The 104,810-nt window shown below is 49.6% G+C and overlaps 1 protein-coding gene and 1 pseudogene across 1 annotated transcript; one reads left to right on the top strand and one right to left on the bottom strand.

Moving 5' to 3' along the window:
• Positions 1-262: 262 nt before the first annotated feature.
• On the top strand, positions 263-83,805 carry GALNT16 (polypeptide N-acetylgalactosaminyltransferase 16). Its single transcript, XM_008138912.3, has 15 exons — positions 263-550; positions 56,722-56,879; positions 59,553-59,651; positions 60,591-60,658; positions 61,160-61,225; positions 63,385-63,506; positions 66,127-66,214; positions 68,000-68,084; positions 68,334-68,437; positions 72,828-72,954; positions 73,646-73,738; positions 75,121-75,204; positions 79,046-79,187; positions 80,037-80,171; positions 81,610-83,805. The coding sequence occupies exons 1-15, from the start codon at positions 374-376 to the stop codon at positions 81,751-81,753; spliced, it is 1,692 nt and encodes a 563-aa protein (XP_008137134.1). The 5' UTR covers positions 263-373; the 3' UTR covers positions 81,754-83,805.
• LOC103283863 (NTF2-related export protein 2-like) lies at positions 38,096-39,929 on the bottom strand (annotated as a pseudogene).
• Positions 83,806-104,810: the final 21,005 nt, after the last annotated feature.

Here is a 104,810-nt window from a genome sequence, read left to right as displayed (position 1 = left end):
GCCATTCGGCCACGGGCGTCTGCCTCGCCCGGCCTTCCTTCGCCGCTGCGCACCGGTAGCGCGGCTCTAGCGGAGCGCAGCGGCCGGGACGGCCGGAGGGGGCTGGAGCGCCGGGCGGGCTCTGCGCGCGAATGAATGGGCGCCCGGGGGAAGCGCGCGCGCGGGGCTGAAGGGCATTAGGACCGTGAGGATCGCTCCGCGCGCCTGTCTCTCCCTATCACCCCCCCAACCCCCACCTCTCTCCTTTTTCTGCTCTGCAGGACTGAGCAGCCGGGCGCAAGCGAAAACAAACAGCTGGGGCTGCGAGCGCCCCCGCCCCGGCCCCTAGAGCTCGCCGGCCCGGGCCCCCACTCGGGGCGCCCTCCCGCCCACCATGAGGAAGATCCGCGCCAATGCCATCGCCATCCTGACCGTAGCCTGGATCCTGGGCACTTTCTACTACTTATGGCAGGACAACCGAGCCCACGCCGCATCCTCTGGCGGCCGGGGCGCGCAGAAGGCCGGAGGAAGGCCGGAGCAGCTCCGCGAAGACCGCACCATCCCGCTCATTGTGAGTCCTCTCTGTGCGCCGGGGCAGCCGGCTGGTGAGCCGCGGCGCGCGTCCTGGCCCCGCGCGGCTGCCGAGGGCGTGGGGCCGGGCCGGGGGCGGTGTGCCCGCCGCGCCCGGCTGGCTTTGTATATGTTGGAGCATTCCTGCTTGTTGTTATGGCAACCTCCACCGGGCCAGCGAGGCCAGGGCGCAAGGATGGAGGGAGGGTGACAGCGGGTGGGGGTTGGGAGAAAGTGCTGCAAGTTTGGTGGGCCCGGCGTGCGCGCGCGACTGGGAACGTGGCGGCTCTCTCGACACTGCGCTGCCGGGCCGGGGCCGAGGGTTGCCGGTGCCTCGCCCGCCCGGGAAGGTGGCCGTACCTTGCGCTCAGCGAGCCGGCAGTGGGAACCGCGCACGGCTAAGCGCGTAGGTGGCCATGCGCACCGCGCACCCTCTCCATCCTCCTGGGGGCCGAGGACGTGGGGGTGGGGGCACTAGATGAGGCCGGGTCGCCCTGGACTGCGCCCGGCTTTGCGTCCCCTTCTTAGCTCGGGTCAGCTTGAACCTGCTTCTTTGGCGCGGAGAGTACTCTCCACTAACACCCCCGGGTTCTCATCCTGTACGCGCCCCTCACCCCATCACGACAGGTGAGCGGGCAGTGTCTGCGCCCGGGCTCGGAGATTCCCTTTCACGAGGTCAGCCTCGAGAGGTCAAGGCGAGCGGGGAAACAAAGGCGGCGGAGACTAGGGCCTCGGCGGAGTTGCGAGGGCCCTGGGCTCTCTGGGGACCTGAGCTGGGGGCGTGCGGAGTCCCCGCCGTCCTGCAGGGGGCGTGCCTGCCGGGGCGCGGGGTGACGGCTCTGTGGCTGGGGCACCTGTTGAGGCGGGATCCGCGGCGCGCTTCGGCCGGCTTCATTCTTCCAAGCTTCCAACGCGGGCGGGTGGTGGGCGAGAGCCTTGGGCGACCCTGGGGACCAGCTGCTGGGCGCATGCAGCCTGGCCAGACGAGGACCAGGAGGAGGAAGAGCGAAGTGTGGGGCCGAGGGTGGGGAGTGGAGCAGGGCAGCCATTCCGGCGTGAAGAGAGGTGAGCCTGGGCAGGGAGGTGCAGAGTCAGGAGGGCCAAGGCTTGTGTGGAGAATTCGAGATGTTTGTGCTGAGGCAGCTGAGCCCCAAGAATATGGTTGTGTGTGTGTGTGGGGGGGGGGGGAGTCGGTGTGGAAGTGCTCTCATATTCCCATCCTGTTCCAGATTCTGACTTGTTACCCACTGGGAAGAAGTAAAAATCCCCTGCAAAGGAACCATATTTCCTGGCTTTGCCTGGGGAGACTTTGGGGTTTTTTCCCAGCCCCTCTCCCCCAATTCCCAGACCCTTGCCTGGTTGAACTCTCCGGGAGTGAGCCCGATTAGGTGGAATGTCCCCTTCTGGGCTGAGGGTCCCTGTCTCTAGGACACTGGTTCCAAAGCACTTGTGGGTGTTTGGACAGGAAGGCTGATGAAGAAAAGCCTCCTGTGTAAAGACCCCAGAGTGTTGGGATCTGGGTGGACTGACAGACTGGAGTGGAAGTAGGCAATCCGGCAGTGGCCCCAGGTCCTGAGGGAGCTCCACGGCCATGGGCTGCCACCCCTCTATATCCTGAGTCTTAGGGTAGGTGGGCCCAGAGCGGCAGGAGACCAGCAGGCTGGCCAGATGTTCTGGCCTCTGTGTGAGGTGATGGGAGGAGGGTCTGAGCTGGAAGAGGAGGAGGAGGCGAGAGAGGAGGGAAGACGGAAGGGAAGGGAGCACTGGGAAGCTGCTGCTCAGAACCCCAGGCTGGGTCTCATCACATTTACCTCTGCCTCAGCATCCTGACCTTGCTCTTGAACCTCTCCCCGCTCCTCCCAGGGCCCTTGGAGATCAGCCCAGAAGGCTACTCAGACTGAGAGCCCCGGAATGGTGGAGGGTGGGGGGGTAGCAGGGTGAGGGGGGGGGGGTAGGGGAAGGTACTGATGGAGGCATGCAGCACTCATTTTGAGGGCTGGCAATTCAAGGTCTTGGGCAGGGGCAGTTCTAGTGAACATCCTCTCTCCCCCCCCCCTGTCCTGGTTACCCTGGGGTTTTACTTGCTGCAGATTAGAAAAGGGCCAAGTTTAAAGTGTGAGGAGCCAGGGCGTGGAGGTGCAGGAAGAGAGGGAGAGTGGAAGTTCCTGGGGAGTGAGTGACAGAGCCTTCGTGGGCCACATAGGGGCATAGCCTGCTCCCTCCTGTTCTTAAGCTTTAGCCCTGGGTGTCTGTTCCGTAGTCACCGGTCCCCAGGCACACACCACCTTTGTCACAGCCCTGCCTTGTGTCCCTGTCTTCTGAGGTATTTCACTTCAGTGCTGCTCTCAGTCATCTGCCGCGTCTCCTCGTTGAATGTGAGCTGTCACGCAGGGACCTTGCGGGAAGCTTCTTGCATCCCCACATGGATGCGCACAGCAAGACTTAAGTGCTGGTTTGATGAGTGAAGTAAGCTTTCTGCCTGGGAGCAGTCAGGGGTCCTCGCGTCACACCCTTCTCGTATTTCATTCATTGCCAGCTCCAGCCCGACCTAGCCTAACCGAGGAGAACGGGCCATGCATATTCAGCCTTTCCTGGGGTTGAACCCTCTGTTTAACTTCAAAGGGGCAGGTGCAGCTGAGGATTGGCTTTCTCCCTGAACTCTGTGGTTAACCTCTCACCAGCCCTGCCATTCCTAAGCCCGGCCGGCTCTCTTTAGCTGGGCCAGGACGCTGCGTGGGGATTTTTAGATTCTTAGAGGATGATGTGGCCAGCCCCGCTGACAGAGGATGAGAAAATTCAGACAGGCATCGTCATCATCACGCCCCTGGGGAGTCAGAGAGCTGAGCTGGGAAAGGGAGGGTCTGCAGAGCCGCCAGGCCAGGGGGGCAGCTCTGTGTTCCCCACGTCTGGGTTATTCCGGAGCCAGCCAAGTTGCTTCTGGACCTAAGAGGCACTTGTTTGGCAACGTGGGGTGTCGGCATGGCAACCTTAAGGCCTGGATTTCTCGGAGAGGTCCTGATTTTTAATACTCTGTCCTGCTGTCAGCCCGCGTGTCACCGATTTTGATGGGAAAAATTGGTCGTGGGTTTGGTAAAACCAAAGGGAGATACTGACTGCGTCCCTCAGTGGCTTCTTATGCTGTGGCAGGGTTTGTGATTTCTCCATGCTGCACTTTATGGGCAAGGCAGTGGGCTTGGGGACATCCACTTGAATCCACACGGATGCACGCTGCCACCGGACCTGGACGGCAGCAAAAGCAGGAGGGGAAGCAGGTAGGGCCGCCTACAGCCTTCAGGCCTCACCGTCGGGAAGAACATTTGTGATGGGTTTGGGACCCCGGTTTTCCATATAGGAATTCTCTAGCAGGCTGAGGGGGGATGCTAAGGTGTGACGTGGAATTTCACTTTACAGACGTATTTTAAAAAGACGTATTTTAAAGATAGGTGTACTCATTTGCAACATTTCCTACTTGGAACCAGGGAAGTTTTGGGCAAGAGTTTTTCTAAACTGGAGTTTCTTGTCCCACAATTGGGATACTGCTGAGTGACCCTGGACAAAATACTCACCAACTCTGGACCGTGGTTATTCTGTGTGTTAAATGGCTTCTGAGATGTGTTGGCCTTTAGATAAGCGTGTTCAGTTCTAGAAGTGGATAAATAGCTTTAAGGGAGTTCTCCCAAAGGGTCCTATGAAGCTTCTGGCTTGTGGAGGGACACCCCCTGTCAGGAGAAGGTCCCGCCGTGACCCCCAGGCCTCGCGGGGATCCCTCCTTACCTCGCAGAAAAGAATGGCTTCCCGGCGCTGTCCTCTGAGAGCAGAGGCTTCCATCAGCTCTGTCTGGGTTTATATTTTATTTATAACGTGCGGATTTCTGAACTGTGGGAATATGATTTGCCTAAATGACAGAAAGTGATTTTACATTAAATTTATCTAGGTGCTGCACACGGGAAAGAGAGTGGGGAGGGAGAAGCACAAACACTCCTTTTGCCAAATGTTCAGATCGAAAGGGCCTGGTTTCCCGTCACTGGGGTCCCATCCTGGGTCATGGTGAGACCTGCTCGTGGGCCTTCGGGGCAGCACAGAGTCACCAAGGCTGGTAAGGGCCCTGTCAGCCTGAGGCACCTCCCTGGGAGGCCCCGAGGAGCCCAGGGGCACGGGATTAGTTGTAGGGCGCTGCTCATTCCGGTCCCTTATTTCTGTGCCTTAACAGGGGTTACCCCCGGCTGCTCCCAGGGCCCTGGGCCTGGCTTTCTTCTCCGGTGGCTGTTTGTTGGCTCTGTGAGGGGAGCTCTGGAAGTGCCATTTAGGTCCATGTGGAGGGGCACTGAGAGGCAGGGCTGGGCCGAGTTCCCGGGGGCACTGTCTTGCTGTAATGGAGGAAACCGCCTGGGGTGAGAGGTGAGCCTGGAGCCAAGCAGTTCATTACAGTGAGAAGATTGGAGTTTTATCCCCATCTGCTTCTTGAGACCTGAGACACCTTCCCGCTGAGCAGCAGGGCAAAGATGCAAGGAAGCTAAACAGACAGGCGACCCAAGACTTCTCAAAGCCAACAGGGAGCAGAGCTTTCAGACGAGAGTCGATGATGGTTACGCCTGGGCAGTGATTCGGTTCACCAAATCGGACACCGTGCTTGAAGCGGTTATAGATGGTGTAGAGCAAGCATGTCAAACTCAAAGGCTAACACGGGCCAAATAAATGAGGCATGCGGCCCGTGGGCCGTGAGTTTGACATGCTTGGTGTAGAGCCTGCTCTGGGAACAAGTGGCTTCGTCTCTAAGTGCTTGTGGACTTGGCTCTGCAGCCAGCCGGCCTCTGTCATCGCTGTGACCTCTGTGTGACATCTATGGTGGCTGATTCATTGGACGCTGCGGTAGGTGCTTTACAAGCTTTGAAGCCCCTCAACAACTTGTGAGGGAGGTGCCATTTATCCGATCCCGTTAACATCTGCGGAAAGGGAGGCTTACAGAGATCCATGACCTGGCAACTAGCGCGTGCCTCCGACACCCAGCGTTCCTGCCTCTGAAGCCATGCGTGTGTCTCGTTTCCCCTGCAGCATCTTCAGGGCAAGATCCAAGTCTGATGCACCAGCAAGTCTTTCCTGGAGCAACGAGAGCAGCCCCTGCTTTGTATTCACTCCATAAACATTTGTTGGGGGGAAAACGCAAAACCATATAGAACTAAATGTTAGCAGTAGTAAAGTAGGATTATGGGTAATTCCCCTTCCATCTTATGGCTTTTCCCAACATTTTCTATAATAAGCACATATTAATGTTATAATATTAAAGGCATGAAGACAATTATTTTTGTTGTTGTTAATCCTCTCCCAAGGATATTTTCTCCATTGGTTTTTACTAGTAGAGAGAGTGGAAAGGAGGGGTTGAGACACAGAGAAACATCAATGTGAGAGAGACACATGGATGGGTTGCCTCCTGCTCATGCCCCCTGACTGGGGCCAGGCGTCAAGCCTGCAACCGAGGTACGTGCCCTTGACTGGAATCAAACCTGGGACCCTTCAGTCCGAGGGCCGATGCAGTCCACTGAGCCAAACAGGCTAGGGCTGACGATAATTATTTTTAAAACCATTTGAAGACTGAATAAAATCATTCTTGATTCCTCAAGTAAAGGGTACATTTCTTAACCATGATTCTCATTTCTGAATCCCCCATCAATGCTTCCCATTTAGCCAACAGGAAAGGCAGGAGACTTATTTGAATTATTCTGTAGGGTTCCGAGGAGCAGAACTGGGGTCAGTGAGTAAAAGCTGTAGCGAGAGAGATTTCCTTTCACCAGAAGGAAAACTTTCTCCCTGAGCCCCTCCATCATCGAACGGTCCAAAGGCGGACCAGGGTTTCTCTTCACACGCCCTGTCAGCAGTCAGTGCTTCCTCCCCACAGCAGTGGGAGGAGGAGAAAAACGTTCCTTGCCCTCACTGTCTCCTGAGATGTGGCAGCTCTGTAACAGTGTGAAATAGGGTCCAATTATTGCACCACACGAGATCTGGCGCCCTGGGATGCAGGGCTGGCCGAATGCGCGAGGCCAGGCGGAGTGTGACTAAAAGAAACCCCTCGGTTCTGCTGTGCGGTCCCCTCCCTGCTGCTTGGGAGCTGCCAAGCAGGGAAGGAGAGGGGCCAAGGCTGGTCAGAGGCAAAGCTGCAAAGTAGGAAGGGCTGGTCCTTAGCGTCTTCCCTGCTCCTGGGCGCAGAGGCCCACAGAGCTTTTCCCGCCCCCCCGCTGAGGCTCTTTGAGTCCTACATTCCCATAACCCCTTCTTTTAGTTCCCTCACTTAACCTGGCGAGAGTTTGCAGGTAGCCTGTCCTGCCTTCCGGGGCCCTGCCCATTGCTTGTCAGGGCAGTGCCGGGTGGCAGTGTACCTAAGCTGTGTGTTTATGGAGGAAAAGAAAATAAAGCAGTAAAAGGGGACAGGAAGGTGGCCTCTCCGATAAGATGGTGTTTGAGCTGCCGCTTCAGTGGAAAGAGTGAGCCATGCAGGCATTCAGGGAGAGAGCGTGCCAGGTAGCCAAAGCCGAGGGCACCATCGCTGCAGGGTGCGTGCTTGGTGCGCTTGGCTGGGACGGGGTACGCAAGGGTAAAAGTGGCCCAAGTGGAAGGCCTCACAGGCTGAGGTAAAGACGGGCTCAGAAACATGTCCCTGAGTCATCAGGAAGTGACAAATCACATTCCGTGTACGGGCTTGGTACAGCCGGGACCTATGTCATTCAGCTCAGAAAATTTTCCAGTAGTATGGTCCAAAAGTGTCGGTCCTTAAACAGGTAAACCTAAGTTCTTTGAAAGATGTTCCATGGCCGAACACTTCATTTCTTTATAACGTGAGATCAATGAGGTACTTGTGTGCGTGTGCGTGTGTGTGCGTGTGTGTGCGTGCGTGTGTGCGTGTGTGTGTGTGTGTGTGTGTGTGTGAAGTTGGTGTGGGGGCATGGCCGGCGCTGGTGCCTGAAGAGATTTAAAAGTCAAAAGTTAATGGCATTCTTGTTGAAATTTTGGAGTAGGCATGGATGGGGAGGGCTCTGCCCCTGAGCGTGAGATCTGTGTGGGATGGAGAGTTCCTCTGTGCGGTGGTGCCTGATCAAGCCGCCCTTTGCTTCCCGGCTGGTTCACCGTGTCCTCAGGTGCATCTGGGACTCTGGAAAGGATGTTTACTGGCCATGTGGTAACCTGGAATTCTTGCCGTTTCCTGCCTGTTTCCTTCTGCACAAACAGACTCTTGAAGACTGAAGTGTCCAGGCCTTCCCTCAGGCACAGAGGTGGGCACCTGTACCTGGGTGGGCACCCAGGCCTGGCAGGATTAAGGACCGCACACAGCTTTCTTCAGGCAGGCAGTGGGTGAAGATGGCTCTGCCAGGCCTGTCTGAGGCTGTGTCCACAGACGTTCAAGTGGCTTCCCCGGAGCCCTGGTGACTGGTATGATACGGCTTCATGGGTCCCCGGCAGAGGCAAGCGCTCTATTTTAGTGGTTCAGGTCACACATGCTCAATCCCAGACTCCTGTCAGTCATGCCCCTTTAGATGTGCTTTTCAGAATTCACATTTTCATCCCTTATCGTCTCACAGCAGCTCTGGTGTTTTGGCTTCTTTAAATAAACGGCTTCTGACATTTCAAGGTGTTTCATTTCCAGGGAATCTGGCCTTGGAGTGCCACAGCCGGAGGAGACCCATGTCGCCTTCCAAAGGTGCCACATCTGCGGTTAGTTCCAGGAAGGTTAGCTTCCAGAGCCTCACAAGTCTGTGGCCAGATTTTTTAATTGAAAGCCATCTTTCCCCCTCCCTATGAAATCTCTTGCGGGGGACTGTGGGAGGCTGGGACAGTATCCCAGAGTTTGAGGTAGAGCCCAGCCAGAGGCTCAGGAGACAGGACCATGTGATCCCTGAGTGATGTCTCCGGTGGTGTTGGTGCCTTGAAGGAGTGAGGCGTCAGGACTGAACCACAGCCCTGACGTAGTTCACCAGCCCAAGAGGCCAGAGGAAGAAAGGGAACCAAGGGACAGAGCAGACACACGGCAGGGACCGGGGAAGGTGAGGGAGGACCTTTTGGAGCCGAAAGCCAAAAGGGAGAGAGTAGAAGCTGCCCGTGCTGATGCTTGAGTTCAGCCTTGGTGCCACCGTGGGGGCATGAAGTGGTAAGGGCCCTCTTTCCAAACACCAGAAGGAAATGGCTCCTCTTGGATGCACCCCAAGGTTGCCAACCCTGGTTTTTGTTTTGTTTTGGTTTGCAGAGGAGATAGCATCACCTAGACAGCTCTTCCAGTCAAGCAGGGCCTTGGGGCTGGGGCTTGGAGCCAGGTGGGGTGGGCGAGCCTGAGAACTGCCGAGCTCAGAGCCCTGTGGGTAAGCCAAGCAGAGAGAGTAAGAAAGGGCCTGGTCGGAGAGAAGCCCGCGGTGGACGATAGGCCGGAGCCGGAGTGTTCAGAGGAGCCAGGCTGTCGTTTCCCTGAGCATAGTCACCGGGGCTCTGATGGGAGGTTAGCATCGGCCGTGGGTAGACCGAGCCCTGCATGGTCCCGACCTGCGGGGGCCCAGACAGTAGCCGCCATCCACATGTGCCCACTGAGCACTTGAACTGTGGCTAGTGCAACAGGAGGAACTGAAATTTTAATTTAATTTAAGTTTAATTGATTTAAATTGAACACAGACACTCATTGCAGTTCTTGGGAAACTTTTAGGAGTGTTTAGAAGAACTTCAATATGTGAAATCTATGTTTCCAAATGTAAATTTTATGACATCCCAATACAGATCAAGTATTTCTGATGAAAATTTAGTATCTAAATTAAAATGAGCTGTAAGTGTAAAATACTCACTGGATTTCAAAGACTTAGTACCAAAAAAAAAAAAAAAGAATTAAAATACCTCTGATTTTTTAAAAATACTGAGTATGTGTTGAAATGAAAATATTTAAACATATTGGGCTAAATAAATAAGATGCATTATTAAAATTAATATTACCTGTTTCTTTTTAAATATGTCTAGTAGAAAAATACTAATTATATATGTGGCTTGCACTGTATTTCCATTGGACAGCTCTTGTCTCACATGTGTTCACGGCCCCCCTCTAAAGTGCTCAGAGGGGCCCTAGCCAATTTGGCTCAGTGGATAGAAAGTTGGCCTGTGGACTGAAGGGTCCCAGGTTCGATTCCGGTGAAGGGTGCATGCCTGGATTGTGGGCTTCATCCCCATGGGGGTCATGCAGGAAGTAGCTGGTCAATGATTCTCTCTCATCATTGATGTTTCTATCTTTCCCTCTCCCTTCCTCTCTGAGATCAATTTTATATATATATTATATATTCATATTTATAAATATATATATATATATAGTGCTCAGAGGTTTCAGTGGAAAGTTATATATAAAGAATGTGGCTGGGGACAAATATGTGATACCTTAATCAATAAAGGGGTAAAAAAAAAAAAGAATGTGGCTGCATTTCTGGTTTACCTTGACTTCAGTCTAGTTCTTGGTCCATCTGCTGCCAAATTAGCCTACACTATTTGGTCAAACATTTAATTAGCTCACCCTTAATGCCTTGGCAGGGCCAGACCAAATGATTTCTCTGGCCTTATAACAACGCACGGGCCAGACATTCCCCATCCCTGATCTGTGGGCACGGGGCACCTCTCAGCATGGGCCCTTGTCCGCATCCCATCATTATAACCCAGGTCAATGTTTTCTGCAGTGTCCTCTCTTTTTAAAATCCCTCCTAAGCTCTGGCTGTGAGGACGGTGGGTTTCGGAGGAGGGGTAAGAGCAGTGGAGACCGGAAGCCTTTCACTCCCTTGGAAAGGAGAGAGATTAGTTCCGGTCTGTTGCTTTTGGTGTTTCATCTTTGTCCTGTTAGAGCCAGAATGACAAATAGGCCTCAGCTCTCCTGCCAACTCAGAACCTGTGGAAGTGGCAGTCGGGAGCGCGGTCGCAGACGGCTTCTGCATCCAGACTGAGTGGGAAAGAGGCGATTGATTAGCCATGTCTGGAAAGGGCAAGGAAGGGGCCTGTAGAACACGTGCTTAGTATTTGCGGATCCTGCATTGAAGAAGTTGTCTTCTTTGAGTGATTTTGCTCTACCTGATATGTTTTAAGATGTTGGCCAATTTGAAGAAGTAGAGACGAGACGTGCATTGAGTCAGCAGATGTGCAGAGGGGAAAGTGGTCACCTCCGTGGATCGGAACCCTAACTAAGGAGATGCGACAAGAGCTTTAAAACACTGTGCAAACATTTTGTAACATGTTTGACTTACTCGGTGGAGGTGAGTTAGTTGGTTCTGGTCCAGGACCACCCGACTGGTGGCAGAGGAGGTGGTTAGGAGAAGGATAGAAACCTGGAGGGTTTGGGGAAAGAAAAAAGGTTTGGCTTTTTTTTTTCTTTCCCTCATCTTACCTCCCTTAAAATTGGCCTCTGCAAATTTGAGAACATTTCCTGCTTCTTGGTGCCACATTTCTGACTATGGCTTTGTTCAAGGATATGCAGCACGAGATAGTGGTTATGGGCACAGCGGCTGGAGCCAGAGTGTCAGGGTTTGTGTTCCAGCTCTGCCACTTACTGGCAAGTTATTTAAGCATTCTGTGCCTCGGTTTTCTTACCTGTAAAATGGGGATACGAATGGTTCCCATTTCAGATGGTTGCTATGAAGATTAAATGAATTCACTCACATAAAGTATTTAGAATAGCGTCTAACACATAGCGCGATACTAGCATTAATACACAAGTTGGTAATAACAGTACAACTTGTCACTGGCTTGAAGCCAGTCTGACGAAATGTTAACGTGTATATTACTAATCTAATGCTGCATAACAAATCAGTGGGTGAATGGATTAAGTCAACAGTGATCCTCTCTTCTCTCTCATTGTGTCTGTGGGTCAGGCATTTGGGAGTGGCTTGGCTGGGTGGTCCCGGCTCAGGGTTTCTCTGAGGTTGCAGTCACAGGTCAGCGGGGGCTGCACTCGCGGAAAGGATCGAAGGTGGCCGTTCACACGCCTGGCAAGCTGGTGCTGACGGTTGGCAGGAGGCCACAGCTCTTCTCCACAGGGGCCTCGCTGCGGGCCTGCGGAGTGTCTGCACGCCGTGGCGGCTGGCTTCCCCAGCACGAGCACTCCTGGAGGCCAAGGTAGGTTCTGCAAAGCCTTCTTGACCTCATCGGGGAAGTCACATTAGCAAAGGGGTGATGTGGTCTCCTTACGTTTTGAGAGACCGTTGTGACTGCGGGTGTGAGAAGAGACAGAAGAGCAGAGGCCGAGCCCTTTTTGATCGCCTGCTTTGTGCCAGTTGTGTGTCATCTCCTGTTCCTTGCAACTGTCCCAGCTGGCTTGTGACCTGGGTTTTGCTACCTTCACTTTACAGACAAGGGGCCTGACTCAGGGAGGGCAGGGCACCTGCCATCAGAACTAAGGTTCAACCAGGGTTGTCTGGCATCAGAGTCTGCAGAGATGCCAGCTTCTCAGGATGCCCACCACCGGTTGGCATGGCTTATGAGGGGAAAACAGACTTTGTGAAGGATCTTAATTTCCTCATTTCTTGAATTCGGGATGGAAAACCTAAAAAAGCCGAAGAAGTGTTCACAGGTTAGACAAAGCAGTGGGGTGGGACAGGAGCTGGGGGGATGATCCAGGGGCTGGAGTGGGGTTTGGAGGGTTTTATGGACTAGAAGGATGTGGTCTGGGCAGAGTCCCTGCAATTGGTTTAAGTTCCTCAAATTAGCAGAACCTCTGAGGTCAGGGGAAGCCTTGGTGTTACCTGAACTCCAGACAAAGGATCCAGGCCCACCCACCTGGGCTGGAATACCTTGCAGTTATAAAATAAATGAATTAAATCAATATATATCAGCATGGATGGAGCTTAAGAACATGATGTTAGAGGGGGGAACCCCTGAGTGCAGATAATTTAGTATCATACATTTATGCAGATTGGAATAATACAAAACAATTGTGTCTCTTGTTCCTGGATGGGTGTGTGTGTATGTGTGTGTATGTGTATATATATATATATCACTATATATATAAAAGCCTAATATGCAAATCGACTGAACGGCAGAACGACCAGTCACTATGACGCACACTGACCATCAGGGGGCAGATGCTCAACGCAGGAGCTGCCCCCAGCCCGCAGGCCCCAGGCCAGCCAAGGCGGGTGCCAGCAGGGCGCCCCCTCCCATCACCCCGCCAGTTGCTCGGCAGAGGGAGGCGGCCAGTGGCGGCAGCGGCGGGTGTCAGGGCCAGCTGGTGAGTGGGTGGCAGTGGGGGGCGGGGCCAGTGAGTGGGCAGCTTCAGGCCGGCCAAGGCGGGTGCCAGTGCCCCCCCCCCCAGCTCCCCGATCGCCCCTCTGGTCACCCCACAGATTGGCTCTGATCGCCTGCCAGGCCTAGGGACCCTACCCATGCACGAATTTCAGGCATCAGGCTTCTGGCTTCTAATATATATATATTTACTTATTTTACCATATAACAATGGACCAAAGAGGATGCACAGCACACGCAGGACAGCGAGTGTTGCTGGAGAGAGACAGGGAGGGGCCCAACAGGGAGTCTGACTTTATCTGAAACGTTTATTTCAGTTGTGTTCTTAAAGGAGAGGCTTGAAGCTAATCTGACAAAATGTTAAACTGTGAATTCTAGTGGCAGACTGGGTGATTCTTAGTTTCTGTACTTTGGGGAATTAAAAAAAAATCTCTAATCTAAAACCATTTTAAAAGGAAAGAAAGAGCTGGTACCTCAAGGCTACTGGGTGTCAGTTGCAGGAAGATGGAGAATGAGGGTAGTGGAGGACCGAAGGCAGGACTCCTGCTCCCCCCAGCCCTAGAGCCTGTCCCCAACGTGGCACTGTGTTCATCTCCCCGGAGGACAGTAAAGCAATTCTCGGCGCTCAGATATGGAGATGGGAAACCCATTTCAGCTCCAGACCTTGTGAGGTTTGCGATCTCTCTCCTCTCAAAGCTCCCAGTTGAATCCCTGGGGCCGGAGGGAGGGAGAGGACAGGAGGAAAAGCGGGCACTTCCATAGCCCGTGGACCCCAGTGCTGTGTGTGTACCCTCCCCTCTGTCCCATGCTCTGTGTGCTCAGCGGTGGGAGTCCATCTCTCTGTTCCAGCGGGGCTATGTGGTCATGCCACCAGCCTGGCCCTTCGTCCTCGTGACCCGGCGCATGCCCACATGCCCCAGGAGCCATGGCTTGCTCAAACACATTGGCATCGCTCTCTCTTCCCCCAGGACACAGGCCTGTGGCATTTCTGATATTTCACAGTCCCCTGTCACTGCAGGCACAGTCCTCTGCCCGAGCGTGGGGGTCTGAGGGCATGGTGGAGGAGCTGAGCTGCCCCCAGGGCCTGTCTAAACCCCAAGACATCGTGATGATTATTAGATAAATGCTAAATTCTGAAATGACTTCCTGCTGGTGAGGACTTGCATACCAAGACCGCTTCAAAGACCAAGTGTTAGGACTATTAATTTCCATAAGTTACCTGATGGAGTTCCCCACCCCCCCAAGGACCTCTGAGAGTCATCAGAATTAGCGGATTTTTTTTTCTTTATATGCAGACAACTCAAGCTTAGAGGAGGGGCTTGGAACCGGGGCCACCTGGTCTTCTAAAGGCATCCCTGTGCAGCCCCCTTGCACACTGCTGCTTGGGCACGGGTGTGTGCTGGAGTCAGCCAGACCTGGGTTTGAATCCCCCACTTCACTGGTCTCACATTGTTCCCTCCGTTCTCTGTGCTCCAGCCTCCCTGGCCTCCTGTCTTCCCGTCAGCACAGCAAGTTGTCCTGCCTCGGGCCCTTGGAACAGGTTGTCCCTTCTGCCTAGAAACCCCGCTCCCACCGCCCCCGCCATTCCCACACCAGAGCTGACCGTGCTGCCTCTTCTCTCCACCCCTCTCTCCAGCCTTCCCCGCATTTATCATTCCTGGAAATGGTTTTGCTTACGTGTTCACTGCTGTCCGTCTCACCCCGCCACTAGGATGCACAGCCCACGTGAGGAGGGACCGTGTGTGCTACTCACTGCTGTGCCACCGGCGCAGGGGCTGCCCTGAGACCCCTGTAAACACGTGCAGGTTCCCTGGGGCGAGGGACCTGACCTCTCCAAGCTCTCTGAGCCCGCGCTTCTTCCTCTGTCCAATGGGCATAACTAGTCACGAGGCCCATAGTAAAAAGGTTTTTTTCTTTGTAATATGGGGCATTTCTAAACCTAAAACCATTTTATTTTTTTTATTTTTTATTATTATTATTTTTAAAATATATTTTATTGATTTTTTACAGAGAGGAAGAGAGAGGGATAGAGAGTTAGAAACATCGATGAGAGAGAAACATCGATCAGCTGCCTCTTGCACACCCCCTACTGGGGATGTGCCCACAACCAAGGTACATGCCCTTGACCGGAATCGAACCTGGGACCCTTGAGTCCGCAGGCCGACGCTCTATCCACTGAGCCAAACCGGTTTTGGCAAAACCTAAAACCATTTTAAAAGGAAAGAAAGAGCTGGTGCCTCAAGGTACATGGGGTGTGGCACAGAGCAGGCACATAGCAAATGATGGGTGGCTGATGTCATTCACTCGGTTCTTAGAGAGTAAAGAACATGTCTGTCTTGTGGGCACCTGATGAGCCTGGCCCCTAACGGGCACCTAACGGGCACGTACTAAATATTGACTGAATTGGAGGGAGGCTGACCATTACTGGTGTGGCCGCTGTATCACCCAGGCCTTGGTTGCCAGGGTGTTGATGTATTTGCCAGTTTCATACTTGGCCTCCTACAGGTCCTGATCTCTGGGCTCAGGTGGGTGAGGTGCTTGGTATAACAAGCCAGGAAGCTTTTCCAGGAAAGCTAGGACGGCGGTCATCACGGGAGTTAAGACCTTGGACTCGGGAGTCTAAATGTTGGGTTCAAATATAGCTCCACTACTTACTAGCTGTGTGACCTTGGGCAAGTTCTTTAACTTTTCTGTGCCTCAGGACCCACATCACAGGGTAGAAGATACAAGGGTTTGATCATTTACTAAAAGTAGTGTTCTTAGAATGGGGCCTGGCGCTTAGTAACTGCTACCTTAATTACGTACTCTGATTTCTCAGCTTCCCTGTGTTGTGTCCTCATTCATTTAAGATCTACTCATTTAACACCTACTCTGCATCAAGAACCCTGCAGGGTGCCAGGGAATCAGAGGTGAATAAGACATCCTGGCCCTTGTCTTCAAGGTGCTTGCAGTCCTGTGGGGGAATAGATGATGACAGAGGAATGGATAAATACCAGGGAGGACAGCCCTGGCCAGGTGGCTCAGTTGGTTGGAGTGTCATCCCGTACACTGAAAGGTTGTGGGTTCGATTCCCGGTCAGGGCACATACTCAGGTTGCGGGTTCAATCCCTGGTCTGGGCCCATGGGAGGCAACCAATTAATGTTTCTCTCTCTCTCTCTCTCTCTCTCTCTCTCTCTCTCTCTCTCTCTCTAAAAAAAACACACAAAAAAAACAACCTTATCCTTGGGTGAGGATTAAAAAGAAAAATACCAGGGAGGACATACCTAAGAGGAATGATTCTGCTCAGCCATGCCCCTCCTGGTTTGGAAAGATGGATTCCTGCCTCGGGCTGCTCACACCTGCCCTGCTGCACCATCTCTGACCCTCTCCTGGGACTAGGATCACCCTAACTTCTCAGAGGTTGCAGGGAACATTGGAGACCCCAACCTCTTCCTTATCTCCCATCCCATCACCCACTGTGGTTCCTCAGAGGAGGTGCCTGCTCTGCAGCCACAGGGAGCAGAGCTGCTGTCTCGGTGCCATCCCACCATGAAGTGGGATGGCTCTCATTTTAGAAAGATTCTCTAATTTTCATATCGACTGTCCTATGTACCAGCATCTGCATTTCCATTTTAGGGGGGGTGGGGCTGTGGTAGTTGCTCAGAGGAGAGGCCTGGACCTGCAGCTGCAAAGAAAGGAAACTGAGGTCCTTTTCCTGTCCCTCCTCAGGGCCATGTCCCTCACACAGAGGCTCTGTGTGTCACCTCACGTTCCCTTTTGCACATGGTCCGTGATCATGGTGACCCAGCCCCAGATCTGCCTCATGGCCTTCAGCGCAGGGTCCTTGCCCAGCCAGGCAGTCTCTCCATTTCCCACCTCCCGAGAGAGACTCTGATTGCCCAGCTCATCCTACTGAGCCCGGCACAGAAGTTAAAGGTCCACTAGCCAACGCCTGGATGACCACTTTTGGATCAGGCGTCCACCCTAGTCGAGCTGTGGCAAAGTGACCAGGATCACGGGGCACAGAACACAGATTAGGACAGCAGGGGCCATGTGGGTGGGGCAGGGGCATGGGCAGAGTGCCTTACAAAGGGGCGGACAAGGGAACTCTGGAGTGATATTCGTATTCTGTTTCTTGGTAGGGATTTAGGTTACATAGATGTATGCATGTATCAGAATTCATCTAAAGGCACTCTTAAGATCAATATATTTTGCCAAAATAAATTTTGAACTCTAGTTAACGATACGCATGTTGACGTATTTAGGGGTGAAGTATACTGAGGTCTACAGCTTTCTTTTAAATACACCAAAAAAATTAAGAGGGATTGATTAATTGATGGATGAAAGAGTGGATAGAGGGATAGATATATGATAAAGCAAATACAGCAAAACGCTAATGGTAGAATATAGGTAGTGGATACTTGGTGGTTACTATATAATTCTTTAAACCTTTCAGCACATTTGAAAATGTTTATAATAAAATGTAAAAGTTTTAATAAGAAAGGCACTGACTGCCATTGCAACATGATTTGCTCTTTTTTATTTCTTTTTTTAGTGTTATTTTTTAAAATTTTTAATTCTTCATTGTTTAAAGTATTACATATAGTATTGCATATGTCTCCTTTTTCCCCCATTGACCTCTCCCTGCCCCCCCTCCCCCACACATGCCCTCACACCCCTAGTGTCTGTGTCCATTGGTTATGCTTATATGCATGCATACAAGTCCTTTGGTTGATCTCTTACCCTCCCCCCGCTTCCTCCCCTGCCTTCCCTCTGAAATTTGACGGTCTGTTCGATGCTTCTCTGTCTCTGGATCTATTTTTGTTCATCAGTTTATGTGACTTGCTCTTTCTCCAGTCAAAAGCACAGGGCACTAGGACCCGACCTGCTGCAGGATGCTCAGCGTCTCTTGACCAGTATCTGACTCCCGTCAAAAGCTGGATGAGTTGATTAGTAATTGAGAGTCTCCAGGATCTGTGAGTCGCTCACACTCCTGGTTTTCCAGATCAAGTCCCCACATCAAGCCAGGTCACTGGCGTACCCATCAGTGATTGGTGATTTTGCTCGCTGTTGGAAAGTCTTTGTAGATTCACAGCTCTGCTGTCACACCCTCACTGTTACAGAGTCCCTTTCAGCCTCTTGGTACGATGACCATCGGCATCATTGTCTTATTCAACTGTGTGAGAACCCCCAGGATAAAATCACCGTCCCTACCTGGGCCTCCGGGCTGGTTGCTGTTGCAGGCCCAGTGCAGGGTCCTCTCCCCGATGCTCAGTAAATGTTCCCTGTCTAAATGAGAGTTTGAGCGGATTGTAGAACTGAATGCAGAAAAGAAGCCTCTTTCTCCTGACTGATGGGTAAGCTTTCTTTTAGTGAACAGTGAGAACGGAGCAGCTCACGGTGCTTCCGTTTTGGTGCAGCTAGAAATTCAACAGGACAATTACAACTGCTCCGGTAGCCTGGGGTCGCTCACTGGTACTGGGGTATCCAGTCCCTCCTTTCCAAAACTCTGAATTTCTTATCTCCTTGTGTTTAATGATACAGGAAATACACAATAAATAAATGAATAGAAGTCCAATTCTTTCATTTTGCTGTTGAGGAAAATGACCCAGAGAGGTTAAGTGACTTGCCTGAAGGTGAACAGCAATCTGGTCAGCAGCAGAGCCATTACAGACCTTGCCTTTCCTACCTCCACAGTTTTTTTTCTCTTGGGCTACACTACCTCTTGTGCTCAGATCTGCTAACTCCAAAATAGCGGTCCCATCAGAATGAGATGGTGCAACTGCCTCTAAGGGAGATACACTAACCGAAAATCCTAACTGCAGGACCCAAATCCACTAGAAAATTCTCCAGTTGATCCATGTCTGGGTATTGAGTGACTAATTCTGAGGACTCAGGGAAGGCCCATCATAGACCAGGAACTCTGAATTGTCCCTGAAATCTCCCGAGTCCTCAAAGACTGTGGTGCTAAGAAACCAAAACGTTTCTTGGGATCAGTGATCCTGCAAGTCCAAAGCAAACTAGCAAAGGCTCCTGCCACCGCCTCTCCCAGCCCCCCACACCCTGCTTCCCGCGGGGCCTGGAAGAAGGGCCTGGAGAATCTGAGGAAATGCCCTGGAAGGCCACCTAGTGGCCTGACTTAAAGGGAGGAAATGACTGAGAAAGGGTCACACAGCTTGTTTCTTGTTTGGGCAGATGAGGGCTGGGATCCAGGCCGCCCAGCCACAGCTCTGCCCACCGCACCCTGCTTCCTCTTTAGAAAAGCACAGCACATTTGTTCTGCATTAGGGCAAACCATTACGCAATCAGAAGGAGTTGCGAGCCAGCTGCGAGGAAGCCTCTGACGCAATCGGTGGTGAATGAATTAAGTGGAGAGGCTACCAAACCCAACCCACACTGACATGTTGGTCCCAGGGGACCACAGCACTCCAGCGGGGCCAGCTCTGCCTTCCTGCCTCCTCCCTGAGAGAGCGCCTCGCCTGGCCGGTGAGTGGGGGCCCCAGACCTCCCGAGTTCCCCACCTGGGATCACTCGGAGATCATGCGATTCAGGGGACCTCACCGGTACATCCTCAAGGACCAGAAGGTTTCTGTAGGTTTCCACCAACCCTGAAGTTTGTGGATTGGAAATTGGTCCGTTTCTGTAGCATCAGAAACTTAAATCTCACCCAGGGTCTGGGAAAGTCGGCACCCAGGGACAGGGAGCGTGCGAGTGTGACCCATGCTCGTGTTTGGGTCTGATGTTGACGCGGGCTTTTTCCTGGGTAAAAAGCCCAGGTCAGCAGTGGACAGAGGTCTTTGTTTTCCCTTGGGGGCCAGTGAGGGATGCTGAGGCTTCGGAGAGGCTGAGAACGGCTGAGCCTGTGTGGAAGTCATTGCTTTGACGGGACCGCCGTTTTGGCGTTAGCCTGGCAAACTTAAGTGTTAGGGGACTGTATGGCTTGGACCCTGGGAGGCTGGGAACCAGCTGCGTCAGGTGGTCAAGACCTCTGAAAGCTTCACTTTGCTAGAGGGCTTAGACGCTATAGTTCTGTTGCTGGTCTCAAGCCCAAGGCCTGGGAGGTCTTGTTGGCCCAGCTTAATGCCTGTGGTTACCGTTTGGTGGGAAGAAGTGGGAGGTCTTCAAAGGGGCCTGCAAGGCCGTGGTGATGTTGGTGGTGAGAGGGGTGAGTCCTTTGGATTTACGTCCCCTTCCCACCCCCGTGAAGCTGCTCTTAGAGACCCTTTGACCCAGTGATCCCACTTCTTGGGTTATAGCCTAAGAAACCCAAAACATTCATCAGAAAGAATATATGTACCCCTATGTTCATAGCAGCAGTGCAATTTACAATAGCTAAGATTTGGAAACAGCCCAAGTGCCCATCAGCAGATGAGTGGATAGAAAAAAACTGTGGTACATCTACACAGTGGAATACCATGCAGCAATAAAAAAGAACTCTTACCATTTGCAATAGCATGGATGGGACTGGAGAGCATTATGCTGAGCAAAATAAGCCAGTCAGAGAAAGATAAGTATCACGTGGTCTCACTCATTTGTGGAATCTAATGAACCACATAAACTGATGATCAAAAATAGACCCAGAGACATAAAAAGCATGTTGAACCTCAGAGGGAAAGCAGGGGAGGGTGGGTGGGAAGAGATCAACCAATGAACTTGTAGGCGTATGTGCATAACCCGTGGACACAGTCAGTGGGTGGTGAGGGCCTGGGGGGAGCGGGCTGGAAGAGTTAATGGGGGGGAAAGGAGGACCTCTATAATACTTTCGACAATAAAGATTTAAAAAGAGAGAGAGAATTCCCTAAAAGGAAACCAGGGTTCTCTTTGGAAGGGGAAATGGGTGCTGGGCTTCCCAAAACAAAGGCTGTTGTTTGTGCCCCTTGTAGAAATTGTTCTGGGCCATTTTTATAATTAACTTAACAAATGTGCTTTGTTGGTCAGTGTCAATGATCTAATGTGTAAGATTCTTAAAAGCAAGAGACAGTGACACAATGCTAGTGACTGTTGCATACCCAGGTGTGCAGCTTTATCATCAGATGCTCAAGTTGGCGCTTTTTCCCACACCATCTCCCCGATCTTTGCAAGGTTCCTGGGAGGCAGTCCTTCTACCCAGTTCAGTGCTCCCAAGAGAAGCATCCGTTGCTTCAGGACACCAACATCTTGGATTGCCTTGCAGGCAAATAGGAGGCGGGGTGGAGAGGGGGAGGTGGAGGGGGGGAGGGGATAGAAAACTGTCCCGAGACATCAGAGTTGAACCCGCTCTCACTGGGAACAGCTCTGCAGGGCAGACTCCATGTCGTCATCTTTGGTGCCTCCCCAGAGGAGCTGAGACAACAAGACTTGGGGATGGGCTTTGCCCTTTGGTTTCACTGTTGATTTTAAACTCACAGAAGCAAATGAAAAGGTTATAAAAATAGTAAGGCTCTCATTGGCCCCAAGATGCTGTTGTGGAGAGTGATTGAAAGATTCATATTAAGGATGTGATTGCTGAGAGCACCTTCCAGCACTCAGCCCGGCTGGGGAAAATTCCATGTACACCTCCCCTCTGGGTTGGGAACAAGATCTCAACCCAAATGGTATCGGTCTCAGAAAATTACCAGCCCTTGAAAATGAGGGTGGAGAATATCTATATTTTATTGATTTCAGAGAGGCAGGGAGAGGGAGAGAGACAGAAACATTAATGATGGGAGAGAATCGTTGATTGGCTGTCTCCTGCATGCCCCCTACAAGGGGCTGAGCCCACAACCCAGGCATGTGCTCTGGGGACCAAACTGTGACCTCCTGCTTCATAAGTCAAAGCTCAGCCACTGAGCCACGCCGGTTGGGCAGGGAGATCCTTTTTGGAAGGGCTTGTCTTTGTTATTTTGGTAAGATTTTAATATTTTAAAATTTTACATAGAAGTATTTGAGGTTTGTCCCCAAAGTCCACTGGTGGGACTTCACGCCGACTTCCCCACACCTCTACACTGGATGACCCCAGGTACCAGCTGTGCAGACAGCTGAGTTGGTGAGGATGCAACCCAGGGAGACCAGGACCCGTCCCCACCTCTCCTGCTCTTGGGCAGGGCAGTGGGAGGGGGTGTGCCTTCCACAGACATACACCAAGCCCTGACTTTGACCCTGGCCTGACCACTGAACACAGAAGCTCAGGCAGGAGAGTGAGTGTGACAGGGCAGGGCAGAGCCTGGCCTCTGCCAGGAAGGCCCAGAATGACTCAGACCAGGAGAACAACGCCCTGCGTGTCAGTCCCTCTTTTCAGCTGTGGAACCCCCTTGGATTTCTGCATTTTAAAATATGTAAAAGGGCTATTATGATGGTACACACAGGCTTATCCAATGAGATAGGGCATGTGACACTGCTTTACAAAGCATCCAGTACCATAAACCCTAAGGAACCACGGTCATTACTGCAGAGGGGGCCCAAGTCCTCTAATGGCTGTGGCCCCACAGGCACCGCTGCCTTGGGAGGGGTTTGGATGCCCCTCTGGGGCACAGACTGGGTGGGGTCCTGGTGTGCCCGTTTTAACATAGGAACCTGGGGTGGGAAAGGGGACCTGTGGATGACTCTCTTCGCCTTAACATTAATACCTGCAATTCATGGGATGTTAACTATGTGCCCAGCACCGCGCTAAGCATTTTACACACATGATGTCACTTTCTTCTCCCAGCATCCCTGTGGGATAGGTACTGGGGCACAGAGAGGGTAAGTAACTTGTCCAGCACTACAGCTAGTAAGTGGCAGAGCTGGGATCCCTCCAACCCCCAGGTTGTCTCATTCTTAATGTAGTGCTCTTAGCCCTAACCAGACCTCTTTGTTTCCCATTATGATCTCTGTACATCCTGGGATGGAGGGGAAAAGGTGGGTCAGCTGCTTAGTGTGTTCCCTGAGCTGGGCCCTGTTCCTCCTGGGAGAGGAGGCCAGAGCCAAGGCAGGCAGGGCAGGGAGTGGGAGCAGCAGCCCAGAGCCTGGGGAGCGTGTCTGAGTGCCCCGACCGGGAATCGAACTGGGAACGTTTTGGTGCATAGGACAGTGCCCAACCAACTGAGCCACCCTGGCCAGGGCAGGAACTCCTTCTTTATGCTGAACTCAGCCAGCCTCCCGCCCCAACCTAGACCCAGCTGTTCTTTCTCTGCACTCTGGGGAGATGGAAAATTACTCCAGCCTCCCATCATAGTATTTCTTCTACCAAACTCACAGATCTGCCTACAGCCCCTCCGCCTTCGCTCTTAGTCTAGTGAGGTTGGCTCCCCCTCTCCCATTTGGTTTGCAGGCGCCCTGAGGAGAGGCTGGCAGATGCCTTTGGGGACCGTGGCTGCAGTTCGCATAGTTCCTCCAGCGTAAGGACAGGGTTGGTCCACTAGGCAGCTTTGTCCCAATGTAGGGAGTTGGGGCATCGCGCTGGGAGCACAGGGCGTTCGGTTAATTGTCCTCAACAAAGTGCAATGCTTCCTTAAGGGTCTGCAATGAGAAATGCATCTGTAGGCAACAAGAAAATTAGATAGAAGACAATCACATCTATTTAGTAAGCCCTAATTACATGCTGATCACGGTACACATGTTACAGTATGTAATCCTCACACCCCTCAAGCTGGTACCTTTTTTTGCAACCCATTTTACAGATGAGGAAGCTGAGACGTAACAGAAGTGAAGTATCCTGTCATTGATCTGATGGCCAAATCAGTAGAGGAGCCATGATTAATCCACACTCTATCTTGCTCCAAAGCCTGGGCTCTAGACTCAGCTTCTTGTCCCGCTGTCTTGCAAAGAAACCCAGGCACTTAAGTACACGTGAGGAATTGCGTTGACTTTTCTCTCCTCTCTCCATCCCTTAAAGTCGAGACCATAAAAGGGATTTCTTTATGGCTACTCTATAGGTTTGGCACTTTCCTTTCTGACAGACTATACCTTAAACGGGCTTGGCTTTTTATACTCTCCAAACATTTCCAAATACAATTAGACAATCCCAAGCCATTTGAGTCTATTAGACAGTGGATTCTTCCCTGGCTAGCATTTTTTTTTTAAGTACTTTGTATGAATTGTTTTTATTTTGTTCTCATAATAACCTTAGTTAGGTGGTGTCTTTGGGAGGTAGTGCCGTGCAATGGTTAAGCACGTGGCCCTTAAAATCAGACTGCCTGCTTTGCTGCTTGCTAGATGTGTGACCTGTGTGACCATGGGCAAGTCACTTAACCTCTCTGTGTCCAGTTTCCTCATTTGTGAAATGAGGTAACCCCCACCATAGAAGAGTTGTGAGGCTTACTGTATGTGAAGAACTTGGAACAATGCCTGGCAATACAGTAAGCATTAATTATTACAGACCTACTTTACGGATTAGGACATTGGAAGGTAACATAGCTTGCCTAGCTAAACTGGGAGAGCTGACTTTTTAAGCTAGTGAGTCTAATGCTAGGACCCACTATCACCTCTTAGTAGCCCCAATTCCCTTACTTTTATTTTTTAAATATACTTTATTGACTTTTTACAGAGAGGAAGGGAGAGGGATAGAGAGCTAGAAACATGGATGAGAGAGAAACATCGATTAGCTGCCTCCTGCGCACACCCCACTGGGGATGTGCCCTGAACCAAGGTACATGCCCTTGACCGGAATCGAACCTGGGACCCTTCAGTCTGCAGGTCAACGCTCTATCCATTGAGCCAAACCGGTTAGGACCAATTCCCTTACTTTTAAAATAAACCACTTTATTGAGTATAATTTACACACCATAAAATTCACTCATTTCAAGTGTACAATTCAGTGGCTTTTACTAAATTTATAGTTGTGGAGCCATCACCATAAATCAAGTTTAGAGCATTTATATTATCCCCAAAAGATAACCCCCCTGCCCATTTAGTCACTTCCCCTTCCCACCCCAGCCCTAGGCAACCACTAATCTACTTTCTGTTTCTATGGATTTGCCTTTTTTGGATATTTATATAAATGGAATCATATAGTGTTTGGTCACGTGTCTGGCTTCTTTCACGTCACATGTTTTTGAAGCTCATCCATGTTGTAGTTTGTATCAGTAGTTTATTCCTGTTTATTGATAAATAATTGTATGGAGAGACCTCATTTTCCTTATTCATTTGACAGTTGATAGGCATTTACTAGGTGTACCGGTTAATAATGCGGATTTTTTCAATAGATAGAGTTACACATATGTTGATATATATGCTATTTGATATGTATGCTATTTTGTTATATTGGCAACAAGCTTCAAAACTTCATATGTCAAATTTGCTGAAGGTGTTAACATCATAGATATCTTTACACTTAAAAATGTCGAATTTCGTGCCAAAAAAAGAGCATTTGCGGGAAGTTTTAATTCATTACTTTATTTTGAAGAAAAGTGCTGCTGAATACTTCGGGAAGCTTATGGTGAACATGCTCCATCTCAAGATACTTGTGAACGCAGGTTTAAACGCTTTAAAAGTGATGATTTCGATGTGAAAGACAAAGAATGTCCAGGTCAACCGAAAAAGTTTGAAGACCAACAATTACAAGCATTATTGGATGAAGATGCGTGTCAAACTCAAAAACAACTTGCAGAGCCGAGACCGGTTTGGCTCAGTGGATAGAGCATCGGCCTGCAGACTCAAGGGTCCCAGGTTCGATTCCGGTCGGGGGCATGTACCTTGGTTGCGGGCACATCCCCAGTAGGGGGGGTGCAGGAGGCAGCTGATCGATGTTTCTCTCTCATCAATGTTTCTAACTCTCTGTCCCTCTCTCTTCCTCTCTGTAAAAAGTCAATAAAATATATATTTTAAAAAAAAACTTGCAGAAAGATTAAACGTTGCTCAGCAAACAATTTCTGATTGTTTATAAGCAATGGGAAAGATTTTAAAGGAAGGAAAATGGGTGCCACATCAACTGAATGAAAGACAAATGGAAAACCGAAAAGTCATCAGTAAAATGTTGCTTCAATGGCACGAAAGAAAGTCTTTTTTGCATTGAATTGTGACTTGTGATGAAAAGTGGATTTATTTTGAGAATCCAAAATGCACAAAATCATGGGTTGATCCAGGTCAACCATCAACATCGACTGCAAGGCCAAATCACTTCAGAAAGAAGACAATGCTCTGCGTTTGGTGTGATCAGGAAGGTGTGGTGTATTATGAGCTTCTAAAACCAGGTGGAACTGTTAATACTGATCGCTGCTGACAAGAAATAATTTGAACCACACTTTGATCATGCAACAACTAGAATGTGCCAGAAGACACGGCAAAGTAATTTTGCTTCATGGTGACGCACCATCACACACTTCAAAACCAGTTAAAGACATGTTAAAAGATCGTGCCTGGAAAGAATTAACCCACCCGACGTATTCACCAGACCTTGCTCCTTCAGTTTACCACTTGTTCTGATCGATGGCACACGCACTTCCTGAGCAGCACTTCAAAACGTACGAAGAAGTGGAAAATTGGGTCTCTGAATCGTTTGCCTCAAAACAAGGAAAGTTCTATTGGGACGGTATCCACAAATTACCTAAAAGATGGGGAAACGTGTAGCTAGTGATGGACATTACTTTGAATAAAGCACTTTTGATGTTTCTCTTAAGATTATCGTGTTTTCTTTTATTACAAAATCCGCATTATTAACTGATAGATTTAGATGGTTTCTATCCTTAGACTATTATGAAGACCTTTTAAATATTTAATAACTTGTTATGAAAAATTTCAAACATACCATGAATCCCCACAGATCAGCTTCAACATTTAACATAAACATCCAACCTTCTGTTTCATCCAGACCCCTCCCAACTATTCTATCATTTTACTCTTTAACTTCTTCCTTTAAGCATATGAAGTTTTATTTAATTTTTAATAGGTAGTATGTTCATAAGATTTTAAGATCAAATAGTTAAAAAGATGTACAGTGAAAAGTTTCACTCTGGAAACTTCTGTTCCCCCATCTGCTCAATTTTCACTCAGTGCCACTCAGCTATTATTTTTATGTATTTTTCCAGAATGCATATGTAAGGAAATAAAAATCTATAGTCTTTGCCCACTTTTTACTTAAAGGGTAAGCATATCTATTATATATCCTGTTTTGTTCCTTGATTTTTTAAAAAAAAATCACTTTAAAAAATATATATATATTATTGATTGTTTACAGAGAGGAAGGGAGAGGGATGAAGAGTTAGAAACATCGATGAGAGAGAAACATCGATCAGCTGCCTCCTGCACACCTCCCTACTGGGGATGTGCCTACAACCCAGGTACATGCCCTTGACCGGAATCAAACCTGGGACCTTTCAGTCTGCAGGCCGACGGTCTATCCACTGAGCCAAACTGGTTAGGGCCATGGTCGGCAAACTGTGACTCGCGAGCCACATGCAGCTCTTTGGCCCCTTGAGTGTGGCTCTTCCACAAAATACCACAGCCTGGGAGAGTCTATTTTGAAGAAGTGGCATTAGAAGAAGTTTAAGTTTAAAAAATTTGGTTCTCAAAAGAAATTTCAATCGTTGTGCTGTTGATATTTGGCTCTGTTGACTAATGAGTTTGCCGACCACTGGGTTAGGGCATTCCTTGATTTTTTTGCACTTAATCATATAGCTTAGAAATCTTCCCATATCAGAAGATCATCAGTTTCCTTATTCTTTTATTTTTATTTTCGAAGCTTTGTATTGTTTCATTGGATGGATGTACCATAACATATTCAGCCACCTACTGGTGGGCTTTTGGGCTGTTTCCAGTGTTGTTGTTTTTACTATTACAGGCAATGCTGTGGTCCATCATTTCTCACAGTAGAATATCTATAGGATGAATTCCCTAAAAAGGACTTGCTGAGTCAGAGAGTATATGCCTTGGTAGCATTTGTAATTGACATTGATTTTTCTCTTTTTGGAAGTTGTACCAATTTATATTCCCCCAGCAGTATACGCAAGTATTTGGTTTCTGTTGCCTCATCAATGGAATGAGTCATTCAACTTTTTAACTTTTACATAGTAGTTCTGTTTTTTAGTTCTTGCCTAATTTTCTTTCTTTCTCTTCTTACTTTGCTTTAGTTTATACATTTTTATGTAAAGAAATTTTGAATGGGTTATTCCCTGCACACCTTGAATCATTTTTAAGGCATTTTGTTAATAGTCCTTTTGGGATATAATTCATATACCATACAATTTACCTGTTTAAAATATACCCTTCAATGGTTTTTAATCTGTAGCTCATTTTTAATACTCATTTCTAATCTTTAAAAATGTATTTTTGTTAAATGCTCTTAGAAAAAAAAATTATTACGGTGATTATACCTATTCAGTCCAAAAAACTTGGGGAAAAAACCCCCAAGAAAAATAACCATAGTGCCATCATCTAAAGATATTCACTGTTGCCCGGCCGTGGTGGCTCAGTGGTTGAGTGTCAACCTCTGAACCAAGAGGTCATAGTTCGATTCTCAGTCAAGGCACATGCCTGGGTTATGGGTGCAAGAGGCAGCTGATCAATGATTCTCTCTCATTACTGATGTTTCTATATCTCTCCTTCTCCTTTCCTCTCTGAAATCAATAAAAATATATATTTTAAAAAGATATTGACTATTAATTCTTTAAAGCAAAAATGATACTAAACATATATACTATGCTGAGGTTTGCTTTCATCATTCTCAGTTTTTAAAAAAATATATGTTTTTATTGATTTTAGAGAAAGAGGAAGGGAGGGAGAGAGAGAGAGAAACATCGCTGTGAGAGGGAAACATTGATCGGTTACCTTCTGTATGGGCCCCAAACAGGGACCAAACCGCAACCCAGGTGTGTGCGCTGACCGGGAATCAAACCAGCAACCTTTTGGTGCACAGGACCACACTCAACCAACGGAGCCACTCGAGCCAGGCTCTTTTTCAGTTCTTTAAAGTCTCTTACTTATGTCTTTGACCTCTAGGTCTGTTAATCAACATAATCATCATTCATGGTGATGATAATAAGCAATAATAATGATAATACTCTCTACTTACCGTGAGCTTGCTGTGTGCCAGGCACTGTGTGTTGCACACTTGACTCAATCTCAGTTATTCCTTGAAATAATTTGGTGATATTGGTACTATCCTCATCCCATTTCACAGCTAAAGAAACTGAGGCTTAGAGAGGTTAAGTAGTTTGCCTAAAGTTAAACAGGTAGCAAGCCAAGGCTTGAATTCTTATCTGTGTGACTTCAGAACCCCTGGTCACTAAAATACACCTCAGATTAAAGACATTCGGGACTGGTTCAAAGAAATAACCCCTTTCTGGGGAAGAGTTGGGAGGACACAGGGGTTATAGTCCCTCAAGAGCAACTTTGGGGCTCACCAACACCAGCTCCAGAGGGCCCACTCTGTCTTGGTGGGGGCGGGGGCGCTGTCTCAGGTCCATCAGCTGCATTTGCAGGATTTTCTGGTGGTGTGTGGCCCCCTCTCTGCCCCTGGAGGGTCTCCCCCTCCTGCTAACAGGAGAAGAGTGGAGGGAGTGAGGGATGTGTTTGCGGAAGTGGCTAGCATCACTAGAGGATGTGGGGACCCCTCTGGCACGAGTCATTTTGCAGCTCTCCCAGCCCCAACCTGTTGCGGAATTACAAAACAACTGCAAAAACGCTGCACTCTGCCGTCATGCTGTCCTGTTCGCCTCTCTCACTTCCCACATCCCTCCACCCTGTTCCAGCCTCTCAGACTTTGGGGGTACCTCTCCCGGGTTTAGCCAAGCCAAGTAGCAGCAGGAGGCTCATGACTTGTTAGCTAGAACAGCAGGTTGGCTGTTTGGTTGCCGTGGCAACAGCTCTTGTGAGTAAGCAGTCCTAGTGGCAGAAGACAAATGAATAAGCCAAATTTCGGGGCCCAGTGGGAAGATCTGGTAGAGGCTGAATTGGGTACGTTCTATGGCGCTGTGGTATAGACAGAGGGTGTGACTGAGGAGGCTGAGGCTTTTGTCCTGCAGAGGTTTATCTCTGGGCATGAGAGCACCATCCTGTGTCCTCAGAGATGCTGAGGCTCAGCTCTAGACATCACCCAAAGCCACGGCCTTGCACTTCTGCCTCCAGCTTTGGTGTATCAGAGCAGCCCTCCCTCTGAAAACAACTGGAAAATCTGGACGAGGTATTAGAAAGTCTGTGTGAGGTCGACATTGAAGTGGGCAGGGCGAGGGTCCACCCCTGGGGACCCGTTATGTTGCATGTGGTGGCCTGGGGAAGCCGCGTGCTGTTTCCGTGTCTCTGTGCTCTAGTTAAAATCGCAAAAGTCCTGGAGAGAGTTGTTTGTGCTTGCTGTGCTGCGCCTCTCCTTCCATTCTTTCTCGATCCACTCCAAGCAGGTTTTTGTCCCTACCGTTTCTCTTCAATGCTCTTGTCAAGGTCACCAATGACCTCCATGGGACTAGATCCCCTTGTTACCTCCCAGTCCTCATCCTTCTTTTCTATAAGCTACTTTTTCTTTTGAATCCTCACCCAAGGACATTTTCATTGATTTTTAGAGAGAGGGGAATGGAGAGAGAGAGAAACATTGATGTGAGAAACATCAATCTGTTGCCTCCCGTGCACCCCAGTCCCGGGACCAGGGATCAAACCTGCAACCCATGTACGTGCCTTGATCGGGAATCAAATCCACAACCTACCTTTCAGTGTATGGGACGATGCTCCTACCAACCGAGCCACACCAGCCAGGGCTCTATAAGCTATTTTTGACGCTGTCAGTCACTCTCTCTTTTTCTTGTCCCTCTTGGTTTCTGAGAGGCCAGAGGTGACAGCCATTCCCTCCCCTTCTCTGTACTGGGGCTTTCTCTTCCCTGATGCTGACACTTTGGAGGGCCCAGGCCTGACTCAGGACTTGGTCTTCTTGTTTGTTCTCTCTTCCCTCACTCCCTAAGGGAGCTCACCTAGACTCTGAGGTCCCTGGGAAACAGGCTCTGAGCCAGAGACTTGCATGCGGCAGGTTCCCTGGGCATGAGGGATGGATGCGGAGGGAGAAGTGGAACTGTGATGCTCTTGCAGCAAAGCCAATGGAGAGAGAGAGAAACACTGATGTGAGAGATCTGGGATCTGGGGAGTGCCCGTCACTGTGCTTTGCAGGAATCAGCTCATGGAATTCTCAGAAAGCCCTTGTGGAGGAGGTCCTGTCATTGTCCCCATGTTTCAGGGGCAGAGGCTGAGGCTGGGTGAAGTTACTCAAATCCAGTCTGGCTGCCTGCCAGAACCTGAGGCTCACTTCAGCTTTGTAGAGTTTCTACAAAGCATGTTGAGTCAACTCTTGGGCCAGGTCCCTTGGAGGCCCTGCCAGGGTCTGCAGCCCTGTCACTTACTACCCTCACCACTGACACCCCAGAATGCACCCTGTCTGTCCCCAGAGCCCTCCCCACCACCCCACCCTACTGAGGAGAGGGAATACATCCCTCCCAAGGTCTGGGGTGGGGGCCGGAAGCCCCACAAAGCTGTGGGGGTCTCTTGTTTTGTTTAGAGATGCATGAGAAGTTTGCCTGCCTCTTGTTTAATGGAAAAATAATGTCCTGCCCCCCAATCTTTGAACAAGAGGAAGATGCACAGTGATTATCTCATGTCTGTGCCTTTCCCTGGATGGATCACCTCATATCCTGGAGGTTCACGGGCTCGCCTTTGAGAAGCACAGACTGATCCTTTCATTCAATAGATTTGGGGACTGAGAATGAGGGCAGGCGAGCAGCTTCTCCCTTCCCACCACCCAGGCCTGGAGCACCTGCCCCCACTCTCCATCCTTTCCTCCCGCCCTTATCTCCAGGCGCCCCGGGGCTGCCTGCCCAGCACCTCCAGCTTCAGTGTGCGGCTGTCAGGCAGGGGTTGGGGTGGTGGAAGGTGGTGCCAGAGGGACCTTCTCTGGACTCCTTTGTCTCCTCTTAAGACACCGAGGTGGCCATGGATCAGGGTCTGAGGGAGCTACTCTCAGGTGATGAAAGAATGCAGACAGCCCCAGAGGCAAGATGAAGGGATGAATATCCAGAGAGAGAGCTTTCTTGCCTCAGCTGGACTTCTCTTTTCTCAGTCCCCTAGTGGCCGCTTTCAGGGACGGACATTTCGTTTGGTGCTGCCATTTGCCACAGATGATTCAGAAATTTACACACAAGTCAATGCCAAAATAAGCAAATCTACAGCCTTGGGGGTGAACCCCTCTGCCTTCCAGAGGAGCTTTTATATTTAAAGCATTAGTGCGTGTGCCACACACACACGGGCACACACATACATATGTACGTTCCCAGTACGCACAAGCATGCCCATGTACATACATGAGCACACCCATGCTACTTACAGGCAGGCCCATGCACACAGATACAGTGCAACCACAGACTCATACAAGCATGCAGACCCAGAACGGGGAACCCTGACCGGAATCAGAACTGGAGGGAAGCCATTCTCACCCTTGCTGTCCCTGGGCTCAGGGCTGTTGGTGATGCTGTTGCTGCCAGGGCCACCTCCAAGAGCTGCTGTTTTCCCAGGGAGCGAGGTGACATTCTCTCACCTCTGGGAAAACTGTTCTTGCTTTTGCCCGCCCAGAGCCCGGCATGATGGGTGAAGCTTGCAGGAGAGGCTTTGCAGGTAGATTGGGGGAGTGGCCATTGAAGCATCTGTAGGATTTTCACAGCATCCACTGTGGAGCTGGAGGGTGAGTGGGGTGGGTTGGCCTTAGACATGACCTTCTGGGTTTCACTGACTTTTGAAGGACTTGTGAGTCCGTTTGGGGCCCAGGGAAGAGGGCCGAGGACTAGGCTGTTGGTGGGTGGTAGGAGGTGGAGGCGGAGGAAGGGCACTGGTTCAGTGTGGAGTCCCTGACCTGCCCAGTGGCAGAGGCCACGGGCATTGGCCCACCTCTGAGAAGGCCAGCTAACATGAGGGCAGAACCGAGAATGAAAGCCACGTTCTTTTAAAAAGATTATTAGATTTTTACAAGTCACAAAAGCAGCACGTGCCTGTTTTTACGAGTGCAATAGTACAGAGAAGTAATTTCTAAAGAAAAAGTTAAAACTCTCTCTTCCTGCCCCTTCTTCCCACCCCTCTCCATTCCCATCTCCCTGAGCTAAACATTAACAGCCTGCCATGTAATTTCCCATTCTTTTTTCTATGATCATAGAAATGCACATATACATACATAGCTAGCTCTCTCTCCTTTGCCCTCTCTTTACACAGAAAATGGAATTGTACCTTACCAATGATTCCTCAACTTGCTTTTCCCCTTAAATATTGGGGACATCTCTCCAGGACAGTGTGCTTATCAGTGATGGGCAACCTTTTGAGCTTGGTGTGTCAAACTTCACCAAAAAACTGAGCATAACTCGGGTAGTGTGTCACTTTGAGGAAAAAACTAACTCCAAGACTCTAGTCGCACATGTTTCATCCTCAGGAGCAGCAAATGTTTCATCCTCGGCATGCGGCCGCGTGTCATCAGAAATGGCTACGCGTGTCAGTGCTGACACGCGTGTCATAGGTTCGCCATCACTGGCTTAGATCAACCTCCTTCAGTAGAACGGCCCTACCACAGTTTGTCTAACCATTCCCCACTAACGGACATTCAGGGCGTCTCTAGTCTTTGCCGACACACACAATGTTAAACAAACTCTATTGTATGTAGGACTTGACATACTCATGCTTTGAGTTCTGTCGCGTAAGCTTCCAAACTGGGATTTCAGATGAAAACTCTGTACATCTTAAATTTAACTTACCTTGCCAGGTTGGTTTCCAAGGTGGTGGAAACGAATCCCGCTGCTGTGTTTCCTGTATCCTCACCGGCTGTGAAGATCATTATTCTTTGTTTTTGTTTTTAATTAATTAATTTATTTATTTATTAATTAATATATTTTTATTGATTTTTTACAGACAGGAAGGGAGAGGGATAGAGAGTTAGAAACATCTATGAGAGAGAAACATCGATCAGCTGTCTCCTGCACACTCCCTACTGGGTATGTGCCAGCAACCAAGGTACATGCCCTTGACCGGAATCGAACCTGGGACCCTTGAGTCCGCAGGCCGACGCTCTATCCACTGAGCCAAACTGGTTAGGACCATTATTCTTTCTTCATTTTTGCCCATCTGATAGATGAAAATGGCATCTTCTTTTATTTTCATTTTCTACTTATCAATTGTTTGGTATGTTCTTTGGCAATTTGCATCTCCTCTTTAATGAACCGTCCATATCCTTTGCCCATTTATTATTTGGATTGTTTGTCTTTTTCATATCAGTTTGAGGGAGTCTTCGCATATTTCAGGGATTAATATTTTTTTATTGGCTCAAACAACAGAGTTTTAATTTGCATAGTTCTGGAGGCTGAAAGTCCCAAGATCATGGTGTTGGCAAAGTAAGGGATTAACCTTTTATTTGTCAAACATGGTATAAATATTGAGGTATTAAATGATATATCATTTGTCTTTTGAATTTGTTAGTAGTATTTCTGCCATAGGAAAATTCTTAATTTCTGGATAATCCAGTCTACTTTTTTCTTAATAGCTATGTACTTCTTACCCTCTTTAAGGGTCTTCCTCACTGGTTATTCTGCTAAGGTTTATCATAATATTTTTATTGATTTTTATATTTATATTTTAAATTACTATGGGATTTACTTTAGTATCTGTCATGAAGTGAGAGCCTAATTTTGCTTTATTCCATATAAATAGCCAGTTATGCCAACACTATTTATGCCAAATTACCTTTTTCTCACCAAATTAGAATGCCAATTTATCATATACTGTGTTCTTGTATGCATTATTTCTAATTATATTCTGTCCCACTGATCTGTTTGTCTTATGCTCAGCCAGTACCATATTATTTTTTAGTATAGTGGCTTTAGAGTTCGTGTTGTTGTTGTTGCTGGTTTAGAAAACTTGTCAAGACAAATTTTTTTTCAAGTTACAAAAATATGTGCATATAAAAAATATAGTCTAGTTCATAGAAGAGTAGTTCTAGCCATTTAAAAATTACACAGCATTTGGAAAAACCAGTTCATACACAAGTCTTAAAACATTCAATTCATGAATAGTATACAACCGCTCAAGTTACTTATTGCCAATTATATACAGCTTTACTGGGACTGCTCTCCATGCAGGAAGGACAGTGTTGGGCACTCTGACTGTGGCTGTTAAAGCTGTGGTTTTTAAAAAGCCAATCCGAAATCAGAGTCAGTTCATTTTGAATAAAGTATAAGTTTTGATTTAGTACTATAAGTAGGAGTAGTTTAAATTCTAATTCCACCCCTTCTTCTATTAAATTCTATTTTGTTAATATATCAGAAATGTAATGTGTTGTTTGGGGGGAAAGTAGATGAATTACTGGTTTTCAAATATAGTGGTAAGAAATTACTTATATGCATGCATATAAGCATAACCAATGGACACAGATAGTAGGGGGGTGAGGGCATGTGCTGGGGGGTGGGAGTGGCCTGGAGAGAAGTCAATGGGGGGGGGGGGAAGGAGACATATGTAATACTTTAAAAAATAAATAATTTAAATTAAAAAAAGATAAAAATAAAAGTAATATTTAAAAAAAATATTAACTTTGAGCTGCAATGTACAAAGTTGGTGCATCTAGCTTAAAAACAGTAAAACAACAAATTCAAGAATGAAAACACATTTAAAGCTTAACCAAAAACCAAAACTATATTTCTTTCTCTTTAGATGTTGAGACATAAAATGAATCAATTTGTTCTTTTGAAGTTTATGGGCTAGTGAAGATCTACTGCTCTCTGTTTTTTTGTTAAAAAGACAAAGTCTTAACCACATAACTAGAACATGTTTTAAAACAAATCTATTTGCTCACAATGTCATATAAAAGAACAAATCATAAAATTAAATAATTTCTAAATTAATGAGTGAAAAAGATAATGTAGTTCACAGTGTAAAACACAGGAAAGAAATCACTTACTTTGAGGGTGGATAACACAGAGGAGACTTTTGGCCTGAAGTTCACATGGAAGACTTAGAAGTTAAGGGTATCCCACCCTGGCTGATTTGCTCAGTGGTTAGAGCTTTGGCCTGCAGACAGAAGGGTTGCAGGTTCAATTCCTGGTCAAGGGAACATACCTCAGCTGCAGGTTCAATCCCCAGCGGGTTTGATCTCCAGCTCCGGTTGGGGCATGTGTGGGAGGCAGCCAGTCGATGTCTCTCTCACATTGATGTTTCTCTCTCTCCCTCCCTCCCAATATCCCTCCTCCCTCCCTCTCTTTCTCTAAAAAATCAATGGAAAAATATCCTCGGGTGAGGAATAACACACACACACACACACAAAAGAAGAAGTAGTAGTAGTTAAGGGTGTCCCAAAGAGAGAGCAATGGCTTTGTTTCCAGCTTTCCTGGCAGACCCTGCTGCAGGGTCAGGTTTATTGCTGACATTTCACCTCCATAAGTTCTTAAATAAATTGAGACATATATTAGTGGTAAGTCTGAGGTGAACTGGGAAAACCTTAAAAATAATCTTTAAAACAAAAGTGATACGACCATTTGGCAATGATACTTATTATCTTAACAAGTACCAAAAATTTACCATTTGGCCAACTCTCCTAACTTCCAGCCAACCTTGTCCTTCCTTCCTTCCTTCCTTCCTTCCTTCCTTCCTTCCTTCCTTCCTTCCTTCCTTCCTTCTTCCTCCCTTCCTTCCTTCCTTCCTTCCTTCCTTCCTTCCTTCCTTCCTTCCTTCCTTCCTTCCTTCCTTCCTTCCTTCCTTCCTTTCTTCCTTGCTGGTTTAGAAAACTTGTCAAGACAAATTTTTTTTCAAGTTACAAAAACATGTGCATATAAAAAATATAGTCTAGTTCATAGAAGAGTAGTTCTAGCCATTTAAAAATTACACAGCATTTGGAAAAACCAGTTCATACACAAGTCTTAAAACATTCAATTCATGAATAGTATACAACCGCTCAAGTTACTTATTGCCAATTAAGTAACTTCCTTCCTTCCTTCCCTCCTCCTCCTCCTCCTCCCTCCGTCCTCCTCCTCCCTCCTCCTTCCCTCTTCCCTCCCTCCCTCCTTCCCTTCTTTCCTTCCTTCCTTCCTTCCTTCCTTCCTTCCTTCCTTCCTTCCTTCCTTCCTTCTTTCCTTCCTTCCTTCCTTCCTTTTCCTCATCCGAGGATATTTTTTCCATTGATTTTTAGGGAGAGTGGAAGAGAGAGGGAAAGACAGAGAGAAATATTGATGTGAGAGAAACACACCGATTGGTTGCCTCCTGCACAAGCCCTGACCAGGGCCTGGGCCGGGGAGGAGTCTGCAACTGAGGCATGTGGCCTTGACCAGAATCAAACCTGGGACCCTTTGGTCCATAGGCCGACACTCTATCCACTGAGCCAAACCGGCTAGGGCAACCTTGTTATTTCTCACTCCCTCTTCTCCCGTTAAAGCTATTAGTCCCACTACCATGCATCACCTAAAGTTATAAACCTGGAGCTGCCAAGAAAAATTCTTTTTAACAAGTTTTGCTTTTAAGTCACTGAGTATATCCAATACTCAGGTATCAATTAAGAACATGTTATACCTCTCAAGTAGATTAATTCACTTCATAAGAACATGTCAATATAGAAAACATTAGGTAACATGAAAAAAGACCACTGAACATCTCTACCTATGATTCTGATATGTCAGAGTAGAAGTATTTTCATTGAACTGATTTGGAAAAGCCTTATACCAAAACTGTACTAGTATTACCAGTGTTTACTGAAAATAGGTATGTGTTCTACCACAAAATTAACCTAACCCCCCCCCCCCAAAAAAATACTCCACTTCCTCTCAGAGAGTTACGTTGTGCTGACATCCTGTAGATAGTATTATGAAAGGATTTCATTTTTGCCTAGCTGGCATGGCTCAGTGGTTGAACATCGACCTATGAACCAGGAGGTCACGATTTGATTCCCAGTCAGGGCACATGTCCAGCTTGTGGGCTCAATCCCCAGAGGAGGGTGTGCAGGAGGCAGCTGATCAGTGGTTTTTTTTCTCATCATTGATGTTTCTCTCTCTCTCTCTCTCATCTCCCTTCCTCTCTGAAATCAATAGAAATGTGCTTTAATAAAAAGGATTTCATTTTGGCAATAGGCTGGGCTCACAGTGAAGTATATTAGTACAGAGATCATGTGTTTATAATATTACTATAAGAATGTCATTAGTGCCCTAGCTGGTTTGGCCCAGTGGATAGAGCGTCGGCCTGCGGACTGAAGGGTCCCAGGTTTGATTCTGGTCAAGGGCACATGCCCAGGTGGGGGTTGATCCCCAAGAGGCAGCCAATCAATGATTCTCTCTTATTATTGATGTTTCTCTCTCTCTTTCCCCCCCCTCCATTCCTCTCTGAAATAAATAAAAACATATTTTTTAAAATGTCATTAGTGAAATGTATACAGGGCATGTAAAAAACTAGCATTAAAGCTCTTAAGGGCAAGAGCCCAAACTAGCAGCTGCTAGGAATTAAAACCACAATGGAATGAATTAATTCACATAAACTGTATTGCTGCAACTGCTGGACCAAAGGAGAATGGACTTTTGCCCCCTCTTGAAAACGGAAGCAGTCCCTTGCAGTCTTGCACACCGTGTTGTCAGGAGCAGTCCGAGCAGTCAGCAGGAGGTTCTGGTTGAAGAAGGGCTGTCTGTATCCATCAAGCCTCACAGCTCCACTGGTCACAACAAGAACTATATACTCTGGGCCGGGGTAGCTTGCTCGTGAACTGGTTGGCAATCTCACAAAATAATCTGGAATTCAGTAGAAGGTCACACCTCAGAAAAATCAGTTCAGGCTTCCAGCCCTGTAACAACATTTCCATTCCATATTAAAGTGGCCCTGTCCAGATACAGCCGGGTCAGTGCCGTCTTCTTTTGTCCATTATCTCATAGTAAATATTGACCAATTCCTCGGCAGCTCTACGTGCCTGGTCTGCGTAAGTTTTAGAATCCACAGCCATGGCCGTCGGGAAGCCCAAAGCAGCCTGTGGAGGAGGTGGTGGTGTCACTGCGTCCTCATGTGTCCGGCGCCCTCTGCTTGGGAGGCTGGCGTGTGGCTCCTCAGAATAAAGGTCACGGTCACTCCCCCTGTCTCCCTGACTCCAGACTTTTCCAAATCTTCTCATACTTTTAACCTTGTTTTTTTACACCCCACGGCTATCTTTTCTTTTGCTTCGTACCTTTCTCCGAGTACCTTCTCTGTTCCCGAACTCGGCTCTTCTAAGAGTTTTATTTTATTTTTTTAAATATTTTTATTGATTTTTAGAGAGAAGACGGGAAAGGGAGAGAGCGATAGAAACATCGATGAGAGAGAAAGTCATCGATTGGCTGCCTTCTGCATGGCCCCCACTGGGGATCAAGCCCGCAACCTGGGCATGTGCCCTGACCCTGACCGGAATCGAACCGACAACCTCCTGGTTCCTGGGTCGATGTTCAACTGTTGAGCCACACCAACCGGGCTTCTAAGAGTTTTAATAATTGGCAAGGCAAGTCTCGTCCATTGTTTTTTGCTTTCTTTTGGGGGTTGGGGAGCAGAGGGACTAGAGAGAGGCAGGGCTCTTTTCTGATGTTTGTTCTTCCACATGAACTTTTAAAACCTTTTTTGTTAAGATGAAAGCAAAGAGAGAGAAAGCGAGAGTTGTTCCCACCGGAATGGCATCCCTGTTAGTCTTCAGGAGTTTGGAAGCCCCCGCGCCTGCCGCTGCTCATAAGGCTCTCTTAGGCACCTACTGGCCTTGTGATCCTGTGAGTACAGAGCAGGAAAAGACAAAGGCAGCGTTGGCCTGAGCTTAGAACTTTCCCTATGCAGAATATTGTTGTGGTTTCCCCTTGGAAAATAAATGCAAATACATATTTGTAATTGAATTTGTTGGGGTGACATTGGTTTGCAAAACCATTCAGGTTTCAAGTGTACAACTCAGTAAAACATCATCTGAACACTGCATCATGCACCCATCGCCCAAAGCAAAGTCTAAATCATATTATGTTCATAGAGTTTGGTGATTATGTGTTGGTTTAAAATGTAAAATGGATCAGAGATAAATTTGTGTTGGTTAACATGCTGCAAAAAAACACCCTGTACTGGTATATGCCTCTTTGGGTATGTAGGTAAGCTGTTTGTTTGTTTGTTTGTTTGTTTGTAAGAGATACCAGGAGGTAGAGTTGCTGGATAGGGGGGCGTGCACATTTAACATTCCACTAGCTACTGCCAAATTGCTAAGCCCTCCATGAGGCCATCCTCCCAGGTGCTCAGCAGTCTCCCTCACCTTGTCAATTGGCCCCTGCATGGTTCTCAGGCAGTATACATGAGGTTGGTTCATGGTACAGATGTTTGAGAGAGCTATTAAAGGGAGTGGACAGCCAGCTTGGAGTTGGCACAATACTCCTGTATCCCACCCCATCACCCCCTCCCTGCCCCATTCAGCCATCTCAAGGCATCATACAAAGTAAGGATTTCCCTTACTTTGGATTTCCCTTCTGGTTCTTTTTCCTGTTTGTGGAACCCTCCCAACTCTAATGCTTTTCAACAGTACTCAGTGTGCAAGAAATTCTTCCTTAAAAAAACAAGAAATATATTCTTTTTTGGTATCTTCTCTTACACACACACACACACACACACACACACACACACACACACACACAACTTTAGAAGTGCTTGCTGTGTGGCAGTGCCCTGGAAATGCTGAGCTAGATTCTATCCCTGGCTTTGTCCCTTTTTTCAAAATCTATATTTAATCAGTTTGGTCATAAAGGGAATTAGCCAAGTCAGGGCTCCAGTGAGTGCCAAAGGCTTGGGATTGCACCAGGGGTTCTGAACCTGGAGCCCAAGAGCGGACCTCAGGGAGTGTGTGAACCTCCTCAACCACCTACAGCAGCGTGTGGGTTTATGGGTGCTGCTTTTTTAAAAAATATGTTTTATTGATTTTTTTACAGAGAGGAAGGGAGAGGGAGAGAGAGTTAGAAACATTGATGAGACAGAAACATCAATCAGCTGCCTCCTGCACACCTGCTACTGGGGATGTGCTCGCAACCAAGGTACATGCCCTTGACTGGAATCAAACCTGGGACCCTTGAGTCCGCAGACCAACGCTCTATCCACTGAGCCAAACCGGTTAGGGCGGGTGCTGCTTTTAACGGGGTCTCAGAGTAGATGTGTGACCACTGTTCACCTCCACCCCAAAAAGGTTAAGAACCACTGCCACAGGAACAGAGTAAGTAGCTACTTCCAAAGCAGGCAAAGTAAAGAAACGGCATTCTAGAATCTAGGGAGGGGATCTTAACAAGAGATGCTAGGGGAAACTGTATGCAAACTTTTGTGTGAATACACCTGAGACGAGGACACAGAGATTGCATTAGATCTCCAAAGAGTTCATAGCTTCCAGATTTAAGAATCCTAGGTATGAAGGCTTAATGATGTTAAGGTATTAATGTCATCTGAGAGGGAATATTTGTAATAGTAATTATTTTCAAAATGTAAATGCATTTAGTTCATAGCAGAAAATCTGAAAAAGTCTTCTGGAAATCTTCTAAAATTCATCTACAATCCCAACACCCAGAGATAATGACTGTGTTTTGTTTTGTTTTTTAGTTTTTTTCAAAATGTCTGGTATCTGCCTGTCTCTCATTCTCTCTCCATATACATGTGTACATGCAAACCTAGAATTATACTGATTTTTAACATGATTTTTATCTACTTATTATTTTATGAGCACTGTCTCTTATTGTTGTTTCCTAAAACTTTTTTACTGTTTTATGTGATTTCAACCAAATCTTATGTAGAAGAATAACATATAAAATAGGTGAAAGATGAGAAGTTCTAGCTAGAGTACAGGGAGAAAAGAAACACAATTTGAAAGCCACTGCTTTCAAAATATGAGGTTTTCTTGTTGTTTGGTTTTTCTGCAAAAAGCTTTATTGTTTCATTTGGTCCAATGCATGGGAGAGGGCTTCAGGGTGGTTAAAAGAATGGCTAGTAGTTTCGGGAAGAGGCTCAGGCAAAAGCCAGACAGCAGGGGAATGCAGAGGGGCCTCTGAAAGGCCTCTGGGCTCCAAAGGCTCCTAGTCGTGCTTGAGGGTGAGCCTTTCGAAGAGATACTCGCCCAGCCTGGGGGCCGGCCAGCCTGCGGATGTTAGTCACATGGTGGCCCATCTTCTTGATGAGTTTCACCTGCTCACCCAGGAAGTGGTTCTCCGGGAAGTCACTGAGCAGAGGGTCTGCGTGGTAGAACCCAGGGCCTGCAGCTCCAAAGGGCCTGGTTCAGGTGCCTTGGAGAGGCGGCTGCCATGGCGTCCTGAGTTTTGCCCCATTGACCTTGGGAAGGCTTCAGCACATCCTGGAAGAGAATGCGGCCACCATGCTGGTTTTGCCACTTTAAGAGATGCTCAGTGCCCTCTCGATTCTTCTCCGCCAACTCGCCTCGCCAAAGAAGTGGCCCACACCCTCGAGAGCCACATGGTCCAGGTCAAAATAGAAGCCCAGAGAGAGGTAGGTGTATGGGGCCTGCCGATGCAGGTTGGCCAGGCGGTCGACTGCGGCCTCCACCTTGGTGGAATAATTCTGACCAATTTGGGAGCTCATGGTTGTTCGGCAATAAGGAGTTAAGGTAGAAAAAAAAATGGTGTGTTGGCTGGTCTTGGCAGTGTTTCTGAAGGTGGTGACTGGATAAGACACAGGAGAGTGGCCGGAGGCTGGAAGAAGGGGCGTCCCTTCTTGGGTCTGTTCCATCCAAACACTGTTGAAGCAAGAGACAGATCCAGGATCACAAGGGCTCTGCCTCAAAACATGAGTTTTAATGGATGTATTCTATTATGGGATGTGTAGGGTGACCAAATTTAGCAAATAAAAATATAAGATATCCAGGTAAATTAGAATTTCAGACAAACAATGAATAATTTTTTTTAGTACAACTATCTTCCAATGTGAATTTTAGATAAGCAATGAACAGGTTTTATGTAGAATAAGTATATCCCATGCAGTATTTGGGACATAGTTATCCTAAAAAAATTTATTTGTTCTTTATCTGAAATTCTAATTTAACTGGGTAGCCTCTATTTTACATGGCCACCTTATGATGTGCCATAGTTTATCTAACCAAGCCTCCATTGTTGGACATTTAGATTGTGTCCAATGTTTCACTGGTATAAAAAATTGGAGTGGTATATCTTTGTACCCACATCTTCATATACTTATCTATAATAATAAAAGTGTAATATGCTAATTAGTCCAGATGTCCTTCCGGACAACCTTCCGGATGAAGCCGGGGCTGTGAGGGCTGAGGCAGCGGCTGCAGTTGCCTCAGGCCAAGGCAAGCCACGTGGCTGCGAGCGCCGAGCCCCTTGCACGAATTCTGTGCATCGGGCCTCTGGTTATTTTATAACATCCTAGAATTATAATTGCTAGACCAAAGGTGGTAAACATCTTAAAGGCTTTTGATTTATTTGCCAATTTGTTTTCCACAAAGGATCATACTCCCAAGAGCTGTGTATATGAGTGCCTGTTTTGGGAGGGGTCAAGTATGCATCAATCCATTACTAGTGGTTTATGTTGGCTTGGCTTGCTGCCCTAGTGAGACCCTGGCATATTAAGCTTCAAGGCTGGCAAGTTTGATCAGGGGGGGGAGGGGTTCAGGGTGGCCAAAAGGGGCTGGTTAGCCCAACACCATCGGGGTGCTTGGGGTCAAGGGTCAGGGCTGATAAGACAGGGTGGAAGTGTGTGGGATGGTCAAAGGAGAAGAGGTCACAGTGACAGATCTCACCAAGAAGTAGAAATAAGCTGTAAAGAGGCAGGCTCACTGTCAGGCATTCTTTTTAGTAAGCAGTCTGTGTTCCATAAAGACGACTGTTCCAAGGAGGGGAGAGGCTAGAGAGGAAAAGTCTCAAAGGGCTTCTTTTTCCCACTTAAAAAAATAAAAATGACATAAACATCGTAATAACCGAAAGGATGGAAAATCACCCGTAATCTCTCCATCCTAACAAATCGCTGTTTTTATTTTTCAGTGTGCCTTTCTTGTCACAGTCCATAATTTTTACATATCTGCAATCACAGAGCATATGCAATTTTCATCCTGCTCTTTCCTCCCATTATTGAGCAAGCATTTTTCTGTGCTGCTACAGAGCTTGCATAGCTACTGTGGTTAATGTTATTTTTTTTTCTTGATTTCACAGGTAATAATTATTCATTAAGACAAATCAGAACATCCAGATAAACAAAAATGGAATCACAATGCAATAGTAATTTGTAGCCTACCTTTTTTTCACTGAACTGTGGATGGTGAACATCTTTCTTTGTTTAACAGAATACATTTCTATGTCTTTTTAAATAGTTGCAATGTGTTCTGTTGAAGGGGTGTACCATAATTCATTGACCTGATTTCCTATTACTGGAAATCTAGGGTTTTTTTTCCTCCACAATCTTTTGCTACTGTAAATGGAACCCATTTTTAATCATTTCCTTAGGACAGGTTTCTAAAATTGAATTATAGGTACACATCTTTTTCAGACTCTTGATACATACTGGTAAATTTACCTCTAGAAGATTTATACCCGGTTATGCTCCCTGTAAGAATGCATAAGAGTGTACTTATTTCCCCACAGCCTATATCAATTATTGTAAATGGTTGCCATATAGTCTTTTCAGTTCACAGAACATAATTTACTTATTTATTTCCCTACTCTTGACATTTTGATTGTCTTCAAATTTCCAGTCTTATAAATAAGACTGTCACAAACATCTTTATGCCTAATAATTTCTATAATTAGTTATAAGATTAAAATAGGAACCCTAAATGAGTGACATATTTACACATGTGACTCCCCTTCCAAAGGTTAAATTTAATTCTTCTGGGTATATGGGAGATTTGGGGCTCAGTTGGCAGCCTACCATGGTTAGGGGAAGATAATGGACAGAATAAAACAGAAAAGGCCGTGGGCCAAAAAAAAAAATAGCACTAGAAATGTACTACCAGACTGTTTTCCAAAAGGGTACTAATTTAATAACCATTCTAGTGGCTTAAAAACAATTTAATGTAATATTCAAAGATATTAGTCAAGGAAGAAAACCACTATCCACCATTAACCCACAATAATGTCATTCCCACAAAGGACTCTTTAATCACAATGAAACATCCATTTCTGTCCCTCCCAAATCTAGCATGCCCATCTGCCTAGCTCAGGCACTTGGCAGGAGCCGCCAGTGGGGCTCCCAGGTTACCCTGCTTTCTGCAGCTCCCCAGGCTAGAGATCCTTTGTATTCTTACCTCCTGTGCAAACCTCAAGACCGCAGAGGGAGCAAGTACCATTTTTATGACAATCAGAGCTGCTGACCTCTCCCTTCAGTTCCTGGGGAACCGGGGTCTCTGGAGCACAATGTACACACCCTCTTGATGTGACACTGCTGAGCACCTACTGTGTGTCAAGCACGCTGGTAGGTCCCATAGGACAAAGTGCTCAGAGGTCCTCCATGATCTGCAGTAAGTGGGTACTGAAGACGGATGGCGTGAATGGATGTTGTTACAGATCACTTAATGTTCAAGGCGGAAGAGCCCTCAGAGATCATCTAGTTCCCTTTTTTTATGTTTTCAGATTTTCCCCCGATTATTCGCTCATATTCAAACTCTTCCAGTGGAACCCTCCCTCACCCCCAACAGGGTTGTTATTTCATAAGGATTGCACTGAGTTTGTAGATGAAGTCAGGGAGGGCATATCTTTGTATCACTGAGAATATATGAAGAACATATATAGTAAGTGGTTTGTTTAGGTTATCCTACAAACATGACACCGTCATCGTGTTGTTGCTCGTTAACAGTTATGGTTCAGTGCACTGAGCAAAAACTGCAGGGAATCTGGTGCCCAACTCCAAGTTTCCACTGGTCCCAGCACGTGCACCTGTGATACACCGTGATTAGGTGACTCGTGTCTCTGATTGCTCATGGAATAAAACTGCATGTTCGGTACATCCCAGAAGTAATCAAAAGGCTCTATCCATTAAAACATTAGTATTATTCCTGCCTCGAGGTTTTATGACCAGTTTTTGTACTGTACCTAAATACAAGGCTGGGCTGCAGGGGGAGGTGCCAGTCCAGAGGCATGGTCCCTCTTGAAGGACAAGTTGTACCTGGCCCAGAGGTGGCCCTCAAAGAAAACCACTCATAAGGCAGGCTGCTATTTCTCAATTCCCCTACCCCTCCTCCTCTTTCTTTTTTGCTTAATCTGACTTTAAAAGTCAGCCTCTGTTATGCTTTCTCCTATTGGTAGATAGAATCTATTTAATTATTAGTCATGAACCATAGGAAATGTACTTCTACAATTGACCCACAATGCCAATAATGTACTGCATCAGCTACTATTCTTTTTAAAAATATATATATTTTTTATTTCAGAGAGGAAGGGGGAGAGAGAGAAAGATAGAAACATCAATAATGAGAGAGAATCATTGATCGACTGCCTCCTGCACTCCCCACACTGGGGACTGAGCCCGCAACCCAGGCATGTTCCCTGATTGGGAATCGAACCCATGACCTCCTGGTTCATAGGTGGACGCTCAACCCCTGAGCCACACCGGCCAGGCTCAGCTACTATTCTTTGTTCTAAAAAGTGTTATAAACTGAGATGCCTAGCCCACGATCAGGGTCTTGCTGAGTTCTAATGGGTTGGGTTTGATCCTGGCCCAGCTGATCCCGACCTCAGTGGGTGAGGCAGGAGGCTGTTTCCACCCTTGAAATAATCATACTGTATGTGTTCTGTGTGTTATAAGGCCCATTATTCTTTTTATTTTTCCAGTTAATATCTGGCAGGTTCAAGTTCAGTAGACTCTGAAATGAAACACCTGAAGTGCCATGCTAGCGTATAAACATTGACGTAGTACACTTGCGTGACTAGAGCAGAACGGGTCGTGGCCTGCGCCATATGTTGGCCAGGAGGGTGTTGTTGGGGCCCAGGGAGCCTTGGGGTTGCCCTGCCTCCGCAGTTTATGCCACTGGTTTCCTTTCTCGCAGCTACAGAGCATGGCAATGTAGTTTGGGGGGTTGGTACCATCAAACAGACAGGAACCTAAACAGGCATCGGCTTTGTCTCCCCCTTCTGCTGTGATTGCAACAAAAGTCATCAGGACCCTGAGGGTGTCCCTGGCTGGGAAGACCAAGGAGGGCCTGGGCTGACCCAAGGAAATGTGGTTGTTTGCTTTCTGGTCTGAGTAATACAAACTCTTGTACTTTTCACTTTTTCCACAGCCCCCCCTAGCCATAAGCAGACAAGTTTCCATGCCCGCGTCAGGCCAGGAGATGACAGCACTGGGCAAGTCCCCATCTGAGCCCTGAACTGATGCTCTGACCCTGAGCCCAGGAGGGAGGCAGCCTCCAGGCTGCACTTGTCAGGACCTGGTTGTGTTCTGGGCACCAGTGTCCAGCTTCCTTTGGAGCCAAGGGACCCAGAATTGGAAGGGAGGTGCCAGGCACATCTGGGTCCAGGAGTCGTTTGAGGCACACAGAGGAAGCTTTGTGCTTTGGCCCTGCAGCCAGACAGCCTCAATTCTAGTCCCAGCCCAGCCCCTCGGCAGTTGTGTGACCTTAGGCATGTTGTTTTACCTCTCCAGGCCTCAGTTTTCACCCCCTGGAAAATGAGAATAAGAGCATCTATTTGGCAGGGCTGTTGGGAGTCAGAAATAAGCACCTAGCAAAGCCCCAGCTCATAGCAGGTCCTCAGCAAGCAGTCAGCACCGGCTCATTTCTGTAGAAAAGGCCTAAGTCTTCATCATGCTCTGCAGAGGTATGGTTGGGAGGGGAAGGCAAGGTTCAGGTACCCTTCACAGACCGAGGAATGCTCCACTCCAGCTGGGGAAACTGATAAACAGGTAGAAACTGAGCTGTCACACCACGCATTCCCTAGGGTGAACCACCCTAAAGTCCCTCTGTCCCGAGGTGTCCTCTGGGGTGGGAAGAACATAGGAAATGAGACCTGGGGAGTGTGTTTCGACTTGGACCCTGGATCTGAGCAGAAACCATCTGGAGTGGTAGGCCTGATGCCTGTCCCAGCCTTGAATAGAGGACCCTATTTGGCTGAGATCCCTAAGGGAATGGGCAGTGTACCCCCTCTTTCCTGGTGAGACCACTTGTGTCATAAAACTGTGGAGTCATCAGTGCTCCTGGAACAGTCAGGTCATGTGGGAAATTTAACTGGGAGCCCCAGGTGAGCTTCCAGCAGCCCCTACCCTGTGCTGCTGAGAATGTAATTGAACTAGAGCTCCCTGGGCCTGTGGCATGGGTGGTGCAAGGTGGTGGTTTCCATAGCAGCCATGGAAACTAGCTGAGTTGCAGTCAGCTCTGCTAAGGGTGTAGCTCCGGGTCAGTACAAATAGAGGCCAAACGGCAGACTCATGGTGAGGGTCCTTGGGAAGGGGACTAGGGGAGATGGACTCCAAGGACCCTCCTGGTTCTTGGTCCTGTGATTTCACCAGCCCATGACTAGCAGCAGCTCAGCCTTGGTAACACCCTGGAGCCTCCTGGAGAGCTGTAAGAACTCCTGGAGCATGTGTCCCAGCTCCAGAGATTCTGATTTAATCGGTCCTGGGAAAGGCCTGGGCATTTTTAAATTCTTCCCAAATGATTCTAATGTGCAGCCAAGGTTGAGAACCACTGGCAAAAGGCAGGCGAGCTAGCAATAAACTTACAATTTATGTGCCGGATACTGTGCCAAGCACATTGTCTACATTCTCTTCTTTAATCCTCCCATGAATCCCCATTTTTCCAGGTGGAGGAGCCTGCTCAGAAAGGGTAAGAGCAGGGAGCATTGGCGTTCTATTCCGGGGCTGTCAGATTTCAAAGCTCAGGCTGGTAATCCCTATAATAACGGTCTTGGAGGCGATGTGAAGAGGAAGATGGGGACATGTCTGGGGCAGGCCCTAAGTGAGTTTCCCCTGTCCCCAAACTGAGGTTCCCGGCCGTGGGCCACCCCCATGTGTCGATGGGAGGAACACTGGCAGGCCAAGTGGGGTTGGCTACTTCCCCAGAACCCAGTGACTCATGGGGAGGCCCTGGGGGACCTGCCTTTTCATTTGGGAAAGGTGGAACCTGAGACTTTGTGCTCAGAGAGATGGTGAATCATGATTCCCTACCATTCCCAGCTCTCAAAATGAATGGCAGTCTTTCAACTTCGGACATAGCATCAGATGAGATTTTTGTTCCCAGGGGAGTGGTAGGGAATCACATTTTGTTCTCCAGGTGTTTTGGGTTGAAAGCAGACTCAGGGAAAAAAAAAATCAGGAGGCATCCATAAAATAGGACCAGAGCCTTTATATTTGCAGTTCCATTGAAACTCAGCGAAAGGCAAACCCAGCAGGTACCTGTTTTACTGGCAGTAAAAGGAAATTGAACAGCAGTTATTTAAAAGGAGTCTGAGTTATTTAAATCTAAAATTTAGGGGTATATGTATGTCTTAAAAGGAAGTTTACAAGGCCTGGGGATTTGGGTTGAACGGCTTTTTATGAACATGACATGGAAAATATTGTCCTTTCTTATTTTAAACCTTCCCCTTTGCTGTTAGTTTTCTAAATTTATAAGTCAGGAAGAAATATGCAGATCTAGCAAGAAAAAAAGTGAAGCAAGTCAGACATGTTTCAAAGTTTAATTGAAGTGACGGGCTGAAAAGAAGACTCTCCAAGAAGAGAAATAATTCTTCTCACTTTATAGGGCAGAGTCATTATTTCAGCTTAAACAACTTCAGATGTGATTGACCTTATTGGACATGGAAGGGCTGGATTTGGCACTTCCTGAAAGAACGAAGACTGGAGGGGAGGCAGCTGCCTAAATGTCAACCAGGGATGCTTAGCAAAAGGCTGGAGGGCTGTGGGAGGTTCATCAGGCTGTCACTCATCGTCTCCCCACCCTTGTTCCTGGCCGTGGCAAATCAAGAGCCTCTTAAGCCGAAACCGGTTTGGCTCAGTGGATAGAGCGTTGGCTTTCGGACTGAAAGGTCCCAGGTTCGATCCCGGTCAAGGGCATGTACTTGGTTGCGTGCACATCCCCAGTGCGGGGTGTGCAGGAGGCAGCTGACCGATGTTTCTAACTCTCTATCCCTCTCCCTTCCTCTCTGTAAAAAAAAAAAAATCAATAAAATATATTTAAAAAACAAAAACAAAAAAAGAGCCTCTTAAGTCGTGGTCCCTATGGAAACTCGTCACCTTCCCCCACCCCAAAGCCTGACCACAGACCTGCTGGCTGGGAATGCCCCACCCATCTCCCCTGCTCAAGTCACTGGGCCAGATGCCAGAGACCAGCCTGGTATCTTGGAATGAATGGCTGCCACCTACACCATGTCATTGTGATTGATGGCTCATTTTGTTTCTGATTTTGTTTCTTACTTTTTGATAATGGTTTTCTATTCATTGAAAGGACTAAGGACTGACATCTCTGAACTTTTGGTCATTAGAGAAGAACATTCAACTCAAAGTAGTTTAAGAAGAAAAAAAAAAAAATAGAGCCCTTCTGGCGTGGCTCAGTGGTTGACCATCGACCTATGTACCAGGAGGTCATGGTTCGATTCCTTGGTTAGGGCACATGCCTGAGTTGCGGGCTGGATCCCTGATGGGGACGTGCAGGAGGCAGCTGATCAATGATTCTCTTTCATCATTGATGTTTCTATGTCTCCCTCTCCCTTCCTCTCTGAAATCAATAAAAATATTTTTTAAAAGGATACATAGATACATACATACATACTAGTAGATTTTTTTAAAAACCAAAGTAGTCCCAGCCGGTGAAGGGTCCCAGGTTCAATTCCAGTCAAGGGCACATGCCCAGGTTGTGGGCTTGATCCCCAGTTGGGGGCATTCAGAAGACAGCCGATCAATGATTCTCTCTCATCATTGATGTTTCTATCTCTCTCTTCCTCTCCCTTCCTCTCTGAAATCAATAAAAATAGGTTTTTTTAAAGACATATGTAAATTTGGAATGGGTATGACTAACTCCAAGCAATATCATTAGAGCTCTTTTTTTCCATCTCTTGGCTCTGATTGTTTCCTCTTGGTTTCATTTCCCAGACAATATTTTTCTCTCTCTTTTTTTAATGTGTATTTATTGAGTTGAGAGAGAGAGGAAGGGAGAGGGATAGAGAGATAGAAACATTGATCAGCTGCCTCCTGCACGCCCCTTACTGGGGATCGAGCCTGCAACTTGGACATGTGCCCTGACCGAGAATGGAACCAGTGGCTTCTTGGTTCACTGAGCCACACCAGCTAGGCTATTTTTTCTTTTTTTAAATTGACATATAACAATATATAAGTTTCAGGTGTTCAACATAATGATTTGATATTTATACAGGATGTCTCAAAAAAAATGTATACACACTTTGAATAATTATTAATTCCAATGGGTTAAATCTGAAAAGAAAGAAACATCAACTGAGCTATCAGCTATTAAAGTGTGTATACATTTTTGGGGGACACCCTGAACATTATTGCATAACGATCACCACAATAAGTCAAATTAACATCTATCACCACACATAGTTACAAATCGTTTTCTTTTGATGAGAATTTTGAGATCTACTCTCTTAGCAACTTTCACATATACAATACAGTAAGTCCCTATGCTGTACATTACATAGACAAACTTTCTCCATGTGATTGGCAAGGAGACGCTCGCCTGTGAAACTCAGCAGTGCTGATAAAAAGATCTTACCTTCTAGGAAAGTCTCAGGGAAGATACTCATTGGCTCAGAGTGAGTCAAATGACCATTCCTGCACTAATCCCTGTGTCTGGGGGTGCAGTGATAAGATCAGCCTAGCCTAGGTCTTGTACCCACGCCTGTGGAAGTGATCGAGGTGTTGGTAGGACAGGAGACAGTGATTGACAGCTCTGCCAGGAGCATGTGAGTAGGCAAGGAGATCCCTGAGGCAGGCAAAAACTACCTTGCCACTTCCTTGGTCCACCTCAGTTCCGAGTGTTGTGTTAGACAAGAATGTGTGTGAAGAGCAGGGGGTGAAGATGCTTGAGGTCATGGTGGCTCATCGTTCATGTATTCATCAGCCGTTGTTTTTGAGTCCTGTGTTCACTCAGGCACTGTTCTGGTCTTTGGGATCCAGCATTAAGCAAAATAGATAATCCATGTCCCAGTGAAGTTTATACTCTTGTGGGAAGAAACAGTCAAAGAGATAAAATAAATAAGCAAAATACACATAGAATGGCACAAAGTGCTGTAAGGAAAAATAAAGCAGGGCAGGAATAAAGCAGATAGGGAATTTGAGGGTGGTTCAGGCCACAGTTCTACAGGTGGTGGGGGGGCAGGTTCACAGAGGCCACATTTGAGCAGAGCCCTGCAGGGGTGAAGGAGGGGGCCATGCAGACATCTGGGAGAAGAGCCTTCCAGAAAGAGGGCAGAAGGAACAAAAGGGCAAAGGGGAAGGGTGCCAGTGGCCCATGGAACAAGGAGGTGAGTGTGGCTGGGGCAGAACCAGAGAGGGGTCAACAGTACAAGCTGAGTCCAGTCAGGTGACGGTGCCCACACACAGAGTCTCTTGGTCACTGTGAGCTCCAGGGCTTTTGCCCTGAGGGACAGTGAAAGCCACGGAAAGTCACGTGATGTGGCAAAGGATCCCACTTGTTTGCTGTTTTCTCCTCGGTCGATTATCAATGAGTTGGGAGCAGAGACATTATTTAGGTGTTCATTCATTCATTCATTCACTCACCCATTCATTCCTTTATTCAGCAAATGCCTGCTCAATACCTACTAGATGCCAGGTGCTGGGAGCTCAAAAATGAGGAGCCCACCATCTAGTGGAAAAGGAAGAGAAGTAAATACAGATGTCAGAGCCTGTGATATAAAAACCACAAACAGCCTCTAGTGCCCTCACCCCCTCCAGAAAGGGCAGCAGTAGTGGTTCCAAGTGGCTCCAAGCCCAGGATCTCAGGCTGATCCAGATATAGCTTCTCATGGTCCCACAGCCTAGAGCCAAAGGGTACATTACCCCTCGCATGCCGATGTGCTAAGTAAGCACCATGGATGGGAAAAGGGGATAATAGCAGCACACTTCCCCTTTAGGACAGCGGAGAAGGGGAACAGCATTTACTGGTACCCAGTCCATGGGCCAGAGCCATTTCCAGACTCCTGCTCCAGCTGGGGTTGGGGTGGGGTAACCTTCCACAAGTAGTTCTCCAGCTACCTGTGCTCTAAGGTTGGAGGTGGGGCCGCTGTGGCTCAGCTGGTTAAGCATCACCCCATGCACTGAAAGGTTGCTGGTTCAATTTCCAGTCTTGCTGGTTTGAGCCCCAGTAAGGGGCGTGCAGGAGGCAGCTGATCAATGATTCTCTCCTCAATGTTTCTTTCTCTCTCTCTCTCAAAAAAAAAGAAAGAAAATCAATAAAAACATTTAAAAAAATTATAACGTTGTAGGTGGGGTGTTTCTTCATGATCTTCCATGGCCAGCCTTACCTGGGATTGGGGAGGAAAGGGGGCCGGTTTCCCAGATTCCTCTTCTGGGGGCCACACTGCTTTGTGTTTATTTCCGTCTTCATAGCCTCTTGCACAGTGACTGCATGTACTATACTTCCGGTAACTATTTGTTAATACCAGTGGGATGCCCATAGGATACTGCCTGAGGACACCCAGGACAGGGGTCTAAATCAGGTTGCGGAACATGGGGAGGGCATCAGGGCCCCTGGATTTGTGGCTTGGAGGACCCAAAGGATGGGACTGCAGCAGGCAGTGCAGGAGAGGCAGCTGCTTTGGAGATCAGTAAGGAATTCATCTTGAGGTGTTGAGTTAGAGGTACCCATGGGACATCCAAAGGCCTGGAAGTCTCCACATCAAAGAACAGGGCCAACGGGAAAGGAGAGTAGGAGAGTTGGAGAGCTGGAAGGAAACGAGCGGTGGTGTGGGCGTGTGAACTGGGGCTAGATATCCGAGGAAGAGGAGCACTGGGCGGTGACTGGCGTGAGGCCAGGAAGGCGCTGGATGGAGAGGAAGTGACAGCCCTGCCGAGGTCACATCTCACCCTTCCTCAGTATTCCCTCTACTTGGCAGACACAGGGCCAAGCCGTGTTTCGGCTCCAAACCCTGGGGACGGCTGGGTCAAGGTGAAAGCAGAGCTCAGGCCACTGGGAGGGGATGGGCCTGGTGTTTCCATGGCACCCTTCTTCACAAGCTGTCTCATAGGAGGGTTGGACCACTGGGGGCTATGGGTCTGTGGGCGGGAGCAGCAGGGTTTCCTGACAGCATCTTTGAAGGTGTCTAGCTTAGTTTTAAGGCCTGAGAGGAACTTTTCTCGAGAGCCTGGGCCTGAGCAGCCGCTCTTCCACAACATTCTCTGTGGCGCCGAGGAAGCTGTGGATGAGGTGCGGAGGGCAGCAGGCCGTGGGTGGGGCAACCGTCTCAGGAGCATTCCTTCCCCTTCCTGATACACGGATGGTGCTCGGCGACCTCTGTGGAATGGATGGGTGGATGAATGAGTGAGTGAGTGAATTCAGGCATTTGTAAGCAGATGAATGGAAACCCCCAGAAGCTTGCCCCAGTGGCTGGAGGACGGTGGCTCTCTGTCGGTGTTTATTGGGTGATGGGTGCGTGTGGGAAGAGGGCTCGGAGGTTTTCTGAGCCCACGGAGTGACCGTACATCCTAAATGAATAAATGTGATTTCCCACATTCACCTTGAAGGATAATGAAGTGGCATCCTCTCCCTGTGGGAGCTTCTGCAGTTTTTCTTTGCTAACTCCTCTACCATCAGCCGGAGGTGCTTTCCATCTCCCTGGGAGGAGGGGGAAGGAAGGAAGCGGGGGCAGAGGTAGCATCCATTCTTTTCCCAGGTGGGAAGGGCACAGAGGACCCCTCTCATTCTCACTCTCAAGTTGGACAGCTTAGTCCTCCCAGCAATCCAGGGTTCCTGTCAGCACATTCTCTCTTCCTCCTTCCTTCCCTCCGTCAGTCTCTCCTGAAGTGGATTTTGAGACCACAAGGGCTCTGCTGCACCTGTCCAGCCAGCCCTTGGCCTACCACCAACTGAGAATATCACAGTGCGACACCTGTGGCCGTTGTCACACCCTGAGCATCCATGTGTAGCTGGGGCTGGCTGGGCCCAGTGGCCGCAGGAAGAAATCTCCCTCCTGGCCCTGACCTCAGGGAGCTCAGGGACTGGCTCTTAGGACCGGATGCAGCTGGAGGCGGGAGCACTACAGAGTGGCACCCTTTAAGGAGATCAGCGCTCCCTGGAGCTTTCCACATTCCTGTCGTGGTGTTGGGAGCTGGGCTCTCGGGAACATGGAGGCCCTGGGCTGCTGGTGGATGTTCCCCAGCCTCACCCATTACATCGGTTCCCTGTCCCACAGGCCCAGCTGCCTTCCTGGGACCATCTCTCTAGGGACCAGGCCTGTGGCAGAGTCCTCCTGCAGGGGTTTGTGCATGGACTATTCTCATCCGTCTTCCTGCTGCCTCTGCATGCCCCTAGCTCCAGCCCAGGCACCTGGGCAGCTGAAAGGGTTGGAGTCGGAAGGCACTCACAGCTGATTCTGGGAATGCCTGGCCAGCAGTTTGGCTCAAATAATGAGATGTCAGGATTCATCCATTCATCTCAGATGTGTTCTTCCCCAGTGTCTTTCATGGGGGGGGGGGCTTTGGGAGCACAGAGTAGGGTGTGGCTAAGAGGAGGGAGTCTGGGCCATGGCATCTGTCATCTATCACTGCCCAGCACTTAGCACCGTGGGCCCAGTAGGTCTGATGTGAGGCTGTTTCAGCAGCAAATGCAAGTCCCTGAGAAGATGCATCATTGTCTGTGCACTTGACGCCCAGCAGTTCTGGCATTAGCCTGTGAGAGCCTGCTTGTCCTCACAGGTAGTTCTCTGTGTAGCAGCTTGTCTAAGCCCTGGGTTTTACTGATCAGACCTAGCCCAGTGTCAGGCCCAAGTTCACCCCTAAGAGACTGTCAATCTGCTGGTAGCTTGGCAACCTACAATCTCCTTGGCGATTTCCTCAGGACATCACATCTTGGGGGTCTGATGTGCCCCAGAGTCACTCTCTCCATATCCTACACACAGAAGTGGTTCAGGCCCTAGCCGATTTGGCTCAGTGGATAAAGCGTCAGCCTGTGGACCCAAGGGTCCTGGGTTCAATTCCAGTCAAGGGCACGTACCTAGGTTGCAGGCTCATCCCCGGCCCAGGCCCTGGTCTGGGCTCGTGCAGGAGGCAATCAATCGATATATTTCTCTCACATCAATATTTTTCGGTCTTTTCCTCTCTCTAATAATCAATAGAAAAATACCTTTGGGTGAGGATTAACAAACAAAAGAGTATGGTTTTCAGCCCTGGCTGGATAGCTCAGTTGGTTAGAGCATCATCCTGATATACTAAGCTTGTGGGTTCAATCCCTAATCAGGGCACATGCAAGAATCAACCAGTGAATGCATAAAAAAGTAGAAAGCAAATCAATGTCTCTGTCTCTCTCTCTCCCCCTTACTTCCCTCCATAAAGAAAAAAAAAAAAAAGAGTATGGGTTTCAGACTTAAAACTACTAGTTGGAATCAATAACCTGTGACTTACTAGGTCTGACCTTGGTCTCTCTCTCTTTTTTTTTAATCCTCACTCAAGGATATGTTTTCTTTTAAAGAGAGAGGAAGGAAGAGGGAGCAAGAGAGAGAAAAAAAAAATTGATGTGAAAGAGAAACATTGATTGGTTGCCTCCTGAACTAAGGATCAAACACAAAACCTGGGTATGTGCCCTGACTGGGAATTGAACCCACCACCCTTTGGTGCATGGGGTGATGCTCCAACCAACACCAGCCAGGGCAGTCTTTTTTTAAAAATAGCCTTTACTTTTTTTAAAGAGCAGTTTTAGGTTGTTTGTTTATTTTTTTTAAGAAGTTTTAGGTTTACAAAATTGAGCAGGAAGTACAAAGAGTTCCCATATATTCCCTGCCCCACACATGCAAACACTGTTTTTGACTTCCTGAGCCTCAGTCTCCTCATCTGTACAATGGGGGGGAAATGATGATCTCCTGCTCACGGAGTTGGGATCGGGGACAAGTGAGGCCTTGCTGTTGGCTCCCGCCTGGCAGTAAGTGCACCGCACATTTGTCCTGGGGCCCCTCTGATGCTGACCTTCCTCTCAGGTGACAGGAACACCCTCAAGAGGCTTTGATGAGAAGGCGTATCTGGCAGCCAAGCAGCTGAAGCCCGGAGAGGACCCCTACAGGCAGCACGCCTTCAACCAGCTGGAGAGCGACAAGCTGACCTCAGACCGACCCATCCGGGACACCCGTCACTACAGGTGTGGCCTCCCTTGTGCCGATGGGGAAAGGGAGGTGGAGGGAAGGGCCCACCTCGGTTAGCTTGCTTTTCTTCAGCTACATGGACTTAAGAAATGAGGGAGATTTCCTCAGACTCAGTCTACTTACTGAGACGTCAAACCCTCCCCCTCAGCTATGGACCTGACTCCTGTGGCCCCAAGGAGACCTTCCCCGCTGGGACCAGGGCGGCCCCTCAGCACCTCAGTCTGAAGTCCCAGTGAGAGTGACCTGCCAGGGGACCACCGCCAGGTGTTCTGGTACCCTGCTGGTGGTGCCCCAGGGGAAGATGGGCCACAGCCCTGCCCACACTGTGCACACCGTGGAGTGCTGTGCACGTCCCCCGGCATCTCTTTGCTTCCTCTCTCCCCGTCCCACTGCCCTCGCTCCCTTAAAACTCCCAGAAAAGCTTCCCAGTCTTGTTCTTAGTGCTCGCAAGGTGGCAGCTGGGAGAGACTGCAGACAGGACCAAGGGCACCTTCCACATTAAATCCCAGCTCCGACCCCGCCCAGTGTGAGTGGCAGACCTTGGGCAAGTCATCAGCCCGCTCCTCGGTTCAGGCCCTCGTGTCCTGTCTAGTTTACAGGAGCCGCCACCTCTGCTCTCTCCTCTTCCTGCCCGCACCTACGGGAACAGCCTGAGCTCCTTACCCAGAAGTGGGAGCTGCCCTCTCTCCCCTCGGAGCCTCTGCTCCTTTCACTTAATGCTCCCCCCTCCTATACTTCTCCCACCACCCTCCTCGTCTTTATCCTCTGTGTCCTCTCCTGAACCCCCGGCCACGCACATATACCTTCGTGATTCCCCTCAGTGTCCTCTCTCCAGGAAGGGTTTCTTGCCAACCCAGGCTGGTAAGGGGGCCGTCTCTGCTCCCCGTGCAGACACCAGGCCGAGCAGCACGGGGCTGTTGTACTGACCCACCCATGTGCTTGCAGCTTTGGATGGCTATAGGGCCGTGTTGGACCCAGCTATGCACCCAGTCCTGGTTTGAGGGTGATCGAGCACCCAGTGCCAGGCTGGTCCTGTTGAGGGTGGGAGAGAAAACTCAGGTCAGTTGCTTCTGCGGAAGCAGCTGATACGTGTGAGATAAGGGGACAGAAGGGGACCTGCCTTGTCGCTCACGGAGGTGTGCCTGAAGCCCAGTGCAAGGTGAGATGAATGCGGAGTTGGGGGAGCCCCAGACCGTCCTCCCTGTCCTTAACCCCAGGCTTGTCGGCCTCCAGAAACAATTCATGCTACCCAATAGGGCAGTGATCCGCTCCTCAGGAAGGCCCCCGCCCAGGCCTAATGGCTAGCACAGGCCCTGGGATTCTGTCAGTCCTGGGCAGTCTCCCCTTATCTCCACCAGCCTGCACGGTTATGTCCACGCACCTCCACTCGGAGGCCTTTGATGGGCAGCCCTGACCATGGCCAACCTAGACCCCGGTCCCGGAGGTTCTGCTGACCCAAATCTGTGAATTGAGAGGCTGCCTGAGTCACCTCTGCCCTCCCTCCCACCCACCCCCACTCTGAACCTCTCAGTGTTCACTGAGAAATTCCTCTTGGGGATACACACATTTTAAAATGAGACTCTTCAAATCCAAGGTAGTGGTGGGTTGGTGAATTTCCCTGCCTCTCCTACCCCCACCCCCATTCCCTCTCAAGGAGAATTATTCTGCAGCCTCTCAGGATTTCTCCCACGGGGCTCCAGGCTGGTGGGCCTCCGGTCTGCTCTGCAAGAAACGGGCCTGGGAATTTGGCTGAAAGCTGCTGTCATTGGAATGAATGCTGTAATGAAAAAACAGTCACTGCTGGAATAGTCAGAGAGCAATTGTAATAAAGACGATTGCCATGAAAACCAGCTCCGCGGCCGCCTTCCCCAGGCCCCAGGAGTGTGAATAACGCCTTCGCAGGAAGACAGATGAAGGCTGGCAGGAGTGGAGTGTTTGAGTGTTTTCATTCCCTTTTCATGGTGCGGGCGGGGGGTGGGGGGGGGGGGGGGGAGCCAAGGGTCAAAAATGTGGTGTCTGGGGAGGGAGTGGGCTGGCAGGAACTGCCTTTGCTGTCTTCTCAGAGGCCATTTTCCTTCAGGAGCCCCGGAGAGGCAGGGGTGGAGAGGTGGGGAGGCAGGGGTGGAGAGGTGGGGAGGCAGGGGTGGAGAGGCGAGGCGAGGCTGCTCCCTGCCCGGTGTCAGCAGCCAACTGTTAGGATGGGCAGTGAGAGGGAGGAATTCACAGCACAGCAGGCCGGGGGTGACTGCTGTCCAGATCCTATCAAATGTCATTGTGGGGGGGGGGGGGGGCGGGGTGTAAGAAGGAAGAAGCTGCAGGGTGTCAGAGACAAAACAGAAGTCCCCTCCCCCGCCCCCCCTACCTCCCCCACCCCCCACCCTGTCCCGCTTTTGTCTCTTGGCTGCTTCATCGGCAGGGAGTTCTGTCTGTGGGTCCGGGCCTGGGGCAGTCCTTGCACATGGCTGGAACCTTGGTGAGGGTCCTCCAAGGACTCCAGGCTGGGTGGAATGTGGGTGTGAAGAGGCACGACCCACATGCTGGCTGTAGGCTTTATTTCTCTGTCCCACAGAGGTATTCCGGGGGGCAGCAGGCTGGACAAAGACAAGCCTCAAAACCTGCCCTGAGGACACTCCCACAGTTGCCCTCTGACCTCTCTGCTCCCTTCCCAGTTGTCCATCCCTGTCCTACTCCTCGGACCTGCAGGCCACCAGCGTCATCATCACCTTCCACAACGAAGCCCGATCCACCCTGCTGCGCACGGTGAAGAGGTGAGCCCCGCCTCGGGACCTCGTCTCAGTGGCTGCTCCCCAGGCCCCGGGTGGTCTGCTGAGCCCTGGGGGGGGCGGGGGAGGATATTGAGATGGGGTGCTGTGGCCGGACGGGTGAAGACCAGCGGGCCCTGAGACGGGGAGTCCTGCCTTCTGAGAAGCCGGGGCTGGTGAATCAGGGTCGGGGAGACCCCAGACCCCAGTTGTTAGCAAGATGCACAGTCCCAGACAAGGTCAGGTTCCTAGGAGGAGGGCAGGAATTCAGGGTCAGGAACGGGGAGAGGCAGGGCTGGACGTGAGGCCTCAGGCGGATGATGCCAGTCCAGTAGGCGCCTGTCAGTGATTCGGAGACAGGTGCCCCTTCTGTCCTCCTGAGCTTGGCCCTGTGGTCAAGTCTAGCTCCTACTCACCCTGCTTCTTTAATGAACTTAGATGAGAATAGGATTCCAAAAGGCATGCCCAGTGGTATTCCAGGGATAAAAGAAGCTTGGGTTTCCTTTCCCAGGGAGGAGAGGAAGGTGGGGGGTGATGGGAGGGAAAGTGTCGGGGGCTTCCTGAAAACACGTCTCCTGACTCCTGAGGCCTGAAAAGCCTCAATAGCCTTCCAGGCAGGTAGCTCCGTCCAGCTGGGGTGGCCCCCAGGCAGGCAGCCAGCGCAGATGCAGGTCCTGCCCCAACAACCAAACTAGGGCCGTCCTCACCCCCCACCCGGGTGGGTTCCAGGGGCCTGAGGGGCCAGACAGCAGATCGGCTGGGCCCTTAGCAGAGCCTGAGGAACACGGTGCTGCTCTTTCATTGATCAGGGCCCAAAGGTTTGCAAGCAGCTGCCCTTGGCCAGTGTGCTGGCCCCCGAGCTGGGTCGGGGGAGCCCCATGGCAGGGAGAAGTAAACAGAAGTGGCCCCTAAATCTGGGCTCCTCTGTCCCCGTCACTGCTCCAGTGTCCTGAACCGAACTCCTGCCAACCTGATCCAGGAGATCATTTTAGTGGATGACTTCAGTTCAGATCGTAAGTATCCACCTTCTTTCGTTGCACCCTCCAAACCCCCATCTCCCCCGAATGCCGAGGCGAGCCCTCTTGAGGTTGTCCTGGCCACCACCTGCTGGCCTCTGCCCCGCCACTGGAGTCTTCAGTCTTTCCTAGGTTCCCTTCCCAGCACTGCAAGGAGGGGAAAGAGTGGTGTTGCTTTGATGGGACACCAATGAGATGACATTTTTAAACATTTAAAGTATCAGCAGCCTCCTTCCTTAGTACAACTGTCACGGGGAGAAGATTGACCTGTCAGTCTAGCTCCACAGATGTTAGACTGGTGATTGTGCTGGCCCCCCTGGGGGCAAAGCCATAAGTACAGGCAGTCCTTAGTGTGGCCTGGGAGTGGGACACAGGGCCCCTGGAGATGACCATGCTCCTCCATGCCTCCCATCCCCAGCCCTTTCCCTGGGCCTGTGCAGTTCCCGTGGTGGCCAAACCACCTGTGATCTGAATGAGCTTCCTTCTCTCCCCCCTCAGCTGAAGACTGTCTGCTCCTGACCAGGATCCCCAAGGTCAAGTGCCTGCGCAACGACCGGAGGGAAGGTAAGTCCTTGGACCCTGGGTGCCACCGCAGACCCGTTTTGGCCTAGACCTCTGCACGCCCACTCCCTTTTGGTGCTGTGTCATGCAAACCAGCATGGCCCTGTGCTTTCCTGTGGCGAGAACCAAAGTCTCTAGAAAGAGCCTCCTGTGTCTCAGGCCAGCCCCTCTCCCAGCATGACTGTAGGCAAGTTGCTCTACGGGGAGATGGGGATAATAATAGTCCCCTTTCTGCCTTGCACGGTGATTGTAAGATTAAATGAGATAGGCTACATAGAAGTGCTCTGGGGCAATCAAAGGGCAGGATAAAGCAGACGGACCTCATTTCTAACTAAGAGGTGTTTGCGCATCAACGACAGCATAAGACTGTGCTCTCTAGGGGATGCAAAAGAAGTCTACAACGTGGTCCCTGCCCTTGGAAAGCTTTGATCCAGCCGAGGGGTCAGCATTCACAGCACCAGGCTGGTTATAATGATTAGGATGGAGATCAGAGGAGAGGGTGCCGGAGGAAGGGGGGTGATCAGGGAGTGGGCCTTGATTGGGTGAGGGGCGCTGTGAGACAGTGAGCAAGGGAGGGCTTTCCAGGCTCCAGGACTCTGCAGGCAGAGGCGAGGGTCAAGGGCACACAGGGAATGCTAGTAGCCCTCCTCCCGAGCGCTCATCCTGCCATAGGTGTTCACTTTGTCTGCTCTCTCACGGTCAGTCCTCATAATAGCCCATAACTCCCATTTTGTAGATAAGGAAACGGGTTTGAGGAGGTTCAGTAATTTCCCCAGGGTGGGGATGAATAGAGGAGCCCAGATCCCAACCCCGGGAGGGGGCTCACCCCAAAGCCCAGCCTCTTCACCTCCTTCTGCTCACGCTCCCTTCCCAGGAGAATCCGGGCCTGGTCAGCAGGGGGAATGGGCGGAGTGACGGTAGATGACAGAGGACCGTAAGCCAGAGAAAGGCATTTAGACTTGATAAGGCAGATGGTAGGGAGCCACTGACGGTAGGTGTGTGTGTGTGTGTGTGTGTGTGTGTGTGTGTGTGTGTGTGTGAGAGTGAGAGTGAGAGAGAGAGAGAGAAAGAGAGAGAGAGAGGTGTTTACATGATGGGCATATTTAAGAAAGACCAGTCAAGCTGAGGGGACCTTCATAGTGGAATGGACCTTGAGAGAGAAATCTCTAAGTATAGTAGGTTCTCCAAATAATATGGTTTCATTATAACATTTGATGAGTTGCTATAGGAACTCAGTTCTTGCTTATGGCAAAAAACTGGTTTTGTTATATGTCATTTCACTGAAAGTCACACAACCTATGTACTACGTTAAGTGAGGACTTACTATCCAGGGTTGTGAGGTGCCTTTAGGTGTGGGAATATGCTATTCCCTGGGGTTTTGCCCAACATAGATATGAATTTGTGTAATTAAATTAAGGAGGTTTAAATTAGGTGCTTTATAGCTACCTCTGGAGTAAAAAGATGGCATACTCCCTCCAGCCTGTCCTAGCAGGACCAGCTGGGCCTCCTCTCTCCTGACCAGGTAATTCCCCACCCCTGACCGGGCCATTGTCCGACTGTCGGTGAGCCGTGGGTGAGCCGTGGGGAAAAGGGTGGACGCAGGGCAGAATCTAGCACATGTAGGCCTCCTGGGCACCAGGCCCTCCCCCCGACAGGCAGGGATTGTGCTCTCTGAATCTCAAGGTGATAAGCTGAGGCTCAGAGCGGTTAAATAACATGCTTAAGGTGAGTGAAGGGGCACATGCTAACTCCAGCCTGTCCTCGTGCAGAGGAGTCCCTCCACGTCACACATGACCGTGCGGCTGCAGGGAACCGCGTGAGGTTCCCCGAGGTGGGGAAAGGCTTTGGTTTCTGGTTCTCCCTTGGTGTCAAACCACACTGTACTGCAGTTTCCATCCCCTGAACTCTGCCTGTTCACCAGTGTGTCCCCAGAGCCCAGCACAGTTCTAGCACACGGAGGGCATTCTGAGAAGGCCTTGGATAATGATGCTTCATGGATGGACGAGAGAAAGGAAAAGAGAGGAAATAAACAAGTACACAGTTAAGTTCAATCACAGTGACTCGGGAAGCTGCGCTCCTGAGGGCAGAGCGCCCTGCCACTTTGTGGGATGGCTGGGAAGCAGATGGGCTCAGCACCACCCGTCCGTCCGCTTCCCCTGCAGGGCTGATCCGGTCCCGAGTCCGCGGGGCGGACGTGGCCGCAGCCGCCGTCCTCACCTTTCTGGACAGCCACTGTGAGGTGAACACCGAGTGGCTGCAGCCCCTGCTGCAGCGGGTGAAGGAGGTGAGTCTGTCTGTCCCCCGGGGGAGCTCTGGCTCTGGGATGTGCCCGTCAGGTTCTTGGCATGAGGGGGTGTGAACCGTCTTTGATGTTGGGCAGGCAGAGTAGGAGCCTAAATGGTCTGCTACCTCCTGAGTGACCACGGCATTGAGCTTCTCATCTGAAAATGGGGATAATTGTAATATTTGTCCCGCCGGGTTGCTGTGAGAATTAAACGGGAGGAAAGCCTGAGTGAGCCATAAACATATGACAGGAATGGACATGGTTGATTTCCTCCTGGGGAGGCAGGGGCCTGTGCTGGGCAGGGTGGGGGTGGGGTGGGTTAGGCTGGGAAGCCGGAGAAGGAGGGAGGAGAGAGCAGTGTTCTCAAGGAGAGATGAGGGCAGGGGGCCCCTCCTATGTGCCTGCTGTTCTCTAGAATGGGGAGGACTTGGACAGATGAGGTGATGACAACTCAACTATCAAAAGACAAGCATCCCAATTTAAAAATGAGCCCAGGATTTGAATGGGCATTTCTTCAAGGAAGACACACAATGGCCAACACGCACATGAAAAGATGCTCAACATTCTTAAGTCATTAGGGAAACGCAAGTCCAAACCACAGTGAGATACCTAATAGGATGGCTATAATGAAAGAGAAGGACAGTAACACGTGCTGGTGAGGATGGGGACAAAAACAGTCACGCATTGGTGGTGGGAATGTCAAACCAGTCTGGCAGTTCCTCAACAGTTTAAACAGGGTTACCAGATGGCCCAGCAATTCCACTGCTAGATATAACCCAAGAGAAACGAAAACATCCCCACAACAACTTGTGCCCAGTGTTCAGAGCAGTATTATTCAGAACAGGCAAAAGATGGAAACAACTGATGAATGGTGAACAGCATGTGGTATATCCATACAATGGAATGTTATTCAACCATACAAAAGAATGAGGTACTGATACATACCACAACATGAATAGAACTTTGAAAACCTGATTCTAAGTAAAAGGAACTAGTCACTAAAGAACACATATTATATGATTGCATTTATGTGAAATAGCCAGAATCAACACATTCATAGAAATAGGAAGTGGGTTAGTGGTTGCCAGGGGCTGGAGGGCGGTGGTAGAGGGGAGTGACTGCTAAGGGAACAGGGCTTCCTGTGGGGGTGATGAAAACGTCCTGGAATTAGATAGTGGTTGCACCACCTTGTGACTATAATAAAAACCACTGAGCGCTGGCCGGGTAGCTCCACTGCTGAGAGCTACATCCGGACACGTCAAGGGTGTGGGTTCAATCCTTGGCCAGGGCACATACAAGAATCAACCAATGAATGCATAAGTAAGTGGAGTAACAAATTGATGTTTCTCTCTCTCCCTTCCTCTCTTTCTAAAAATCAATAAGTAAAAATTTAAAATATAGAATTTCACACTTTTAAATGATGAATTTTATGGTATATCAATTATATCTAATAAAATTGCTATAAAAATGGGAATTATATCTCAGTATATAAAAGTCTCTAAGAAGGATAAGCTGAGGCCCCACAGAGAAACCAGGGATGGTCTCCCTGATCCTCCACCTCCCAGGCTTGTGTCATCCTGAGACGGGGTGTGAACTGAGGGGCAGAGCTAGATTCCAAGTTTCAGACAAGAGGATTTTCAGGGTCAATGCAGTGTGTGAGGAAGGAGAGGAAGAAAGGGCTCTGGCCCATGTCCCTCCACAGAGGGCTGATAGAGGGCGCTAAGTTTCACATGTGGTATATGACAGTTCACCACCACCACTACCCGCCCCCCTTCCCCCCTCCCCCGCTCGCCAATAAAAAGAACTTTAGCCTTGGCCAGTGATCTCAGTGGTTAGAGTGTTGGCCTTCGCACCAGAGGGTCGCAAGTTCCATTCCCAGTCCCAGGTTGGGGCGCCTGTGGGAAGCAACCAATCAATATGTCTCTATCACATAGACATTTTTCTACACCCCCCCCCCCACTTCCACTTTCCCTAAAATCACTGGAAAAAATATCCTCATTCCCTGAGTGAGGATTTAAAAAAAAAAAAAGGAACTTTAGTAAAATCAACATTACCCACCGACGTTTTGGAGGTGATGAAGGGCGTAGTAAATCTGACCTTGAAGTGGATGCGGCATGGAAGGAACCCAGGGAACACAGGGTCCCTGCCCCCAAGCTGCTGGTGGCCCAGTTGGGAAGACCCAACCCAAACATGTACAAAGTGGAGACAAAGAAAAAAACAACAGTTCAAGCCAGCGACAGAAGAACTACCTCAGGCAGCATGTGATTCACTGTCCCAGGAATTGTCTAGACTGTAATTGTGAGAGCAGCTTTAAAGAGGAAGAAACCCTCAGCCTGAAGCCATCAGGGAAAGCTTCGGTGAGGAGGTGAGATTCCAGCAGGGCTCAACATGACGTGAGAGGAAGAGGCTGGGAGAGCATGGGGCCCAGGTGGGACCTTCCAGGAGCTTGGATGTGATGTCACAGGACCCCTCCTGCACAGGACGGGAGCCTGCACCGTCCCTGCAGGAAATGCTGAGTACATGGCCTTAGGCCTCGGAGAGACCTTCCTCCCAGAGCAGGCAGCTGGCCCTTTATTCACAGAGTCCCTGGCCTCACACCGTCTCACCTTTTCTCTCCTAGGACCACACCCGCGTGGTGAGCCCCATCATTGACGTCATCAGTCTGGATAACTTTGCTTACCTTGCTGCATCTGCTGACCTTCGCGGAGGTGGGTCCTGCTCCCAAGGGAGGGGCTCTAGACCAGAAACCAGGCAGGTGAGGGCAGGCCACAGCCCTGGCTTGATGCTCTTCTTCCCAGCTGTGCCGGAGGGTCTGAGGACACCCTTACTTCCAGAAAATGAAAAGGGATTGGGTTGAGCCCTGGGGTAGGGACAAAGGGCCGAGCCAGCAGTGGCAGGCTCCTGGCATGATCAGTGGCAGCCAAGCTAGTCTCTCCCTCCCCCCAAACATTGACACACCCTTCCCAAGTGATGCAGCCCAGGGACCATGGCCAAGTCCTGGCAGATGGACACGATACGACAGCTGTTTTGGGGTGGGGGAGGGGGAACCCTCAACCTTGTGTGAATTCCTAACACGGACCCCCTGGAAGTGGTCTGGATCTGTGCTGTCTGATATGGTAGCCATAAGCCATGTTGGGCTATTGAGGTCTTGAAATAGGACTCGTCTGAATTCACATGTGCTGTAAGTATAAAATACGCACCAGGTTTCAAAGTGTTAGTATGAAAGAATGTAAAATATCTCATTAGTAACTTTTTATATTGATTTGCAAGTTGAAATGATAATACTTTGGATATATTTTGTTAAAAAATGTATTATTTAAATTAATTTAATATGTTCTTGTTGCTTTTTGATATGGCTATTCGGAAAATTTTAATTGCAACTGTGGCTTGCATTATATTTCTTTTGGACAGCTCTGGTCAAGACTTTAGAGCTGTATGGTCCAATACAACAGACAAAAGCCACATTTGGCTACTTAAATTTAGATTAATTAAACGTAAATAAAATCCAAAATCCAGCCCTAACTGGTTTGGCTCAGTGGATAGAGCATTGGCCTGCATACTGAAGGGTCCCAAGTTCGATTCCAGCCAAGGACACATACCTGGGTTGCGGGCTCGATCCCCAGTAGGGGGCGTGCAGGAGGCGGCCAATCAATGATTCTCTCTCATCATTAATGTTTCTCTCTCTCTCCCTCTCCCTTCCTCTCTAAAATCAATAAAAAATATATATTTTTTTTATTAAAAAAAAGCATCTCTCAGGCAACAAAGGAGAGAATGCTTAAAAAAAAAAGATCCAAAATCCAGTTTCTTAGTTGTACTAGTCACATTTCATGTGCTCAGTAGCCACACGTGGCTGGTGTCCACCATATTGGAGAGTGCAGATACGGAAGATGTCCATCATTGCTGAAAGTTCTACGGAACAGACTGTTCCAGAGAATCTATTGCTGGGAGCGCGTGGGCAGAGTGGATTTTATATTTGGGGCCCAGACTTCCAATGAGTGGACATAACCATTAATTAGATCTTGGGATTGAGTGGGATACTCAAGGGAGCCAGGCATTTCTCCTTTGGGACGTCACCTCTGGGCCTTTGCACTTACTGCCTGGAATTCCCTTTCCCCAGAAACCCGCATGGATCAGTCCTTCATTCAGGTCTGTATTCAAATGTCACTTCAACAGAGGGCAACGTCTGACTGCCCTTACCAGAATACTATGGGCACCCTTCCTTTATTTTATTTTTTTAGCACTTTTCACTCCCGACTGACATATTATCCATTCATTGCCTGATCTTGCAGTCTCCATCTTACCCAGTAGATTGGAACTCTGCAGGGGCAGAGACCTGTCTCATTCTGAATGAAGGAATGACTGCACGAATTGCCCAGGGCCTCTGTGAGCTGGGCTCGGATCACGGGAGACTCTGAGGGGTGGCAGAGTGAGGGGGCAACAGCCACCAAAGGGCTCAGCCCTGAGCTCCGTCCTCACCCTCCTCTGTCCCTTAGGCTTCGACTGGAGCCTGCATTTCAAGTGGGAGCAGATCCCTCTGGAGCAGAAGATTGCCCGGACAGACCCCACCAAGCCCATAAGGTCAGGGCTACTGTGAGCTCCGGAGAGAGCCTTCTTTCCCTGGGTCAGGGGCCTGGGAGGCTGCTGGGGAGCCGTATCCGTCACCGGGGCTTCTGAGGATGTACAGTTCAAGTGCTGACTCTGTTCTGGGCCCCAGGGACTCTGCAAGCAGGGGATTCTGGGGCCAGTGGCCTGGGGCCCTGGGGCCACGTGGAGGGGCTTCCAGCTTCTTAAGCTCACGTGTTGCCTCTCTCATCTCCTTGCTCCCAGGACGCCCGTCATAGCTGGAGGAATCTTTGTGATTGACAAGTCCTGGTTTAACCACTTGGGAAAGTATGATGCCCAGATGGACATCTGGGGGGGAGAGAACTTTGGTAAGTTGGGAAATGTTAACAACAACATTAATAACGGGTAACTCTGAGCACTTTCTCTTCGTAAGGTCCTGTTCTAAGGATTTCATCCTCACAATGACCCTCTGAGGGAAGTACTGTTATCCCCATTTTACTGATAAAAAAAACACACCTGTGGTACAGAGGTTAAGTAGTTTGTCCAGAACCACACAGCTAGTAAACAAAGAGAATTAGGTGGTTAGGAGGAGCCTGTGGCCACATGGCTAGATATGTATGTGGAGGAACATACAGGCTGCATCATGGACCACAGCTTAAGCACCTGTTGCTTCCCTGCCAGAAAGTCTGGGAGTGTGTTCAGTAGAGGGTACTGGTTAAATGTAAGCCTGGGTGCAAATCCTGGCCATCTGATCCCGCTGCTTACATTTAACCAGTACCCTGGGTTACTGGTTACAGGGTTACTGGGTGAAAATCCTATCACTTACAAGCTTTCAGCCCTGGGTAAGTTAAAGCCTCCCTAAGCCTCAGTTTCCTCAAGGGGCTGTTATGAGTACTGAGTGAGACGATGAGTTAAAATGCATGGCACCTCGGCAAGTGTGGCTCAATTGGTTGAGTGTCGTCCCGTGCACTGAGAGGTCACTGGTTCCATTCCTGGTCAGGGCACATGCCTGGGTTTCAGGCTCGATCCCCAGTAGGGAGCATGCAGGAGGCAGCCGATGGATGTTTCTCCCTCATCTATGTTTCTCTCTCTCACACACTCTTTCTTCCTCTCTCTCTCTAAAATCAACAAAAAATATTTAAAATAAATAAAATGCATGGCACAGTGCTGGTAGCCATTATCACTACTTCTGAGGCTGTAAGAACTCTCTAACCCCAGAAGGAAAGGGAAGAACCAGTGAATTCCCAGGGTTGCTGGTGAGGTTCAGGTTAGATAAAGGCCAGAGAAAGGTGGAACACCCGACGTGGATAATTTAAGGGGGTTATTAAAGGACTAGTGGCCCGATGCACGAATGAAGATTCATGCAAGAATGGGCCTTCCTTCCCCTGGCTGCTGGCACCGCCTTTGTTCTGGCCAGAGCAGCCTTTCCGCTCTGGCCTGGAGCCGCCTTTCTGCCTTCCCACGCTGCCCAGAGGCCAGGAGCAGCTGGGGTGGTGTGGAATGCCTGCGTCATCGCCATGGCGATGCCACAAGCGTCCCACCTGTCCCCAGCCGTTGGGCGCCTGTGTATGCAAATTAATTTGCATACTCACTCCTGATTGGCTGGTGGGCATCGCGAAGGTATGGTCAATTAGCATGTTACTCTTTTATTAGGTAGACAGTGTGGGCAAGAGAGAGAGAACCACAGGAGCAGCTTAGTGTTGGGCAAGGCTGGTGACTGAGCCTGAGGGTGTCATCACCCCCCGGGTCTGAAAGATGGGGAGGAGCGCCATCCAACAGGAATTGTGGTCTTGGGGCACCTGTAGCCAGCCCACAGCTCCCAGGTTAGGGGAGAACACCCAACCTCATTCTCCCCCTTCTGATCTCCTGCTGGTGCCTCTGCTGGCTGAACCTGTGCCCCGCAGATAAAAAGCCCAGTGGTGCAGCCCACACAGGCAGCCTCCTGGACTAGGAGCAGGTGGAGAAGGTGCCATGGGACCCTACAGGTGTCCAAGAAGCAGGGCAGGTACTTTGAGGTTATAAATCAGAGGCCTGTTCTTGCTCTTGCAGGGACCTGGTCCTTTGAAGCACTTTTTCTCACTGCTCTCTTTTCCATCCTACCCAGGCTTCTTTCAAAGTAAATAGGGCTGGTGGTATCGCACCCATTTCACAGGTGAGAAAACTGAGGTGGATGCTGCCTTCCATATGCAGTCAGGAAACTCCATGTCTAGCAGGTGTGTGGCACACCTAGACCAGAGCCTCCTACGTGTTGGGAGGTGTGATCAGTCACAGTCTGTGTTTCTGAGACACGAAGTGCAGATTTTTCTTCTCTCTCCCTGATCAGGAAACAGATGAGCAGTGTTGCTTAAAACAGGCCTGATCCCGCCCGGCCGGCGTGTCTCAGTGGTTGAGTGCTGACCTATGAACCAGGAGGTTCGATTCAGTTCAGGGCACATGCCCGGGTTGTAGGCTCTGATCCCCAGTGTGGGGTGTGCAGGAGGCAGCCAATCAATGATTCGCTCTCATTATTGATGTTTCTCTTTCCCTCTCCCTTTCTCTCTGAAATCAATAAGAATATATTAAAACAACAACAAAAATCCAGGCCCGATCCCAACCCAAAACCAGGAGTAAACTTAGGAACGGGGGTGCGGTGAACCTTGCATTCTGACCGCCTTTCACATGTTTAGGCCTAAGTGACCTCCTTTGTGTCCTGGGTCTCAGCCTGAAGGGAGCTTTGGCAAAGCCAGTTTCCTGTAAGGACTTACAGGACTGAGAAACAAGGGTCAAAGGGTCGCTCCTGCATCCAGAGGCCTTTCTTCTTTCCTTTCTTTCTTTTTTTTTTTTTTTTTTTTAGGCTGGGGTCTGACAGAGAAACAAGTGAATGATCAAATAGCTAACTTCAAACTCTGCCTGAGGCAAGGGCTCAGTGGTGGGGAGATTTGAAAGGTGAACCGTGCAGTGGTTCTGGAGACGGTTTTGTTTCTTAGAAGAAATTCAAAGGAATTTCTCGGCCAGCCATGGTTTTGAGCTGGGAGACTCCTGCTGCTGGTGGGTTGGGGCCTTTCATTTTGTTTCTTTGTTGAAGAAAGGGAGATGCCCAAACTGAGGCTCATTCCTGGGTGCCTTGGGAGAGCCAAACTCAAGAGTCAGAGTCTGCCTTGAGGGTGTGTGTGGGGGGAGGAGGGGGGCGGGAAAGGGGGAGCAGAGGAGGAGGATGGGGAGGGTGCATGTGAAATCCTTGGGAGTCACATTTGGGATCTTTCCAAGCGTAGTCAGATCTTGTCACTCCACTGCTCAAGGCCCTGCCGGGGCCCCTGCATCACTCAGAGCGAAACCCAAATTCCTGACGCCTGCCTTTCCCCGGCAAACACACCCCATCGGCTCTGCCCGCTGGGCCTCCTTGCTGAGCCTTGACCTTGCTCTTCCCTCTAGGTCTTGGCCCTTGCTTATCCCTCTGCCAGAATGCCCTTCCCCTGAGAACCGCGGTCCTCACCTCCTTCAGGCCTTAGCTCAAACGTCCCCTTTCAGGGACCACTTACCTAATCAGCCCAATTAAAATCGTAGCCCTGCACCCCAGTGCCACTCGCCCTCTCCCACCCCCTACTGGCCTCCTTTTTCTCCATTGTACTTATTTCATCTGATAGAGTGGATTCTACTCATGGGCAAACGCTCGTTCAGCGTCCCTCCCCACCACACCCACAGGAAGAGGGCCAGCAGCCTGTACATGGAAACCCTGGGCAGGAGGGAGGTGGGGGCAGCCAGCTGGCTTAGGTGATGGCTGGTTTTCCAACCTCGCAGGTGCCCAGGACAGGCCGATGAACAGATGTATTCTTCCTTAGCTCATGTCTGGATGGGGCTCTCTGGACAGAGGCTGGAAGTGATGCTGCCATTTGGTTCACTTTTCCTTCTACTTGTGGTCTTGGTGTTCCTTCAAAGCTTTCCCACTGCTCTCCCAGAGCTCAGAGTGTGTGTGGTGGTGGAGAGTGTGTGGAGGGTGTCTGTGTGTGATGTATGTGGAGAGTGTGTGTGTGTTGGTGGAGAGTGTGTGGAGGGTGTGTGGGTAAGATGTCTGTATATGATGTGTGTGGTGTGTGTGAAGGGGGTGTATGTGGAGGGCATTGTATGGAGAGTGTGTAGAGGGTGTGTGTGTGTATGTGGTATGTGTGGAGGGGGTGTGTGTGATGTGTGTAGAGGGTGTTTTGTGGAGGGTGTGTGTGTATGTGTGGTGTGTGTCGGTGTGTGTATGTGTGTATGTGTGTGTGTGTGTATGTGTGGTGTGTGTGTGGAGGGTGTGTGGGGTGTATTGTGTGTGTGGAAGGTGTGTGTGGGGGGTATGTGTGTGTGTGTGGAGAGTGTGGTGTGTGTGTGTGTGTGTGTGTGTGTGTGTGTGGTGTGTATATGTGTGGTGTGTGGAAGATGTGTGTGGAGGGTGTGTGTGTATGTGTGGTGTGTGTCAGGGTGTGTGTGTGTGTGTGTGTGTGTGTGTGTGTGGTGTGTGTATATGTGTGGTGTGTGTGAAAGGTGTCGGTGGGTATGTGTGTGTGTGTGGAGAGTGTGTGGGGGATGGGTATGTGGGGAGGGTGTGTATGCACAGGCATGTGGGGAGGTCAGGAGTGAGTGCACCTATGTAAACAGCCCAGGAGCTCCGACCCCAGCAGGTGCCTCCAGTGAGACACGAGGGGAAGGGTAGGTGGGGAGGGTGTGTGGGAAGATGTCTGTGTGTGTATCTTCACGCAGCGGGACTTGCTCCTTCCCCTGCTGACGCCCCCTCTCCCGCAGAGCTCTCCTTCAGGGTGTGGATGTGCGGAGGGAGCTTGGAGATCGTGCCCTGCAGCCGGGTGGGCCACGTCTTCAGGAAACGGCATCCCTACAACTTCCCCGAGGGCAACGCCCTCACCTACATCAGGTAGGCCACAGAACCGAGCACTGAGCTGGGAGCCAGGCCTCTCCATGACTTTGGGAGCCACCCACTCTCTGGGCCTTGGTTCCCCCACATCCCCTCCCAGGTGCTTTCAGGGTGGAAGGATGAAGGTGGGCTGTTGCCACCTGGTCTCTCTTGCCTTGACTGTCTTTGTCCCAGAGAGAGGGAGAGAGAGACATGTACACCGTGGGTTTGTGTTTTTATGTAAATGGGATCCTGCGCTGTGATTTTTCTGCAGCATGCTGTTCTGCCACTCACACTCAATTATAGACATCCTTCCCCGTCAGTGCGTATCAAGCATGGCATTGTTTTCCAAGGTGACCCCGTACATGTAGAAGCAGTTCCTTATCCTCCACCGATGGGCCTTGAGGTTGTTGCCAGCGTTTATTAAACACATATTCTTGTGCATGTCCTTATTGCCCACATGCAGGTCTGTCGGTAGAATAGATTCCTGGGAGAGGAGCGTCAAAGAGTATACATAAGTTGGTGGATATTGACAGATTGTTCTCCAATAAGATGTTGCTCATTTACACCATCCCAGTCAGTCTTGTTCTGCATCCGCTCCTGAGCCTTTCACCACCCCGTGGTCTCATCAATGCACAGAGCTGATCTTGATCCTAACCCTCCCTCTGTCGCCGCCTCGGTGACCTCCTTTTGCTCCTTCCTCTCCTTTTAGGAACACCAAGCGCACTGCAGAGGTGTGGATGGACGAGTACAAGCAGTATTACTACGAGGCCCGGCCCTCGGCCATCGGGAAGGCCTTCGGCAGGTGGGCCCTCCCCCAGCCCCGTTTGCCTCCCTCCACCCGAGTTAGCGCAGCTTTAGCCAGAATACAGCTTGTAGGCACGCAGTGTGCTTAGAAACGGAGCCCCTGCTCCGTGTGCCGTGCAGAGACGAGACACTGGTCCTTGAAGAGGATGCAATCCGCGGGGGGGAAATAAGCAGAGAGGGCTGTTGATGAAAAAGTGTCTGTGCACAAGCTGCCTGCAGGAAGAGGGACATCTGTGGGCGTGCTCAGGGAGGAACCGTCTGCAGAAAACACTTCGGGTTCTGTCTCCACCCCCTGTTGTTCCAAATGTGTCTGGGAGCTGTTAGCCGATTTTCCTGCCTCCGACGGTTATGACTACGGTCTAGTTAAGCATTTTCAAAACGCAGATTGGTTATGAAATCAACTTAGAGGGTTGTCACTGGCATTGTTTTTAAAAAATGGGAGGGACTGAGAACACTGTAGACCAGAACAGAATAGGAAATAACAGGCGATGGCAATGAGGGTAGTATTGTGTGTGTTTTTTTTGCGAAACTCTTATTTCAGTTATACGCGTCTGTGTGTCCCCCTAAATGTGCATACAGGGAAACCTGATCACAATGTAAGACGCGTCTATTATTTAAGGTTGTGGTCAGAATGAACTATTAGTGATCATCAATGAATCTTCCTCCCTCTGTTTAGTTATAGTTATCTCTTAAAAAGAGTCTTATCACTGACTGCTTCTTTTCGTGGGAGCTAGCATTGACGAGGGCCTACCCTGTGCCAGGCACTTACGTCCCTTCACTTACTTGATTCTCGCCAAAGCCTCCTGCGGTGGCTGGTTACATCTTCCGTTTACTGGAGAAGCAACGGAGGCTCAGAGAGGTGGTGAGGGGCATGTCAGTGGCCGTTATGGTCGGTGTCGCTGAGGAAGGTGAGGAGACCAAACTGTGTGCCCACCGACACCTCAGGCGGTCTGATTGGCTAGGATCCCTCTGCAGCCTGTTCCTCTTGCTGTCAGCCCCTTTCTGCTAAGCTGCCGTGCACAGAAGGCAAGCTCGAGTTCATTACGGCTCTGCTCTCTGTGGCAGTAAGGGCCTGTGCTGAGGGTAGGTGTGATGCTGGCTGAGGGCTCCAGGAGTGAGGAGACGGAAGCCCGGCCCCCTGCAGGCTGGGCTGATCTTAAAAGGTGAGCAGGAATTCGAGGAGAGAAATGAGGAGTGGCCAGGAGACCTGGGTGAGCTCAGCAGTCCAAGAATGACCTGAAGCAGGTGGCTGAGGCTGGAGAGCGGGCTGAGACCCAGCCTCCTGGCCCTGGCCCGCGAGGGAGGGACCCCGGCCAGTCCTCCCGGGGGGCCTCCTCCCGTGCCCACTGGCCCAAGCCTGAGCCTGGCCTCCTCCTTCAGTGTGGCCTCGAGGATCGAGCAGAGGAAGAAGATGAACTGCAAGTCCTTCCGCTGGTACTTGGAGAACGTCTACCCAGAGCTCACGTGAGTGCCGCCTGCAGCCTGTGCATCTGGCCTGGGTGGGGGCCGGCAGCTTGGGGGACCCCCGACCCCGAGTCTCCCCATCCCAGGCTGTCCGGCTGGCCTTTCTAGCTGTCCGTGTTCATCTTCATGTGAAGGCTCAGGGGGAACTGGGAGGATGTTACCAGGAGTTAGCAGACTGGGTCTTGGAGCTAAAAACAGACACTGTCTCTTTAGGCAAACAACATAACATTATGTAGCAAAGGCCACAGAAACCGTCATGCCCGTTCACTCTGTTCTCTCCCTTCTGGGCCTTTATTCTAAGGAAATGAAGCAGCTGAAGCAAAAAAAAACAAACTATTGACAAGTACACATTCACTGTAGGCTTCTCTGCTGCGGGGGCAGAAATCAAGGAGCAACCAACAATGGGGGCTGGGTTCCGTGAATCATGATTCATCAATTTTAAACAAATGTTATGCATCCCTTAGCACTGTAATTGTAAAGACTGGAAAAGCACGGGAAACGTTTGCTCTAGCAAATTCGGAAGCAACCTGCAAATGGCGTGTGCCCTAGAGCCACTTTTAAAAAACATTTTTTATTTATTTTTGAATATATCTTTATTGATTTCAGAGAGGAGAGGAGAGGGAGAGAGAGATAGAAACATCAATAATGACAGAGAATCATTGATCAGCTGCCTCCTGCTCGCCCCCGACTGGGGATCGAGCACACAACCCAGGCCTGTGCCCTGACCAAGCATCAAACTGTAACCTCCTGGTTCATAGGTCGACGCTCAGCCACTGAGCCGTGCTGGCCGGGCTACAGCCATACTTTCTTTCTTATTTCAAAATCCTTTGGAGTGTCTTGGCTACATCCACATTTCCTCACCTCCTTCTGGTCTCACTCAAATGTCCCCTTCTCAGGGACACCTCCCCTGAGCACTCTGAATCTGCAACCACCCCATCCCCAGCACTCCTGCTTCGTTTTCCTGTCGCCCTCATCATTACCTGGCACACACCTCTCCCCACACTTGACTGTAAGCTCCAGGAAGGTAGAGGTGTTTATCTGTTTCGTCCACTGCTTTATCTCCGGCCCCTCCAGCAGTGCCTGTCACAAAACAGGCTCTCAATAAATACTTCTGACTGAATGAATTGCATAGTCAATAAGCCTCAATAATAACTTGGAAATTAGCATCCGTCCTTCCATAGCTGTCAGCTTGGGGAGCGGGTTACCACGGTGAGACTTTCTCCCGAAGATGCCGGGCGGCCTTCCAGAACACTCCACCCCTCAGAGTTTGCATAGCTTTGAAGGGAAGATTTGATTTTTGAAAAGCAGCCATAGTTACATTAGAGGCAAGACCAATGAATAAACTAGATTAACCCAGATAATATCATCCTGGGTCCCAAATACAGTGTGACAGGACTGAAACACGTCACAAAAGCAAACGGACCCTGGGCGCAGTTTCTAAGGAATTCCAGAATCATTGGGGCAAGGGCAGCATCCTCAGAATAGAGTTGGCAACTTGGATAACGCCAGGCTGCCTGGATGATAGCTGTGAAGGGAGGAACATTAATTTGTAAAAGTGCAATAACTTCCTCAAGTGACCACTCTTGAGGGGATGGTTTCATTCAGACGTGTCATTTCTGAGGGGAAAGGCATTTCTTTACATTCTGTTTGCGTTCACACCGCATGCGGATGGAGCCATGGACTCCAGGCCTCGGTGGGAGCTGGGGAGCCTGGGGAGGAGTTGGGAGGGAGGGGATCGAAGGTGTCCTTCCAGCCCTCACCCCAGTCCCCACACAGAGTGTCCCACGTCATCCCCCGAGGACCAAGAGGAAGAAGTATTTTGTAACTGTCAGAAGCCTGGATGGATCGATCCCAAGGCAAGCCAGTGGATGAAACCAGCTATGTTAAATGGGGAGCATAAGTCAGCCTCTGTTCTGTCACTGCGTGAAAGTAAAACATGATTTATTGCTGTTAAGGTAGAGACCACACACCTCATTCATACCCCGATGAGTTCTCCCCAGTCCACTGCTCATGCCTCAGTTCTCAGGGGGAGAGGCCAGGGCTTAGAAAGGAGGTCAGTTGGCCCAAATGATACCAACTTCCTTCCAAAGGGGATTCTAATAGCTGCCCACACGACTGCCAGGGTGTGGGAGAGGAATGCTGAGGAAGGGAGACCTGGTTTGGCCGAGACCCTATAGGAGGATGTCTGCACTGAAGAATGCCAGAGTGCTCTGGTGTCGCCCCGTCCCCTGCCCAAGTTCTCTTCCCGACCAAGGTGACAGGAGGCAGATAAGGTTAGCACATGGCCAGACTCTAAGCCCCCCTGGCTCCCCATCACCCCCGTGGGTCCACAATCCAAAATCGTGTATAACCTCCTAAACCCTCGTATACAAACTTGTGTCTGCTGGGCCGCCACCTCCTTAGGTTTACTGCCCACAGGGTAAGACGCTGTGTCTTATGTCAGTGTGTGTGTGTGTGTGTGTGTGTGTGTGTGTGTGTGTGTTCATGCATATTTTTGCTGTGCATATAAAGTGTTTTAATGATATAGTATTTTGAAATGCCTGTTTTACTTAACAGTATGCTCTGAACACTTGCCCACATTAGCAGATATTCCTTCACAGTCATTTTTAATAGCTAAAGCGTTTTCCGTCTTGCAGATGCATCAGTTTTCTTTGTCCATCCCCTATTGTTGGATATCTGCGGGTTTTCAATGTTTTCATGTAATCAGCCACTCTGATGAAGATCGTCCCAATTTTAGTATATGTGCCGCTGAAGCGAGCACTGATGAATATCTTTTAAACGAAATCTCTGCACACATCTATGACTGTTGCCGTAGGATATTCAGTTTCCTGCCCTCTTAGGGATGATGAGGTCAAAGGTGTCACATTTTTGTTGTTGTTGATCCTCACCAGAGGATTGCTTTTCCATTGATTTTTTTTAGAGAGATTGGAAGGGAGGGGGACAGACAGAAAGAGAAGCATCGATATGAGAGAGACACATTGATTGGTTGCCTCCTGCACGTGCCCCAACGGGCACCGGGGATCGAGCCTGCAATCAAGGTACGCGCCCTTGACCGTAATCGAACCCGAGACCCTTCAGTCTGCGGGCCGATGCTCTAACCACTGAACAACTGGCCAGGGCAAAGGTGTGCACATTTGTAAGGCCTTTGATACATAATAGTAATAACACATTGCCTTCCAGAACAGTTAGGCTAATTTACGCTTTCGCCGGTAGGGTAGGAGATGATCCAATCCCACAGCTAGTGCCAACACTGGGCATTGATATTAAGTATGTATATTTACATGTATACACATAAGTATATATTATTACATATATACTATATTTTATATGTATATAAATACACAGTATAGACACACTTATGTGGTAATCAAACAGGGCTGTCTAATCGGTACTTCTTTAAGGCTGGTTAGTGAGATTGAACACATTTTCATGTTTGTTTATTTTACATTGGCCTCTTTAAAGCGCCCCCATCCCTGTTGTTTTGAGATTGCTTACTGAGCCCTCATTCAGCCCCGGGCTCTCCTCTTTCTGCACTGGGGAGTGCTGGGTTTCTGGTCTAATCTCTCTCCCCAGGGCCCTCCCAGACCTAGCCTCCAGGCAGTCCCTGGGCTCCTGGCGCTACCCAGAACCCAGTGGGGCCCAGGCCTCTCTTTCCCAAGGAATCCCTGCTCCCTTCTCCCCCTTCTCCCCTCCTTGCCAGCTAGGTCAGCCCCCCTCCACCCCCACCCCGTGCTCCTTCCGCTGACACCTCGGTGCCCAGGAGCTGAGGGGCTGCCCTCTGGGCAAGCGTGGGTAAGCCCTGAGGAGGGCAGGAAACAAGCCTGGCCCTGCCTGTTCTCAGGGTCCCGGTGAAGGAAGTGCTGCCCAGCATCATTAAGCAAGGAGTTAATTGCCTGGAGTCCCAGGGCCAGGACACTGCTGGTAACTTCCTGCTCGGAGTGGGGACCTGCAGGGGGTCTGCCAAGAACCCGCCAGCACCCCAGGTAAGTTGCTGAGGACCCAGAGTGGGGTGAGGGGCTTTCCTCCGCTCATGCCCATCCTCTCTCTGCCTGCACCCTCCACAAACCCTTTCCCAGGGACCCTGCCAGCCGTCCTCCCGCTCTGCTCCTGCCACGTTCCCCTCTCCTTTCCAGCCTGTGACACAGTTGCCCTCTGTGCGCCGCCCACTGGACCCTTACAGAGGGAGAGATGCTGCCCAAGCAGCGCCCAGTTCTCTCCTGGGACACGGCTGCGGTCAGCTTTTATGGCGGGCAGCAGGGCATCCAGGACACGTGTGCACAATATGAATGCCGAGGCGCCCAGGTCAAAACAGAGCAGGTCACGGAGCCCCCGTCATGGACAAGGTTCCTGGCTGCCCCGGTCCCGTGCCCTGTCCTTCTCTTCCATAGCCCTCTGGCCAGCTCCAGCCAAACTCCCCTAATATTTTATTATGAAAAAATTTCAAACCTGTGGAAAAGTTGAGCTAATTGTACAGTGAATATCCACACACCCACCCCTATTAGAAAACTCTACCACAATATACAGTATATTTCTGTATCACATAACCAACCTGTGCATCCGTTGCTGTACTTTTTTTTTTTTAATAAATTTTTTTTTTAATTTCAGAGAGGAAGGGAGAGGTAGAAACATCAATGATGAGAGAGAATCATTGATTGGCTGCCTCCTGCACGCCCCCCATTGGGGATCAAGCCCAGAACCCCAGCATGTGCCCTTGACCAGAATCGAACCCAGGACCCTTCAGTCCACAGGCCGACACTCTATCCACTGAGCCAAACCAGCTAGGGCTCCATCGCTGTACTTTTGACTCAGGCTTCCTGGTCCCTGTCTTGCAGGCATGGCTGTTCAGTGACCACCTCATCCAGCAGCAGGGGAAGTGCCTGACCGCCACCTCCACCTCCACCTCCACCTCCATCTCCCCTGGGTCCCCGGTCGCACTACAGACGTGCAACCCGAGAGAAGGCAAACAGGTAAGCCTCCGTGTCCCTGGGCTCAGGGTGGCCCGCGTGTCCAGGAGGACAGGCAGTGGGGGTGGCAGCCCCTTGCAGGGGAGCCCCAGGCTGAGACATACAGACTCAAATAAACCCTCCGGAATGAGGACCTGTGCAGGCCTACGTCATTGTCTAAGTCACGTCTATGATTTTACTCATGAGGAAGTTCTTCAGGCAAGTATTTGTTAAATGTCTGCCCTACCAACTGGGAGCTGAATGAGGGCAGGGACTCTGTCAACACCATCCCTGGCCTCTGACAACCCCCACAGCCAAAATAAAGGTTCGCCTTTCCTGAGAGCTATACTAGGAGTTTTACATGGGCCACCCCATCTAACCCTCCCAGCAACCCCTGACGAAGGCTCTAGCACTACCCATTTTATAGGGGACAAGACAAAGGCTCCCTAAATGGGAGACATCAGGGTCAGCTGACACAGCTGGGATGGGGTGGAGCTTGGATTAAAACCCGGGTAAAAAAATAATAATAATAAATAAATAAATAAATAATTTTTTAAAAGGTAAAATAAATAAATAAACAAAACCTGGGTAAGTGATGCTTACTTAGCCCACAGTCTTAGCCCAGCACATAGTAGATGCTCAGTAAGTATTAACTGCTGGCTGACTGGGGACACAGATGCAGCGTGACTTCCAACTTGTCCTGCCAGCCACCCTTCATCCTCCATCCAGGCACTTCCAAAATGTTCTACGGGAACAGCCCTCCCCGCCCCCCCCTTGTCAAGCCTGGGGAAGAGGAGGCACCGGGAGGTGAAGGCACTGACCCGGGAGGCCCTTCATGACTCTTACGGGGACTCAGGGGCCCCCTCCATCCCGCTGGCCTCACTCTTCCTCTCTGCGGAGATGGCGGCCAGTTCCCACTAACGGGTGTAGGTACCGGCTGCACAGTCATAGGCCAGGGAGAAGCTTAGAGCTGCAGGAAGAAGAAGTCCCGTCTGAAGGAGTCACCTAGTCCAGGAACTCAAGCTCAAGTGTCCCAGTGTCCCCAGGGAGCAGTGGGGAAGCCCGGGCAGGGCCCAGGTGAGCTGAGGTCACGGTCCAGTTACAGCCGAGCAGCTCCCTCGGCCCCAGGCAGCCATGGAGGGAGGCTGGAAACGCAGATTCTTCTGTGGCAACTAAGCCAACTTTTAAATTAACGCCGTGCAGGCCAAACAAAACATATCCCTGGGTTAGATTCAGCCCATGCGCCTCTGATCCAGACACTGACTTCGTGCCAAACGACAGAACAAGCGTGCATTGGGAGGCTCAGCTCAATGAAAGGGACACACAGACTGTTTAAACGGGGGGCAGGGGTGTCCTGGGCATGTGCAGGGCATTTACATACATGCGCAGTGAAGGTGTGAGCATTATTCTTACTTTTAATCACTGTTTTCTCCTTCTCCGCCTTCCCTGCTTCTCCCCCCAGAGATGGAGGAGAAAAGCCTCTTTCATCCAGCATTCGGTCAGCGGCCTCTGCCTGGAGGCCCAGCCCACCCAGCTGGTGACCAGCAAGTGCCAGGCTGACGCCCCGGCCCAGCAGTGGCAGCTGTTGCCGCAGCCGCACACATGATGGCAGCCCGGGGCCTCCTGGACCTTCTGCATGAGACTTTGGGACTGGAAGGGGGTTGGGGTGGGGGAGTGTAAAGCGGGCCGTTTCCATCTCCTCACATTTCTGCCGGGACCATCAGCAAACACCCCTGCCATGAGACACCATTCTCCAAAGCCGGCACAGGGCGGGCCTGGGGCGCGGGCCTCGATGCCCAGGCTGCCGACCCGCCCTCGCCCCGGGGGAGAAGGTCAGGATGCTGGGCCGCTGCTGGGTAGAGACTGGGCAGGTGCCCTCCCATCTTTGTCCCCTCCCTTCTCCTTCCTGGGGGCCTGGACGGTGGTTGGGGTGCCCTCCCGTTGTCTGGGTAGATCAAGGACAGAAGCCCACCTAGGGTCCCCACTGTGTCACAGGGCCTGCTTGTGAGGTCATGGGAAGAGAATGTCGGTGGCATGGATGGGGAAACTGAGGCTGGGAGGAGAGGGGCAGCCTGCAGTGTGGGTGGAGAACCAGAAGGACGTGAGTAGCTCAGTGGCCTGTCCCAGGCAGGTGCTGGGCTGGGTGTGGGAGGGATGGGGTCGGGAGCAGAGGATGGGTGATTTGCAGAAGGACATGGACAGGAAAGCCGCACAGCACCCAAAGAGAGGGTCTCTTCCCGGGGACCCAACCTCCCATACGGCACCAGCCCCCGGGCACTGTGCCTGCCTCCAGCCTCTGCTCTGGTCCCCGCTCAGAAAGAGGCTGCAGGGCAATCTGCAGGGGCAGCCTTGGAACACTGTTCATTCAACAGATCCCACTTCTGTTTGGCCATGTGTCAGGACCAGACGTCTCCCTTGGGGCCTTACTGACCTGCTGGCGCCCCGTGCCCCTTGTCTGGGCCCATCATGAAGACCCCGTAAGGACAGGCAGCCACCATGCCATGCACCACTGAGCTGCCCCATCCTCGTTCGCAGTGACGCCTGCCTTCTCCAAAGCCTTTGCCTTCGTAAACAGAGCCTGATGGAATGGGGGTGGCCCGTAAGAACGGGACCTCGTCTGGAGCATCGGGGTTCCCTAAGTCATTAGGGAGTAAGGCATCCAGGCTCAGCCTCATGCTCCCCGCGCCCCCCCCAACACACACTTCAGGAGGGAGGCCCCAGAAGGTCAGTCACTGCAGTGGGCGGAGGCTGGCTGGTGACTCCTGGTTGTGTAGAGAGGTCCCAGGTACTTCTCACAGCCCATGGCCTGGTCTCGGAACCACTTCTGTTATTCCCCGTGCTCCCCTTCTCCCACCCCACTGGCTCAGGCAGTGTGATCTTGGGCAAAAGACTGGTGGTGCCAGGACCCCTCGGGGTCCCCCTCCCAAAGCAAACCAGCCTGAGACCAGCCCTGGGAGTTCATGGATTCCAGAGGGCCTAGGAATCTCCTGAAATTGCCCCCCAAATCGTGCATGTGTGTGCATAGATGCATTTTCCTGAGGAGAGTGTCCATGGACTTCCCCAGCTTCTCACAGAGGCCCTTGACCCCTAAAGGGTCTGAACCCCCTGCTCTGGATTGGAGCTGCCATGCTCGTCTCTCTCCCTGGTGCGCCTGAGCTGCTGTCGCCTGCTCCCTCCATGCAGCCCTTGGGGCCAGGAGCCAAAGGTCCCTGGGCCACAGCACCCACCCTGAGGGTTCTCAGTGGTTTCCTCTCACCTCCTGGCTCTCAGTGGCATCCGCCCAGCAGTGTTCCTATGCCCCGGCGTGTACCCCGGGGTCTCACAGCGTGGGGGCCACGCTTCTCCCATCCTCTGCTGTGATGTTTCGTCCACCACCATCTCCGTGGTGCGTGCTCACCCTGGCGGGCAGCGTGGACCTTTGGGGCCGGGGAGCAAGGGCTTCTCTTGAATGTAAGAGGACTGCAGCTCAGAGCGCCTCAGGAAGGCCCCTCCTTCCCTGTCAGACCGGGCTCGGCACTTGTCAGCCCCCACTTGTGGGACTCAGCCCTGTTCTGTTTTTGCTTTTCCTCTTCTTGACCAAAGCATGTGCCACTCGCTGTCCTTGAAGACCTCGTCTTTATGAAACACACACCTGGAATAAAACCACTTCTCACACCGACACGTGCACCGGCGTCTCTCTGACTCCCGAGTCGAGCCCCTCAGCACCACCCTCCCCTGCCCCGGTGTGAAGTTGGGGCCTCTATTCAAGTCTCACCCCCTCCTGCACCTGAGAGCTTGCTCCTCGGCCTACCTGCCCCATCGTACCCCAGGGGTTCCTGGGCGACAGGCTGGCTGATCTGGGGGGAGCCCGCAGGTGGCCCTGCTGCTGGGGCAGGCTGGGACCAGAGCCCCGGCTCCTGTGACCTCACTGAGAGACACTGCTCGGGGCTTTGAATGGGAAACCAAGGGGCTTCTCCAAATGCTTGCCTTTTGCCAGCCCTCTCCTTCCCTGAGCGCCAGCCCCAGCCCCTCTGAACTGCCCTTCGCCTCCGCCACACAAGAAGGCAGTGGTAAAAATGCAGGCGGGACCATTTCCTGGGTAGAAACAGTAAAATAATTGCGGAAAGAGTCCTACCAGCCTAGCCTTGTTTGATCAGGCAGCAGATGCTCTGCCTAATGTTTCCATGGGAACCAATGGCAAGCCCCTGCCATTTGTATGATCAGAAGCTGAACTCACCCGGGTAGAAATAAACACTTCAGTGCACATAAGAACTGTAGTGGCCAGACCAGTGGGAGACTCAACCGCTCCTGGACGCAGCCATTTTCGTCCCTGTCCCCACCGTGGCTCAGGGCTGCTCATCTGGGTTCCCCAGAACTTATGACCCCCAGGCCTGAGGGCCTGGAGCAGAGAGCTGGCTGGTGCCCAGTCCAACCATACAGCATGGCTGCAGAGCCCAGCTTGGGCTAAGCTGGGCAAAGGTGGCAGTTTCCTGCAGGACACTGGCTGCAGTCTGTTCATCGTCCATCCTTTCGAGGAGCCCAGCCCGCTGCCCACCGCCTTCGTGGGCCTCCCCGCTGGCCAGGCTGGGCCAGCTTCCCACTCGCATCTGTTTCACTCCCACCTTGCAGGGCTCTGGTCCTGCGTCGCCAGAGGCACGCTCTTGCACTTCTCCAAACCTACCTCTCAGGCCCATTTTCTCTCCCACCCCACTCCCCTTCTTTTTCCTGGAAACGAAGGCTGTTAGCCTTTAGCCAGCTCCTGGAGGACTCAGCAAACGCCCACTGGCTGGCCAGTAACAACAGGCCTAGCATAACCCGACAGGATAGAAGAGCAAGCCTCCCAGAGCACCTGAGGTTGGGAGGGCGGGAGGGACACTATGGGGCCAACCTCCGGTTTGTCCAGCAGGGAGGGCTCCCTCCCTCCCTGGGCCTCTGAGACCTGGCTGCTGTTTTCACAAAGACTCTTCTCTGGCCCCCTCAGGCTCCCCATTTGCAGGCCTGCGGAGTGTCTTCCAGCACTGAATGGGGCGTGGTCCTCTCCCACCGGGCGAGCAGGACAGGAAACCTGGACTTCGTAACGTCCACAGCTTCATTCCCGACTGTGTTCTCAGCATCTGGTATTTGTGTGTCCCCTACGATGCTCTGAGTCAGTTTCCTCCAGAAGGGAGGGGACCCAGGCAGCTTCTCTCATCTTAAGATGTCTTCACTGCCAGGCACTTAGCAAAGACCTTGAGGCAGAACAGGGAGGGGCCCTCTCCCCTCCCAGGCTGGGGGACTGAGACCCTGGAGCCACCTGAGAATAACCCTCTGCTGCAGGAGTGTGGGAAGAGGGTCTTAGGAATATGGACTCTAGAGACCCGATCATCAGAGATGGATCCATCCCACTCTACCAGTTGTGTGGTCTTGAATAAGTAATTTCCTTTCTCAGCCTCAGTTTCCTTATCTGTAAAATGAGGGTGTGTTATGGAGTGAACGCGAGTGAACAACCACTGGAGTCCAGACCAAATTAAAATTTAGGGAGCCTTTAATAGCCGGTCGGCAACTGCTCTCCCTCCACGCAGGGAGTCCAGAGAGCAGCCCCGACCCTTTGTGAAGGACAGTTTTTAAACACATTCACTACATCCTGTTTTTGCAGAGCAAACAATTTAAAACAAAGCAGTTTTTCTTAAGTAACGTCAGCATGTTATTTACAGGGTCCTGGCACCTGGTGGAGTAAGTAACTGCATCCTGTTCTCGAGAAAGCTGACAGTGATCTATGAAAGAAGGCCTACGTGCTGGGAAGGGACCATGAGACCATATCTCACGGCCTGGCCTGGTGTCAGCACTGACAACTCTATCTGGGGCATAGTCCCCATGGTTTCTCTGGAATGGGCAAAAATTCCCACTCTCCAACAGGTGCTCACAGTCTCAGAGGGTTTTTGTGATTTATTAAAGGGCACCCAGCCCTTTCTCAGTGCTTAGTAGACAAGTGTCATTGATATTGTTACTAAACATTTTCTGAGTGCCTGTCCCATAACTAGACACTTTGCTAGGGGCAATGACACAAATGTAAATAAGACAATTGTCCCTGCCGTAAGAACTAAGATTCTATCAGGGGAGATGGACAAATGAGCAGGCAACCATCATACCACATGACAGAGACTACAGGAAGGCAAGAGCTATCAGAGCAGCAAGGTGGGGGCCAGGGAGTCCTGATGCTCTGGCTGGGAAAGGGTGGGCTGGGTGAGGACTGGTGAGGTCAACTGGCCGTACTAGCCAGCTGGCAGCTCAGCAGGCCAGTACTGAGTGGCCTGGGCTTTACTCCCAGTGCCCGCAGCATCGGGGTGGTGTGGACCCGCCTGTGATCATAGAAGGATTCTAGAAGGGAGCTATGGGAGCCACTTAAACCCAGCCAGACATGTCTTCTGCTCCTGGATCCAGCGACGGGTCCTCCAGGGCCCAGTTTTCTTTCCGGGGGTGGAGGAAAGGAAGGGTGGGGCGAGATGGCGAGAGAAGTCAGTGATTCTACTCTAGGGAGAATGAATACAAAGACCAGGAGGTGTTCCAGAAAGACTTGTTTCCTCCTTCCTCCCTGGCGCAAGTGATAGCTGAACCCTCACATATTTGAAGATAGGCTTGTCTTTCAACAATTTGTCTTTCAAAATAAGTGTCTCTCAGGGTGTGTCCAGATGACCTGCTGGGATCGCATGAGGTGCTTGAAGCACGCCTGTTCCTGGGCTCCACCCTAGACCCTCTAGCTCCAGCATGTCAAACTCGTGGCCGGCGGGTTTGACACGCTTGCTTCCATGTGTGTGGTGAGTGGCCGGGGTGACCCTGGCGAGTCTGCCTCCCTCTGAAGCAGGAGGGAGAGGAGCCATGCAGGGGAGAGTCAGGACGGGCCAGGCTCCGATTGAGCACGAGGGCACTCGACCTCCCTGTGAGGAGCAGCCCAGGGGAAGGAAGGCCACCCCCGTGCTCCCTGTTACACTTCCCCTGGGAACCAATGAATGGGGGGGGGGGGGGGACCAGATGTAGGAGCCAGAGGTCTGAGCCAGAACCAGCACCCCAAGAGAGCAGTTGAACAGGAAACCAGGGCTGGCAGGGGAGAACCCAGAGGTGGCTGCTTAGGGCCTCCCTAATGGGGCCTCTGGGTTAGAGGCAGCTCCCAGCCTGGCAGGTGCCTTGCTGAAGTGGGGTGTCCTGCAGGCCCCACAGACCGCTGGGGCAGCTGCAGAGCTCCAGGCTTCTCTGTTCACGATGGCAACAGGGCTGCCCTAGCTGCAGGATGACGCTGATCTCCTGGGCCCCTTCTCCATGACGGAGGGAGGGAGGAGGTTGTTAAGGTTAAGTCAGGTCACAATAAGTGGTGGGGGCAGCAGGTGGGGCAGCAGAGTGGCATGGGGGCTTTCTCCTGGGAGTATGTGCGACCTCCGCCTTGTGCTCGCATCCTGCAGACCTTCCCTTTCATTCCGACGGATGCTGGGGAGGTGAGCAGGCTCTGGGCAGCGGCTCCTGTCCTCTGGGATGCCTGCACGCCTCATGCAGGCTCTCACCTCATCACCATGAACATCAGCAAGCCCACAATGATGAGCTGAGCACCGACCACCCAGAGGACGTGGGATGGGCTCAGAGGAGCCCTGTTAACCCCCAGTGGGCAGGGCCGCCCATCGCCGGGCACCAGACAGCCAGGCCAGCCTGTTCTTCACCCTGCGGTCCAGTCAAACTGCCATGTGTCCTGTTTCTGGGAGTTTTCTGCCTTCTCCATGTTTGTGCGTTTGCTCTTTCTCCTGCCCTCTACCTGGTCATCTCCGTGCGTCAAATGCTACCCATTTTTTCAGAAAAATGCTGCTTCCGTAAGGCAATCTTCTCTGATCTCCCACCTGTTTGGAAGCATCTCTCCAGATTATTTCTTCAACGTCATTACTGTTCCTCTCCAGCCACAGTGAACACCTGCCTCCTTATGCAGTGAATTGGACTTGCCTTCTCTAGTGTGAGAGAAATGCTCACTTGTCCGAATTCAAATAACGCCCTCAGAGACTGAAGTATGGTGAAAAACTAGACTTTTAATATGTTCTCGAGAGCGGGTGTCCAGTTGTACAGGCACATCTGGAGTAGCGATCACAATCTATTTATCTCCTTAGGGTGCGAGAGTCCCTCCTCCGGCTCCTCATTGGCTGAGTACTATGAGGTTAATAGTTTCCTCATACTTTGCCTAGGTCTTATGTCTCCTATTGGGCCATTTAAAAAAATGGGCTGAGGCCTTTTCTAGTTGCCTCCTCCTCCCCCTCTCTAGTTGAGGTGGGCACCTTGGGCTTTTCCACCATCATGCTGGCTCAAGCACACAGTTCTTTGTTCTTATATCCTCTTCCCTCCTCCCTATATTCTGTTTGGCTTGGGGAAATTCAGTAACCATTTCCATTAAAAGCTGACTATGCTGGAGATGGATCACAGAGGCCCACTTCCTACATCTAGTCCTTTTTAAAAAAAATATTTTTATTGATTTCAGAGAGGGAAAGAGAGAGTTAGAAACATCAATGATGAGAGAGAATCATTGATCAGCTGCCTCCTACACGCCCCCCACTGGGGATCGAGCCCACAACCCGGGTACGTGCCCTTGACTGGAATCGAACCTGGGACCCCTCAGTCCCCAGACTGACGCTCTATCCACTGAGCCAAACCAGCTAGGGCCCTACATCTAGTCCTTATTTCTCATCTCGTTTTCTATTGGACTATGGCTCCTTGATAACATGATCTATGTTTGCTCCAGCTTTATACAACTTCCCACAACCACAGCACAGAGCTTGGTTCTCAGACTTCCAGTAATTGTTGGCTTGCCGAATGAACGAAATAAAGATTCTAGCTGGGATTTGCTGTGTGTGTGTGTGTGTGTGTGCGCGCGTGTGCGTGTGTGCGCGCGCGCACGCGCACACACACGCTAAAGCATTTAGTAATTAGTGCATTGCATTCAGAAAGCACTCAGTTTATATTTGTTAATTTTTTCCCCTCTCACTTCTTTTTTAAAATTTTTTAAAAATTGATTTTAGAGAAGAAGGGAGAGAGAGGGAGAAGGAGAGGGAGAGAGAGAGATGAGAATCATTGATTGGCTGCCTCCTGCACGCCCCCTACTGGGGATCAAGCCCACAACCTGGGCATGTGCCCTGACTGGGAATCCAACTGTAACCTCCTGATTTCTAGGTCAACGCTCAACCACTGAGCCACACCGGCTGGGCTCCTCTCACTTCTTAAAAGCTTGGTATCTTCACAACTCCACTTTTCTCTAAGCCCTCAACAACCATGCATTGGGGATGCTAAGGGCTGACATGGATTGAGCATTTCCTGGGCACCCAGAACTTGGTATCATGTGCATTCTCTCATTCAGTCTTCGACACCTCCCCTGAGGTAGGTTCTGGTATGCCCACTTTATGAAGGAGAAGAAGCTTGCCCAAGGACAAATAGCAAGGTTTATACTCAGTCCCATGGAAGTATAGGTCAGTGGTTCTAGAACTGTGATCCCACAGACCAGCAGCATCGGTATTACCTGGGAACTTCATAGAAATGCAAACTCTTGGGCCACACCCAGACCAATTGAATTAGAAACTCGGGGAGTGGGGCTCAGCCATCCGAGTTTGAAGAGTCCCCCGGGGGATTCTGGCACACACTGGTTTGAGAGCCACAGGTTTGGTGACTGAGATGGGTCCTGGTCCCCTGACAGGAGGGCATGGGTCACCCCCTGGCACAGAAGGCTCAGAGCAGACGCTGTGTGCTGCAGGCCATGCCTCCGCTAAGCAGGCTGCCTCCATGCTCTGGGCTGTGATGGATTTCCAGGGTGGAGGACAGTACGCATGAGGCTGGGCCAGATGCCACATGCCAACCTTGCTTTGTGTGATTTATGAGTTTCTTCCCAACACCAGCCACATGCGGCTGACTTCATTATAGAAAAGCTTCCACCCCAGAAGAGTCATTACTCAAGGGATCAGTGCTGCGCCTCGCAGCCTTCGGGATGGGCACACGTTCCCAGGGGTTATGTGGCTAAGCCTCTTCTATGGGTCATCCAGCTGAGGACAGTCACAGCCAGCCCGACCATGTGTCCACCAGTTCTGAGGTGCACACAGCATAGCTTCTTCAATCCTTCCAACAACTCTATCAGGTAGGAATTTTCTTTTTCTTTTTTTCTTTTATTATTATTATGTTTTAATATATTTTATTGGTTTTTTACAGAGAGGAAGGGAGAGGGGTAGAGAGTTAGTAACATCGATGAGAGAGAAATATCGATCAGCTGCCTCCTGCACACCTCCTACTGGGGGGGATGTGCCCGCAACCAAGGTGCATGACCTTGACCGGAATCGAACCTGGAACCTTTCAGTCTGCAGGCCGACTCTCTATCCACTGAGCCAAACCGGTCAGGGTGGTAGGAATTTTCATTGTCACCCCATTTACAAACTAGGGAATTGAAACCCAGAGAGGTTAACACACCTGCCCAAGATTACCAGGCTAGTAAGGGGTAGAAACAGGATGTAAAATCATGAAGTCTGGCCCAGGATCCTCATTCCAACTCTGACACTTGTAGTATTTCCCCATCTTGCACTTAAGGAAATGGGGCCCCAGGCAAAGCTCTCCTTCTCACTCGGGAGCCCAAGGCTTGTTCCCCTACACCCCTACACATCCTTTTGTTGTAGGAACAGCACCATGTGTCTGACCGGTGGGGGTCAGACCAAACCTGGGTTCAGCAGCCTCAGTACTAGGTTTCTGTCTAGGGAAGAATTCAGAGCCAAGACCTAAACTGTAAGAATCATTTATTTGGTGAATCACAGAGGTAGAAAAAGTAATACCCAGGAGAAATGGGCTTTTTAGGAAACAAATTATGGAGGTAAAAGAAGGACCTTTGGAGTTTAGAGTGAGGAAGGTAATGGTAAAGTGCCTGGGCGGGGAGGGGAAGAGAAGGGGGAGGGGAGCGGGCATGGCGGGGAGGGAAAGGCACTGGCTTACTCCCTGGAGAGAGAGAGAGACCAGGGGCCTCAGTCCTAAGGGTTTTAAAGATGGAGATTTTAGGGGAGGTCCCAGGGAAAGATCTCAATAAAATACTCAGCAGTTTTCCAGATGTGTCCATTCAGGGTTGTGGTCTCCACTGATTGGCCGGCGCCGTGCGGGTCATTATTCAATGCAGCTGGTCCTGAGGTCACCAGTGGCAGGTTTTGTTGCTAATCTGGGCCTGGAGCCAAAATACAACTGAGGCCTAGAAGTTATCTCTAGGAGATAAAGGTCAGGGGTTCCAAATCGAATGACCAGAGAAATGCTAAGGGAGGAAAAGTCATCCTGGGGCAAGGTCCCACCCTACAATTGATTGTCCCTTGCTAGGCACCTGGGGCTTTCCACCCTGGTGACCTTCTGTACCTGGCCCATCGTTCTTACTCTGCTCATGTCTAACTGCCTACAACACTTGCATGAGTCATTCTCAGAAATCCGAGGTAGAATGGGCCAAAGTAGAAATAACCTGAGAGGCCTATAGGCCCGCAGCCCCAGAGCCGGAAATGAGGAGTACCAGAGCTCAGGATGAGAACATATGAGCTGCCGATGACTGCCTGGCACCATGTCTTCTCCGGCGCTTGGGAGGGTGAGACCCCTGAGCGATCCCGCCCCGGGGCCGAGGCTGCTGTGCTCCCATGCTTGCTTTCTCCCACATCCCTGCCGGGAACCTGCTTTCCCAAATGTCTCCCTGGCATTCAGGTTCTCGGTGCTGCATCGTTTCTCCTCGGATGCTGGTTTTGTGCTTGGTCGGCTGGACTCCCCTTTGGCAGGCCTGCCCCTGTGGCTCTGTCCGCCTGAGGGACTTGAGGTGCTTAGTGGAGCCAAACCTGGAGCAGAAGCCTGGCTGTTTCTCTTGCCAGCTGGGCAACGTGTGTCAAGTTACTTTACCTCTCCGGACCTCAGGCCCCTCACCGGTAAAACAGGGATAATGCTACCTACTCCTTAGGGATGTTGTGAGATTTGGAGGAGGTGCCATTTGTGAATGGGCTGGAATAAAGAACAGGGGACCTGGTGCCCAAAGGAATGTCCAGACTCTGAGTAGGTATTTATCTTTGCAGCTGGAGCCCCAGAGCTTGGCACAGAGGATGTGGTCAACAAGTATTTGTGAATGAATGAATGAATGAATGAATGAAGAGTGTAGCTCTGTGTGAGGAAAAAAAGCCTCTCTGCGGAGGCCATGACTCCAACCCCCACCCCAGCCCAGGGTCCCAGGACTCCCGAAGTGGGCATGTGTTCAAGATAGGTGCACATCAGGCTTGTTAAGTTTGCAGACCGAGGAGTCCTGCTGGGCATGAGGTTGAGAGTTGGACAAATGGATGTAATTCATTGGCAAGAATGACAATCTCCAGCTTCCCTGAGATTCCCTGTCTCCAACTCTAGCCACTGGGTGAGGGGCCTTCCTAGGGGTTCCCTGGGTATCTATACTTCCCCCCCTTTACCTTGAATCAAGGCTGTATTGGACTGGCCTGCACTTTCCTATGCTCCCCTTAGATTGCTCACTGCATGGTCCACATCAACCAGTACAGTGCGTGCCCAGTGCATGGTAGGTACTCAGTAACGTGTGGTGCGTGAATGGATGTGTACATTCAAACTGCTGTTCCCCTCAGTTCTGAGAGTCTGGTCTTGGGATGCAGGGTTTGGGATGCATGGCAGTTTGTTCTCAGCTTCTCTTCTAACCTGGCTGCTGATTTGCGTTTTGCAGGAATCAGGTGAGGTTTGACCAGTGAATATTCCTTTTCCTCAGGCACAGGAGTGCCAGCATTTGCAAGTTAATGCCAAATCAGTGCCTGATTAGACAACAAATGTGAAAACAAAACAAACAAAAAACCACAGCAGATATGCAGCAAATACAGGTGGGGATGCACCTACCATGTGAGAAAACTACTTACGTACTAATGAATTCATTAAATTTAGGCTAAGGCAGTGGTTGGCAGACTCATTGGTCAACAGAGCCAAATATCAACAGTACAACGATTGAAATTTCTTTTGAGAGCCAAATTTTTTAAACTTAAACTTCTTCTAACGCCACTTCTTCAAAATAGACTCGCCCAGGCCGTGGTATTTTGTGGAAGAGCCACACTCAAGGGGCCAAAGAGCCGCATGTGGCTCTCGAGCCGCAGTTTGCCGACCACGGGGCTAAGGCAGTGAAAACTGCAGCATTGGGATTATCTATGGTTTTAGTTTGAACTGGCAGCAAAGAGAAACTGGTGAAGGCTTTTCTGTGGTCCAAGCCCTCATCTCCCTGAAGTTTTCGCCCAGGGCCATGTCTCTGCTCAGGATATAGTTTATTTGCATACAAATTGAAATCATCTACAAAGTCTTCAGCTCAAGCAATTTTTAAGTAAAATGTTATTGCTTCCCTGAAGGCTATAATTCCTTGTTTTTTTTCCCCTCAATATTCTTTTCACTTAGCAGCCACTAATGTTGACGCAGATTTTTCCACCCCAGGAGTGTCTACAGGAGAATGGAAGGAGCCAAAGAAGGGAGAGCAAAGAAGGGAGTAGCTGGGCACACCCAGAACCTGACCTAAGTGCTTTAAGGATTACTTTGTTTAATTCTGAAGCTAACTCTGTGGCTCCTGGAATTATATTATTTTTATTTTTTTTTTTCTGCAAAAAGCTATATTGTTTCCATTTGGTCCAAGGCATGGGAGAGCCCTCCAGGGTGATTAAAAGGCTGCCTAGTGGTTTTGGGGAGGCATTCAGGCAGACACCAGGGGGATGCAGAAGAGCCCCTCAAAAGCCTCTGGGCTCCAAAGGCTCCTAGTCGCACTTGAGGGTGAGCCTTTCGAAGAGATACTCGCCCAGCCTGGGGGCCGGCCAGCCTGCGGATGTTAGTCACGTGGTGGCCCATCTTCTTGATGAGTTTCACCTCCTCACCCAGGAAGTGGTTCTCCAGGAAATCACTGAGTGGAGGGTCTGCGTGGTAGAACCCAGGGCCTGCAGCTCCAAAGGGCCTGGGTCAGGTGCCTCTCCATGACCATGGCGGCTTCCCTGGCGTCCTGGGTTTTACCCCGCTCACCTTGGGAAGGCTTCAGCAAGTCCTAGAAGAGGGTGTGGTGGCCGCACTGGTTTTGCATCCTCAAGAAAGGCTTAGGGCCCTCGGCCCAGAAAGAGGTAGGTGGAGAAGACCCGCAGATTCAGGTTGACCAGGCGGTTGATGGCAGCCTCCATGTCAGTGGAGTCATTCTGATAAATTTGGGAGCTCATGGTTGGTCAGCAATAAGGAGTTGAACTCAGAAAATGGTGTCGGCTGATATTGGAGGCCAAGGATGGCGGAGATGGTTCTGACGATGGTGAGTGGAAAAGAGATTGGAGGGTGGTAGGAGGCTAGAAGAAGGAGCGTCCCAGGATCTGTTCTGTCCAAACACTGAAGAGACAGATCCAGGGACTGCAGAGGGCCTGTCCCAGAATTATATTTTTAAACTATACTATCTCTGTAAACCACTTACTCTTTACATGGCTTTAATATATATAAGGCAGTGTGTTAAATTATTAACAGTAATGTACAAGGTCTACTGACTTGTCCATAAACTGTTTTCAAATATGAATGTGCTAAGGAGGTTTCTGGAGTTGTTGTCAGGATAGGGTTGGCTATGTACTTCGTGGGGTTTGGTACAAAATGAAATTATGGGTCCCCTAATTCATAAGCTATTAAGAATTTTTAAAATGACGATAGCAGTGTAGGGTCCTTCTAAGCACAGGGCCCTGTACAACTGCATGGATTGCAGGCCCATGAGGCTGCCTGCATTGGGATTCTCAGTGTCCATTTTATCTGGGTACCCGGCATTGGGTCTGCCACATGAAGACATTAAAAAACTGCTGACTGAATGGACCAATGCAATAACTATTCATCTACTGCTACATACCAAGCAGTGCTCCAGGCGCAGGGGATATAGCAGTAGGCAATACCTCCAAGGCCCCTGGCCCTGAGGAGCATGTGTTCTGAAGGGATGGGGAAACACAAGGGCACTTCTACCAGGATTTGTGAGCTCTGCTAGAGAGAAGGCATCTCTCTAAAATGGGGAAGCTTGTGTCTCACTAAGTGGAAGAAGCTGGTCCCTGGGAAGAAGGAAGCCAACACTTGAAGGGAAGCAGAGACCAGAAATGGTAGGCTTTTCTGACTGCCCACGTTTTGGGGTTCCATTTGTCCCTGAGATTAACCTGTGCTCTGGGCATTCCTGTAGTTTGGTTACAGGAGCCAATAAACTATACCACCTCTCTTATCACCTGAGCGAATTCAAGGTGGGTTTCTGTCATTTTTAACGAGAGAATGACAACCAGCTAATGCAGTGGTTGGCAAACTCATTAGTCAACAGAGAGGCAAACCGCGGCTCGAGAGCCACATGAAGACATTAAAAAACAGCGAGCCACATGTGGCTCTCGAGCTGCGGTTTGCCGACCACTGAGCTAATGGATCCAGAGTCTCGCCCTGAGGCAGCCAAGTCAGTTAGGAAACTATTGCAGTAATTCAGGTGAGAATTAACTGATCTGGGCCTGAACTCAGGCCCTGGGAATGGTGATGAGGGCCCAACAGGAGCGCATACAGGAACTGAAGGCAGGGATCATGTGGGACTTGTCTCATTCACTGTTGTAGCCCCAGAGGTTAAAATTGTGCCTGGCACATAAAACAAAGTGCTCAGTAGGTATTTGTGGAAATGAATGATGAAGTGAATGAATGAAGGCAGTAATACAAAAGTAAAAGCAAGACTTGCTGACCAAAAGAGGGAGAAATACAACCTTACTGGCTGGCCGGCAGCCTTGTTCGAGACAGGAAGAGCTGCTTTGGATGGGGTCATTGGGCAAGAGTCCATCATTTGGGGTAATGAGCTCCGTTGTGAACGACTGGAATGTGTTTTCAAGTTTAGTGGCTGGTCTCAGGGAACAGAGGAGTTAACCCATCCTTGTCCTTGGCCTCCTTGGCTCTGACCAGTAACTAACTGAGTGACTCCACTGTGCACACTCAAAGCCTCTTTGCCCCCTAAAGACCTAATTTTGCAAATAGGCAATGATCACAACCACCCCAGGGACTGGTGGTCCTTGATTAGGAACAGCCTGAAGTTAGTCTGACGAGATCAGCTGTCAGTGTCAGCTTAATGAGTCCTCCTGACTCCCAGCACAGTTCTCGAGGGTCCCTATACGACAGCTTACTTCCCAACTAGACGGGGGAAGATTATGGAGATGAATTGAGAAGCTTGAAATTGGGTATTCAGAAAACACATTTGCTTTTCTCCTTTAGGGATGCCCACACCGAGGCTGGGCAGAGATGGCAGCTTTTTAAAAACTGGCGTTATAAAGCTGTTAGAGGTGGGAAATGCCCCTTTTATTTCGGCATCCTGTGTCCAGTCAGAAGCAGTCTAGGGAGATGGGTAAGCAGAGGTTTGAATTCCACCAGAATTTAGCTTGAAGTGCTGTGTTTACATCCCTGGGCGACGCTCATTGGCATGTGTCAGAAATGCAGCCTCAGCCGCTCCACGCTGCCCTGCTGCTCCAGGCTGCAGGATCCCAGCCTCACTACAACTAGCTCAGCTTCCTTAAGTTCCTCCTGCCTGAGAAGCCAAACAGTACAGAGCAAAGACTTTTGTGACCCAAATATGCGCTGCTTTGAGAATGCTTCATTCTCTCTTCTGAGCTCAGGTTGTGGGGAGGGAGCTGGGCAGAGTATCCGGGTCGAATGGAGTAGTGAACCTGAGATGCTGTAAATAACGGCCAAGCACTAAGAGTAAGGGACAAGCGCTCATCGCCAGCCTCCGGAACGATCATGTTGGCTTCAGCACAATAGCTGTGCAGCAGTCCAGACAGGTTATACCTGCATTATCATTATGGAAAAGAACAAGCATATAAAAAAGGAGCGATTAATACCCACCACCCAGGTTCAACAACTATCAATATATGGCTAATCTTGTTTCATCTAATACTTCCACTTGATTACTTTGAAACAAATCACAAATATGTCATTTCATCTGTAAATATTTCATTACATGGCTCTTTAAAAATGACAACTTTATTATCAAACCTAAAACACTTCACAATAATTCCTTAATACTGGTGGAATCTTATACTGGTCAGGGCTTGTGTGGGAGGCAGCCAATCAATCTTTCTCTTTCCCTGTCTCTCCCCAGCTCCCTCCCTCCCACTCTCTAGAAATCAACGTGTGTGTGTGTGTGTGTGTGTGTGTGTGTGTGTGTGAGAGAGAGAGAGAGAGAGAGAGACAGAGAGAGAGGGGGGGGGGGATATATCCTCAGTGAGGATTAACAAAAAACAAACACCTTCATGCTAATGAACATTTGTCCTCAACACCCTTTTAGTACCTGTGCCTTCAAATCCTTTCATACACTCCTCTGAAGGGAATATAAAGCAATCCCCCTCTCTCACAACTGTAACCTCTTGTTGGGATTTGCTTAATAACTGGGGAGAGCATTATGATAATCCTTCCTGGAATTGCTTTACACGTGGAAGGAAGTGGGGTAACCATGCCTCTAACAGGCACCTGGGCTCAGAGTGTAAAGGACAAAGGTATCTCTGAAGGGCCAGGGCCATTGGAAAGAAGAGGCCCAGCATTATTGGGTGCTCCTCAAACTGTTTATCCTGGAGCAGGTACTAAAAGACTCAACCACACTCTTTTCCCCAAAGACTAGAGGGGCAATATAGTTGGCCAAGGCTGGCGGCGGGGGGGGGTGGGGTGTTCCTGGAACATAGTAGGTAGTAGGTACTCCCCTACTCTGTAGGTGAAGGTAGGAGTTGCATTACCATGGCAACCGCTCCAGCCTCAGACTTCCAAGGAAGAAACCATGATCTATCCCATTTCTCTTAAATTACAGTCTTCAAACCTTAAATTCAAACATCTCTTGACAAGGATACAGGGCCTGTCTCAGGTAAGTGATGTAATCTGTCCTCATTAGCCTTCTCCCTACTCTCTTGAAAAGCATAAAGAAAATTACTTTTGGCACAAAAGAGGCTTTTAAACCAAGCTCTTCCCAATATGTCTCCAGTCGAAACACATAATTACCAACTAGAAAGGAGTGTGCTAGATAAGTTGACACAGGATCTCTAAATGTAGCTGAAGGGATTACTATTGCCTTTGAAGGGAAAATATATTTCTTAGATCAGGCTTACAAGTCAGTGTAATGGAGGAGACAGAAAGTGAGTCACTAAGAAAGTATCCCCCTTCTCAGGTTTCTCTTGCTGAAATTCCCTTTAGACCAGTGTTCTCCAACCGGTGGTCCGCGGACCACTGGTGGTCCATGAGGTCTGAAAGGTTGGCGACCGCTGCTTTAGACCATCATCTAGCTTCTTCCAACTTCTCCATTTCCCAAATGTCCTCCTGATTTTAGTCTCCCAGGCCCTCTATATCTCTTTGCTACCTGTTCAATGTCTGGAAAAGTCCCTTCACTTAGTTTGTCATTTGCCACTTACGTCTGGTCCTTACTCTATATGGATAGAAGTGGAAGTCCTGGGGAACTTTTTAAGAATTCCTATTCCCAGGTCCTAATCCAGATGGATTGAATCAGATTCTCGAGAGCAGGGGTTGGCAAACTACAGCCTGCTGTGCAAATCCAGCCTAGTCTGTTTTTGTATGGATGACAGGCTAAGAATGGTTTTTATGTCTTTGAAGGGTTATAAAAAATACAAAGAATGTGTGATAGAGACTACATATGTCATGCAGTCTAAAATATTTACTATTGACCCATTACACAAAATGTTTGCTGACCCTTAATCCAGAGGAAGGGTCTGGGAATCTAATTTTCAAAAGCTTCCAAAATGATTGTGGAGTATCAGTTGGTAGACCGATATTTGGGATCTATTACTGTGGTGGAAAGAATGTGATCTCTATAATAATAAAAGTGTAATATGCTAATTAGACTGATAGCCGAACAACCTTCTGGACGTCATTCCGGATGAAGCTGCAGCCGTGGGGGCTGAGGCAGAGATGGTTAGGGGTGATCAGGCAGGCAGGCAGGCAGAGTGGTTAGGGGCAGTCAGGCAGGCAGACAGGCGAGTGGCTAGGAGTCAGCAGTCCCAGATTGGAATCCCACAGGTCCGAACTGGCAGTCAGACATTACCCGAGCGGTCCCGAATTGCAAGAGGGTGCAAGTCGGGCTGAGGGACACACACCTCCCTCCCTCCCCCCATCCCATGCACGAATTTCGTGCACTGGGCCTCTAGTTTTTATATATGAACGAACTGTCTTTATTATAAAAAAAAAAATCTGTCCTTCCAACTTAATTCCATCCGTATTACCACTCTCTTCTTAGTTTCCAGTGAACTTTGCCTTCCTTCCCTATACTTACTCCATTTCCTTTACTCTTTGTTTTTTGTCTTCATATTGTACTACTGAAGACTCCCTAAACTCCAAATCTAAAGCCTTTCTATAATCCCTCATCTTACCTGTCTCACTGGAAAAATCTCTTGACTTCTAGGACATTATATTCTTTTTCCAATCTAGTCTACACAGAGCAGTGAGCTTAATCCTCTTAAACGCAAAGATTTGACAAGTAATGCCTTAAAAATCTTTACACTATCCACAGCCTATGAAACTAACCCTGTAGCTTCACATTTAAGGCACTCCAATATTAGCTGTCCTGGCTTTTATACCACCACTCTCCTAAATACTCACTTTATTCCAGCCATGGGACTTACTTGCTGTTCCTCAAACATCCCCAGTTCTTTACTACCCCCTTATTATTTCTCTTTGCAAATTTTAGCCATTCTTCAAGACCCAGCTCAAAGGTTTCCTCTTTCATGAAGCCAGCTAGATGTCACATCTCACTTCTTAAATCCTGTGGATAAAAGATTAACAAAATTCCTGCTGTATAGACAAATTTGACCTTGGGTTAATTTTCTAGCTCTGGCTGTGTTTCTAAGGAGAAATGATGGAATGTATTACTAGGCAAGATCACATATGGTACAAATGACCTCTAATAGATAATTTATACCTAGACTGAGTGAAAACTGTAAATACCTGGTGGAAAGAAATAGCTTTGTGCTTCTCTAATGCAGTGACTCTTAACTGGAGTATGGTTTTTGCAGCAACCTAGAAGCTATGTCTATGGCATTATTAACAGACTAGCGGCCCAATGCACAAAATTTGTGAGGGGGGAGGGGTCCCTCACCCCGGCCTGCACCCTCTTGCAATCCGGGACCCCTTGCTCCTAACCACCGGCCTGCTCGCTCCTTACTGCTTGCTCCTGCGTTGTCTGCCCCCTGGTGGTCAGTGTGCATCATAGCAACCAGTTGTTCTGGTTGTTCCCGATGTAACTGTCGCTTAGGCTTTTATTATATAGACTAGAGGCCCAGTGCATGAAATTCGTGCGTGGGTTCGGTCCCTAGGCCTGGCCTGTGATCAGGGCCATCTTCCCCAGCTGCCCACAGCCAGCCCCGCTCCCCACCGCCACCCACCCCCGGTTCCCCTTTTGCCATAGGGTGATCAGTGCCTGACAGCCAGGAGAAGGGACTGAGAAGTTGGTTGTTCTTGCCTGCTTGCTGGCCCCGCCCCCACCCCCACCACAGGTTGCCCTCTGTGTGTGGGGCAACTGGTGGGGTGAGGGCCTTGGCCTGGCGCCGCCCGCATCCCCCGCCACCCACCACCAGTTCCCCGTTCGCCATCAGGTGATTGGAGCCTGCCGGCTGGGGAAAGGGACCAAGGGGTCGTCAGTGCGCCTCATAGTGACTGCTCCAGCTGTCTGATTGTTCCGCCTTTAGGGTCAATTTGCATGTTACCCTTTTATTATATAGGATAGAGGCCTGGTGCACGAGTGGGGGCCAGCTGGCCTGCCCTGATGGGGGCCCTGGATCTGGGAGGGGGCTCCCTGCTTGGGGGCGGGGCTGGCCTGAATGAGGGGCCGCAGGAGGGGTTGGCCAGCCACCCTGCCCTCAATTGGGGTGGGAGAGGCTGATCAGGGGTGGGCTGGCCTGGGGGGAGGGGCTGGATTCACTGGCCGCAGTGGGTGTCATAGCGACTGGTCATCTGGCTGTTCTGGCATTACAGTTGCTGGCTTTTTATATACTGTACTAGAGACCCAGTGCACAGAATTCGTGCACGGCGGGGGGGGGGGGAGGTGTCCCTCAGCCCAGCCTGCACCCTCTCCAATCTGGGACCCCTCAAGGGATGTCCGACTGCCCGTTTAGGCCTGACATCCCTCTCACAATCCAGGACTGCTGGCTCCCAACTGCTCACCTGCCTGCCTGCCTCTAACTGCTTCTGCCTGCCAGCCTGATCACCCCCTAAGTGATCACTTCCCAGCCAGCCTGATGGACGCCTAACTGCTCCCCTGCTGGCCTGATTGCCCCTAACTGCCCTCACCTGTCAGCCTAGTCACCCCTAACTGCCCTCCCTTGCCAGTCTTATCGCCCCTAACTGCCCTCCCCTGAAGGCCTGGTCACCCCTAACTGCCCTCCCCTGCAGGCCTGGTTGCCCACAACTGCCCTCCCCTGCCGGCCATCTTGTGTTGGAGTGATGGTCAATTTGCATATTACCACTTTATTATATAGGAGGATATAGATTGTGGCACCTGTTTTAATAAAGCCAAGGTAACTCTTAAACTTACCGGTCTTATTTCTTGCACTTGAGCTATCATTTGTGGTGTGTGCAGAGAATGATTCTTAGATGGCTGTGTAAACTGCCATGAAGACTACTCACTACCATGAAAGAGAAACTTTTAATGATGCTGGACTGGTGAGCTGTCTTCTGTGTTTACTTTTGAGCAAACAGATGACAAATGCAACCTATTCATGTATTATGAATCCAAATGAGTCTAAAGTTTCCTTTGATAGGCATCAGAGATCCATCACTAACCTCACAACTCTTCATTTTGTGAGATTCCCAACGCTCCTCAAGATCATTGAGGTTAAGACCATGTCTTTCTCATTTAGTAAAGTTTTTGTGGTATTGCTGTGTAATCTGTGTGAACCACTTGAAGAATCTGAACCTATTTTTTCACCATTAAGAGAGAAGCAATTTTTCCTACCTCAAAGAGTTGCTGTGATGATTAAATATGTAAAAATGTTTCCTAAATAGTATATGCCATGCCTAAGTGGTAATGCCATTATCATTATGCTAATATATAAATTAATATTTCTTCTTCTAAAGTACCTCTACAAATATAGTAATATTTATTTTTAACACGTTAAGTGCCCAGTCAGTCACCGGTGACTGACACTATACTTTCCGTCTGGAACACAAAATAGGCTGGGCACTTAACGTATTAAACAGTTCATATATTAATCCCAATTTTCATTCCAATCTTCAAAAATTAGCAATCTGGTAAGCAGGGATGGGGAACCTTTTTTCTACCAAAGGCCATTTGGGTATTTATATCATTTGAGAGCTACACAAAATAATCAACTTAAAAATTAGCCTGCTATATTTGGTCAAACATTTAATTAACTCACCCCTAATGCCTTGGCAGGGCCAGACCAAATGATTTTGAGGGGCTTATAAGGCGGGACATTCTCCACCTATAATAAAGGATGCGCCATATTCGTATGAAGCTGATGTCATACTAACAACTGCCCTGCTCTCTTTCCTCCAACCTAAAGTCTGGTCTGCTTTTAGGACAACAAATTGTCTGCTCATCCCTTGGTGACAGTAAAACAGTTCACCATTTTTTCCACCCAAACAACAGGAATAAGATACATAACTTGTCCAAACAGTGCCTAAGGCACTTAGTGAACTGCTGAAATATTTTAAGCCAGAGAACTCTAAGTGAAGTGAGATAGTTAAAATTTCCCTTTTATACTCCTGACACCTCTTAGATCAAATGCTAAAAGTATTGCCAATAAATATTATAGAAATTTCCAGGTATATAAATCAGGTGAAAGAGAGAACCAGGAACTTTTTAATTTGTCTGGTAGTTTTCACCTTTATGTAGCAGTATAAAATACCACTTTATAAACAGAAATCAAACCTGTTTTACTGTGGTTGGGGAAAGGCCACACAATCAATGCTCTGACTAGCTGACATAGGAACAGTGATTGTAGCTTGGCCAGACCACTAAGTGTCATCAGACTTTACCTTAACAATGAAAAAAGTACTTCTCCTCTTCTGTGTAATACTAGTTAAATTTATATTTCTCCATATTTATTCCAGTCCTATTCTACCTTAAGCCTTATAAAGTATGACTCAAAATAATGCTCCCTTCCTTTTTGCTCTCATCACCCAATATCTAGGACCCATATATTTTCTCACATTCCACAGAAAATTTTATTTTCTGGTTAAGTCCAATACCAGAAATTGTATTGTATCTAAAAATCAAAGGATCCCATTCTTTCCAGATGTGCTCTAGAATATTTTGGAAAAAGAAATAAAACTATATTAATAGGACAGGTCAGTGGTCGGCAAACTCATTAGTCAACAGAGCCAATTATCAACAGTACAACGATTGAAATTTCTTTTGAGAGCCAAATTTTTTTAACTTAAACTTCTTCTAACGCCACTTCTTCAAAATAGACTCGCTCAGGCCATGGTATTTTGTGGAAGAGCCACACTCAAGGGGCCAAAGAGCCGCATGTGGCTCGAAAGCCGCAGTTTGCCGACCACGGGGATAGGCCAAATGAGAAGTAGGACAATCTGATTTACTTGCGGATTTTTTTTCCCCTGTGAAAACATCTTAGATTTAAAATTTCGCTGGTTCAGCCCGGCTGGTGTGGCTCAATGTCAACCCATGAACCAGGAAGCCATGGTTTGATTCCCAGTTAGGACACATGCATAGGTTGTGGGCTTGATCCCCAGTGTGAGGTATGCAGGAGGCAGATGATCAATGATTCTCTCTCATCATTGATGTTTCTGTCTCTCTCCCTCTCCCTTCCTCTCTGAAATTAATAAAAAATACATGTATTAAAAAAAATTGGCTGGTTCACATGAAATAACTAGAGCAATAAATAATTTTGGTAAGGCACCCTAATTTTAATAATCCCTTTGATATAGTGATGACACTGTTAGAACAATTACTCTGTAGAAAAAGTGAGCACATATAAATACTAACTTAGAATTTGGTCCTGCATAAAACAAGAAAAAAGTCATGGCCCTAATGTAGAAATGGGTTCCGGGACAAGGAGAATATAGGGGCACTCATGAAGCCTCCAAAAACCCTGCCAAACTCATAGTGCATAAAGATATTATTGGCTATCTGTCATAAAAGCAGAATCAGGAAATGTCCACGTACCTGATGACTGGAGGTACAATATAGTGTATGTTTGACTGGAGGTACAATATAGTACAGTGATGGGCAACCTTTTGAGCTTGGTGTGTCAAACTTCACCAAAAAACTGAGCATAACTCGGGTAGTGTGTCACTTTGAGGAAAAAACATTATTTTGCAAATGTTTCATCCTCAGGAGCAGCAAATGTTTCATCCTCGGCATCCAGCCGCCGCAGCGGCCACGTGTCATCAGAAATGGCTACGTGTGTCAGTGCTGACACGCATGTCATAGGTTCGCCATCACTGATATAGTGTATGTTCAAGTCAAATATCACCACACTCTACATTAAAAGCAAGGTTATCTTGTATTTTCTGTGGTCTTTCCCACACCCTTCACTGCCATACAAGAGTGCCATTCAACTGCTGAAGGCTATGAGAAGGGCACAAGGAGTTCCCACTGAGAGTACATAACCAAAGCTAAGGAACTAACCGGCCTGCTGCTACAGATAAGCCATGTCACCAGAAAGTCTTTCATAATGTTTG

The sequence above is a fragment of the Eptesicus fuscus genome, chromosome 5, assembly GCF_027574615.1.
Source record: "Eptesicus fuscus isolate TK198812 chromosome 5, DD_ASM_mEF_20220401, whole genome shotgun sequence".
NCBI lineage: Eukaryota > Metazoa > Chordata > Mammalia > Chiroptera > Vespertilionidae > Eptesicus > Eptesicus fuscus.
Note: the sequence above shows the minus strand (reverse complement) of the source record. Positions and strands in the feature narration are given on the sequence as shown.

Coding starts and splice junctions, on each gene's coding strand:
- GALNT16 (XM_008138912.3), top strand. CDS start 374: ATGAGGAAGATCCGCGCCAATGCCATCGCCATCCTGACCGTAGCCTGG. Junction 60,659..61,159: donor GGATGACTTCAGTTCAGATC/GTAAGTATCCAC, acceptor CTCCCCCCTCAG/CTGAAGACTGTCTGCTCCTG. Junction 68,085..68,333: donor GACCCCACCAAGCCCATAAG/GTCAGGGCTACT, acceptor CCTTGCTCCCAG/GACGCCCGTCATAGCTGGAG.